Genomic DNA, 144,179 nt, shown 5'->3' with positions numbered 1-144,179 from the left:
CTGTTTGTCTGCCAAGACCCTTTTTATCAGGAACGCGTGGAGGTATCAAGCTGGAATTTATATCAAATACTCAGGTCTACTGTCCCTTGGAGCTGTGAAAAAATCAAACTTCTAAGCCAACGCAATCAAAAGATACAGCCATTTATGCCGCAAATTTTCGACACTCGCAAGGGAATCAAAACCTACAGAGTACTTCCCGTGAACTCAGAATCTTGAAATTTGGTACTACAGCAACGTCTTATAGCACAGATACAGGAAAAATTGCGAAAACCGTAAATTTTTAGTTACATCATATAATAATATATACCTACAGGTTTGTACGGAACCCTCGGTGCGCGAGTCCGACTCCCACTTGGCCGGTTTTTTTGAAGTAGGTACCTACGTTAATTTTAACTTTAAACATAGTAGCGGCTGGCAAGATACATCTATGTTCCAAGTTTCTGAGATAAATAGTTGTGTGTGACATACGCACAGATTGACGGACATGACGAAACTGTAAGGATTCCGTTTTTGCCGTTTTGGCTACGGAACGCTAAAAATATAGATTTTTGGCTGCTTGTTAACTTTAAAATCTGAATTTTATGTAGGTACAAACTACATACCTTGACCTTAGGTCTCAGATTTAAGGTTTAATCTTTAATATTAATTACTGACCGACCACGTCCTTGACTTAGGATAACAATAGTTTGTTACACCAGACACCGGCGGCCTTGTTAAAAGAGGTTACGAATTTCTACTTCTTCACTTTTTGTCATTGTTTAGAGGCTAACGACCGTGAGTCTTCAAACTGCATAAATTGTATAATTTAGGTCGGTAAACTAATATTACATCTTATTTTACCTACTTTTCCGATGAAAAATACATAGGAAAATACCCCGTTCGACCGGTAGCTCCCGATATATATCTTAACTAATGTCTGTGTACACTCAGCATTACAGGTTCGAAGGGTATGAAGCGTTGACAAGTACCTACCCTAATACTGGTGCCGAACCTAAACCTAGCACTTCTTCAAAAAATTGGGGTATATAGTGAGGGAATTAGAGAGTACCTATGGGAGTACATCGTAAAAACATTAGATAAGAGACCTTAGGGCTTGAAGTACTCACGTTGATTGATTTGATTGCCGACTACCGGCACTAAATCTAGTCTGGCCTTCGCCGTCCGACAGTAGGATCTCTTGCCATCAGGGCAGCACACCCTCGGCCAGCAGTCTGCATCAGTCTTACAAGACTGCACCTCGAACAGGAGCTCTCCCAGCGGCTGTGACGGGCACTCTCGCGGTATCACGCCGAGAAGTGCTGTAATCAGTAATGAGGATCATTGGCAAGCATACGCGTAACGGTTACGTGTCTGAGATAATACGTTTTGCATAAGATTAAACTAACTGGCTGTGCGTGCCATCATTTTAAGTGTGTTTTAATTTAACTACCTACTTGTGCAGGTTGCATTTAAAATTCGTTTCACATGTAGCTGATTAAGATGATAGATGATTAGGTAGTAGCAGTTAAACTTACTAAGTTAAGTATAAGTATAAGAGAAAGTTTGGACTCCAATTCCCAGCAACTTAGCAGGCAAGGTACTTAATTTAGTGACCATCACAATCCGGAACTGCTTTGTAATACCTTATTGTTTATAAACTAGTTTTCAGTTTGAACCTAAGTTATTCAATCAGGCTCTGGTGAAATATTTCCGGTTGGGAAGTTTGACGACACAGAAGAAACCCGGATTCGGGATGAGATAACGCTAATATATGAGATAGAACAATATGTTGCTTTAAATGCGGCAGATATACACTAAAATGAGGTCATACGTTGATGTGAAGCTTGCTGAATAGGCTCGGAGCGCGGCGCCGGGACTCCCTTGACGCAGCGCGACTCGCAGCACACGTGGTCGGCTCCGCTGCTCTTGCGGCACTGCGCGCTGTTCTCGCACGGCACCGGGAATAACACGAACGCCGACTGTCCTGACTTTGGACACACTAGCTTCTGTTGTTGTTTGCCTGCCCAAGAAAAATGATTTTGTAGATGATGATGCGAGGAAACTACAAAAAGTGTTTTACACAACATCAGCAACTATTGGTAAAGAACAGATCCTAACCCGAACAATATATTTTTTTTTATACTACGTCGGTGGCAAACAAGCATACGGCCTGCCTGATGGTAAGCAGTCTCCGTAGCCTATGTACACCTGCAACTCCAGAGGAGTTACATGCGCGTTGCCGACCCTAACCCCACCCCCCTCGTTGAGCTCTGGCAACCTTACTCACCGGCAGGAACACAACACTATGAGTAGGGTCAAGTGTTATTTGGCTGCGGTTTTCTGTAAGGTGGAGGTACTTCCCCAGTTGGGCTCTGCTCTAGATCTGGAATGACATCTGCTGTGCTGTGCCCTACCACACAAGGCGAGATGACATTCACATTGCCCATACCTCTCTTAAAAAATATGGGCAGCTGATGATTCCTTCTCGAGAACGAGCACGTATGTCAGTATGTGATACTGTTAATCGGCTCATGGTCTATTTGTTATTGGCGTTTTGAAACGCTGAGTTCGTCGGTAATAGTAATGGTATAGGCACTTATTTAAATAAACTTGTAGAAAGTTCGTGATGGTTCGACTTATGTACAGTCAACCAATTTGAATCCTAGGCCACTATAGAACCTTGTCCCTTTAACTACTCTATACATGACATGCATCACTCAAAAAGCACTGTCGTAGAAGTCATTATGACATGGTTCTATAGTGGCCTAGGAATCAAATTGGTTGACCGTACATTATGGTATTCGTTAAATATTATTGTAAATAGATCTTAGGTAACCATTGTAAATTGTAATGCGTTTATTGTTTAGGAAGCCAATTAAAATGAACGCATTTGGCATCTAGGTATCTGGTTGCAGAGTTTAAAACACTGCACTGTTACTTCAGTTTACGTTTTATTGCACTCTTGCGCAAGCACACCGTGCGACATATACAATATATATGTATTAAGAAATTGCATGTTTATTAATACATTATACTTACACATAATAGTTGTAGATACGAGTAAATAAGTTTTTCGTATAACACTTTTAAGTAGCGTATACTTAACTCGAAAACTTAAATTCATTAAAGCATGCCGTTTTTGGAACACTAACACTACTAACAGTATAGTTACTACAATATAATTATAGGTAGGTCTGTTTTTGAAACGGATTCTTAGGCGAGCAGATTGACCGTGAAGTAGGACCGAAGCGCTCCGTGTCATAGAGCTGGGAGCTGGTACATGTCGTGGTGATTAGGTTTACCTTTCTTTACAGCCCCTGTGTTGGGCTTAGCAGTGTTAGTCGATGTAGGGATGACGGGTGTAGCGTGAGCTACCGCCGCAGCGCCTCCGTCGTGGTCACCAGCGTGACGTAGTCGTTGTCATCGTCGTGGAGCTGGTGGTACTAGGAGATATAGTGGTTAACGAACCTATAGTGTTCATTAGGCTTTTATCAGTAGCTTTGGTAGACTTGGCTGGAGACGGCGTGAGGATGATCGGCAGCAGCGTGAAATAGGGCCGCAACGCTTGTGTCGTGGTCACCAGCGTGACGTAGTCGTTGTCGGCGTCATGGAGCTGATGGTACACTTACGTCTAAAAATATCGATATGGACATGGTGCCAAAAAATGTATACACTACCATAATATATGGACAATAAAGTCGCTCGTGTATACATAATTTTGACACTTTGTCCGAATTGATATTTTCAGACATGACTGTACTTGGAGATGAAGTCGTTATCGTGTTCATTAGGCTCTTATTTCTTCACAGCAGCTTTGGAAGACATGGCTGCAGACGGCGCGAGTAATATGATCGGCAGCAGCGTGAAATATGGCCGCAGCGTTTTCGCACGTGACGTATAGTAGTCCTTGTCGCAGTCGTGGAGCTGGTTATACGTGAAATTGTGGTGATTACCGTACTTATCGTGGTAGTTAGGCTCTTACCTTTCTCCACAGCAGCTTTAGTGGGCTTGGCTGTAGATGGTGCGGGGATAATAGGCAGCAGCGTGAAATATGGCTGCAAGAGTTTTCGCGCGTCATGTAGTCCTTGTCGCAGTCGTGGAACTGGTTATACCTGAAATTGCAGTAGTTACACCGTACTTATCGTGGTGGATAGGCTCTTACCTTTCTTCACTGCAGCTTTAGTGGGCTTGGCTGTAGATGGTGCGGGGATGATAGGCAGCAGCGTGAAGTAGGGCCGCAGCGCTTCCGTCGTCGTCGGCTTGGGCGTCGTCGTCGTTGTCGTCGTAGTAGTAGTCGTGGAGCTGGTGGTACTTGGAGTTGTAGTGGTTGTCGTTGTCGTGGTGGTTGTGCTGGTGGTTGTTGTGCTAGTGCTTGTACTGGATGTGCTTGTGCTGGACTGGTTAGTCACGTTTCTATAAATGGAAATCACCCATGGTAATGCTTGGTGATTTAATATAATACACGATACTCAAACGTTAGTGATTAAATATGTACGTAATGATACGAAGGCATATGAACATAAAAATAATGTAAGTACTTTATAATAATAAAATAATAAAGTTTATATTATTTTAATGATTGAAATATGTAATATGTTATAGGTATTTAATACTACACACTTAGATGAATTCCTTTTGATGGGTTTATATTTAAGTAATAACGTTTTTAGATGCAAAAATATACACATAAAGTGAAACATTTATTACAATACCTTGTACCAATATCTAACAAGTATTACTATATAACTAATATTTTTCTCTAACTACGACATAATTAAAACAATTGAGTAGGTATATATATATATATATTCAGGGTGAAAGCGTTAAGTGCGTCTAGTTAATTGCTAAGTATTTACAACGTAGGTTATTAGGTTATTACTGACTAAAAATATGTCAGTAGGTGAAGCTCAATAGTCAATCCTAAAGAGCAAGGTGCAGTAAGCAGTAAGATGGTGTAAAGTAAATATTTAATTGTATTGTGATATCTGGTATGTTGTGAGTATTAAGTATGTATATCGTTCCATTTTGACCGCAACATATTTAAGACAGTGAACAATTTCAAATAATGCCAATTCAGCTGTAATTCCTTTTTTTAACTAAGCTGACACACGTAAAAATGGAGCGAGATTAATAATTCATTTTATATATTTATTAATGCTAATTACTAGCAATACATTATTTTCAGCTACATTTATGTGATTCCATAAGGTACCTAAACATAAGAACATCTCATACAAATAATAGTGTCCTTCTGTTTGTACGCATTTGGATTTGCTTGTAACAGTCACATATTTTGGTATTGGTTATCTTATACCTATATATATTGTTTAAGACATTTATTATCTCATAAAGAAATTATAAAAATCACTTGCATGAGATACACTTATATAACAACACTTAAGGCTAGCGAGCACTATTTAATTTAGATCGTGTTATAAACTCGCACAAGTATATACAAAAGTAGGTAAGGTAAGCTCTTTAACAAATCTTATATCTTATACCTTTAAACGAGCAATTCTTGTATATATATATATATTTCTGTGATCTCGGAAACGGCTCTAACGATTTCGCTGAAATTTGGTATATGGGGGTTTTTGGGGGTATACAATCTATCTAGATTAGTCTTATGTTTGGGAAAACGCGTGTTTTCGAGTTTTCATGCGTTTTTCTTTCGACGCAGAATATGGTCCCTAATTTCGTATTTCCGGCCACTGTCCGTCTGGTCCAGCGGGTTAAGACGCGGACTGCTAAACGAGTGTTACGGGTTCGAATCTCGCCCGGTGACTAAATTTTGTTTTTTTTTTATATGTTTAAGTTTATATATATTTTTTTAATTTTTATTGTTTTAGACAAGTTTAATTTAGTAAAAAAATGTAGTTAAGATTATCACCTATACACCACCATATTACAATAAATAGTCATAACCGAGCAAAGCTCGGTCGCCGGTACTAATGAATTAAATGTCACTATACTATAAAATTACAAATGTCAAAAATACAAGTTAACAAATAGGTAACTTTAGAGTTACTGCGTGCCTATTAAGAGCCAAGTCCATTTATATCTAAAATGTGTTTATTAACATATTTTACCCACTTAATATATGCAAGCTCGCAATATTGCCATATTGCATTGAGGCGATGCAAGCTTTAATTGCGACCCGCGTCAACCCTCGCTCTTATATTATGTAATAAACGTGTTTTACACGCTTGACAAGTGCCCGCCGGCTCAGGGGGCAACGAAAGCTTTCGCAATCAGAGCAAGCATGTGCGTTGTCAGTGTACGATTTTATTATGACTTAATTGACAAATAATGATAATTCATGATGTTGCCGCGATTTCGTTCGGATTTGTATTTTTAGGGTTCCGTACCCAAGGGCAAAACAGGACCCTATTACTAAGACTCCGCTGTCCGTCCGTCTGTCTCCAGGCTGTATTTCATGAACCGTGATAGTTAGACAGTTACATTACAGTTTTCACAGATAATGTATTAGTAAATAAGATCTTATCACAAAAAAGCAGGTAGGTAGTTTTGAGCCCTCGGCCTACCTCCCGAATCTATAGTTGCAACAAGTCTGTGCTTAATGCACCTGTATATAATATGTAAATGTTCATAGAACCAGAAACTGACCCAGATCTAAGGGCCACCCGACACTAGCGTCTTCCGAGAGTTGGCTTCTAGTCAACTCCATGGCTGCTGCTTGACGCGATGTTGGCGCAACTGCCCAGCGACGCCGTTTTCCATAACGCTGACTAGACGCTCATGAGACGCCAGTGTGGGGTGGCCCTCAATAATTGGAAATACGCTATGGGAACAAAGTTTATCTACCCTTATCCAACACCATCCCAAAGGGGCATGGTTCCCGATACTGCCACTGAACTTGACCCTGACGTACCTACATATAGCTTTACATTAAGTAGATAATTACCAATGGCATTATTCATAAACACGCTACAAGCCATGCTAGCTGTTTATACTCGTAGTTTGTATTATCTGTCATTTCGACTTATATATTTGTTAGAAAGAGATGAAACATAAATTAACTACAGGTTTTATGAATAAAGGACAAGTGTTCGTTAGTTACCCATTCATTTAAATTTTATGTAAGTATACCTAATAGGTACTATCACTAATGCCGACATTCGATTAGTCAAGAGGTAGAACTGACAGCCTGCCAGGTCATATCATATCAGGTAAATAGTTATTTTATAATTATATCAGTTATAACTGGTTATCTGGTTAAGCTAGTGTCGTAAGATGTAAGAGTTGAGTTGATTACACTTTGAAAGTAATCTTGTCTCTTGGTCCTAATGTGTCGCTGAACAAATTGCTCATTGTCACAAATGAAATTTTGCAACCAACGCTGCAAATGGGTAATATTTCAATTGTAATGGATTTTGGATAATGATTTACGTTTTGTACCTTTTCATTGTGACGAAAACGATAAAACTATTGTTCAATTATAGTGTAAAATCGGGGTGAAGTAAACTAATTGAAATAAAATAGGACAGGTAGGTATGTATGTACTGTTAGGTAGGTACGTAATTCAGTAGCGAAGCGTCTAAATAAATATATCAGTACCCCTAGTGTAAATAAATTCGATTTCGAAACGTGACGTACGCGTTTGCGTTTAGTCTCATTTTGTATTGGATTTAGAAAGAGCGCGCCAAGCGGGACGTTTTGGAAACTCAAAATCCTATACAAAATGAGACTTAACGCAAACGCGTTCGTCACGTTATGATGTCGATCAAATTTACACTAGGGGTACTGTCAGCTGGGCGACCGGGTACTTTTTCTTCAAGACTAGTGGGATGTGTCAAACTCAATTTAATTTAGTTATACGCAATTCAGAGACACTAAATGAAACGGATTAATTTAGTACCATTGTGCTCAACCGAATAATAAACAGCAGGCAACGATTTGTAAAGCGTTTAAATATCTTAATTAATACAAGCATGTTTACATGCACATCATGCTAGGAACCAGTCATTAAAACTTAAGGAGATATATTCATGCCTCACTGATCGTGCATTGAATTATGAACTAACTTGTAATAATATTGTTATATAACAGCGTTCATAATAATGAATGTTACTAGTTGATCAAAATCAATATAGAGCAATCGTAATGATTTCGTTTTGGCCAAACAAGTCATATATATGTTCCTAACAATAATATACGAAGTGATCTTACAGTCTACTGCAAAAATACTTATGTGGTATGGGTAAATATATGGAGTTAAATGCATTGTTATAAATTGCCCACGACTCTACAAAAGAAGTAATTTATGTAGGTATGTAATCTATTTACATTTCGAAGTTGCGAAAAACGTAATGCAATTTGATAATTTTGCACAAGTTTTGCAGTGATTTGTAATAAATGTCACGGCCAATGTAAATCTCGGCCCGGCCATAACATTAACAATACAGGTCGTTTGATTCAATTAACACAATGCCCCGCCCCGTGCTATTATAATATCACGACACCGTTATAAATAATAGAAAATTATTCAAAATATCTAACAATGAGTAAAGACAGATGTAATTCCCATGTAAAAAAATGTTAGATGGTAGATTGCGTTGCAGTGCGCCGCCGCGGTGGGTTACATATATACCGCCGGCTAAAGTCGCAAACCTCGTAACTCCTCCGTCTACTCCGCAACTTTAGGTATTATTGACCAAAGTAGCAAATCCCTAATGTCCTGTAATGGAGTTACGAGGTTTGCAACTTTAGGTATTATTGAACGAAGTAGCAAATCCCTAATGTCCTGTAATGGAGTTACGAGGTTTGCAACTTTAGGTATTATTGAACGAAGTAGCAAATCCCTAATGTCCTGTAATGGAGTTACGAGGTTTGCAACTTTAGGTATTATTGACCGAAGTAGCAAATCCCTAATGTCCTGTATCTAATGGAGTTACGAGGTTTGCAACTTTAGGTATTATTGACCGAAGTAGCAAATCCCTAATGTCCTGTAATGGAGTTACGAGGTTTGCAACTTTAGGCATTATTGACCCAAGTAGCAATTCCTTAATGTCCTGTAATGGAGTTACGAGGTATGCGACTTTAGTCGACGATACTTTACTCTTTGAGTGGGCTCAACAACTTGACGCAACGCTCTTGAAGCTCCTTCGACCACAAAATGCATTCTAGTTTTCCTAGATAACTAAGGAGTCATCAAAGGGGCGCTATAATTTGATATCTAAAGCTTGTCATTATTTAAAGGGACTCTACCGTGACAATGCACTGCGGGCAAGCAAAACGTTTAAATTATGGTAAAAAATGTACAAATAGAAAATAATCAAAATTAATTACAATAAGTCATGTCGAAGTATCGTATATTCATTGGGGTACATACATTTAAGTCGGCGCTTGAAAACAAAGTACCAGAAAAAATATACATAAGTAGATAGACATTGCGCTCACCACCTGCTCACCACGCATTACATTGGCGCTCCGATTAAGCCTGCGTCGACCGTCCAGTGGCGCCCTCATTTGGGGAATTGTGTTTTCTAATAAACCAATTAATTTCTCTAGAAAACATTATAAGTATTAATATTGTTGGTCGTGATTCCCCAAGTTTTGGTCTTTATCTCATAGTTTTATATTACTTTACTTACTTCTGACTTTATCATTATCACCTAGGTAAACGGAAAAATGTGGCCAACGTTTGCCCTTATAGCGAGGTCTACTGCTCACAGAGCCACTAGTAAAAATAATAATATGCGAGTTATATAGCACATTTTTAAAAAGAGCGCCTATATGTGGTGACCCTGGTCTTCATAGTGTGTGGTGTCAGGTGTCTATGCCGGCTGCCACTTACCGGATCTGCGCTGCGACGCCCTTAGTGCAGTAGCCCTTACAACAGACGTGCGAGGGCCCCATGACGGTCCGGCATTCAGAGGACTTACGACATGGCAGCGGGAACAGGTCCAACCAACCGCTGGTTGTGCGTACGGCGGGGCATACTAATGACTGGGCTTCAGCAACTGCAAGCGTAAAAATATTAGTGTCAAAAAAATTACATGGTAAATATCTACATAATTAATAAACATCATAAGTCGGACTATCGGACGAATATAACATTAACAAACAAACAACAACAAACTGAGGATTAGGCTAGAGGCTAGGCCAAGGGTGAAAATCAAAATATCGCGATGGGAAAATTTTGTAGTACTTATAGGTAACGGTTTTATAGGTTTCACATATGCAACCTATTCAGTCGAGTGATTAAAACTATAAACAAAATATTCACCATGACATGATTGTCAATCAAAACTGACTGATTATTGTTGTTGGTGCAAATAGTTTTATTTTTGAATAATAGTAGTACATAATAAATCAATATGGTGATAACTAAAGATGTTACACTACCAGATTGTGAATCATTAACCGTGCAAGAAATCAACCTGTCCACTCCCACGTTGATGTCCGCTGCCCCTTACCTCGGGAAACTATGCGAAAATGTCAACAACGAATTCATGCTTTGTCGGCAAGAAACCCAGGACCCTCGCGCTTGTGTGGATCTCGGAAAACGTGTAACATTTTGCGCTCTAAAAGTATTCCGTTCTATTAAAGCTGAATGCCGCAATGAATTCAACCAATACGCTGAATGCATCAATAAGAGCTCGGGAGATAACAGTTTTGAGTACTGTCGAAAGACGCAAGCTGTGTTCGATAAGTGCATGAAAGATAAACTGTGTGCTGAGCGGCCGGACTTCGGGTACTTTTGTCGAGGGCGCGTGCACAAGAGTCGCAGTGAACCACAGCCCGGGCCTCCTTGCCCGTGCGTACCCAAGGTTAAAGATCCAACTCCTTCTTTGCCAGACTGCCACCAGCGTAAACCAGCCCGATTTGGTAGTCGGTTTTGGTGGATGACGGAATAGTTCAAACCTACCACAACGTAGTTCAGTACGCCGGATGTACGACTAATTTTGTCACGCATGGAGCTTTGTAATTACATATATAATTAGTGGAATTCTAAATATGTTGTGAAGATAAACACGAATAATAATTGTTTGCTTAGTGTCACTATTAGTACTATACTGTATAAGTACTCACTCGGTATCGTAATGACTAATTACAGTTGTAACCGGCAAGTGTATAATTTGACCCGACACCTTTACGATGTGCCTAAGTAAGTGTGCCACGCGGCCGCGGCGGGACATGTAGCCTATCGCGCGGCATGACATTCATGAACATAGTTCGTGCTTCGACAAATACCTATTGTTATAAATTGCATATCTTTGCCTAACACGTACCTCTTGATACAGTTGCAACAATCATCCGTCAGGGATGACACCACCACCTGACACCAGTGACTATATTTAATGCTAATCAGTTTATCAGAAAGTGATCTACGAAAAAAAAACCGGCCAAGTGCGAGTCGGACTCTCGCGCCGAGGGTTCCGTACAAACCTGTCATATCAATTACCTATTAAAAATATTTTTATTATATGATGTAACTAAAAATTTTCAGTTTTCGCAATTTTTCCTTTATCTGTGCTATAAGACGTTGCTTCGTGCCAAATTTCAAGATTCTGAGTTCACGGGAAGTACCCTGTAGGTTTTGATTCCCTTGCGAGTGTCGAAAATTTGCGGTATAAACCTGTATCTTTTGATTGCGTTGGCTTAGAAGTTTGATTTTTTCACAGCCCCAAGGGACAGTAGACCTGAGTATTTGATATAAATTCCAGCTTGATACCTCCACGCGTTCCTGAGAAAAAGGGTCTTGACAGACAGACAGACAGACGGACGGACGGACAACAAACTGATCCTATACGGGTTCCTTTTTTTCATTATGTGCGTGTGTATGTATGTGTGTTTATATATGGTATATGTTTGTATTTATTATAATATTATGTATTTATGCATGTTTATTTATAATAGTAGTGTTTAGATAGTGACTTTTATCTCTCTGTACTGATTTTCTTTTCCGCACCAATTGTTAGTTTGGCCCAATGGTTGGCTGGTAGAGAATGCCTTAAGGCATTAAGTCCGCCATTTGTACTTTTTTTGTATTGTGGAATAAAGGTTAAATAAATAAATATAAACTAAAAACCGGCCAAGTGCGCGTCGGACTCGCGCACGATGGGTTCCGTACCATTATCTATAAAAACTGCAAATTGTTGGATTGGTTGGATGGGAGCCCCCTTAAATATTTATTTTATTATGTTTTTTAGTATTGGTTGTTATAGCGGCAACAGAAATAAGTACATCCTGTGTGAAAATTTCAACTGTCTAACTATCACGGTTCATGAGATACTGCCTGGTGACAGACAGACGGACAGCGGAGTCTTAGTAATAAGGTCCCGTTTTTTTTAGGGTTTCGTAGTTACCATTCTGTCAGAATAGGCCTAACGGGAGCTAAGGATCAGTAAGTATCATGTACAGTCAGCTGCTGAGAGAGAGGTGAAGGTGACTCCCCCCCCCTGCATACAATCAGTCTATGCAGGATGGGTCACCTCTCTCTGCATCTGACTGTACAAGTGTACATTACAAGGGAGTCCTTTGCAGCGCTTTATGTACCTACGTCTTTATACTAATAAGAAGATTTTTTGCAATAACTCAAAAACGACTGGACCAATCATGTTCGGAAAGTACTTATTAAGCTTTTGTTTCTCAATTTTTTTCATATTTTTTGGACCCACGGTTCAAAAGTTAGAGGGGGACATATTTTTTTTCTTTATGAGCGATTATTTTCGAAAATATTAACATTATCAAAAATGGTTTTAGGAGACACTTATTCGTTTTGAAAGACCTATCCAAAGATACCCTACACTATTGCGTCAAAGCAAAAAAAAAAACATTTTCTATGGAAGGTATACTAAAAAAAAGTTTTTATACTTTTTATTTTACCGTTCTGTGATGTTATGTTATGCATGATTTATGTATCCATGTCAAATTGCAGCTTTCTAGCACTAACGATCAAGGAACAAAGCCTCAGACGGAGACGGACATGGCGAAACTATAAGGGTTTCTAGGTGACTACGAAACCCTAAAAAGCCGTAAGTACCTACAAGCAAAATTGCGTACCTTCGCGGCACTTACGTCCTTTTAATAACAAGAAAAGTTTTTTGAAAGAAAACTCATTCATCAGGTAAGAGAAACATACCTGACCTACTTTATTTTTCCCGGGACAAGACAAGAGAAACCGTATGGAAAAGTCCTTCTACGTACGTATTTTTAAGATAATTTGATTTATGCATTCGTTTTATTTTTAGTATAATCATTTAATTTAGTTTTTAATATCCGTAAGCATCTTTAACTGCTTATTTTCCCTACAATAGTTTCTCTTGCCCCATAGTTTCTCTTAGCCACCTAACCTTAATGTTTTTTCAAATATATCAAAAAGCACATAATCAAAAAAATCAAGAAACGTTTATCTTGAACTTAATTTTTATTGTTACAAACGTATATGGGGTGCTCCCCTAAAATATATTTTTTTAGTTTAACTTCTGAACTGAGTAGCGGCTTCCAAATTTCATTAACAAACAAGACGAAACTATAAGAGTTCCGTTTTTGTCGTTTTGGCTGCGGAACTCTAAAAAATCGAGACCGTGACTTTTTTACCAGAGTGTCGCCAGTAGATAAGGTATATACGTACTCATTAAGTCATGTCACGTGTATGTACCTAACCTAATAATATTCTCAATGACGAGGCAGCAGTTCTGTTCATAACATATTTATATTATACTCGTATTACTGGCCCAGGGATGATTTTAGTACTCAGCCCACTATAAGCTAGGTGTCTATTACCGCAATAAAAAAACGGCTGGGTAAGTATAATTCAATTTATGAATTCTCTTTCTCTTCTAAAGAACACCAACCCATGTTAGGAACTTCGGATGTGGTCAGGATAGCACGAGCCTATAGCTTAACGCGGGATTCGCGGGAAGCGTGGTTAAAACCAATTCCATTAGTCAAGCTTTAAAACTTAATTGGGCCCAATTTCGCTAACTTTGGGCGTGGCGGTGTTGCGTGTAGGTACTCCAAGGCTAACCAGATGCAAAATTAGAGCTATGTTAGTCAAGCCAAATTTGAATAAGCAGCATTAACTAAATAAACTTGGTTTAAGTTTATTTTTTAACCTTATTGTTTCTGGCCTTAATTGATTACTATTTGGGTTAGCTACTTTTACAAATTTTGAGGTCTGTCCAAGTCAAGGTTAATAACATTAATTTATCAAGTATGCCCAACTTTAATGCGCATAATACAATAGGGCCTCGATTATTCGTACACAGGCTAATCCGAACGTCGTTGTAACCCGAACTGCCGAGTTACCCCTTTTCTTTGAAGGACAGTCTTTGCTTGGTCCATAAATATAAAACACAGCAGACTAAATTAGATGAGTTCTTAAAATGATTTATTTCGAAAGACCTATGGGCTTGTGTACAAATCACGCGAGGTTTTTTTGGCTACTTTTTGACCAATTGGTGATATTTGGTTAGGTTCTTGGTGAACCCCCCCTCCCCCACATATAACCTCACGTGTATTTTTTAAAAACTATTTCGTTCGACCTAATTTTAAGATAAATAGTATTGTATAGAGTAAATTTTGTTTAGACTCGCTATTTAGAACTGCCAAGTGAAGATTTATGTTTAACAAAACCGAGAAAAAGTATGTGGTACATATTTTTTCTTAGTTTCGTTCACCATAGAAAAATACACGTGAGGTTTTCTTATACCCCCCCTCCCCCAACTTGATCTCTCGTGATTTTTTGTGACCCCCCTCCCCCCATCGAACCTCGCGTGATTTGTGCACAAGCCCTATCCAACGACACCCTCCCCCTCCCCCCACATCACCGTGGGGTTGGAACAAAATAATCATCCCCATTTTACGTGTAGGACCTAAAAAAATATTTCACGTTTTTATTCTACCACTTTGTCGCATAATGTATATTGATTTTTATTCCATGCTTGGACGGACAGACATACACGCAGATTGACATGGCGAAATTATAACGGTTCCTAATAGTTCACTACGGAACCTTAAAAAATTACATTTGCACCACACTGTGATATCAGTGCTCCGGGCGTTTTTTTTTTAATTCCAGCAGCGATCGGTGGATTAAATATGTTGCCGACCCATACATCGCTCTTACAACTCGTAGCTCTTGGCAGGTTAAGTGACAAAGCCACATTGCACTCTGTCAACTGCATTTTTAGGACCTCTCGGTACTCTCTTCATCACCAGGAACTCAACACTATACAGTAATAGGTCTATTTATTTATGGTTGTGGTCTGCTGTAAAGCCTGAAATACACTTGTAAGTTTTACTTTAAGTAGGGACACAGCCACAGAATGAGAAATTAATTTGTGACATATATTCCATGACGAAAGGTACCTTATAGCGGTCGGGGTTTACGCCATTATTAGGTAGCGTTAGCGGCGACTCAATACTAATGCGGTACTATGCGACGTAAGCGTTGAACACCATAAGGTGCACCTTACGTCGTGGAACGACACCTATCATTAACTCATTCTAACAAATAACTCTGTCCCTGCTTATGTAAGTAACATTTACAAGTGTATCTCATCTCAGGCCTAAGATGCAGGTACGTCTCGATTTGAGCTGATCCGAATTTGAGTCGTGTGATGCTGATGACATTTCGTTGTCTCCTGTCTCTCTACCGGGCCTGGATCGGAAAATGAAATTTTTGCCTTTAACTAAATATGGTTTTGAAAGAGGTAGCGTTCATGTGACACCCTGGACTTACAGATGTCCACAGGTTATGGCTAACTGAACCCAAAACATTACCGGAAACAATCGATGTCCAAGTGTGAGGAGATTTCGTGATAGTGACCAATAATAGCTACCTATGTAACCTGTCTTAGCCAAATAAAATAGCCTTCTATCTAAGGGCCACTTGCACCAATAACTACCCTGGGTTAACAGGCTAAACCTGGAGTTACCCATATTTACCAGCAGATAACGGTTTAACCGGTTAACCCCCACCCCCAGTTAGTGGGATGGTGTAAATGGCCCTAAAATAATTACCCGCACCTGAGTTACCAGATTTTGTTAGCCTATCAAGAATCAAGAGCAATTCCAAAATGCAGTCTGAGAGCGGGAGCTGCATCTGCAAGGCCGTCGAAAACGCATCGCCAAGTAGGCCAGCCCTAATCGACGTTTCACAACGCCAGCAGACTGAGCAGACGACACACAGATTACCATTATTGATAGTATAGGATAGGTCGCAGTGTTATTTGCGGCGAACAACGACAAATTTTATCGACCATTCATTGCAACTTGCGTGCATCATAGGGTCTCATTTACTTTTGCGTTTTAGAACTATATGTAAAAGATTATAATACAAATACTTACAGAATGCTTTCCATCAGGGTTCTTAATCTAGATCTTATAGTTTTATTTGTTTTTATTAGTGCTAAGTATGGCCAGTCAGACTATAAATAGCCTTAAATTGTGCTACCTGTCTCTTACGTTGTTACGTACTTAGTTGGAAAAATCATTTAATTTCCCCAATATGGAGCATATACTTAAAAGACGCAACCAATTTCTAAACTTGCACATTCTCATCAACCTTCGTGAATAGAACCCAACGATTAGCAATCAAAAACTTACATTGTTTGGCAATTAAAGTAGTTTCGCCAGGCCATTGAACTTACTGAACGAAACAATTGCATTGGGACTTTGAATGTCCCTGAGCAGGGGCTTGTTTCTCGAACGGTATATCCCCTGACTGAGAAGAAAGAGGCGGTTTGATTTGAACGCAACCATTTTTTTTTATGTGGACTAAATAAGAGTAGAGTTATGAAACAAAAGGCGTTACGTTTACTAAAGCGAGAGGTCTCGTTATTGACCCACAAATTACATGTACAGATAAAATTGTAGGTCCCTTCAATACCGGTACCCGATCTGTGTAAGTCACTACATTGGTATATCTGGTACAGTCAAAGACAGAGTTTAATTGCTGATCCATCTAAGGTTCAAGCTAATTTGGTTATCAATATGAACGGCATAAAATGTCTAATGTAAACCCTGAATGGCTCGACAGTTAAGTCCGTGACCGTACCAAGATTATTTTGACTTTTAGGGTTCTTTAGCCATTACGGCACAAATTGAATTATTATAGGTTCGTTAAGTCCGCATGTCTGTCCGTCTGTCTGTATGTTAAAGCCATTTAATTAGTAACTATTATAGGTGGCTATATACAATATTTTGTTACTTTATTATATTACTAAGTACACTACTCTTTCGAACATATGTGTATTTTTTATTTATTTAATTCTATTTAGAATCACGAGCTCTTGAAAAGCATTCTCCGTTGCTTCAATTAAAACATAATTAAAAAATAAAGTAATTCGATTTTAGTAAGTCATTAAAATCGGCTTACGCGTATGGTCTCTTCTTTATATTGCCACAAAGGGACATACATTATATGTATGTACAAATATTGATAAACACATTAAGTTCCCTTCTTTGCATCACGCTTTCTGGTAAATATTATCCCTAGATTTTAATACCATCAAAGAGAATTTAAAGTAGAAGTAGATTGTCAAAGTAAATTTTGTAGCCACAGTAAGTTTACTGCCATCTTTCGACACATGAAAACAGATCGCCATTTGACTTTGATCCTTATTCTTTCACTGATATGTGTTAAATTGGTTAGATATCAAAAAGTGGCGCCATCTACTAGTGCATAGGCCAAAGGTATGGCGCCATGGCTCGAAAACATGCCGTCACCTTTGGCCTATGATTTAGATTAGAAATTATCTTTGATACCATATTAGGAAACAATTGACATCTGATTCGCCGAAATGTATAAAACAGCAGATTTTTAATGCTTGTTCGGGATTGGCTCCATAAAAAAATGTTCGGTATGACCTACATATTCAACTCCTCAGACCTCAGAGTATGGCCAGACGTAACAATCTGTATTTATTACACCAATATATATACTTAACCCGCTGCAGAACAAAAGACATCAACGCGCTTCAGGTTGCGGAACTTTCAATAGATTGTTCGTTTTAATATTTCGGTCAACTCGTCGAAAAACTATTGACATAATTAGCTTTTCGGATCTAAATGCCTTACTTAGCCCTTTGAACGCTTTAGGTCATAAACACAATCACTCAAACGCCAAGCTCCAAGGCGCAAGGGAGCTAATGTAAACTTTACTCGAAGGGTATGAAGGTTACTTTGACAGTGTCCGCCATAACACCTTTAGTTGTCCTTGGCGCTGTGGGCACGACTAGTAACGACGCCTTTAAGTATTCTTGGAGTTCAATAGGTTAGACGTAGGCAAATGTTATACTTACGAAACAGGAGCAAAGTATTTGGTCATGCCACGCTTCTCCTTTTTAACTAAGCAGGTATTTAAGTACCTATATAAATTAAAAATGTTAACATACAACATTGTTATTATCACAATGTCCTCAAATACTCAAATGAAAAGAGAGCGCGACAAGTCGATGCATTTAGAATCGCAGTGATAAAAGTACCTCGTAGGTATAATCACGTTGCATAATATTTAACCGGTCTGTTATGTATTTCAATCTTTAGGTTTAACTGACTAAGTTTAGGTTCAATCCCGTCCCATCCCGGGGCAAGGTGTCGGAGGACCCGCGCCAAATGGCTTTTTCATACAAACGTAGTCCTCATTTTCCTCTCTGGATATTAACATTATTGAAAATATTTTGACATAATTTGTTGTATGTCAACCACATCTATGCCCTACGATTGTTTTTTTTTTTTAATTATTATAAGTGTTAGGAGCATTTAAAAATTTGTGTGAAATCTGTTTTTCGCTCCTAATTGTTTACAATAATCAAAAAATCTAAAAAAGTCAAACGTCCCCTACGTTTAACTTTTTTTGATTTTTTGATTATTGTAGCTATAGTTAATATACATCAAATTCTGTAAAAATATTTTCCATAATGTCAATACGTTTGTATGAAGAAATGGCCGTCCCCTTTCCTCTTAAGTGACTACAGAGCATTCCACGGGCGGTCATTAAATGACAAATTTTGTCACAGAAATAGTAACTCCTATACCTGCACAGCTTCAGAAAACTCGCGATCGGGACAGTGGTAAACAATTTCATGGAATGCTCCAGCACTGCTAGCATGACTTACCGCGACAGGCGCGAGAAGAGACAGATGGGCGCGACTTGAGGCCTTGTCGCGGGGTGGCAGCACAACTCACGCGCGAGAGAAGCGACAAACTCGAGATCGAATGTCACTGTCCGTAGCACAACTACCATTTTCAAGACAAAATATTCTCTCGTCTTTACGTCAAACCGCGAGTCGAAGTCTACGCGACATTAAGAACGCGACTTGCTCTCGCGGGTGGTTAACTTGTACGTTTTTTGCAAAATTCATGAAATAATTCACATTAGTAGGGCCGCAAGCCGGTCGGCTCCTGGCGGACGCGGACGGCTCCGGTCGGACTCCATCACTTCTGTCTTACGTAATATGTAGGCATATTGAAAATGCGCTCCGGCGCGGCCCGATTCCGGCCGGTCGGTGGGAAACGTACATTATTAGGGATCAGTAAACGCATTTTACGCACCCCACATACATTACCACGTTGATACAAGTACATAAAACACTAGGTACTTATTTTCTATGACTATTTAGCATAATTAATAACATTAACATGATTCGGCCTCGTAGCCCCTTAATAATTTCAGGAGTCATTGTCAATAGGCATATTATAATGATTACACGTACACCATACCAATACAGTTTCGGCATTTAAAGCGCGACGAGTCTGTTTTTATCTAGACGAAAGGTGTTTAGAACTTTAATCCCAGACAGCTTGCTGTATATACCACTACCTACAATAGGTACATAGGCATGACCTTAGAATTGTAAAATTTCAATTCAGGTTAGTAAGTTTGTAAAAGTTACCCTTTAAAAACTTCTTCCTAATATAACTTCTATCCACAAACGGCGCTCACTTGCTTGTAAGTAAACGGAGCTGATGAGGTGCGTAGGTACAAATATGGGAGACAAACTATCGAAATTATTACAATATTGCCTAATAGGTACTTACAGACAGACGAAATTTTACGCATTAATAATTTACGCTACATAATTATAGCAAAGAATACTAAATTTATCTACGACACTGATTATAAGTGAGCAGCATGGCATGAGTCTACATAAATACTATAAATATGAATATCTACGCGCATGTAACTCCTCTGGAGTTGCAGGCGTACATAGGCTACGGTGACTGCTGACTGATTACCATCAGGCGGGCCATTGTTTGCCACCGACGTAGTATTTAAAAAAAGCCTCGATATCTTGCAAATAACTAGATATAAAACTTTTATACGTTTTCTCTCGTTTAGATTAGAACCTTGCGTTTTTGGAAGGCGATTAAATATTTGTAGTCTACGAATATACTTATACCTACCTGTAGGTATAAGTATATGGCCCGCCTGATGGTAATCAGTCAGCAGTCACCGTAGCCTATGTACGCCTGCAACTCCAGAGGAATCATAAATCCTGCTTACACATGTGTTAAATTTCTAATATTTGTTCAGGAAAGAAAATGGACATTTGGATCATATCCAAAGGTAGAAGTAGTACTGATTTAAATAACTACGAGCAACCGCAAGTTATTTCATGTTGCCAGGCCATATATAGCGCGAGTAATGCGTGTTGACGGGATATTTCACACAATCAATAACTATCAATTAAGTACTTACCAAACCTACCTTATACTTACTTATATTAAACCTACGTATTTATTCAAAAGTGTCTGCGTGTGTTTCCACTATAAGCTATAATAACACATTGCATTATTTTATAAGTCATACTTAGCTGGTAGCCTACCAGCTACCTACCAGTGGTAGGTAACGGGCAGTTTATTCATTGTTATGAATACACATCGGTAATCGTAATATTTTGCAAGTAGCATTATACTCGTATACATTAGTTATGTCGGTAAAAAAAATCGGAACAGGCAATTTCAAGGAAGCTGCATGGTCAATTAAATTTTATAAAAAGTTATAAAGTCTTATCGTTTCAACTGAATTTGACAATACCGATTTCTTTAACTCGACTACGCTAATACCACAAATTTATGACGTATTAAAAAAAAACTACTTACTAGATCTCGTTCAAACCAATTTTCGGTGGAAGTTTGCTCAGTAATGTATATCATATATTTTTTTTAGTTTTTTCATTCTGTTATTTTAGAAGTTACAGGGGGGGGGGGACACATTTTACCACTTTGGAAGTGTCTCTCGCGCAAACTATTCAGTTTAGAATAATTGATATTAGAAACCTCAATATCATTTTTGAAGAACTATCCATAGATACCCCACACGTATGGGTGTGATGAAATTTTTTTTTTTTAATTTTATGACGTATTAAATAAACTACTTACTAGATCTCGTTCAAACCAATTTTCGGTGGAAGTTTGCATGGTAATGTACATCATAATTTTTTTTTAGGTTTATCATTCTCTTATTTTAGAAGTTACAGGGGGGACACACATTTTATCACTTCGGAAGTGTCTCTCACGCAAACTATTCTGGTTAGAAAAAAATGATATTAGAAACCTCAATATAATTTTTGAAGACCTATCCATAGATACCCCACACGTATTGATGAAAAAAAAAATTTGAGCTTCAGTTCTAAGTATGGGGAACCCCCAAAATTTATTGTTTTTTTTTCTATTTTTATGTGAAAATCTTAATGCGGTTCATAGAATACCTACATCTACTTACCAAGTTTGAACAGTATAGTTCTTATAGTTTCGGAAAAAAGTGGCTGTGACATAAACGGACAGACAGACGGACATGACGAATCTATAAGGATTCCGTTTTTGCCATTTGGCTACGGAACCTTAAAAAGGCTTTGAAATTACCGCGATACGTACTCCGGTAGTAATAAATTATAATTATTAAACAAAAGTATTACCTAGATGCCTTTAATACTAATATTTTATTAATAACATTTATACCTACCTGGATACAAAATCACAGCAGAAAACACTAAAACCAAAATTTCTCCAAAGTACATTGTTCCACTTTTAAATCCAACCGCCATAAAATTCAAAATCTACACATCGAGACACTGGCCATTTATTAAAAAAATAAATTCCTATCGTTAAATTGGCCTAAGGTTGTGATAAGATCGGGTGCAGTTGAGCGGAGAGTTGGTCGGTTACCGAAACACTGATGCTGGCTTGCCGGCGCGAGCGCACTGGCAGTTGCATAAGTTCAGCTGCCGTTAATACAGATATCATTTGGGGGACACCGATACTTTCGCCACATTTTTCCTCGATGGTTACAGACCACTTTTAAGGCTTTTGCTTTAACTGGAAGCCTTTGCGGATATATTATTAATTACGTAGGTGTTAGATAACTTATATTAGTAAATATCAATCTAGGGCTCCTTTTAACTTCAATGTAATGATTTAATTAGTACCTAGACAAGTATTATACACAATACGCAACCATATCATATCATATGCAAATAATCCCCTATGGGTTGGAAGGTCAGACGACAGTCGCTTTCGTAAAAGCTAGTACCTACGCCAATTCTTGGGATTTGGTGCCAGGCAGACCCCAGGCTCCCATGAGACTGTACAAATTTTGTTGGAATAAATATAAATATAAATGAGCCGTGGCAAAAAGAGGGACAGCTCTAGAAAGATGATGATCATAATATGCAATAAAGTAGATCATATACCAACCATCAAGGTCTTTTGAAGAACCAAAATAAATGTCTTCACAAGGACAAGTATGAGAGGCAGGTTTTTAGGGTTCCGTAGTCAACTAGGAACCCTTATAGTTTCGCCATGTCCGTCTGTGTGTCTGTATGTCTGTCCGAGCCTTTTTCTCCGTGGTCGTTAGTGCTAGAAAGATGAAATTTGGCATGGACATATAAATCAATAAAGCCGACAAAGTCGTACATTAAAATCTAAAATAAATTTCACACATAATGTGAGGATGTTTTTTTTTGCTTCAACTTTACAGTGTGGGGTATTGTTGGAAAGATATTTCAAAACTAATAGGGGTCTACAACAAAAAAAGTGAATATATTTGGAGATAATCGCTCCGAAAGAAAAAAAATGTGTGTCCCCCCTCCCCTCTAACTTTTGAACCATAGCTCCAAAAAATATGAAAAAAATCGTGAAAGTAGAGCTTAAGATAGACATTAAATGAAAACTATAGCGGACATGATCAGTTCAGCTGTTTTTGAGTAATCGCACAAAGTTTCCCCTTCATAGTAAAAAGACGTACAATCAACGTACAACAATCGGTTGTTAAAATTATTTGGCATTATTCATGTAAGAAGCTAAAATTTCAGATTATTTTGTTCTTATTTTACTCATTCTATTTTTATTTAATATTTAATTTGTCTAAAACAATTTCATTGACTGTATGAGTAAAGCCGTTGACTATTGGCAGTTTTAGAACGAAAGAGTCAAAATTAAAAAGTAAGAGGCAATCCCGCTTATTTTATATTCATATTCGTTTATTGCACTCATGTACGATGCATTATGTCTAGGACTTATTGTTATACTCTACTATATAGCAATCTAAATGTTTTTCGCTATGGAATACTTATCTTTAGACATGCAAAGTCTCCGATTGCAAGTAAGTCTGTTACTTTAATAAGGTACTGATTATGCAAATTTGCCTATTTGTTTAACTCGGGTGAAAAGTACCGTTTCATCCCTTGGTTAACAATCTACTATACTTTAAGCTTCAGTTTAGCTTATTGTGACAGAAGAGTAACTACGGAACCCTACACTGAGCATGGCCCGACATGCTTTTGGCCGTTTTATTTAATCAAAAAATCGGTCAAGTGCGAGTTCGTTTTACTCGCGCACCGAGGGTTCCGTACGAACTTTGAACTATCTCATGTATCTATAAAGGCGAAAGACTTTTCATCAGAAGTGCCTATACTAAGTATAATTGTGTACAGCTATTGTCTAACTAAAATTATCTAATTTGTGCGATATAATGGTTTTTTTTTCACATTTTCCTTCATAGCTAATTATTTCTTTACTATCAAAACAAAGAAAAAAAATGTTTAGCAATGCACATTTCGAGCTCTTTTAAATGATACCCCACCTAGTCACTAGACTTTGAAATTTTTCCCCTCTTCCTTTCCATAGTTAATAAAAAAATACTTTCAATGCGTCTGGGTTAACTTTGTTAATAAATTCCAAATTTCAAATCGATAGCTTAAGTTGTTCTCGAGATATTTAGCGATGTGACAGACAGACAGACTAACTACTAAAAACTAAGAAGTCAAATAACTTGAAAACCAATGAGTTTTGACCCTTGGTTGGCTGGACTTAAATTATTGCAAATGCATGACCCATAAAATGACCCCTTTCAATATTCTTTCAAAGGAATACGTCGAATATCTAATCACCTCTATAAAGAATTAAGTACGTATTCTACGTACGCATGTTATCCTGATAACTAAGAATAATTTTAAATTAAATTATTAAAGGTTAACTGAGAACCAACTTGCTCATCATTGTTAGTGAAGGAAAAGAGTATAATTATGACTTATAATTATAATTTATAATGTTGAGATCAGAATTATTTCAAGAACATTATTAAACAAATTGACTATGTCCCACAGTAACACAGTAAAGCTCAATGAGGCTTGTGTTGTTGGTTTAGACAAGTTATCAAATTATTTCGATTTAGACAATGATATACACACCTATACAATATATCCAGAGTTATAAAATAAAATATAAAATAGCCTTTTATTTCTTGCGAAATTTTAACATTGTTGTTTAGAATTAAGTCTTAAGTTCACTTATAGTTTTTTAATGTTAGTTCTAAAATTATTTTACAGTACATATGGTACTACTTTACCGCACTAGTACGAAAATAAGCATATTACGTTACTGTGTCGAACATTTAAAGGGCCATATGTACTGTAAAACGTTGTACGATACATGTGCGAATAGGTAATTGGCAACTCGTGTCGATTTAAAACACTCCCTTCGGTCGTGTTTTAATTTATCGCCACTCGTTTCGAATTTCCTATTTTTCGCACTTGTATCGTAATGTACTATTATAATGAATTTGAATATGTAGCAAGAACCCCGTCTTCGCAGGTGAAGGCCTCCTCCAGAGTTTTCCACTCATCTCTATCTTGAGCTATTCGCATCCAGTTTTGACCAGCGATATTGTTTATTCCGTCTTCCCATCTAGTAAACAGGTTTTCCTATACCCCGTTTTCCTAGTGGCCCTTTCCATGACGTAACATTTTTGGTCTAACGCTGGTCCGTTATTCGTGATACATGTCCCGCCCACTTCCAGTTGAGTTGTTTGGCGTGTCTAAGCGCGTCTTTTGCCTTTGTTAAGTTTCTTATCTTAGTATGCCTTATTTTTTGGATTTTTTTGATTACGACCATACTACGCTCCATTCCCCTTTGACAAGTTCTTATTTTGTCTTTGGCTTTTTTTGTGAACTTCCATGTTTGGCATCCGTATGTTAGGCCTGGTAGTAGACACGAGTTCATAATTCTAGTTTTTAAGGTTATGGGCATGTTACTCTTGAAGATTTCTTTCAATTACCAATACTTGTTTCACGTGCTTTGTATTCTCCTTTCAATTTCCAGTTCATTATTTTCCTTGTTGAAACTAATTTGCTTGCCGAGGTATATATATTGTTTAATATAGTTTAAGGGCTTGTTGCCTACTGTTATTGTTTTCTCTGTACTGTTTGTCATTATCATAGTTTAAGCCAAGTTCATTTCAAGTCCTACTTTTATACTTGCTCTATGTAGAGATTCCATCATTATTTGAAGTTGCGAGTCCGTTTCAGCCAGTACGACGAGGTCGTCTGCAAAACGGAGATGGCTTAAATATTTGCCTTTTATATTTATACCATAGTGCTTCCAGTCTAGCTGACCCATAACTAACTCTAGGATGGATATAAATATTTTAGGGAATAGAGGATCTCCCTGTCTTACACTTCTTTTTATGGGGAAACTCGGACCCGTCGTTTCTAATCTTACTCTACCTGTGGTGTTTTTGGAGATCCATAGTTATAAATACTTAAATTAAATAGAAAACACCCATGACTTAGAAACAAATATCAATATCCTCACCAGGATTTGTACCTGGGACCATCGGCTTCATAGGCAGGGCATATGGCCATATTTTTGAATTGGGATTTAGAATTAATTTGGTGGTGAACAATTTAGTTTTTCACTCGGCAACAATTTTTCATGTCTCGTGCCTTGAAACCCTCGCAACGCTCAAAGTCACTTTTAGAATATTTCGCTTCTCAAACTTAAAGCGAGGAATAAACAATAGTTCAATTTCAAAGTCCTTACAGAGTTTCAAATATGTCGATGACTGCACTTCTAGTGGCCTACAGACCGCGAACTACTTCGTTCGTTCGCTTATTTGCCGCTCCAAAGAGCATGTAATCACTACGTTTTACTGTTTTTTACTATGCCGCTCTATGGCCAGAAAGTTAATATGAGTAATGTTTAGACACTTCACACTTTAGACAAGTAATAGATAACGAGTTTTGGAATTTCGCGGTTGGCTCTTTTAATAAATTCAAAGGCGTTTGAAAACCACCGTAAAGCGCGTTACCAGCGCTTTTCTCGTATTGTTAATTTAATATCTGAAAGCAAAGGTACAATTTCGATCTACAAAATAAGATTACTATTTCTACTTTCATTCGAATTAATGAATTATAATAGCAAAGATCTGATCAATCGTACTATTTTAAAATTAGTGACGTAATAAAATTTGTTGTTTTTGAACGCTTCTTCAGATTGTGCATGACATGACATGACACCATGACACTCACGCTTGCACCAACAAACCAGGCTGACGCAACTAGGAACAAATTAAGTTTTGTATGGAACTTGTTTCGCAAATCTTTGCCAACGAAGAAAAATAAAACGTCAGTGCCATTTATTCTGTCAAGTTTACATCAAGTCAACTGTCAGCCTAATTGTTTTGTTTGTTATGAAGGCTTCAATGTTTTGTTCGGGTATTTCGTGCAAATCTTTATTATTTAGTGAAAATATCGAAAATAGTGAACCGTGATCAGAGTAAAGAGCGACTTTGTTATAATGCCAGCGAGAAAATGGTTTACTAAGTGTGAAATATGTGGCAAGCGAGCCACTCGAGAAAATCACGAAAAAAGGGATTTTATGGCAAAATTTCCCTTGGAATGTTTTCAGATGCAGGCAGTGGGTCAAATTTGTTGGGAACGAAGACCTGACGATACATCTTCCCATAGAAAAGTAACATTTATTGAAACATGTATGTGCAGAACATTTTGAAAATAAAGCTTTAAATAAAATAAAAAAAACACTACTTAAAAACTGTATTAAAATAATTCGGGTCCACATTAGGCCCGACCAGATATTAGTCCACTCAAAGAACTATCCACTATATAACATACAACTTAAATGGGGACTCGATGCTAACCTGATTTCGAGTACCAAATTTGTAGACAGGAGCCTATGTTTCAACCCTCCCCATTTTATCGATATCGATAAGAATCGCAAGCGTGTAGCCTATTTAAATCGGTTATGTTGGTATTATGGTTCCTTGACAGTTCTTTGTCGTAGATTTTGGTAATGATTTGCGAAACAAACTGAGTCCACTCGCTAGTATGGAAGTCCCGTCTCTTAAAACGTAGTGATTATATGCTCTTTGCAACAAACGTCAAAACTGAAAACAACTTAGTTCAAGCTAAACCGAATAAAATATAAAATAAGTTAAAAATGCCACAGTTGCAAGATAAACCTCGGGCATTGTTAGAAGAATTCCGTATTAAGGTATGTACTTATGTTGACCATCGTCTACTAAAAGTGAAATAACCACATGACTATCATTCTAACCTCTCCGGTTATTGTACTTGTGTTATCAATAAACTTTATTTCCAGAATGCTGCTAATGATTATGGCATGGCAGATGAGAAGTGGAACTTTAAAAAGTTCGTTAAAAACTTCCGTATTGTGGTAGTTAAAATGGATAATTCAGAAATGGAATTCGATCTTATCGGCATTCAACCTGCATTTGCGAATGCGTTTCGAAGACTCATGCTGAGCGAGGTTCCTAGTATGGCTATTGAAAAAGTGATGATAAAAAACAACACTTCAATAATTCAGGATGAAGTCCTTGCCCACAGGTTGGGTCTGATACCCTTGAAAGCTGATCCAAGATTGTTTGAATACCGTCCTGAAGGTAAGTTTGACATTTCTTTCATGTCATTAATTTGAAAAAATTTCTTTATTGACCGAAAAAAAAGCAAAACTTGTATGCTTTTCTTTACAGATGCGACTGAAGGCACAGAGTTTGATACACTGGAATTCACATTAAAAGTGAAGTGCACTGCTAATACATCACAGTCTAAAGACTCATTCAGAACAGAGGACCTCTATATCAATCACAGTGGTAAGCATCCTGTTTTCTGATAATACCAGTGGCTGTAACATAGTACGATCACATTTTTATCACTTGTCACTATGCCTGTCACATTCTCAACAAGTATGTAAGTGCAAAAGTGACAGGCATAGTGACAATTGATAACAAGTAACCGTCAAAAATATTTTTGACACACGTTTATTCCCGACTGCACTTTCTCTTATTTGTATGTCTATAAAGTACTTCTGGAGACCTTTCAAATGAGCCTAAACTCAATGTGTTTACGTTTTCCCATCGAAGAGTTCCTTTGCATACTATTGCATTGTCATCGGAAATACAGAAGTATACCAAATTTCAGCTCAAACAGACACCAGGAAGTGGTTCAAATTTAACTTACAAGATTTGAAGCACATATATATATGTAGATTTATACAAAGAAGATACGCGGTGAAGCTAAATAAGTGTGTAAAGATGTGACCATGCTACAGTCACACAGTTGACACAAAGAATGTAATCCTTTGGCAAAATCTAAGATGTTCAGCATAAATAAAAATGATCTCGTGTTGTTTGTTAATCAGCTGAATTAAACTCCTTTCTCATACGCTGTACTTCTTTTCAGTTTACTCATCTCAGATCAAATGGCATCCCATTGGCAACCAGGCATCTGTGCATAAGGAGGCTGATGTTGGCTCAGTGCATGACAAGATATTGATATCCAAAATGAGGCCTGGACACGAGCTAGATCTCCATATGATTGCTGTAAAGGGAATAGGAAAGGACCATGCCAAATTTTCACCAGTAGGTAAGTAAGTGGACTACAGTGCTGCTGTGGCAAAGCAAGTAATTGTAACTAACGTACATCCATACCTGTAGAGTAGCATTATGTGAAATTTGTCCATGGGTATAATACACCTACCAGTGTGTTTATCTTGAGTAGTGTTCATCTTTTATCTTGAGGAGTGTGTTGGTTGGGTATGTGACACAATTCTATTAATACTTAACTAAATCTTAATTCAATAAATTAATTAAATTTTAAGCATTAAATTATAGACTATATGTAACATGCAATCAACATAAGTTAACATCCTAGTGGAATGCTACTTGAGCATCTTACCACATTAGTAATTTTTTTTATTGTTTTCAGCAACTGCATCATACCGTCTACTGCCAGAAATCACATTAACCCGTGAAGTGATTGGAAGTGAGGCCATACTCCTGCAGAACTGCTTTTCACCAGGAGTCATAGGCATTGACTCGGAAGACAGAGCATTTGTCCGAGACGCACGCTATGATACCTGCAGCAGGAATGTTTACAAATATGAGGAAATCAAAGATGCTGTCATTCTAAGCCGGGTTCGGGATCATTTTATATGTAAGTTCCAAGTTATATTGGCCCAATAAATAATAGTATCAAGATTAAAAGTAAAGGACAACAGCATTGACAGTCAGACAAAGAAGTAAAAAGAGATCACATACTTATTATTCACAACCAATAGTGCATTTAATGGTGTATTTAATATTGTATTTCTATTATGATACATTAAATTATAAATATATAATATTTAATATCTTAGATTACAAACGGATTATTTTGAATGTATTGCTATTAAATAACTTTTTTTTTCAGTTAATGTGGAGTCGGTGGGGGCCATGGCACCTAATGTTATATTTGTTGAAGCTGTTAAAATACTGAAAGAAAAATGTAAATCATTGTTAGATGAATTAAATAAGCTTAATTAATATATTTTTTGTCTTATTTGTTACCTTTTATAAATGTCCTAAGACAACAACCAACTTCCAGATGCTAAATTATATTTATTTTAACTAAGGTCATGGTCAATGTGGTTATACAAGACTGGTAGAAGTCAGACCATGATTAGTTGGCAGCGATTTTGATAGCCCAGATGGTGCAAGTGTCAATTAAACATCCTAATCCTAATTTCATAGAAGTTTGACGTTTTAAATAACCTGTGCACTGCTGTGCACCGTTTGGGCTATCAAAATCGCTGCCAAGTTATCTTGGTTTGACTCTATTTTTTTTTTAGCTGGTAACTCTCGTAATTGTATACGTACAGTCATGTGCAGAGATAGTTGACCCCCCTGCAACAAGATTTCTTTTCTATGCATAGGGGGTCACTTATTTCACGTCGCTCAGACATAGTCTGAAAGGAAGAGCTTCACTCTTTACCAATCTTCTTTAAGTTGGGTATTAGGTTGGGTCGAAAAATAAAAATATTTATTTACGATTTCTAATAGTGCGGGATTGGTGATCCTGACAAAAAGAAACACCAGAATATTTTTTTTACTACTTACTACCCGCGCATTGCGTTTAAATTTTTCGAAAATCGCCGAAAAACGCAATTTACAATTTTTTTTTTACATCTAAAATAATAATTTATAAATATATATCTAACATAATAAAATAATACTGTGAGCCATGGTAACACCTGCAGGAGGATAAGGGGGCACGGGGGAGGGTCGCAAATTATACGATGCGCGTGTGAGAATACTAAGTTAAAATAGATGTCCGAGTAGATGACAGCAAACCCCACTGTTATGTAAACAAGTAATTAAAACAGAATTAATAGTCAGTATCACGTTCAATTCTCAATACTGCTTGATAATACTAAGTTAACTGTATAAATTAGGCATAATTTGTCATCAAGTAATTTATTTACCTTGATTCAGAATTATTTGAAACTGCTAAAACAATCACTAGATGCTATTTGGGTTACTAGTTTGATCAATTAAATAATGAACAAATATAATTGAAAATAAAACGTTTTTATTAAAGTTAATAATCCTATTTATTCACCTTATCATCAACAACTAATAAATACAATAACTAATACTTTATAATTGACCAAGATATGATTGAACTAATTATTGACTAATTAATCCATCAAATGAATTATCAGGTAAGTACATAAACATTTAAAATAATTATCAACATAGTATTACTAACTTTCAATATTCCTGTGGCGACGATTAACTCAGTGCTGCAGCGCAAAGCAGAATGACAATGAGAATTATCCAAATGAATCGGGTCGGGCCCTTTTATATCCACTGCTAACCAGCCACTCGCAACTGGTTGATCATGCCATTTGTCGTTCGAGAAGTGACGTCACAAACGTATCTTCTCATGTACCATATCTATTTATCGAATAATGCAGACTAAAATGATCACAACATCTTTTCAATAAACTCCGTTATACATAATTTCTAATAAGTAATATTAATACTTAATATAATCACTTTTAAATAGTTTACAAATCTTATTAGTAGGTTAACTACTGTCTCAAAGTTACCACTACCCACTACCCATGTTTCTCTAATCAACCGTGATTTCGTATCGTACCTCACAAATGGTGTAAACTTCACGTGATATTGAGTTAAGTGTTTAAATAGTGAATATTTATCAACATTGGACGTCAAAGAGAAACAGGTCAGTTCTATACATAATCTTATACCTTTAACTTTAAACGAGCAATTCTTGTATATATATATATATATATATATATATATATATATATATATATATATTTCAGGGATCTCGGAAACGGCTCTAACGATTTCGCTGAAATTTGGTATAAGTATGGGGGTTTTTGGGGGTAAACAATCGATCTAGATTAGTCTTATGTTTGGGAAAACGCGTGTTTTCGAGTTTTCATGCGTTTTTCTTTCGTCGCCGAATATGGTCGCTAATTTCGTGCCGCAGGCCACTGTCCGTCCGTCTGGTCCAGCGGGTTAAGACGCGGACGGCTAGAAACGAGTGTTACGGGTTCGAATCTCGCCCGGTGATTTACTTTTTTTTTATATGTTCAAGTTTATATATAATTTTTTAATTTTTATTGTTTTAGACAAGTTTAATTTAGTAAAAAAATTTAGTTAAGATTATTACCTATACACCACCATATTACAATAAATAGTTATAACCGAGCAAAGCTCGGTCGCCCAGGTACTTTATAAATAATAATCTAACACGCGCGTATATCACGACGCATTGTTTTAGTGATAGCAACTTCTTGTTATTATTTTAATCGTTATTTTCACTGTTATTATTGGAAGTGTGCTTTATAATGGAGATAAGCAGTAGAAGAACAACAAATTGTCGTATTTTTGTTCTGATTCTGACCGACGTTACCTGTACGACATAGTATCAGCTGTTATAAATGGCGAATGTCTTCCTGTTTTGTCTCATCGTTCTCCAGGAAAAATGTCTTACGCCCGATAGCTTACAAATAAGGTCCGACCGAGATCTCGGTTTCGGTCTCGGCATTCTCGGCCAAAAATCGAGCCGATATCTCGGTCTCGGCTCTCGGCCAAAATGGGCCGAGATTCTTGCCGAGACCGAGAATAGGCAATGAGTTATCATTGGTGAATTTGAATTTTCCCCGCACGAGCGCCTGTTTCTTAGCTACCCGTTGGTTGCATCGCCCAGTTGGTGTGACGTTTTTTGTGATTTTGATTGGTTTCGTACTCACATTTTAAGCCAATTACTTATCAAATACTAAGTGTTGGGATCGGATAGTTGCGGTTGCAAGAAATGACTAGTTCATTTGGGTCTTTTCGTTTTGTGGTTATTATTATTGATGAATAAATAAGTGTATATTGTTATCGGGATGTAACTTAGATTAACTTGTTGTGAGTAGAAGATGACACTGGATATTTTGATACTAAATATATTTGTGTTAACGGGAAAACGCAAAGCAGTAGGTATGTACTAAAACGACACCTGTGGCGGATATTTTGGTTTACAGTATAGAACTCTTTATTTTGATTATTGTTATTGTACCTCTCTTTGTCCACATCCGTACTGAAAAAACCGGCCAAGTGTGTGTCGGACCACGCATAATGGAAGGTTTCGTACCTTCATACAATACAAAAAAGCCGTTAGTGGCACTTTCGTCGTTTTAATAAGATCAGTTTTTTTTATAACTCTTAAATGTCTTAACTTAACCGACCATATTCAAAATAATTTGCCTGAAAAATTATTTGCTTATTAAGCTTTATTATTTAGATATTTTTAAATGGATTTGCTCTCCCAGTTCAAAAGTTAGAGGGGATCACACAATTTTTTTGGAGCGATTATTTCCAAAAGTATTTACTTAATCAAGAAAACGTTTTTAGCAACCTTTATGTATTTTTAAATACCTATCTAATGATGAGCCACATGATTTTTTTAAACTTTTAGTTACATTTATATGTAGTATATATTTGAAAATATATTTTACAATTGTTTTTCGAAACTAAGAAGCGACTTACATAATACATACTGTACACCTACGTTCCAAAGGTTATAAAATATATCGTATAGTTTTTGAGTAAAATGGCTGTGACGTACGCACAGACCGACAGACATAAGGACATGAGGAAACTATAAGGGTTACATTTTTGCCATTTTACTATTACTATTTAATAGCACTACCAATTGATTATGATAACTTTTTTCTGATAAATCGTTGAATTTCAATTATAAAACATTTTTAGTACAAAATTCGTCTTTTTTCTATTTTATAAATTCTCGGTCTCGGTCTCGGCCGAGAATCCAATTGTATCTCGGTCTCGGTCTCGGTCGAGACAAAAAAAAAGCATTCTTGGTCGGACCTTATACATAATACATGTACACCTACACCTACGTTCCAAAGGTTATAAAATATATCGTATAGTTTTTGAGTAAAATGGCTGTGACGTACGCACAGACCGACAGACATAAGGACATGACGAAACTATAAGGGTTACATTTTTGCCATTTTGGCTACGGAACCCTAAAAATACTATTTAATAGCGCTACGAATTGATTATGATAACTTTTTTCTGATAAATCGTTGAATTTCAATTATAAAACATTTTTAGTACAAAATTCGTCTTTTTTTTTCTATTTTATAAGTTCTCGGTCTCGGCCAAGAATCCAATTGAATCTCGGTCTCGGTCTTGGTCGAGACAAAAAAAGCATTCTCGGTCGGAGCTTACTTACAAAGGCCAACCCACCGCATAATTTAAATTAACTAGTTAGCTATGTTTGTAGTCAAAGTTTACGCTCACATCAGTCCCATCTGGTTTGATATCAAAAGACACCCTCTGTGTAAAGACGGGGCAAGACACTTATGGAAACTGATCTCAGATTCTAGATACCTTTCTGCAAATCTTAAAAGGTGGTTGATCCCGTGATAAAACAAAAAGCATATTTCGCTTACCCGGAAAACCTAATCCTGGCTTTGTTAACCGAGCCTCAGAAGCACGTACGAGAGCTTGCTGCCAGGTGTATTTTGAAAGCTAGAAATGGTCCTACTTCTGGTCCTAATCTTCGTGTGTTCCAAGTATCTAAGATTAATCGGCTGCGTGTTATACTAATCTGATTGAATGGCAGGAAAAATACACCCAATCTCCGATACTACGCAATGTTACAGATCAAGCCCTACTTTCTCTGGTGGAGTCAAGAGGCAATGATGAAATAACTTTTCCTGCGGCTGCCATGTCATACACAAGCTGTGGAGAGGGTGGTAAAGACGGTTACTGAAGTCTGAAGTATGCAATAAAACCGCTAGGGAAGGTATGTTATAGACAAAAAAAACAGAGCCGAAAAATCATGCCAAGATTCGAAAGCAGAAAGGATTTTAACGCTTTTTTACCGTTTTGGATACTAATTTGACAATCGTGTATACTATATGCTTTTGAATAAATATCCTTTTTTTTTAATGTATGTTGCATTTTATATAATAATACACCTTATTTTTGGAAGAATTCTTATAAAAATGCTATCTCAGATATTAGTGAAATTTTGAAATTTTCAAAGTCGTTGCGCGGCCGCGCGGGTAGACACAAAAGACTTAAATACAAAACTTTTTTTCCCGAATTTTGAACCTTTCAGCGTGGGTCAACTTTTTATCACTATTAGAAAAAAAATACAAAAAAAATTGCTCCGTACATAAACGACCCACCCTATTGGGTATGTACACAAACGCAAGAGTTTAAAGCCACGAAAGATCTTGTAGACGGTCTTCTCCACAATGACCTTAGTTATAAAAATTCTTAATATTCACCTTGTTATAAAAATTAACCCCTTCATGTAAAAAAAATATATTCTGTGTAAATTTTAACTTTAGGAGCTATCAATAGAGTTGAATATTATAACTGCCATATATGGCTGCATATGCGGTAAAGGAGTTAACATTGACACCTTAGCCATAGAAAGACTATCTGTTCTGTAGAAATTATAATTAAAGAGGCAAATGACGAGTTTTGTATTTTCGCAGTACATAGTTATCTGCCTCTCTATCACTCTTGACAGAAATAGAGAGGCAAATAAACAAACTAAAGAAATAAATGGTTCGCGGTAGGCCTTCTGAATTCTGAATACACACCAATTATTTGTACAGCAGGTCCTATGGCTATTACCTTTATCTTTACCCCTCCCGTTTTGTCTCAGGGATGTTAGGTCTTCACTTTCTATAACTGAGACGAAAACTGCTTTTGTTGATACATTACCATGGAGTTGTACACAACAGATTAAATAATTCAGCCGTACTAGAACGAATGGGCCTGCATGTGCCAGTGCAGCGGACGGTGTCGGACGCCGTGAATGCCCTGCCGCCACGTAGGGTCCGACCGAGAACGCTTTTTTTGTCTCGGCTGAGACCGAGACCGAGATTCAATGGGATTCTCGGCCAAGACCGAGACCGAGAATTTATAAAATAGAAAAAAAAAATACGAATTTTGTACTAAAATGTTTTGAATATCGAAATTCGACAATTTATCAGCAAAAAGTTATCATAGGTAATCAATTCGTAGCGCTATTAAATAGTATTTTCAGGGTTCCGTAGCCAAAATGGCAAAAATGGAACCCTTATAGTTTTGTCACGTCCTTATGTCTGTCGGTCTGTGCGTATGTCACAGCCATTTTACTCATAAACTATACAATATATTTTATAAACAAATTTAGAACGTAGGTGTAAATGTATTATGTAAGTTGCTTCTTAGTTTAGAATAAAAATTGTAAAATATATTTTCAAATATATACTCCATACAAATGTAACTAAAAGTTAAAAATAATTCATGTGGTTCATCATTAGATAGGTCTTTAAAAATACATAAAGATTGTTAAATTTTTTTTTTTTTTATTTAGTCAATATTTTTGGAAATAATTGCTCCAAAAAAAATTGTGTGATCTCCTCTAACTTTTGAACCGGGAGAGCAAAACCACTTCCAAAATATCTAAATAATAAAGCTTCATAAGCAAATAATTTTTCAGGAAAATCATTTAGAATATGGTCGGTTAAGTCATTTAAGAGTCATAAAAAAACTTATCTTATTAAAACGACGAATGACCCAAATGAAATGAACAAGTCATTACTTGCAACCGCGCCTATCCGATCCCAACACTTAGTATTTGATAAGGAATTGGCTTAAAATGTGGGTACTAAACCAATCAAAATCACAAAAAAACGTCACACAAATCGGGCGATGCAACCAACGGGTGGCTTAGATCCCGGTGCTCGTGCGCGGAAAATTCAAATTCACCAATGATAACTCATTGCCTAGTCTCGGTCTCGGCAGGAATCTCGGCCGATTTTGGCCGAGAGCCGAGACCGAGATCTCGGCTCGATTTTTGGCCGAGAATGCCGAGACCGAGACCGAGATCTCGGTCGGACCTTACCGCCACGGCGCCGCCGCCGCCTGTTCGCGTGGCTGCGTGCGCGCACCCGCCAGGCCGACAACACGCCTACGCCCCGGCCACTTGCCCTTTTTAATGTGATGGCTATTGAGGGTCATGACGTTGATGTTTTCGCAGATAATGTTGGTGAATTTTGCAGAAAATGTCTCCAAAGTTTAAATATTATTTTATATGATTAATTTATTTTATTGTTATTATTTCATTGTTTTATTGTAATTTGATAGCTCTCATTTAATTTAATTGTGTCAATTTTGATTATTTAATTGAAATGAACTAACATTTTTTTATTGTGATTTAATTATTTTATTTTAATGTATAGTGTGTATTAGGGTTCAGAACCGGGAAATCCCGGTCTCGAAAGTACCGGGAATTCCCGGTTCTTTTGTCAGTAAAATGGAACCGGGAAACCAAATTTGATTCCCGGTTCTTTCGGTACTTTCGGGAATTTTATTTTTATTAAGCGATTCACACTACTATTTACTTATATACTCTTACTTTAATTTTCCACACTTTCTACTATTCAAACATTCAAAACTAACGTGAATAATTCAGCGTTAAAATAAATAACGCGCGAAATTAATGGTGCGCTCGATATTACCAATAACTACCTACACTCGCTCGCTGTTGCTAGGAAGGAAAGTAAGTATATAGTAAGTCAAGAATAGGTAGGTACTCGGAAAGAGATATTATTTTTAAATATTTTTTGGTAAAAAAGTTTAATTTTGTTTTCTTTGAAAAATGTTTAAGATATTTATAAATATTTAAGGAATCTCAGGTGACTGGCTAATATTTACCATTTTATTGACAGTTAACACTTACTTAAGAACCTAACAAAAACACTGTGATTGATTATAGTCTGGTTTATATATAATAACTTACTACTAGGTATGAGAATAGAAAATAGTTTAATTTTGTTGCTTTTGAAAAATGTTTAAGATAATTCTAAATGTTTAAGGAATTTAAAATGACTACCTAATTTTGACCATTTTATTGACAGTAAATACTTAAGATCCTAAGAATAACACTGTGATTGACAATAGTCTGATTTATATATAATTACTTACTACTAGGTATGAGAATAGAAAATAGTTTAAGTAAGTAAGTAAGTAAGTAAATATTCTTTATTGCACCAACAATTATACATTTTACATACATGTAAAACTACAAATGAATGAATGTGTTTAATTTTGTTTTCTTTAAAAATGTTTAAGATAATTCTAAATGTTAAGGAATCTAAGATGACTGCCTTATTTTTACCCTTTAATTGACAGTAAATACTTACTTTATTACCTAACAATAACATAACACTATGATTAATTATAGTCTGATTTATATATAATTACCTACTACTAGGTATGAGAACAGAAAATAGAAGAAAAAAATTCGAATTAAAGTTACTTGAATACAGAATTTTAGTTTACTTTTGAAGCATAACCCTTGTTTTCTATGACAAAAACTAGCAAGAACCGAAAATACCGAAAAAACCGGGAAATCCCGGTTCCGTAATACAAAAGTACCGAAATTCCCGGTTCTCAAAAAGAATACCGGTTCCGAAAACACTAGTGTGTATTCATTTATTTATCCATAGCTGACATTGTTTATTTCTTTATTTTTGTTTCTTAATATTTTAATGTCTTAGATATAAATAACGTACCTATATGTAAAACTCTCATGTAAACGTTTTGGTGATGCACTGTAAGTTTATGTTGAAATAAATAAATTCATGAATTACACACGGCCAATCTATTATATATGGGTAAATTAGTATGTCAACTCTGGCACTTTCTTTTGCGATATAGGGTATGGAAAGAAATGCAATAAATAAAGCCAAGTGTAAGCTAAAGACAAAATATTCCAAAATTGTTATTTAAATGTTAAATATTTTTTTATTTAAAGTTAATCAAAAGAAATTAAAATACCTAGTGTAATTTTATCACGGCAGTTAGCGAAATTATTGATTTCAAGCGCTTGCAGTTCTCTTGTTAAACGTTGCGTCGTGCTGTCGTTGGCTGTATGTATTGTGACCTTGGCCTACAAATACATCTAGACTAGAAGAAAAAAAAATATAACAAAACAAGACTAGAAAAAATACGTCGAAGACAAGTGTTGTAGATTAATTCCATCATAAAAGTAATATTAGTTATATTGCTTAATAAGTTTGTTAGTGTTTTTTAACCGAGTATTTCCCTTCCACTATGGGTAGTCTAGATAAAGCAGTACTAACAGGATTTATTTGCCGTTTATGTTCTGAAATGCATCGCGTAGTTCTTCATATTTATGGCGAAGAAGGTATACGTTTGTGCATATCGGAGAAAATCAATAGGCATCTATCAATAAACGTAAGTTATTTGTTTATTTTATATCCTTGTCGTCAATTCTATATGTTAGTTTGTAATTTAATGATTCTAGAATTATTATTTGTCTATGCAGACTTTATTTCTCTCATTTTAAAGTACCTATACGTGTCCTAAGTCACTAACTAAAAATAACACATTTAACTGATTTAACTTTCAAGGAGACTTGTTTTGAATGGTATTACTATACTAGACTGTATATGTTGAGTTTGCTTTTAACTACGTAATCATTCAAGCAACACCCGTAATCTTCGTTCAATATACAGTTAGCAGCCAAAGTTGAATTTTACATTTCATGCTCATGAACTACTTGAGAACTTACTTCGTGTAACCACTATCAATTGTAATTAATATTGACTGCTCAGATTATTTCTTCATGTTCTCAGATTTACCGGTGGCAGGTCTATAGGCAATTAGAATAAAGTGTGAATATCTCCAAACTCCAAATATCAAAATATCAAGTCCTTTCAATGCCCTTCCACTGCTAGCTGCTATTATTCTTAATATTTATATGGACCTGGTTATTATTTGTGTTTTGTTTTCTATTTCAGGTATCTCAATCAGATCCTCTGCCTAAAACTATTTGCAAAAGTTGTTTAGAGAAACTGGAAAGCCAACATAGGCTTGTGATGCGTATTGAACAAGCAGCAAAAATGGTACGCCAATATCCGGCCAGACTTGGCCAACGGCGTGGGTGTCTACTGAGCCATTGTGACAATAGCTCAAATGGCCCTCCACATCCTCCTGTACCAAAATAATGTCACAACAATCTCAATTTTTAGTATTCCTACAACATAGACCATTATCCTGTATTATCTAAAGCTTGCATTAGTTATTGTCAATAATATATATTGATCATATATCTGTGGCTATGTGTTTTACAGCCCATAAAATATTTTTTGTTGTAATTCAAGATAATTTATTTTATGTATTATTACTTATTAGTATTTAAATTAAAGTTTTGTACACTTGCTGAAGGAAGGTAGAGTTAGACCATGATAACTCTGCAGTGATTTTTTTAGCAGAGATGCAAGTGTTATTTTAAACATCAAACTTCCATGAAATTATGAAGTTTAAATAACAATAACAATCGCTGCATAGTTATTTTGGTCTGACTCTACCTATACAGTACAGTTATAGTATAGTACATCATAATTCATTAAATTAATATAATAAAATTTTATCTGCAAATTTGATGAATTGAAATGATCAATTTGATGTAAATACACAGCATAAAAACATATTAGATATATTAAGTAATGTGTCATGAGATAGGATGAGTATGAATATTTAAATGTTAGACCATTTGCAAAATGATGAAACCTATGAAATATATGATACAGATGTATACAGATTAAGATTTGTTTATTTCATTATAACAAATAAATAATTCATCTGTATGAATTTATAAGATTTAAGTTTTATGAGTTAACAATAAAAAAAATCAACCATAATTTAGCCTCATACAAAAACGGATGAACTAATTGCGACAAAAACACTTAAATAAAAAAAATGGACCATGGAAAAACACTCCAGTTTTAAAAATCTTTTAACTAAATATTTAAATATTACAGGTTTTAAACATCTGATAAATGTGTAATCTGCTTTGATTTGATACCCGACACATGCGTATGTATATGTCCAATATACAATATATAGTTTGAGTGCAATACGCAGTATTCCCAACGAGGCAAGAGATGGCCTGTGCCGCTGTCTCTCAGTAGTTTTGGGTTTCCAACATCGCTCAACAGCATGACTAAAAAGTGGAAGCGGTTACTGGCTCAGATTAGTCTCTTTCACCGTTTCCCAAAAGGTTATGCCTTACTATATTGTACAGTGTATTAGAATGACTTTGATTAGATTATTTAAATATAACATTGAGGCTAATTTTAAGCATTAGGTCTGTATGATATTATGTTTGCCTCTATTTAGATTATATTAATATGATTAATTAATCAAACATCATTTCATTTTAACCTTTTAATTTTAGACATATATATTCACTTTAGTAATTTAAGGTGGGAAAAAATCCCAGTAAGTAGTAATTTGGGACAAAATTATGTATACTATATTGATATATGGTTTGTCAGTGTTTTTGGGACAACATTTGATGTGTATCATAATACCTATAGGGTAGGTAGACAGGGTACGGTAGTAAAAGTTTATTGTTCGTGTCTTTGCTATCACAGCTCTATTTGGGGAATTACGTAGATGGTTAATTTTACATTCTATTTGCGTGCTATTGTTACAAGTCGAGATCGGTTATGTTATAATTAAGTATAACAGTAAACGGGGACGGTTGTAACAAATCCCAGTAAAACCAACAATAAATAACTTCGTTAAATTTCATGGTCAAACGCAATACAATGATTGTAATAAGTACCGTACATAAAATTAATAATTATTTCGAGCAGTCAATACAGTAGCCTCGTAAGTCCTTGCGTCCTTGTAGACCGCGTCCAGGCGCATATTTCGTCAGTCATCGCCTCCCAGCTGATACTTTGTCAGATGATAGTTTAGAACAGGGGTTCCCAATCTTTTTCAACATGCGGCGCAGTTACAAGTTTAGTATTTTGCAACGGCGCCCTTGTAAATTTAAAATCACGGTCGAAAAAGAGTGATACGATGCTATATTATTTACCGATGCGAGCGCTCAAATAGGTACCCGCGAATATTTGTGGTTTCGGATAATGATAGAACTCACGGCGCCCCTCTTTACTTTCTACGGCGCACCAGGGCGCCGCGGCGCACACTTTGGGAACCCCTGGTTTAGAATGTTTAGATGCTGTTTTAAACTAAAAAACTGTCAGCCGGTTCTATCGCGGTGGAATGACTTTCAGCTGTAAAATGAACAAGTAAAAAATATGCGCCTTACCACTTTATGTGCTGCAAAGTATGCGTAATGTGTGATTTGCGTAATCCGTTGATGGCTTTTCAGGCGTTTACGCCTGATGAAATGCTACATGCAAAGTTTCATGATTTGTTATTGCTGTCATAAAAGGTATAGCGGATATATTTTACATGTTCATGCGACCAGCTGATGTTCTTACCACCGCGATATAACCGGCTGACGATTTTTTAATTAACAACAGCATCTGAACTATCATTTGACAAAGTATCAAACGGGAGGCGATGACATTTTTTTTTGTTTTACGTTTTTCGGTGGCTGCCATTTCTCAACCCACCAATGGAGCGGCAGCTGACGCCCACGAGGGTTCATCATACCTAGCCATTAACCACTACACGAGTTTTCAGCCGGGAGGCGACTGGTCATGAAAATTGTTCCTGGCTCGCGGTCTATTGGTTCTTGTAGTCTCGTGTAGTTGGTTTGGTAAATATTTGAGCTGTATTAACCCTTCCCTGTTACAACGTACCCAGTCTACTCTATGCGAGTAAAATATGGACAATTAAGTTAAGTTAATAACGAAAACTACGGTTTCTACACTTTCTACCTCTATATTTTTATTATTATTATAAAGAGGAATATAAACTAATATACAAAATATTTAACATTATTGCACACTCCCACTTGCTAGTAGTTTTTCAATTCTAGATGAATTTTTGTGTATAACGATCTTTAGATCATCTATTTTGTCTAGTTTTTCTTTTATGTCTGCATCTAGGTTTTTAATCTTTGTATGTAGGGGTAGCAGAGAATCATCGTTAGCTCTGAAAAAAAAAGAAGACATTTTATATAATGGGGCTCACACAGCAGCTATATTTAATTTTTGTTACACTTAAATACACCAAGTTATATAATTGCATTAATGTTTTAAGATGGTACAGTATAGTCAGCACCATACATGTTAAGTTGGCTAAATATTCGAATGTTCGAAATTAATTACACGAAATAGTTATAAAAATTGTGTTCGTCGCTTATTTAGCATCTTTGTCACTCCATTGTATCAGTAATAGGATATGCCATCAGCTAGGCTAACTTTACTTACGCCTTCTGCTTGGATAGTTCTTTAGACGTTTCATCATAAGTTCTTGTCCATTGCTGCAGTTCTTGGCGCATCACCTCTACGTCCTCCTGGATGTGGTCAAGAAGCTTTCCTAGTGGATTCGCAGCTCGCGAAACAGCTTGAATATTAAATTTGACTTGCTCTATCTCCTGATTTGATGCTTCTCGCGCCTTTTGGGCTCCAAATTGCCACTCCTAGTGTTAAAATAAAAAAAGTCGATATCTTACTAAGGCTCGACTCTGTCAGACCCCAAAGGTTAGTAGGCGTTGGAATCAAATGCCGTCTTTGCGTACACTTTCTCCAATCTATCTTGATTTAATGCATATGCACCGAATGTCCCTCTTTAGACACATGCATCCATATGATCCATATAATAAGCCCAAAATCGGTTTATTCCCACTAGTTACCACCAAGTTGTTATCAGTGGTAACTACTGGGATTTTTTTCCCACCTTTTACCACTGGTAACTACTGGAAAAAAAAATCCCAGTAGTTACCACCAAACCAAGTTGGTGGTAACTAGTAGAGGTGGAGGAGGAGGAGTAGTAGTGGTGGCCCAGCAGGTACTGGTAAAAGGTTGGAATTTTTTTCCCAGTAGTTACCACCAAAATTTGGTTAGCGTTAAATACTAATAAAAACAGTATACATATAGAGTGCTTTAATGAATAATTCATTAAAAGTATAATTAATTATAAGATAATTAGTTATTCGTTTAATTATAAGTCGATTACTGTTTCAGTAAACTGCCTTAAAGGTAATAAAAAAATCGGTCTTTGACTGATTTCTTTGTCCGTTCGTATAATTTTGATGTTATTTATTGAAAGGGACTTTATTGTCGATGGCGCTTACGCCATTATCAACGAGTTTCCTATATAAATACAACGCTGCGCTACGCAGTATGGCGTAAGCGCCCTTGTCAAAAGATCCCGGTTTCATAGGTAACTTCACAATTAATAACATAAATTCTCTCATGCTCTCGAGGTTGATGGCAAAAAGGAAAAAAAATGTAATAATTAATATAAGGTAATAATTCCAAATAAAACAAAATTAAAATATTACTTTACTTAAAAATAAATAAATAAATAAGACTTTAACAACATTGATTGAATCTCTATTGGCGCGTAGGATTAGGATAGGCCGCCGTAGCGACTAAAAGTTAACACGTATTATAATCCCATGCATGGATGCATGCATCATAGGAGCATCGTTGATAATGGCATAAGTGCCATCGACAATAAAGCCAAGGATACACTAGGGGACAAATGTCCCACGACACGTGTCGCGAGCGACGTCGGGTGAAGTGGCACGACGTTGCCAGACTTCGCTCGACTTGTCTGGCAACATCGCGCGACACGTGTCGCCAGTGACGTCGGGTGAAGTGGCGCGACGTTGCCGGACTTCGCTCGATATGTCTGGCAACATCGCGCGACACGTCGCCAGTGATGTCGGGTGAAGTGGCGCGACGTTGCCGGACTTCGCTCGACATGTCTGGCACCACCGCGCGACATGTGAAACAAAACTTCGTGATGTCCCCAGATATGTCTGTCTGTCTGTCTGTTTTTATTAGTATTGAACGCTAACCAAATTTTGGTGGTAACTACTGGGAAAAAAATCCCAGTAGTTACCACTGGTAACAACTTGGTAGTAACTAGTGGGAATAATCCCAAAATCGAGGTAACTTTGGACAAAAAAGCAAATGCCCAGCGTGTTGATGTGGTGCACCACGCTGGGAATGCTGCGGGAGGGACACGTTGGTTGGGAACACGAGTGGTGTCACTGAAGCATAGCTGTACCTGGTAAAGAGTTTCAGGGCATATGCATTCTAAGTAGTTATTAGGTATGTCCCTCTTTTATTCTTTTCATGACAGAATACGAAAAAATTACACGTATGATTTATTTTCTATAGAGTTACGAGTATAAACCCTGCCTTAACATTTCTGAAACCGGCCTGATGTGCAAAGCAAGTTTTTGAAACTTACAATCTCGGTTTTGCCAGAGACTTGAGAAAACTCTTTTTGTGAATCCAAAATCTGTTGAACTAAGTGACCATGTTGATTTATTGCAAGCTGGTCTGGTTGCTCTGCAGATGTATTATGAGATTGTGGTTGATCCACAATAATGATGCTTGCGTCTTCCTCCTAAAACGAATTCTAATATAAGAATGTGTAGGATGCATTTACCTATATATATATATGTCAATGATAGGATGTAATACATAATATAAGAAGAATCTCTTTAGGTAGGTACGAGTACCATATCTACTTGCCTCTTCATTGGGCGCGTTTTCGGTAATGATGTTTACTTTACCCACAAGTAAATTATCAGAAGCTTGCGCTGTCCCACTATGTTTGTCCCTCAACCGCGGCGCACCAGGCCTTGATGATGAAGGCCTCACGCTTGTTGGCCTGACTGGCTGACTAGGCACTATTGAATTCTTATTTGCTGAAATAACTCTATTTTCGTTATTTTTTTCTGTGGTGTCCACACTGTTCTGACGAAAATTATTTATGTTATTCTGTATTTTGTTCACGTTTAATTCTTGTTTATCATGCAAATTTTCATTTACTTTTTCTTCGTTTTTTACTTGTGTGTCCCTATGGTCTTCTTCAGTAGTTACTGGGTCAGGGAAATGAGGAGTTTTAAGATTAATTTCCTGGTTTTCTTCCAATTTATTTTGTGTTTCCAATAAATCATGAGATGATGAAGAATTTAAGTCTGTGTCTGCAATTGTGTAAGAAGTATCAAGCTTCTCTTTTACTAGTTCTTCTGTCTCAGATTCTTGTGGTGCTTCGGACTCTGGGTTTAATTTAACAGTTTCTGACTCCTTTCCATTTTTTTCCTGGTCTTCATCTTTATTAACTAATGATTTAGTTAAATCTTTACTAGACGTTTTTGACAATTTCTTATTAGGCTGGGTATTATTAATGTCAGGCTGCTGATTTGTATTTTCAACTGAGGGCTTTTTGCTAATTACTTTTGGTTTTTGTGTTGATATTTTTGGAGGTGGTTCTTGCTTGAGTGTACTTTCTCTGTCTTTTAATTTGCTAACTTTTTCTTTCGTCCCGCTTTTGACCAAAGACCCATCCCTTTTCTCTTTCTTCTGATTAGTCAATTTCTCATTACTTCTTGACGTAAGTTTATTTGAATCTGTACTTTTCTTAACAGCTTTTGAAGGTTCCTTAGTTTTGGTATCTACTGTTTGTACTGGTTTTGCCCCCTCCTTATATTTTCTTACAGCTTCATCAGAGGATATTTTTTTCTCAAGAACTTGAGCCAAACATTGAAGCAGCTCATTTGTTTTATCAGGTTCCTGCCCTGCAACTACTTTGGATGGCTTCACCGATAATGGTTTGCCATTGGCTAAACCTGTAGGGAAATCAATTGATTAATAGATAATAGAATAATAAAAAGGAAATACCTACAATGGGTTTTTTTCATTGGACAGATGAAATGGGAAGAGAAAGCGACTTACCAACCACGGATATAACTTTATTAAGAAATAATATTTTACTCTCTCTATCCTTAACATTATCGGAAACAAGTTCATCTTCTTCAAATAGTCCTTCGAAAAATCCAGTAGTCTTTAAAACCTGCAAAATTATATTTACATAGCTATGTCATTAAATATGAGTATTAATAAAATTGTCTTCATCGTCCTATTAGTATAATCAATACATACCGTCGTTATAATATCATGTAAGAATCTAAACGGAGGTTTCTTTAATAACTTATCACTCAACGGTGGGCGTTTCACGTACTTTCCAAGACTTGTTTGAGTGGCTTTGATTATACTTGGATCCAATTCTTTTTCCATTTCTCATAATTGAGAATATAGAGGCAATGTATAACTTCTTTACTTACTTTCCTAACTACCTGGCCAAAACAGTATGAGTATTATAAATGACTTTGGCATGTCTTTGTTTACTTCTCGTTGCTATAGTAATATTTGTGTTCGCGACGTGTATTTACGTGGAACATGCGTGCCAAACAGCCCAACCAAACAAATAACTATAATCAAGCCCTCAAGACCATACAAAGAAAAAAAAAAAAAAAAAAAAACTATAATCAATACTCATAATTATGTTAATCTATTTCACTGTTTTTATATTTGGCGCGCCGTTAAACTCATTTATCATTTTTCATTGTTTTAAAATTTTAATATTGGTGTCCATACTTCCGCTCGCATACGTTGCGTGCCTAACGTATGCGAGCGAAACACGAAATTTCGTTATCTGCCTCTCTATCGCTCTTGTGCATTATTGATATTCGCGGTTGAGTGCCAATTATATCCACACTTTATCAGATCCGATTTCGGGCCCGAGAAAGAGTTTTCCGAATCACCAAATATCAGCACATCGTTTACCACCGAACGAGATGCTCTTACGGAACTTTCAGTAGGAGTAGCAAAGAATGCGCTATAATTGTTTGTTCTTGTCACAGTTTCATTTTTATGGCAAGGTCACCCCGTTGTCTGTTCTCAGTTGGTTCTCAGTACAAAATTTGATACTCAGGCCGTAGCCATTTAGGTGGTAGGCAAGCTGCGTATGTTGATTTTTAGCATGTTTTTAGGGATGTGGACTTGTTGTCGATTTTAGTCATGTATATATCGATAATTCTACACTGCGGAACGCAATAGCGATTAATTGAAACTTCGATACTTCACTAAAAATTAACATCATAGAAATATAGAAATGCTAATGGATAATGAATATTTTATGATATAATAAAATAACTCAATCATTGCGGAAAACATATTTTAGTTGATTTTAGCCGGTTTACCATGGATTTCCTCCGTTGATTACGCCGCTCATCCTAGAATGCACGATGGTCGCGGTGCGGTGCGGTAGTCTGTTAGGGCTTTTAATTTGACATATGTCATTATATTGACGTGACGTGGCGAACTCGACAGCCCGAATCCCTATACCAAGCCAACGCCAAGCCCAGCGCCTGAGCGAAAGTAATATCAAAATTAGCTAAGGAGAGAAACTGGATGTGTTATTGTAAATATCCATCTATCAAGGAGCAGATGATATACTAAGTAACCATGCCACCAGGTAAAAGATTGGGAAGACCTCCGGGCTCTAAGAATTGTAAAATAAAATGCAGTTTCTGTTCCGCACAACTGAAAAGCAGGAGTGATTTGTTGAAACATTTGCGTATATGCAGTCAAAAGAAGCAAGCTAAACTAAAGGATCTTGATCCCAAAAAGGTAAACATTGGGATAACAAAGTTAAGTTTTATATATGCAGCTATTTTATTTTGGAATATCTATCATTTCATCGCGTTCATTTATAACAGGCCGTGTACAGCTGCACACAATGCACCAAGAAGTTCAGGTTTGAGAACAGTTATATCAAACATCTAATGATGGAGCACTCCAAGCTCCGAACTGCAGTGGGCTGCAAGCAGTGTAATGTCCGCTGCCCGAACCACCGAGTCCTTAAAGAGCATATTGCAAATGTGCATGAACGGGAGATATTTGAGTGTGAGCATTGCAAGAAGCAGTTTGTCAGGCGGGCCCATGTGTTACGCCACATTGCTCAAAAAGGCTGTGATGGATCAGGAGTTAAAATGTTCCCTTGTGAAGTAAGTTATCAATTTATTTTGATCAATTGTTTGATATATGATTTTTACAAGCTTTTATTTAACCTGTCCTGTAGGGCTAATATGGTCAGTGTTTTATCATTTGTCATCATGCCTGTCAAATGTTGGAAGCTAAGATGCATAGGTATGCATATATGAAAATCTAATGACAATGCAATATTTATTCTGACAAACATTTATTTCAGATTTGCAACGCCACATTCTCACGCAAAGACAACTTGATAGTTCATCTCCGACTGCAGCACATCAACAAGAACAATTTCCATTGCAAGCACTGCACCTACCACACTAAGAACTTTTCCAAACTGATCATTCACACCCAGAAGACTCACTTAGGTGATTATTAAAATAACTTATTAAGTTATAATTTGCTGTGTTAAAACCAAAGAGAATTGATTGCAAAATTAATAAAGTATAGGAAAAAAACATGCCCCTCAGTTTGAGATACAAAACAGATGGCGCTGTACTGTGCCATATGTTTTGTGGTCACTGAATTGTTAAACATCAACTTTTGACAATCAGAGTTACCACAAAATGTATGGAGCTGTACAGTGCCACAAAGCACGAAATTGTCTTAGATTATACACATCAATCATACATTACTTAATCAATGCATCTTTGGTTAAAACTTAAATAATGATCTAAATAATTCAGAAAAAAATTATAGTCTCATACTTTTTAGATAGAGCTCATTTTTAGGGTTCCGTAGCCAAATGGCAAAAAACGGAACCCTTATAGATTCGTCATGTCCGTCTGTCTGTCCGATTCTATCACAGCCACTTTTTTCCGAAACTATAAGAGCTGTACTGTTCAAACTTGGTAAGTAGATGTATTCTATGAACCGCATTAGGATGTTTACACAAAAATAGAAAAAAAACAATAAATTTTGGGGGTTCCCCATACTTAGAACTGAAACTCAAAAAATCTTTTTTCATCAAACCCATACGTGTGGGGTATCTATGGATAGGTCTTCAAAAATGATATTGAGGTTTCTAATATCATTTTTTTCTAAAATGAATAGTTTGCGCGAGAGACACTTCCAAAGTGGTAAAATGTGTGTCCCCCCCCCCCCGTAACTTCTAAAATAACAGAATGAAAAATCAAAAAAAAATATATGATATACATTGCCATGTAAACTTCCACCGAAAATTGGTTTGAACGAGATCTAGTAAGTAGTTTTTTTTTAATACGTCATGAAATTAAAAAAAAAAAAATTTTTTCATCATACCCATACGTGTGGGGTATCTATGGATAGGTCTTCAAAAATGATATTAATGTTTCTAATATCATTTTTTTCTAAACTGAATAGTTTGCGCGAGAGAACCTTCCAAAGTGAAAAAAAGTGTGTCCCCCCCCCCCCGTAACTTCTAAAATAACAGAATGAAAAATCTAAAAAAAATATATGATATACATTGCCATGTAAACTTCCACCGAAAATTGGTTTGAACGAGATCTAGTAAGTAGTTTTTTTTTAATACGTCATGAAATTAAAAAAAAAAAAATTTTCATCATACCCATACGTGTGGGGTATCTATTAGAGATGTGCCGACTACGGTTTTGGCCGACTAGCCGACTAGCCGACTAGTCGGCAGTCAGGTGGACGACTAGTCGGCCGACTAGTCGGCGTAGCCGACTATGGTCTTCGCCTAAGTTCGGGCGTAATCGGGAACGTTCGGGTCGCCTGATTCGCTGCCGCACGTGGTTGCGTTTTCATGTTTTGACTAGTTTTGTTTACCTTTCCGATTCACTTGTTGCTCCGGTGTGTTATTATTAGAAAAACATACAAAACGAATCGTAATTGTTGTTTAAAAGTTTAAATAAACAAGTAGTGATCTTTATAAACATTATGTCTAAAAGAAAATCACGCGTGTGGACATTTTTTGACGATGTTGAAGGTGATTCAAGTAAAGTAATCAATGCCAAGTACTTATTTCGTGAGGTGGACTGGTACCAATCGGCAAACACTTCGAGTATGGTGGTTTTTTATTTTATTTCCTTATTTTTTTGGAAGATCTAGGCAGCCGACTATTCGGCTCATTTTGCCGACTAGTCGCCGACTAGTCGCCGACTATAAATGTAGCCGGATAGTCGGCTTTCCCGACTAGTCGGCGACTAGTCGGCACATCTCTAGTATCTATGGATAGGTCTTCAAAAATGATATTAATGTTTCTAATATCATTTTTTTCTAAACTGAATAGTTTGCGCGAGAGAACCTTCCAAAGTGAAAAAAAGTGTGTCCCCCCCCCTGTAACTTCTAAAATAACAGAATGAAAAATCTAAAAAAAATATATGATATACATTACCATGCAAACTTCCACCGAAAATTGTTTTGAACGAGATCTAGTGAGTAGTTTTTTTTTTAATACGTCATAAAATTAAAAAAAAATTTTTTTCATCAAACATATACGTGTAAGGTATGTATGGATAGGTCTTCAAAAATGATAGTTAGGTTCCTAATATCATTTTTTTATAAACTGAATAGTTTGCGCGAGAGACACTTCCAAAGTGGTAAAATGTGTGTCCAAAGTGGTAAAATGTTGAACAAGATCTAGTAAGAAGATTTTTTTTAATACGTCTTAAATTGTACGGAACCCTTCATGCGCGAGTCCGACTCGCACTTGGCCGCTTTTATTCATTATTATTTGTTCTTAAAAAAAGAAATGTACAGAGTATTCTAAAATATAAGCTCAATATACAATGTGTTTGTGCACATATAGTGGAGCCGTTAACCACGTATAATATGATGAATTTTATCGCCAAATCACCCCCCATACCTATGTTTTTTCTTAACCATTTTAAAAATGCACCCATTCAAACACGACTGCACTTGGTTAATGTACCATTATCTGTCAATTTACCTATCGCACATTTAAAAAATAATAATCAATCGATAGATTATGAATTAGGCTATCAATTTCGAGCATAAATGTCACAGAGAATTTTCCACAATTACTCGAGAATTAATAACAAAGATGTCAATTGTCTTCAAATTTTTTTTTTTTTACATTTTATCTTTTTTTTCAAAAACGAGGTCGTTGACCTGTACTTGTTTATTGTTAAATGATAGTACAGGATGTTAGCTAAAACTTGACATCAAAATGATAGCCCTAGTTAAAACATTCCACAAGTTACATGAGTCCAAACAAGACCTTCTTTAATAAACGTTAACTTAGTTCTAAAAATAATAATTGCCCACCACCCGAATTAGTTCGACGCACATTACAGAAGGTCTTGTTTGGACTCGTGTAACGACTTTTAGCTGATATCCTGAACTATAATCTAACAATAAAAAAGTACAGGTCAACGACCTTGTTTCCGATAAAAAAGATAAAATGTAAAAAGAAAGTAAATTTTTGAAGTCTATTTTTAAGTTTATTATTAATTCTTGAGTAATTGTAGAAAAATCTCTTTGACATTTATGCTTAAAATTGATGCCCAATTCATAAGCTATCGAATGATTATTATTTCTTAAATGTGCGATAGGTAAATGGATATATAATGGTACATTAATCAAGTGCAGTCGTGTTTGGCGCCTTAAAACTTTTAAGGGGTGCATTTTTAAAATGGTTGCGAAAAAACATAAGTATGGGGGGTGAATTCATCGTACTATACGTGGTCAACTGCTCCACTATACGTGCACAAACACATTGTATTATATCATTATGTGGACGAATTGTCTTAGCTTTCTACAAGATTGTAACTGTTTTTTTTTTATTAGGCATTTTATGACTTACAAAATATAAGTGTTATAGTTGTAACATGTTCGGTCCAGCCATGTCTATAGACATAAAAAGTTATTACGATACAAGTGCGAAAAGTACGCAAGAAATTTGCATGTATATTGTACAATGCTTTACAGTACATATATGGCCCTTTAAATTTTCGACATACAACCGTATAGTGCTAGTTACTGCACTCGGGTGGTAAAGTAGCACCATATGTACTGTAAATATATATTCTTAACAACCTAAGTAGTAATTGAAGTTGCTGGTCCGAAAGAAAAATTCAAGAAAACTTTATTTTTTCTTACAGAACCAAAAAACTATTTTGAGTGTGATCACTGTAGCAAAGTGACAAGCTCTAGGGCTGCTATGGCCAAGCATTTAGAAATCCATGGAGAAAAGAAATATGAATGTGATGTGGTAAGTTATCTTATTAGTTGCAATGTCTGATTACTGAGTTGATAATTCAATATGTTTTGTACGCTTGAATGATCCATTGAGTATTTTTTCTTCTGCTGCTATTGATTGTAAAGGGTAAGTAAAACAATTATCTTGCTAATAATATATAATAGTGTACTTTTGTCAACAATTTAAGTATGCAGTTTTTGTACCCAATAGGGAATATTACGCGAAACTCTGCGTAGGGGGCGTCACTACCACAATCCATCACAATCTGACGGTCTACCGCGAAACAGGAAAATCTAATTTTCGTTATCTATCCTCTCTATCACTCTTGCATATTCAAGCGATGAAGAGGCAGATAACTAAATTTCGATTTTCGTGTTTCCCGATAGGCCCTATTTAAACAAACCGACTTGATGCATCAATGTCATATTTGATTATCTGCAAAAACTTGTCAAAAAACAGTTTAAGGTACTCTATGGTTTACGAAAGGTGCTAGTGCTGCACTCTGGCGGCAGAACATTGCAGTAATACTGCCTATTGTAATTATTAATAACCTGAGTGATAGTATTCATTATGGTGCTCGATCCATATTGCTATTATCGTGTATATGACTAGATCCAGTGTATGTAGTTTGTTCCATGATTAGTTTGGTTTCCGGAAGATCTGTTATTTTTACAAGCTTTTATTTAGTTTCACCTGTCCCATTGTCTGTAATTAAATCATGCAAGCAAAATTACACCCACTTACCATTATTCAATTGAGCTGAAACTTCGCAAACATATGGAAGTTAAGTAACAATGCTCGACGACCGGTCTGGCCTAGTGGGTAGTGACCCTGCCTACGAAGCTGATGGTCCCGGGTTCAAATCCCGGTAAGGGCATGTATTCGTGTGATGAGCATGGATATTTGTTCCTGAGTCATGGGTGTTTTCTATGTATTTAAGTATTTATACATATTTATAATATATTATATATAGCGTTGTCTAAGTACCCTCAACACAAGCCTTATTGAGCTTACTGTGGGACTTAGTCAATTTGTGTAATAAAGTCCTATAATGTTTATTATTATTTATTAATGCAATATTATGGTACCAACGAGCTGATCTGATGATGGAGACAGGAAGTGGCCTCAGGAACTCTGTGATAAAACAATGTAGCCTACTTGTGTTTGGGTTTATTAGAATTGTCTCCATGAGTATTAGTTGCATATTTAAAGAAGAATACAGTCAGTCTTAAAAGCTTGTCTAGGAAATTTTTGACAAAATAATAATTGTTGTTTTGTTGTCTTTCATCTATTTTTAATATCATGTTCTGAATACAGTGTGGCTACGCAACTTACACGATAGAGGTAATCCGTCGTCACGTGCTCGTCCACGTGGAGGACAAGCCGTACAAGTGCGCGATCTGCGGCCAGTCGTACATCCAGCGCGCGCAGCTGCAGCGCCACCTGGTGAAGCACACCGGCAACATGTGCGGCAAGTGCGGGGGCACCTTCGACTCCAAAGCCAGGTCTGTGGAGACTGTGTTCACTGTTAGTACACGTAAGGCCACGCTGGGGACTTACCGCGAAAACTGAAATGTTGTCAATTAGGGTGACAGAGAAAAATGCCCGCGATTGACGAATTTCGATTTTCGCAGTTATAGCCCTGGACATAAGCGCGATCTTCGGGCGTAACAGACGTACAGAATAGTACAGATTGATTATACAAAACCAACACGAATAAAATGCAAGTCCTACCTAGGGTTGCCAACTGAACATCACGTTTCTGGAGCCCTAGAGTATGCGTCCCGCAATGAGACGCATACTCTACGCCAATTGTCCCGTTTTAGGCTAGACTACATTATAATCACTGAAACGAACTTTCAGTTGTAAATTGAGAGTGCGGGGCGCGATTAAACGCGCTAGGACACCATGCGCCCGCGCGCTCGGCACTACCTTGCCTCCTGTTTAGAAAGTTAACCTGATTTAATTTTTGATGCCTTTCATATTGACGGCCAATATACCCTACCCTGGCTTAGGCCGGGTAAAGGAGTCCCTCATTTTATATCCCAAGTCCCGCAATTATCACAAATGTACCGCAAATCCGTGCACTACGGTTGGCAACCCTCCTACCTGTGAACCCTTCCGTTCCAATCCGACCCGCGTAGCTAGAGAGTGTTATCTAACAGCTTTTATAGTTTCACCTGTCTCATTGTGTGTAATCAAATCTTGCAATTTAAATTTGTCCCACTTCCCGGTTTCCAATTGAGCTGAAATTATGCAAGCATATAGAAATTGGATGACAATGCAATATTATGGTACCATCGAGCTGATCTGATGAATGAGACAGGAGATGGCCATACAAACTATGTGATAAAACAATGCAACCTAATTGTGTTTAGGTTTGTTAGAATTGTCTCGATGACTATAGTTGCCAGTTGAAAAAAAAAATACAGTCAGTGATAAACGCTTGTATCAAAAATGAAATTTATGCTACCATAATTATTACAATTTCCCCTATTCTAGCTTGATAATCCACCAGCGTGAGCACCTGGGACTGGATAAGCTGTTGTGCCCATACGAAGAGTGTTCATACTCCAAGAAGGAATTTAGCAGCGAAGTGAGCCTCACCAATCATGTGAAGAATCATTTAGATGACAAACGTGAGTATAAAGGGAGAGAGCGTGAGTCAGTCAATAGAAAAACGTGTCGTTTAAAGTACCTAGTTAAATTGGACGTAAATTCCATTATTATACTGTACGACTTTTTTGCTATAGCCTCGTAAGGCCCCAAGGTCTTACCTATAGGATTTATTCAGTTCGATGAAATGTATTGGAAAGAGTAACATTTGTTTTGTTTCGTTAAATTTTCAAAAAAAATAAAATCAAGCCTTCACCATAGGTTCAAATTTCAGTGGCAAAATTTTCATTTGTATGGCTGGGCCTTCGGAGGACAGGGAGTGTGTAAGGGGGGAAGGCTCAATGTCAAGTTAAAGTTTTTGGTTTAGGCCACATGGTGGCAGATCCAATACGCAAGGTTCCTAATAAAATTAAAATATATCTTGAAAATTGAAGGGCCATGCACGTCCGTAGACATCCTCTTTGTTATTTTTAGGAGGGCTTCAAATTGAAAGGGAAAGGGATAACACTACATACGTGCCAAACGTTGTTTCGCTCACGCATCCGATCCGCACGACTGCGATAACAGCGTTAATTATAAACACGATCGGTATTTTAAACATTCGTTCCATCCGTCGCAGCGTTCCAATGCGCCGTGTGCAAGAAGCGCTTCCACAACGAGATCAACCAGCGGCGGCACGTGCTGACGCACCAGCTGGACCGGCCGCGGCGCTGCATGTACTGCGTGAACGCGCGCGCCTACGTGCGCGGCGAGCAGCTCGTCAAGCACGTGCGCAAGTGCCACCCCGACCTGTTCCGCGCGCACCTGCAGCACGTGCGCCGCGTGCTGGTGAGTGCTGCGACGGCGCGGCGAGTGCTCCGTGCGGGCACCTGCACTCTAGCGGAACGCACCACTACGGGACCTACTTGGCGTCGTGCGCGTCGCTTGGGCTAACTTAAAGCCGGTTAAACCAAACCATCTTAAAATTCGCAAAGAAATATTCTTAGGTAACTTTTATAGTTCTGTATAGACTTACGTTAGTCAGGCTGTCAATTGTGTGAAGCGCAAACCACACTTGTATACACATATTGACTTAGCGTGACGTCCAGGTTTTATAATTTTCAGACTGATCTGAAACACAAATTTAGGCGTTTTACAATTGAGGTTGAGTACTTTTGTTACGTTGTATTGGAATGATTTGCAATAAGGTGCACGTCAAGACATCTCAGTACCTAGTGCCTGCAGATAGCCTGCAAGAGGTGTTTTCTTATACAGGTTCTTATTATATTTATATTATCTAACTCAACCAAACAAAAACGTGCCATATCCTCAGGGCACCAGCAACAAGATCGATCGCGTGAAGAAATCAGAGTTGGACTCGATCCTGAACGTGCTGGATGCGGAGTCGGATCGCATCCTGCAGGGCTACGGCGAGGGCGTGCTGTACGGCGGCGTGCAGGACGTGGAGCCCGACGAGATCGAGGTGCCGCTCAAGGTACTGTGCCACCTCGTAATAAATCCTTTAATTCATAAAATCTTATTGTATTTTCGTGACGTGACGGCGACAAAATAAAATCTGTTTTAAATAAAATCTATGATTAGAAAAGCCAATGCATTGGCTTTTCTAATCAATTTATTTCATTCTGTCATTAAAAATGTAGCCTCAAATGGAAGTAAACATTGTCACAAATCATCTAAAACTTAAAATTCTGTCGCTTTATGGGTTTTCCAAAAATCCGTATAGATCGAATTCGTATTTATTTCGGCGCAGAAAGAAAAAGTTTTTTTTACAATAATAATTAAATTACAGATTGAAAAGACTGAGAATCCATTAATGTCGGAGGAGGAGCTAGCAGAGAGCCTGAAGAAATTGCTGACGCAGCTCATCGACATGGAGAAACTTGAGTGCTTCGGCTGGCCCGACGAGAGCGTGGACGTGGTGAGTACTTTTTTTTCTTCTGGATTTATTGCTTATTATAAGCAAGGTAGATTTGACAATGCCAAAGTGTTGACTTTCACGTTTGAAGAAAACGTTTCCTTAAAACGCATAGTGGATATAAATATTGACGCATATTTTTGTCCTTAGGTCCTAGAAAAAGTGATAGAGCAATGTGGCGCGCGCGCCGCCGACCGCTCGCGCTGGTCGCGCGTGCAGCGCCTGCGCGAGAACACCAAGCAGCTGTTCCTGTACGTCATCGAGGACGCCAACATCGCGCGCATGCTGGACACGCACACCATCGACCAGATCGTCAAGCACATCCTCACGCAGGTCGCCGACACCGACGCCGCGGAGATATAGACTATAGCGATGGGGTTTATAACTCGGCACCCGCTACTGTCGATCTCTAAATTAACTATTTTGAGATCTTTGTCAGAAAGTTGTTCTGTACTAGTACCACTACGCGAACGTCAAACTATTCTGCGTCTGGTTTATCGGGGATGATAATATCGCACGTATGGTGGACACGCACTCGATCAGAATAATCAGCACGTCAAACACATGCTGATGTAGGCCGGGCTTTAGACTTTATAGCAATAAGAAAACAGTTGAAAATAAAAGTCGCAGCGTCATAGCAGAGTTGACATTTATTTTAATTATTATTTTAGAGCTAAATGTGTATACAGTCACATTACAATAGACTAGATATTGTATGAAATATTGAGAAGGGTGAATGTTCAGAAAAGTACGAGCATTTTGTTTTGTACACCTTCATTAATCGTGGTTAGCGGTGCTATGAGTAGTGCATAGAATCGGTTTTTTCTAATAATGTAAAAGTTATGTTCAATTTCTTTTTGTTAGAAACACTTGTGCCTTGAAACTTTGTGATTTTATTTTGTACATATGGCTATTATGCACTCTCCTGTGTTATTGATACATATAATGATGAATTGATGACATAGATAGTTAATTATGTTAAGTTTTACAGTAAGTAAAGACTGTGTATCCCAACAAGTTGTGAACGTATATTTTCCCAATATGTTTGTTGTTTGTAATTAAAACAAACACTCTAGACTGTAATCGAAGTGTTAAGTTTTGTTTATAAGGGTTTTGAATAATAATTGAATTACTGTTTAAGCATACATGCCAGACATGACCCGAATAAATTTTGAATTTGAACTTTATAAGTTTATAGTAATGCATGTTTATACATTTTAAATATGTCCCAACATAAGGAAACATGTTTGGTGATAAAAGAACAAATCAAATTTATAAGAAGCTACAAATGACTATTACCATGTTGTATAAGTTATGTTTAAGATGAGTTAGTTAATTTTATAATTTTAACTAGAATCAATATATTTTAAATAAGAATAATCATTGTTATAATAGAATATAAAAGATTACATTTTATTAAGATTAAAATATTTTATAAACCTCTTAGAGCTATTCCTCCACTCAATCCTCTAGTAAGATGTGGATCTTACATATGTGTTTATTATGAGCTATATTATCAATTTAAAAAATCTCGTCTACATTTATTTTTAATAAATCTGTATAAATCACCTATACTGGGCCTTTTATCACTATTCTTAATAAACTTTTACATATAATAAGGATGCGTCTTATTACATAAATCTTTAATGAAATAAAATCATTACCCCCCTTTCGACTTATTCCACTTCCGTCAGCTTCCACTTAGCACAGAAAAATTCCAATGACCTACTATACCTATATCACCAAATTTCGCGTGGAAGTGGAATACGTGTATAATGTATGTGGCCTGCCTTATCATTAGGTATCACTGCGAGGCAGCAAATAATAAATTTTACTTATAAACTGACGACTTTATGTACAGTCAGCCACAAAATGTGGTCGACTACTTAAGACTCTATATGTCAAGATTGTCAAGTAATAGTCACCCGAAAGTGGTAGACCACTTTCATGGCTGACTTGCTAATTGGGGGATACGCAAATGTGATCAGATGTAACTGGAATAAAAAACTTCTGTCCTAACTGGACCTGACGAAATTGGGATTAAAACATTCCACTTACGTCAGCAGTTTTGATTTTCTGACCTATACGGAATTACTCAAATTTTGTTATATGAAAAAATAAAATCTGACCTAAGTGGAATAAACGCCCCTTTCAACCCCACATTCTCAAGTGGAAAATGCTAAATTATGCAAGGCATTCTCTATTTATTTAACCAAAAGGCTTTAGCATAATATGTATAATTTTTTTAACGAGCCTATAGTGTCCCACTGCTGGGCAAAGGCGCCCGCTCCCCTAGAATTCCATACTTCCGGATTAACTTCAGCATATTATTATTTAGGTATATCGTCCGTAGTGAAAAAAAAACACCTTAAATTATTATTAAAACACTCAAATTCTTTTAATCAATTAAATAAGTAAAGATAAAGTAAATACAAATAGGGTTTCATACTTGGGTGTTGTTTCCCGGTGAAAGTATATAGAATTCGACTACCTTGATCACGAGGACACTAAAGCGTTTTTAAAAGGGACCGGAACTTACCTTGGCTTTCTAGTGTTGCCCGCGTCCGCGACGACTGACGTTTATTATCAGCTGTAACGTGACGTTTGTTTGTAATTGGCGAAGTACCGTTCGCTCACCCACTTGTGTCGTGGATGAGAAAAGTTTACTGCATGAAATTAGTTCTGCCTGAATAAAACGTAACTCAGTAATATAAAAAACTAAAATGTCCGTCAGCGCTCCTCTTATTGTAAGGTTATTAGCTTCTTCGGTGTCAGTTGCTGGACGAGCTGGAAAAATAGTGAGAGATGTGATGAGCAAAGGAGAGTTGGGGATTGTTGAGAAGGTTTGTTTTTATCAGCCATGCCTTGCTTATTTTGCATTTGCCCATCGGGTCCAATCATTTTTTACATTAACACATTCAGTGCCAGCGCGTGTTCGAGAGCAGCCGACAACATGCAAAATCCCGTATATAAAAAACAGCGACTACCTACGAACAGAGAAACCGACTATCGGGTCACTGCCACTGAATGTGTTAAAAAAATATCACTTATATCGACTTAGCCTTGATGTGTTCATGGCATTACATCATACAATTAATTAAAAATAATCTTATCTTTATAATCATGATAACGTTATAATAACTCTTCAAGTGGCCATACATCGTTTTTAAATTATTGAAATTTTGATTTTATTTCAATTAATCAAAATTTAAATTTAAATGTTGTAATCGTTTCGTAGGCTATGGCCTACTACTCCAAGGGTTAACATAATATTGTAAATATAGGTATTAAATCAATAGTACATGTTTCAATAACTGTAATGTGTTATTTGTAGCAAAAGTTAGAACAATGTGTATTTTACATCGGACTTTACAATATATATTTTTTTATACTTAGGGAAAGGATGACTATCAGACAGAAGCAGATAGGTCTGCAGAGAAATGTATTGTTGCATCTCTTTCGAAACAGTATCCAAAAGCCAGCATTATTGGAGAGGAAGATAGCTCAGTGGAAGAGGTGAGCTGTTCATCTTCTGAAAATATTGTATGCCAGCTAATGTACAAAAGCCCTTCCTTACTTGTGTTTCCATTTTCAGGGTGAGGTGTCACCAGACTGGATAGTGGTTGATGCAGACAAAGAGGTATTGGGTCTGGAATGCCCTGCTAGCCTCAAAGGGGTGAAGGAGGAGGACATAGTTGTGTGGGTTGATCCTCTTGATGGAACTTCTGAGTATACTCAAGGTGGGTTGATGTTACATATGTTGGATTAACAAGCGGTCCCTACTTAATTTACAGCAATCTCTGCATGAAGGATGATGGTGCCTGAACTACAACACTAAAGTTATCATAAATAAGTATCTACAATTCTACCAGTCTAAGCATTTGTTTAGTTACTACATTTGGAAACTGATTCAATTATTTGTTTTTCCATAAAATCTAATAAGTCTCCTAGCCTAGTCGGTAGTGACCCTGCTTACGAAGCAATCCAAGCACCAAAGCAATTCTGGTAAGGGCATTTATTTGTGTGTTTAACACAAATATTTGTTCTTGAGTTATGGATGTTTACTATGTATATAAGTATTTATATTATATATATAACATTGTCTGAGTACCCACAACACAAGCCTTCTTGAGCTCATCATGGGACTTAGTCAATTTGTGTAAGAATGTCTTATAATATTTATTTATTTTATATTAACTATCTTTATTTATTTATTATTTTCATTTATTTGACATTAAAAGTCACATGCTATACAGAAGGTATTAGTTGAATGTAGTCAGCACATGACACCTGGGTAGGGTGCATATTGTTAGTACTTATGAGGTACCTAATTACCTACTTATATACAACTATAAGTCATGCATATCTTATTTAACATATATTGTAGATACTAGATACTGTCATATATTATATATAATGTCATATAGTATGCACAACACAAGCCTTATTGAGCTTACACTGTAGGACTAGGCCATCTGTGTAAAATTGTGCTATAATATTTGTTTAATAAAGACTAATTTGAATACAATACAAGTGTCTTAACAACCATTTATTTATTTGGTATTCTCTCACAGTCAGTTTTTAATGTAGTTACTAATGGTACTGCAGTATTGTGTACATGTTATACAATAAATAATTTATAAATTCTAGGTGCCCTAATGTTGAAGAGAGATCCTTGGGAAAGATGGAAAATGTATTTGAGCCACCCTTTTATCAGTATGAAGTGGTACTTAAGTCTACTTCATTCAAATTTTGGTAATTTAAAAAATTATGATTTCATGGGTTTTGTTCTTTGTATATCTCGGAATACTAACTTCATTGTTCATGTTATATAGTTTAGTGATTTTGGCTTTCTTTTTTTTATATGTAACCACCCTTCTCAAGGATGTAGATTTATAGGCAAGCAGAGGCATAAGTTAATGTTCTATTTGCAAACTTTCTGTTTCCTTTATACATCTAACCATTTTAAATTTCATCCCTTAACTGCATGATTTATGCCATATACATAATATTGCATGAGCCAAACTTGCTTTTATACTTTATTATAGGAAAATGAAATGTGTGCAAACATACCTCATACAATATTAAATGACTACAAATGTTAAATAACTAAAGAAAAACTGTTGCAGGATTCTTGGAACATGTGACAGTTCTTATTGGAATCTCTGTCAATGAGAAACCAGTAGCTGGAGTGATTCACCAGCCATTTTTCAAAAATCAAACTGGAGGGGAGGTTAAAATGGGCAGAACTATCTGGGGGCTGTCGGAGATAGGTGTCGGAGGGTTCACGCCTGCCCCGCCGCCGGGGTCCTTGATCATCACCACAACTAGAAGCCATTCTAATCCTGTGGTTGAAAAGGCATTACAGGTCATGAATGCTGCTCAGATTCTAAGGGTTGGAGGCGCAGGATACAAGGTGGGTTTTAATTTGATAAAAGGAACAAGGAAAGGTACCTAACTGTCCGGCTCCAATTTGATTTATTTTGATATATGTATGTACCTTTCCTTGTAAGTAGCAACTACTGGTATTCTATTGGTAAATCTAACTGCTCTGCTATTTAATTGGTATAAAAAATCTGTAGTGTAAGTTTTTCTATTAAAAATATCCACTGGGCCACCTTTTATATCGTTTACCACTTAAGCGTCACACGAACCCGCTACCAAAGAGCCGTTCCCATACTCATAGAAGTTTAGTACACCTTATATTCGGGTAATTTCTAAAATCATTTAAAAATCACTCGTATTCCGTTGTAATAAGAGTCAAGACTCCCTTTTCGGTTTTACTCCGAAAAGGCGGACTTTTACTTTCTTAGTTAACACTAAGAAAGGGCGGACTTTCTTAGTGTTTACTCCTTTCGAAATTACCCGAATATAGCTTATGCATTGACATATATCTAAGGAGGGTCTAACGGGCACTAACATTGGTGCTAGTTCAGTGGTGTCACGGATTCGAGCCATTCGTGCAGTCTAACGCAACTAGTTGCGACCAATCGCGCGCGTGATGCGAACTCATCAACCAATCGCGTTGTGGCGTTAGACTGTACGATTAGCTCGAATTCGTGTGCGTAACCCCGCTGTACTGGCCCCATTCTTTTTGCCCGTAAGGTCGGTATAGGTAGATATATGTCAATGATCTTATGTAAAACTTGTATTCGATCTTTATATTGTGACCGTGGCCGGCAAAACGTCCCACTTTGTCGCTTGCCATAAGAAGGAGACTTGTATTTTTATACGAATAACCTGTCAAGTGTCAAGGCGTCCTTATGGCAAGCGACAAAGTAGGACTTTTTGCCGGCCGCGGGTACATATTACAATGTGTAGCAACGATAGATATAAATTTGTTACTCATTTGCACATGTCCAATTACATAATGTCGAGTTAAAATTAGGGTGTAACTTAAACAAAACATTGTCATCCCTTCCTTACATGCTTTTCACAATATAGCCAATGTTGTATCTACTTAGATAATATAAAAAGCATTGACGCGGTCATTATTGTGCAACTTTTTTTTTACTTATAGGTGTTACAATTGTTGGAAGGCAAAGCATCGGTATACGTATTCGCCAGCCCAGGATGCAAGAAGTGGGACACATGCGCCCCTGAAGCAGTATTGTCAGCGGCCGGGGGCAAGCTCACGGATATCCTTGGGAACTTCTACAAATACGGGGCCTCGGCCCCCAAGCCGAACAAGACCGGGGTCTTAGCTGCCGTCAACGATGAACTGCACAGCTACGCCCTGAACAGGATACCGCAGGAACTAAAAGATACTCTAGCCAACAAATAGCTACGATTTGTCACAAGTTAAAACTCGTTAGGCCCAACCTCTTGACACGATACTCTGATTGCCCTTATATTCAATTATTACTTCATGTTGATAATTAGCCCCCCTCCTTTCGCAAAACTCATTGACTAAACAAGGTGATGGTTCTTATCGGTTAAAACTGAAGTACTTAATATTTTTGATAATTACTAAGAACAGTGGATTAAGTAAAAAATTATTCGTTTGGGAGCCATAAACTTCTCACAAGTAGACGCACGGACATCCCAATTGCCAAATTTATAATATCCTCCTTGGCTTGCTTGGGATTGGGGATATTAAGGCTTTACCTTACGAGGTTAAAAAACGGAGTGAGGGGTAAGAAATATTCGTAAGACGTACTTTATGGTTTCCCCAAGATAATTAGGTACGTAATATATTATGATAATGTGATAATAAAAAAAACCTAATAAATGTCTGGTAACAGTATATTTCGCAGTTTTAATTACTAAAATAAATTATAATCACGTCACAACAAATTACAATGTCAAAGCTCTTAAAACAAAATAACTACATATGTAGATAATTTCTTTGGTTTATTTGTACTTTAAAGCTTGCTCTTTTTATGCGTTTTTAATAAAACTTTCAATTCTCGCCTCAAGATTTTACCGGAAGCGTTCTTGGGAATGTCGTCGAGGAATATAACACCTCCCCTCAAATGCTTGGCCGGTGACACCTGAAAAGAAATAGAAGAGGTATTATTAAGTAGTTTGGCAATCTATTACCGTCAGTAGAAAAAGGTGGTAAATTTTAAAAATATACGCGCGAAGGGATGAGTTCCAATGTAGAATTTGAATTTCGCGTCTTTTTCTACTGACAATGTGGGTTTGCCAGAGTATAAGAACCATTGCACACCGCGTTTTTCAATCCACGAAGCAGTTTCCGTTTGTCACGATACAAACGCGCGTTTGCATCGCGTCTGTGTCGATACAAACGCGCGTTGCAAGCGAGTTAGCGCCGCGTCTGTATCGCTACAAACGCGCGTTGCAAGCGCGTTAGCGCCGCGTCTGTATCGCTACAAACGCGCGTTACAAGCGCGTCAGCGCCGCATCTGTATCGCTACAAACGCGCGTTACAAGCGCGTCAGCGCCGCGTCTGTATCCCTACAAACGCGCGTTACAAGCGCGTCAGCGCCGCGTCTGGCGTTACAAGCGCGTCTGTATCGCTACAAACGCGCATTGCAAGCGCGTCTGTGTCGCTAAAAAAGCGAATTAGCATCGCGTCTGTATCGCTACAAACGCAAGTAAAGATAAAATATTAGCGGTAATTTTTCCATGCAATCGTTCTCGACATTTTCGCATCTGCATTTTAGCCCTAGATGTTTTTTTTTATATTAGTTCAATATTGCAAGTATATGTTAACCTTTTTTGATAATCTTGTTTTTATAAGAACTATAAATCGTGTCATTCACGATGACGCGCACCTTGACTTGAGCCATGTTATTAGAGGTTAGATTTGACAAATCTCCGCGTCATCGTGGATGACAAACTATAGGTTAAGCAGTTAAGTACCTACTTCAGGCAGCGCTAAAATTACATCCAAATAAATGCGCCGTAAACAGACGCCTAGCACACAAAGTCGGCAACAATAAACACAGAAATCAAAACGGTCAGACAGATAATTTCGTTCCGTTCCCAAAATTTCGTTACGATTGATGAAGTTTTGGAGGAGGAAAATGTGGAGAACGAAACCTTAATAACTGAGATTATTGCGCAGGATTTTTCGCCTAATTTGTAGCTGTTCTTATCACATTATAATTTTAGGAGTCGCCCCCGTTAGCGCAACGGAGATATTTACCTAAAATTCTCAAATCTCAGGCTCAGTTGGTATTTCCTCTTAACAACGCGTCTGCATCGATGTAGGTGTGCAAAGGTCTACAAGCTGCATCAGACTTGCGTGCGAATTGCGTGTAAGGCTAGGTTCAGATGACAAGCGCTCAACGCGCGTTTTGATAACGCGCGTTTACAACTACATATATTTTATTCAGGTCGTACACATGCTAACGCGCGATATAATAACGTTAGCATGTGTACGACCTGAATAAAATATATGTAGTTGTAAACGCGCTTTATCAAAACGCGCGTTGAGCGCTTGTCATCTGAACCTAGCCTAAAACACGCGTTGACGGCGCGTGTTGTCTTCGCTGCCGGGGTTTTAGTCTCTGCTAAAAAAGCATTTGGCCAGCCCGTCTGTACCGATACACACGCGCGTTGGCGGCGCGTGAGCATCGCTATAAACGCGCGTAGACGGCACGTCTGCTCTGCATCGCTGTAAGTGTACAAAAGTCTACAAGCTGTACTACTTTATATTAACTTTATAGAGTGATATGTTGTATGAAAAACGGTCGTCAACCATCCTCTTATAGAAAATATAATTATTTTTAATCTTTCAGCGCTTTGAAATGTATTATATTCAAAGTAGAAAATCACGCATGGCTAATTTGAAACTCTAATAAGGTTATGGTTAGGTTAGGGTGGTTATTATGGTTAGGTTAGTTTATTATAATTAGGGCATAGGGTACTGTAATAGGGTGTCTTGCCTGCGTTCAGCTGCGTAGCCTATAGTATTTTGTGCAACAGGTACATCATAATAAGGGTTCTTTTCTTAAAATTCAAGGACCGAAGTTGTAAAGATAGACCCGAGAATTTTAAGACCTAATTAGGTATAAATAAATAAATAAATAAATATAAATATTATTGGACATTATTACACAAATTGAATAAGTCCCACAGTAAGCTCAATAAGGCTTGTGTTGAGGGTACTTAGACAACGATATATATAATATATAAATATTTATAAATACTTAAATACATAGAAAACACCCATGACCCAGGAACAAATATCCATGCTCATCACACGAATAAATGCCCTTACCAGGATTTGAACCCGGGACCATCAGCTTCGTAGGCAGGGTCACTACCCACTAGGCTAAACCGGTCGTCAAAAGGTATGTACCGTTGCACACAATATTTTTTTAAGACAACAGCGAACACCTAAAATTGTAAATAAAATCAAAGTATAGTACCTATATAAGAGTTCATCAATTTGGTTTGTAGATCTTTGCCTAGAACTCCTAGAAGTTAGCACTAAAAATAAATACAGTAGTAAACAGTTGTACTACACTGTATGAATATTCATAATAACACTGCTATTATGATCGACCCACGCGCCGCGCTTCTAATGAAGCTGATTTAGATATCACTGGCAGTCATTTAATTAATAAATAGAAATGCATGAGTAGAAAAAATATTTTACTGTAAGTAAGTAATTTAAAGACAAATAATTTCCTATCAATATCACAATTTCAAATTGTCTATTTCATGTATATTGTCTAAGAGAATTTGAAACTCTCTGATATATGTTACATTTGTTAAATACCAAAAGTGGCGCCACTTCAATAAACCACATCTCACACAAACAACAAATTTTCGACAATCAGTAAAAGTATAAGGCAGTGTTTTACCTGAGCGAATAACTCGCGAACGCGAAGCGGCGCGGCGCGGGTGAATTTAATCCTTTGATACCTATGGAAGTGTCCTACGTGGGCGATCTCTGAATGCCGTTGGGCCGCCGCGCCGCGTCGCATTCGCGAGTCATCGCCCACGTAAGCCGCTGCGTTAGGTCAGTCTAAAAGATTTAATCATGTGTCGAAAGATGGCAGTAAATTTACTGTGGCTACACGGTTTTCGTTGGAAATCTACCTCTAATTCAAATTCTCCTGGATATTGTCTAAGTTCATGTTTGATGGCATTGAGGTATATTTTACAACAGAAGAATCAGTGCTCGCACAAATAAACATACCTAGGTAGATACATACACGTATGCAAGGCAAAGGTTATCCTTTAGGATCTGCTAGTTCATTCAGAACGTTTTACAGTTTCTAGAAGATTCGCCATGAATAGTCAAGATTTATCTGTTTGAAAGGATTCATGTGAAGTGCCATTGTCAAGACTACTATTCTTTGTAATTGTTATACAAATTTATTTTCAAACAATAGGCACATAGGTATTAAGTATTAAATATACAGAAAGTGCAACTTAATACGAACATTACGAACAAACCTGTTAATAATAATAAAAAAGGTAATAATGGAATTCCTGCTTCTTCAAAAAGGTCGGTTAGAGTCATACCAAGTTAACTGGGCAGCGATTTTAATAGCACAGACTGCAAGTGTTATTTTGGACTTCCGGTTCGAGCGCCATATTGATAGTCTCGCCTCGTGATTAATTGCTTTGTTTTTTGCTCATTAATATTGTTTAAAGTGTAATATAGATAGCTTATTATACAGTAAACTAATGTGGTAATGGAGAATTAATCTTGAAAAGCGTTTAACCACCATTTTGGAGTTAACGGCCGGTAGTCCACGTGCTCCTAGTAAAGCCCAGCTGTCGCTATACAAGAGCTGATAAAACCGTACACTGTCTTGTACTAACCGTAAAATTTTAGTCTTATTTAAAGCTCCTAAGACCTTGATACTGGCGAAATAGTCCCACTGGACTAGGGTGACCAGATCTGATTTCTGGTTTTACGGGAAAACTGCATTGAAAATACGGGATTCGATGTTAGTATACGGGATAGGCCGTTTTTTTAAATCAGCATTCATTTTTTTATTCCTAAAATTTAGCGTATAATCAATTAAATAAGCTATACAATTGCTAAATTTCTTAATGAAAGCCTTTAAAAAACAATATTCAATGTGTATAAGAGAAAATAAATATTGTTAGAATAGGTATTTTTATCAATAAATGCAATTTAATCATAAAATTACGGGACAGTACCCGTATTGGTTTCGCCGGGACAGTGAAAGATTCATGCCTGAATTAAAGGACAAATTTGTCGAATATGTATTAATATTTCATATACCGGTTTGATAAAATCACATAAGGCATATCACACTAAGCGAAGTCCTTGACTCCCACCTCAACTTTCATGACCATATGATATCATTGACGCGTGACTGCTATATGAGTAGTAAATAATAAAAACCGGCCAAGAGCATGTCGGGCCACGCTCAGTGTAGGGTTCCGTAGTTACTCTTCCGTCACAATGAGCTAAACTGGAGCTTAAAGTATAGTACATTGTTAACCAAGGGATGAAACGGTACCTTTCAACAAATAGGCAAATTTGCATAATCAGTACCTAATTAAAGTAAGTCTTTTTACTATCAAGGGGAAACTTTTTCGCGATTATGCAAAAACAGCTAAACTGATGATGTCCGCTATAGTTTTCATTTAATCTATTTCTTAAGCTCTACTTCCACGATTTTTTTCATATTTTTTGGACCTATGGTTCAAAAGTTAGGGGACACATTTTTTTTTTCTTTCGGAGCGATTATCTCCGAATATTTTCACTTTATCAAAAAAAGTTTGTTGAAGACCCCTATTAGTTTTGAAAGACCTTTCCAACGATACCCCACACTGTAGGGTTGAAGCAAAAAAAAAAAATTCACCCCCAATTTACGTGTAGGGGAGGTACCCTAAAAAAAAAAAATTTTAGATTTTATTGTACGACTTTGTCGGCTTTATTGATTTATATATCCATGCCGAATTTCAGCTTTCTAGCACTAACGACCACGGAGTGGCACGGAGCAAAGCCTCGGACAGACAGACAGACAGACAGACAGACAGACAGACGGACATGGCGAAACTATAAGGGTTCCTAGTTGACTACGGAACCCTAAAAAGTAATAGAAATCCTGTTAATTACAGAAAATAATGACCAAAGTTGATATTATAATATAACCACTGTAATGGCATTCTAAGTAGACGGCCCAAAGGCGACTGAGTGAAACCCTGATAATAATTACTGGAAACAACAATAATAATATTATTGTACCTGTTTATGTGCAATAAAGTGACATACATACATACATAATATTCGCCTCAATTTCATATGGTCGGATGTGGAAAAAGTGATTTTTCAGGAAAGCCAAAACAAAATTGGCACTTTTGTTTGCCATTATTTCAAGAACTATGTGGGCTAGACATATCAGACCTTTTATATTGGGTATGGCTTTTTACTTTCTATTTTGTATAGTTAAAAACGTTGTAGTACCGTTGATACTATTGAAAAGGCGCTATTTATGCAAGACATTTTTTTATTTCTGATGAGATTTTTTAATGAGTCCAAAGTACAAAAGGAGATGAACCAGGACAGCCTAACTAAGCAAACAACCCAGAACAGAGCTCTCTGGCGCAAACCTACAAGGAGACCCGACCCCAGATGAGCTGGGAAGAGGGTTGGCCAAAGAAGATTTTTTATTTCTCTCAAATAAACAGTAAAAGAGAGGCATAAAGTCGTATTTTGACTTAATTACACTCAACTTGTTGATTATTTTAGGCATAAAGTCTTAAGTTCAGATCCGAAACGAAGTATTGTTACTAAAATTATAGGCAAAACGTCATATCTAATGAACATCTCACAGTGTGTCAACATTTTAGATGCTAGAGTCTCAAGTCACTTAACGCCAACCACAAAATTCGAACAATTGAGAGGCAAAACGATGGAAAAAGACGGATGGGAAACAATACTTTAAGATTCACGAAAATAAAGAAAATCATGAAATATTTATTACCGTTATGTTAAATTATCATTTTTGTTGGATGCTCATATTCGACGTTAAGGAATTTGTGTTGAGAATTACCGTTATTTCAGTCAGGAGGTATCCAGATAGCTAGTTTCAAAAACTTTTACTGTTACTACTGTTTAGATTAAGCAACATTCGCATTTATTTTACGAGTTATTGCGTGACGTGATGTGCCATCATAATTGATTTGCTGTATTATTTAAATTGAATAAATAAATGTAAATACTAATTTTAAATGACATAATGGTATGAAATCATTCATAAATTTTATTCGAAAATTGTTTCTGCTTATAGGTCCATGACCATATTTAACGGATCCGTAGTATCCGTATCCTATGTGTCGTCGGATCCGGATCTGAAACCCTAGTCGCAGGCCATGTGAGTTGCCAGTCAGTAAAAAATTGGAGTCCAGCAGGCCGCTATTGGATATTTAGTAACTTTAGGTATAGGCCGCCATCCCCCACATAGATTCTAGCAGGCCACCAGGCCAGTAAATTTTTTAAATAAATTAATGGTTCAATTAAGACTTCGTACCTTTACCAAACTATAATCGCATATGCATTTATGGGCTCTCGACTCACCATACGAAATGCTTTCGTGAATTTGACCATTCACGTTACGTGTCACCGGTCAAGAGGACAAGACCAAAAGATAAAACAAAGACGTCAATGAACCTCTTTATATTATTTCATTTAATTATTTAGGTTGTGTAGTAGGAAAAATTACTTTACAATTCTTAAACGAGTTTTGGCCGTATTGTATACTGGCCGTAGACCTTATTGCGATGTTATCATATCAGCGTATCTTGGCGCCGGCGTACGTGCAGTCGTGCACGCGGTGCACGCCGAGCGCTGCCCGGTGGTGCCTGCCGAGGATTTCTTTCACTGTGGCGCCGACCTCACCCCACGGATTTACTTTTCAGTCCGAGGTGGCAGTTGTCACGTCTCACTCAAAATGCATTATAGTGAAACGCAGCTAAGAAGTCAATCCGGACAGTTATGAATTTACCCTTATACAGGGCGTCCCACTACTATGCCACATGGAGGGAAAGTACCTTGAATATCGTAGATAGAACATTTTACTGAAAGAAGACATTATTTTAGTTTAAAAATAATTTAAAATGCATTCATAGATTTTTTTAAAATTACACGGTTGAACCGGGAATCAAACCCGTTACACGAGAAAAAAAATACCCTGTAGCTTTATCATACCGATCGAAAGGCTTCATCATAAAGATTATTGTTTGCTAAATAACACAGTGTCAGAAATAAAAAGAAGTCCATGAATTTTAACATTTGATGTGAAATTTTGTTCAGAAAAATGAAAAGCTGACATTATCATAAGTACCTATTACTAATAAATGTACTCACTTGAGAAGTACGATAAATAATCTTCCGGTTGCTTTTCAGCAAGATAGGGCTCCGGCTCATCAGTCACAGAACAAGGGACTATCTCAATGAACACTTTCGTCCCTGGATCGGGACAAATGGATAAATAAGATGGGGTTATGTAAAAAAATTAGTTTACAAGTACCAGTATGAAAGTGTCCACGAGCTACAAACAGAACTTAGACGTATTATTATAAATATCCACCACAACAACATCAAAAATTCGACAGGGAGTGAAAAAATCAAAAGAGTGCGACTTTGTATTCAACAGTATGGGACTCATTTTGAACATTTGATAAATTGATTAATTTTGTATTAAAAATGTTAGAATTCATAGTCTTCCTTTTATTTCTGACACTACGTTATTTGGCAAAAAATTATCCTTATGATAGTTATGATGAAGCCTTTCGATCGGTATGATAAAACTACAGATTTTTTTTTCTCGTGTAGCGGGTTCGAGTCCCGGTTCAACCGACTATTATTAAAAAAAATATGAATCCAGTTTAAATTGTTTTTTAAACGAAAATAATGTCTTCTTTCAGTAAAATGTTCCATCTACGGTCAAGTGCAAAAATATGTATCGAAAGAATCGTCTCATAAATATGGTACTACGCTCTTATTACACTGGAATAAGATGCTATGGGACATATTTTTGAGTAAGATGTGTACCTGTACACCCATATTTTAACACTTGACTGTACAATATTCAAGGTACTTTCCCTCCATGTGGCATAGTCGTGGGACGCCCTGTATAATATACAAATACTTAAATATATAGAAAACATCCATGACTCAAATATCTGTGTTCATCACACAAATAAATGCCCTTACCGGGATTCGAACCCGGGACCATCAGCTTCATAGGCAGGGTCACTAGGTCACTACCCACTAGGCCAGACGGTCGTCGTACTTATTTGTATTGTGCAATAAAGTTTAAATACTTAAGTAAATAATCAGTATGAAAAACACATCACATGTTTAAAAACATATTTTATTTCTCTAATTAGTCTCCTAGTAAGTTTACTGACATAGATCATCATTTCCTGTACCATCATGTCTAGACATGTTCATAAAAAAAAAGTTTAATTCAGACAGAATCCATACAGTATAATAATAATTACATAGCTTAATTGTTATGTATTTATTATTAATACTGTATGGATTCTGTCTGTAATAAACCGTTTTTAAGTTTTTCTAGACCCTTCTCCTTGTACCGAGCCACCGAGTAGCAGTCTCCCAATGTTCCCGCCAATTCGATGTGTATATCTTTAGTAAGTAAATATTATTTCAAACAGAGGTACTTTGGTAAAGGCTCTCATTTATCTATTTCCACGTATCTTTTCGGACAGCTAACAAATAAACGGATTCAATTTTATGACAGACATACTTTTTAAATTTATTAGCCAAGAACCGCTTTCAAAAATAATATCTCCTTTTGCTGTTGTCAACCACTAAAAGTATTTGATTATCATTAGGTACTTTTGGATCTTCCCTCGTAAGACGTATACAGGGAACGATGTCAGACCAAGGTAAGGTGGCAGCAATTTTGACAGCCCAGACAGTGCAACTGTTATTTTAAACGTCAAACTTCAATGAAATTATGTTATTTTTCTTAACACTTTCACAGGCTGGGCTATCAAAACCGTTGCTAACTTAGCTTGGTCTGACTAACCATTTAGCATGTGGCTTAGATACTAGTGTTGGCCGAACGTTAATGCAATTAACCATTAAAAATTACCCATTAAAAAGGTTAATTAGAATTAACAATTAAAGGAAATTAATTGCAATTAACATTAACATCAATTTGTTTGGAAACAATTAAAAATAATTTAATGGTTAATGCTTTACAAACCATTATAGTATTTTATGCAACAGTTGTATAAGAAGGGTCAAAAAAGGCGAGTGGCGTGAGTTACTGTGAGTGGCGTTAATGTGAGCCGGAGCCGAAGGCGTAGGCGAACATTGTAAAGGAATACGCCACGAGCATTTTTTGACCTACTTATACAACGTTGCATACAATATTTTTCCTACGAGTCAACAAAAATAAATCTTAATTTAGGTAAACAAAGCAAAAGTATATAGCCAAAACGCGCGAGCATACCTTGTTACGCGCCCGGCCCGCCCCGGGCCGCGGCCCGCGGCCGGCCGGTCAGCGACACCTCATAATTCATGAGGCCCTGGTACTTGCTACTTGCTAAATTAAATTTTTGAACAGTTTTTTCTCAATTTTGGCCACCGTAGCCTACGGAGACTAACAAGCAACGCTAAGCGGTCTTCGTAGTCTATGGGTGTTGCTATATTACGGGTGTCACATGCGTGTTTCTGACTTATGAAGTAATTATTTTTACTATGCAACCAAATGAATATTTAATAAGTTGGCAGCAATGTTTAAAACTGTATTCGTTTTGGTTTTGTTAGGTTGGTAGCTATTAATCGCAGTAACGTTATAGCGATTAAAAGCACAAGAGCTTTTATGAGGAATAGACAATATAGACTTTTCTTGAAACCTTTTATGTATGTTCTTATATTCGTGTTAATGAATGCATAAATGACAGATAACAGTAGAGGAGTAAGAAAAAAATTAAATAAATTGTTAATGAAAATTAAAAATGTGATTGATAATTAACAATTAACAAGAAAGTCCAAGGGATTAAAGGTCTGATATATTACTCATCGTCCTCATGAACCGTCTTTCAAATCACGGAACAGTGGTGTTCCGGACCTTTGGGAGGCGTGCGCGGAGCCGAAGCCAACACGTAAATGCCCTTTTGACACTTTAATTAAATGTAAGGGGTACATAGAGCGGATGCTGCCCTTGCCCGTGTCATGGGACGCACGCAGAGGCAGCACCCGCCAGGGTGTAAGAACTATTTAAGAGTAGATGGAATCTAAAATGAACTGGGCTATGGGTTAAAAAACCGGACACCTGCCTAATATGTGTATTATTATCTTTCTCAGACCGTGGGGACCTTATACATCTCCAAACTTAATGTATTAACCGTGGAGACTATACGTCTCTGTAATATTGTATAATATTCTTGACGTGGTACATACTAGTTATGTATTCTGTAGCATTAGTTATGAGACTGCTTGCATAACAGGCGAGACGCGATTTATTTATTTAGTATAATTTTTATTTTGACACTTGGAGAGACTTTACACCTCCAAATCTTATTAGTATTATTACTCTGACATTGGGTACCTTTTACATCTCCATATTTAATGTATTTTTAACCATAGGGACTATACATCTTTATTGTATTGTAGTAATTATTTATTTTAAGATTATTATAATGTAATGTTTGCCCAGGTGTTGGCTGTTGTATTTATAAATGTTGTTATGTATTTTTCATGTCACTATATGATGTTACTATAAATGTTGTATTGACTTGTAAAAGAGCCCTTGCGGCCTACTTGCAGAATATTTTTTTGAATTTTAAATTTGAATTTTTGAAAATAAAATGGTATTTATTCAATTTTATTTCCGGCAGACGGTGACTCGCCCCCACAAGATGGGCCCCCACAAAAAGCGACATCTAGGATGGCTCAAGGGCAACACCGGTGTGAGCGGCTCAAGGGTGTTGAGTTGAGAGGTGTACGGCGCTTTCTACCCTAGCAGCCACTGTGTCAACTCGCGACTTGTTTCACTTCCAGCTCTGGAGCTTATAGCTTTATACCTGACGCGGCCAATAATGATCCCTATGACAGTTCATTTTTGTATGGAGTAACTCTCAATGTCAAATGTTTTTGGACTTTTTTTGGTACCTACTTATTTTATTTATATTCAGAAATATAACAATTAGGTAATAAAAATACGGTAAAAACCTATTTCTACAATTATTCTTTAAATTATGTCTATCCAGAAGCGAATTCGAGGAACTGTCATAGGGATCATCATTCGCCGCGACAAGTATAACAACTCCTCTCTGGCCGGCCGGCTAAGGCAAGCCAGAGGCAGAGAATCCTGTCCCACCCGACCTCCTTGCGGGTAACAGAACTCCCCAGGAGCACTCGGGTACATGGGGTCGCTACTCCCCAACAGCTCGCCATAAGCCTTATCATTTATAATTATTATTAGAATTAGCATTTAAAAATTTGTATGAAATCTGCTTTTTTGCTCCTAATTTTTCCAATAATCAAAAAATCGAAAAAAGCAAAGTTAAATTATGTAATAATAATTTCCATAATGTCAATATCCAGAGAGGAAAACGGGGACTACGTTTGTAAGGAGAAACGGCCGTCCCCTTTCCTCTTAAATAACTCTGAAATATAATTTTCTAGTTAGTATACTAAATTGGGTGAGGACTTGGTGAGGACCTATATACGAACGCCGAAGTATTTGTATGTGCGAAATAAAGAAAAAGTACAATAAATCATATTAAGTGTAATATTTTATTAATGTAGTTATTAATACTAATTATAAACTCGAATTAAATTGTAAGTGTAACTTGGCAAGCCATTTCCGTCAGAATCAGTAGCTATTTAAGAAACTCTTAATATGGCAACAAATTTGCCTATTAAATTGGCTGTCAGTTCCATGCTGTCATTTCATTTTAATTTGTTACTTAGTAATTTTATTACTATGCCTATTACGGCGAAAATCGAAGTTCGTTAATTGCGAGCATTTTTCTCTGTCACTCTAATTACGTCTTAGTGAGAGTAAAAGAGAAAGATCCCCGCAATTTGCGAATTGTGGTTTTCGCAGTACCCCCGTGCCCCAGCAGTGGGCCCCAGGTGCCGCTTTTTTTGATATTCGTGCCTTTTTTAATAACAGAAATGCACAAACAAGAACCTATACTTATAAATATTTAGTTCTATTTAGCGAAATTATAAGGGTTCCTAATGGCCTTTTTCAAACGTGAAGGGTAGGGCGACATTTGATTTTTTCATTCCATGCCATTGACGTTTCAGAACAATCATTTTTCAACAAAAATAACTTGAATCCCAATAGGACAAAAATACATAACTTCGTAGTTTAGAATATCTTATTATAATAGACACAATTCTCCAATAACTAAGTAATAAAAAAAAGATACATTTTGATATTGTTGAGTTTCATTATGTAAAACGGAACTCAATTGCAATAGAGTTTGTCTATACATATTGACTGAATCGTGTCCGCTCGTATCAAATCCTTTCAGTTGCGTCCAATTGTGAAGGTATGGTTACTTAAAAATCATCAATTCATCACCAATAGAATCGATTTAATCAGGCCCTTTGCAAATTTAATCGACAATCGTAAAAAATCGTTTCTAATTTACATTGTCACAACCCTATAAGTTTGAAAAAGACTATAGTTGACTACGGATACGAAACCCTAAAAGGCTATAACTCCCTAGGGTGTTATCGCCTTTTTTCACAATTCATAACTCCCGCGGCGGGAACAATATAGGCCTTTGTCCTTTAGTACACCTGCATGAAATAAGATCTTTTTCGAGCAAGTGTGACGAAAAATAAAAAAAAATGTATAGGGTTCGGCGGCTTCTTTAAAGCGAACGCAGTAGCTCAGAAAACTATCTTGTTTTTCATGGTTTTACTGTCTAGGATTATAATTTATAATGTACACTATATAAGTTAATATTACTGTATATTATAGGTATATCAAATAAAGAAGTTAAGAAACAAAAAAAACATTGTAATTGTTCAGGAGGATATACACATAAGGTACCTACTATAGTTATATCTAAAGCAGTGGTAACACAATATCACGAATTAATGAACTTAAAGTCGCGACAGACTCCAAGTAACGGCTGCTAATCGAATGAAATTGCGATTCAGTATATCATTGAGTAGAATTAAGGCCAGTGTTGGCCGAAACGTTAGTGCAATTTACCATTAACCATTACAAATTGAACCGTAAACTGTAACCGTCCGTTACGGTTCAATTGGTAATGGTCAATTGCAGTTAACGTTCGGCCAACGTTGGTTAAGGCATGGTGCAATCGAGAGAGAGAGATAGAGCATGAGTTCGTGCCGCCGTGACAGCAAATAGTGTTTGTCGACGGGGGCGGAGTTCTATGCCGGAGATAGGGCGCACTTTGAGTGAAATGTTTTGAATGAAAAGCTTGTGATGGGCGCTGGCGGGTAAATTAAATACCCAAAACTAGTGGTGTGGCGGCGAGAACATTCTCGTTCTCGAGAACGTTCTTTTGGATGAGATCGACCGAGAAAGTTATAAACTCAATAAACATTATTATTATTATTATTTATTTATTAATCCGTTTTCAGTTTTATTACAAGAAAATAAAATAAACATTATTCTAATAAATTAGTATGTTTCCTTCCAATAAACGGACAAGGAAGGTGCCGAGAATATTTTTCTCACTGTTTTATGGTCTACGAATATTAAATTACGCTCTTTTCTAAGATATTGTTTTTTTATTTGTTAACTTTTATTAATTTTTAGAAACTTTGAATATATTTATTATACAAAATTATTTTACATTTTTAGTTTTGTTTTCTTTTTTTTTGTTAAAAATATTTTACTTAGATAATATATTTTTTTTATTTACACTATTTTTTATTGTATAATTGTTATTTAAGGAATTAGCCAAAAAAATAGAAGACGCTACCGGTGATCGTAGAGCTGGCAGCTTCCTCGCACAGAGAATAAGTAATGCGATACAACGAGGAAATGCTGCCAGCATCTACGGCACCATGCCGCAGGGGGATAATTTTTAATTATTTATTTTAAGATTAGTTTTATTTATTTTTAGATTTAGATTTTAAGTTTTATATGTATTAAGTTCTTTATTCAATGTTATTTTATTAAAATTAGTTTTATCTCGTTGATTGTTATTGTAATTGCTAAATTTAATTCTATATATTATGTGTTTTTTTTTATTATTATTTTTTCTTAATTTTATTTTCATTATGGTATTTTGTTTTATGTTCTACGAATGTTAATTTAAGCTATTTTATATAATATTGTTTTATGTCTGTTAATTTGTTGGAAAGTTTGTGTATAATTTATTTTATATAGGCATTTTTTATTCATTATTGCTTTAATATTTATTTTCGTAAGAAATAGTAGTTTTATTAGTACTTATTTAATTATTATTATCATAATTTTACTTATTAATTTAATTTTTTTTCTTTTTTTTATTATTGTAAATATTATTTATTTCGAACAATTAACAATTAAAAATAATTAGAGTAAAACTCAAACTAATTAAAAACTAAAAATCTATATCTAAAGAGGGCCCCTGGGGCATAGTGCCAAAGATACTGGCAGCATTTCCTCGCTGAATCGCAACGCTTATGCAAGCTGCCAGCTCTTTTGTCCCCTGTTATGTCAACCAGCCGTTTGGCCAAATCATTAAAGAAGCTCTGAGCTCCCGGGCCCCACCGACCGAGGGTCTCGACACCGAAAGGAGCAAAGTTATAATTGGCGTCGAGACCCCCGTATTTCCGCCTTTTGTTGACCTCGGCAGCCGCACCCGCTTTCTTTGTAGTGCCGTGAAGGTGAGACGGTGCCAGTGTGTTCAAACAGGTCGCGTCCCACACCAACACTCGCCCCATCCTCCACGGTATCAGTGACATACCATCAGGTCTCTTGCCATCGTCCCGGGCTATACCGGCCGGCTCAAGTATCGCAGGCACGTTGACGGTGACATGAGACCTGCGGATAATGTCATTGAGCGCGGCGTGACGTGACAATCGACCCGCGCTTCGCTGGCAAGATAGACCATGACGCCCCCGCTCGTCCACGTGACTCCCACAATGGCATTTATGCGGTGCACAGATTGATACCCCCAGGCGCAGCCCAACTGTGACCCGGAGGGTGTTTCCATCTAGATGAATGCCAGTATTGGGAGAGGGATATGCGTTGATTTATTATTTAATATAGGTATTAATAAATAAATATTATAGGACATTATTAGTATTATTACACAAATTGACTAAGTCCCACAGTAAGCTCAATAAGGCTTGTGTTGAGGGTACTTAGACAACGATATATATAATATATAAATATTTATAAATACTTAAATACATAGAAAACACCCATGACTCAGGAACAGATATCCATGCTCATCACACGAATAAATGCCCTTACCAGGATTTGAACCCGGGACCATCGGCTTCGTAGGCAGGGTCACTACCCACTAGGCCAAACTGGTCGTCAAGGTATTTTTAATTATTTTAAATTTAATTTTATATTATTATTTTTATTATTCGTTTTATAATTGTAATTATTTAAGTTTATTTTTATTATCGTACTTTATTGAATTTGTTTTAATAGTGTAACTTTGTACGTCTGAGAATTTTCATGAGCTATGAAATGATAATATATTAAACATTTGACGAATTCCTTAGTCAATTATACTTGTATAAAATTATATACCCTAATCTGTTATTTATTAGTGATAAGAAAGATATGAGAGATAGTACTCTAAGAACAAATTAAATTACTTTCTATAAAAATATTTTGTGTTTTTTACAAATAGGCATACTACTTACTATTTAAACTATAAACGAAATAAATGTCATATACAAAGAATCACCTGAGTTGATTCGGTTAGGAGGTCGAACTATACTTTTCTACCTTAGGGATGGCCAGGGGCCGCCACAAGCCTAGTTGGAAATAGCGACCAATTCCACCGAGCCCAAGTGGCCGAGCGGTTCAGGCATCTGTCATGTAAATAGAGGACGCTGGTTCGATTCCAGCCCTGACCACTGGAGGCTTTAGTAATTGTTTCCTTTAAATATGACTTTTAATTTATTTATGATAGATAAGACATGGACATGGACTCTTAGGAAAGCTGACCGTAACCGAATTGATGCCTTTGAGATGTGGTGTTGGAGGAGGATGCTGATATAGACTGGACAGCACGCCGCACTAATCCATCTAGCCTAGATGAACTGAACATCACAACCAGGCTGTCTACCATCTGCTTACGCAAAGTGCTTGTGTATTTTGGCCAGATTGCCAGGAAAGACAGTGATAACCTGGAAAAGCTGGTGATCACTGGTAAAATCGAAGGCGATAAGCCGAGACGCAGGATCCCAATGAGGTGGACAGACCAAATTCGCTCAGCCCTTGATGTGACGCTCCACGGTGCCCTGCATTCAGCGACAGACAGAAAGAGGTGGCGGCAAATTGTCAAAGAGAAGCTGTTCCATAGAAGTGGCCACGACCCTCAGTGATGAGGAAACCGATGCAAGGACGGAGATGATAGATAATATTCACATTCACACATTGCAATTAGGTATGCCTACTTAAATTGCGTACGGATAATATTTATAAATGTTTTTTGTTATTTAAGTAATCGTAAATTATATCAAATGATAGCTTATTTTAATCTTAATCTGACTGTAATAGGTTGCCTTATTAAAAAGTTGGCCTAGTCCATGGTTGCCTAGATTAACCGATTTATTAAATTTATTACCATTTACAATCTAGGCAACCATGGACTGGACCATGTTTTTAATAAGGCAACCTATTACAGTTAAAGTAGGAATAAAATAAGCTTTAATTTGATATAATATACGATTAAATTACAAAAATTAAAATTAAACATAATTATTGTTTTTATACTACCCGTACGCAATTAAACTAGGTAACTTATTTGCAATGAGTCAATGTGAATATTATCTATTTTATTTCTTATCACTAATAAATATCACTAAAAACAGTACGCATATGATGGTCGTTCTTGTCTACGTGACAGCGTGATAAAACAGTAACCGTCACTTTCAATCCCGCGGTGTTAAAAAGTGACAGTTATTACGCCTGCAGATGAGGGTATACGTTTCTTATACCGTATCTCCTACTATGAAGTCTATGCTATCAAGAAAATTATTTTTACATTATCTCAATCTAGTCTATTACTAGAATAAGAGAAAGATAATGTATAGTACCCATAGAGTTTACGGAAAAGAAAGCGTTCGAATGTTTTTTGCACAATCTCTAACATAAGGCTAAAGTGATTTCAATGGGGGCTCCATATTGTCGCGATAGATTCTAAGGGCATTTTGCGTGTCAAGATATTTACGTTTGTGACAAATTTAGTTGTAAATATATGTGCCGTTTGTCATATTAGGACGATTGGTTAATGTAACAGATATTATTCTACCAGGGCTACCATTGAAAATAAATTTTACATTTGACATATCAGGGCAGTTGGTTAGTGTAGCTGTTGTTATTCCACGAGGTGTATTGAAAATAAATGCAACGTTTGACATACGGCAATTGGTTATCGTCACTGTTATTATTGCACCGGATCCACCATTGTAAGTAAATGTAACATTTCTCATATTAGGGCTATTGGTTATTGTAACTGTATGTAAACGAATATAGTTGGCTGTGAGGATGCAGAGTTATTGATTGACAGTTCGCATGCCCTTCCTTCCTGCTGAGAAGGCAATAGATGCCGAGAGTTTGATACACCAAGTGCTGACTGTGGCCAATCTTCAATCTGGCTGCAGTGTACTGTTGGTTGATAATGAGCAGATGGCAGTATGCTAGAAGATTTTGGGTGGGTGTCAATTTTGATTTTCTCAGGACTACAATGCTCAATGTTAACTGGAGGGTCACGGGCGTCTACTGGCTGTAGATTTGTGTGAAGTGACTGATGTTGCCTGTGTGATGTTGATAAGGCGTGGTGTACATCTTCATGAGACTTGGCTGTTATGATAGTGTTAGCTGCCCAAACAATATTAAATTTTCACTTGTAATAAAAAAAATCTTTATTTTTTTCGTACTATAATTGTATACACTAGCTATCTCTGGTAATAAAACAAAAAATCCATTAACCCGCATGTCATATCAATGTGGTTCAGTGAAGGGGACGGACTGAAAATCAGCGCTGCGCAATCAATTTGTAATAAAATGGCTGACGCAGCGTACGCTGAGTCCGTTCCTTTTGCCGCGCATGCCTATTATTATTATTTTTAAGTGAAACATTGTATTTTGTGTGGCAATAAATGGTTTCTTATTCTTATTCTTATTCTTCAATATTTTTTGGGTTGTTTTTAAAAATATTTATGATTTCATCCCGAATCACAAATGATTTGGCAGTCTTAGTACTGGTGTCTCGCATTTTGAATGTCACTATGTGTCTGTTAATAGTGATATTAGTCAACTCGATTCCTCTACATTCACCATTGACGCCCAAGATCAACGCATCCTGCAAAAAGGTTGAAAAGTGATCACACTAGTATGTATAATATGTAATAAAGATTTTGTAAAAACGCCAATGAATAGTTATTTAAGTGCAGTGGAGACTGAGATACAGCAATTAAGTTCGTGCCGCCGGGACAGCAAATAGAGTTTGTCGACGGGGACGGAGTTCTATGCCGGAGATAGAAAAACTTTTATATGACATTTTTGTCTCTAAATGTGATCAGGATCACTGTTCAAATCTTTCGGTTTCCTCATGTTACACCGTTTATAAAGATTAAGATAACGATATGAATAGTACCCATAGATAGAGGTAGGCGCCAGCGGGTAATTACCGGGAAAATACCCGAAACTATCCAATCGGCAACGCACTAACAACCCCTCTGGTGTTGCAGGTGTCCATGGGCGGCGGTAATCGCTTACCATCAGGTGATCCGTCTGCTCGTTTGCCTCCTCTATCTTAAAAAAAAATCTACCCGATATTTACCCTTATCTACCCAAATTGATGTGTATAAAAATTAGTTCGAAGAATCGAAGATACACATATATAAATTAGATAAATAAATAAATATGATAGGTAGGACATTCTTACAACGTATAAATACGAAATAAGTTTAAATAATAGTAGGAATGCCAATTAATTACACGACAGTTTTAGACACAATATATGTATGTACTTAAAACGGGTGAATTTTGTTCACTGTTTTATGGCTCATGAATGTTAATTTAAGCTATATTACCAATTTTTTTTTGTCAATTTGTAAAAAAGTAAAGTAATTATTTTATATAGAGAAGCGCTGGTGGCCTAGCGGTAAGAGCGTGCAACTTGCAATCCGGAGGTCGCGGGTTCAAACCCCGGCTCGTACCAATGAGTTTTTCGGAACTTATGTACGAAATATCATTTGATATTACCACTCGCTTTTCGGTGAAGGAAAACATCGTGAGGAAACCGGACTAATCCCAACAAGGCCTAGTTTACCCTCTGGGTTGGAAGGTCAGATGGCAGTCGCTTTCGTAAAAACTAGTGCCTTCGCCAAATCTTGGGATTAGTTGTCAAGCGGACCCTATTAGGCTCCCATGAGCCGTGGCAAAATGCCGGGACAACGTGAGGAAGAGGAAGAAGAAGACTAATTACCCCTTTATTGTCGTGTTTGTTATTGTAATTGCAAAATTTTAATTAATTTATTATTTAATATAGGTAGGTTGCAAAGGTTGTCTGGAAGAGATCGCTCTTAAGCGATAAGACCGCTGTCTTTGTTTATGTTTCCGTACATTTATTGTAAACTATATGAGGTGTGCAATAAAGAGCATTGTATTGTATTTTTTTAATATTATTGGTTGGGTTTTAATTATTTTTATTTTATACTATTTATTTTATAATTATAATTATATGACTCTACTTTTATTTACATTAACGTATTTTGTTTTATGGGATAATATGAATGTTAATTCCATTTTTATATTATTATTTTTTGTTTTTATATTTTTTATGCTTAAATTTTTATTTCATTTTTAATCTTACTATTTTTTAGTTATATATATGAATTATACAGAATGTAACTGAACGTAAAACAATTACTAAAACCCGTCAATGTTTAGGTCATTTTCGTATTTTGTTTTAAGGGCTATGAATGTTAATTTAAGCTATTTTAATTTAAAATAAATCTCTTTCTTAATTTGTATATTATTTACCTAATATTAGGCATTCAATTTTTTTTGTTATTATTTGTTCTCTTTTTTATATTTTTTATTGTTTAATTTTTATTTCATTTTTATTATTACTTTTTTTGTTTTATGATAATTATTTTTTAATATCCTATATTGTTATTAACACAAATATTACTTTATTTATGATGAAAAAAGGATACATTTTGAATAAAATTAAATTATGACTACTTATAAAATAAAACTACTAAAACTAAACCTACCTAGAAAAAATAAAGATACCTAAAACAGACCCTGGCCTCTTGGCAGGGTGCCCATCACGCAGGCAGCATTCCCGCGCTGTATCGCGACGGCAAGCCTTTGCGCGAGAAAACTGCCTGCGCGAGGGTCTCCCGTTGCCTCCCTCAATCGCTTTCCAATATATTGTTATTGTAATTACAAAATTACTCAAACCCACTTGTTTAGGTCTTTATCGTATATTGTTTTATGGGCTATGAATGTTAATTTAAGCTATATTCATTTATACTGTTTTTCTCTTTGTTATTAACCTTATATAGGCATTTTTTATATTATTATTTTTTGTTGTTATATTTTTTATTCGTTAATTTTAATAATTTTATACTTATTAACTACTAACTAACACTGCTTCTACTACTTATTAGCAACTTTTAGTGTAGGACCATCCCCGAAATCGCGAAAAGCAGTACCAGCATGGTTCCATTTTTATCACTATGGTCGTCACTTTCACGCTTACAAACTAGTTAGAACGTACCAGGCACGATGACAATTGATAAAGAGCCGACCATCTTTGACCTACAGAAAAATTTATGAAATAGCCATATTTATTTTCGGGATTTCGTGATTGGTTATAGTAAAAGTTGCTCGGTATGACCTAAACGTTAATGGGTTTGAGTAATTGCTTTGCGTTATGTTACATATTGTATATATTTTTATTAATTGTACTATTGTAATTTTTTTACTTTATATTATTATTATCGTATTTTGTTAATGTAATTCCTTTAATATTGTAACTTTTACGCCTGAGAATTTTCATGTGCCATGAAATGCTATTCGACAGTACCTAATATGTATATTAAACATTTGACGAATTCCTTAGTCAATTTTACTTGTGTACAAATATTATTACATCTATTTATATCTACATCTATTATTACATTTAATAATATTTTTTACATTATCTTAATTTAATTTGTAACATTTTTTTCAATTTTTATTTAAGCCCACTCATTCGGGTAGAAATGGTAAATCCCGGGTAAATTCCCGAAATAGACTCGATATCAACCCCAGATATTTACCCATAGAGTTTACGGAAAAGGAAGCGTACGAATGATTTTTGCACCCTCTCTAACATAACTGTACTGGTGTTCATGGGGGCTCTATATAGTCGCGTTAGATTCAAGTCGGCATCGAACATATGCGTTGTATAATATACTAAGGGCGAGCCAGGAAAGTTACATGTTTGTGATAAATTTAGTTATAAATATATGTAGCGTTTGACATATTAGGGCGATCGGTTAATGTAACTGTTATTGTTCCACCAGGTGAAGCATTGAAAATAAATGTTACATTTGACATATTAGGGCAATTGGTAAGTGTAGCTGTTATTGTTGAACCAGTTCCAGCATTGAAAATAAATGCAACGTTTGACATATCAGCGCAATTGGTTAGTGTAACTGTTATTGTTCCACCAGGTTGATCATTGTATTGAAAATTAACATTTGACATATTAGGACAATCGCTTATTGTTAGTGTTCTTGTTCCACTAGATCCATCATTGTCAGTAAATGTAACATTTGACATATTAGGGCTATTGGTTATCGTAACAGTTTTTAATTGCTGTATGGGCTGAGATTTTGATGCACCAAGTGCGGACTGTGGCCAATCTCCGATCTGGCTGCAGTGTACAATGGTGGTTGATAATGATAATATAATGAAAATATAAGAAAGATAATGCGCACATGACAGTATGCTAGGAGATTTTGGATGGGTATCAATTTTGATTTTCTCAGAACTACAATGCTCAATGTTAACTGGAGGGTCACGGGAGCCTGGCTGTAGATCTGTGTGAAGTGATTGATGTTGTTGGTGAAAAACAATATTTTTTAGGTTGTTTTTATTAATATTCATAACTTCATCCCGAATCACAAATGATTTGGCAGTCTTAGTTTTGGTGTCAGGCATTTTGAATGTCACTACGTCGTTATTGACAGTGATATTAGTCAACTCGATTCCTCGACATTCACCATTGATGCCCAAGATCAGCGCATCCTGCAAAAAGGTTGAAAAGTGAAAGCACTAGTATGTATAATATGTAAAAAAGATTTTGTAGAAACACCAAATAATAGTTATTTAAGCGTTATGTTGTGAATCATAAATTTAATAGTACATTATTGCATAGGCCGGGAAACGGGAATTTGTGGATGAGTTTCGATTCGATTCCGACAAAGAAGACGAATCCACGAATTGCTTTTCTCCAAACATGCGAGGAAATAAGGTAAGATAGTCATTATTAAAACATCAAGTATCACTCAAATCGAACCTTCACATCAAAAATGTCAAGAACAATTTCCCTCTTTAACAGTTATATTTTTTTAAAGTTAAAAGTACAACTCATACTACCATTCAATATTAGTTCATTCAATTTAATTGTGGAATATAAGTTGTATGTGCACGCGTGAGATCCTTATTTTTTTTAAATGTAGAATATGATTTTATAAGCAGTATTCGCACGATCATACGCGACGGTCTTGTAAGAACGAGACATGTAAGTTGGTCTATCTTCCTACTCACTCTATTCTATATATTTTTTTATACCACGACGGTGGCAAACAAGCATACGGCCCGCCTGATGGTAAGTAGTCACCGTAGCCTATGGACACCTGCAACACCAGAGGTATTACATGCGCGTTGCCGACCCTTTAAAAACCTGTACACTCCTTTTTTGAAGAACCCCACACTGTAGCCCCTCGGAAAAACCTCGGCAGGAAGCTCATTCCACAGCCGAAGCGTTCGCGGGAGGTTCGCACAGTACCAATTAGGTTCTAGGGTGTGAGGATGAACACCTTGCCGACGGCGAGCGGTGCGGTGAAGCGGCCGTTGGCATCATGTCAAACAATTCTTCAGAGCACAGCCCATTGTACAAGCGGTAGAACACACACAAGGAGGCAAAGTCTCTCCTTAGACTTAAAGGTTCAATACCGCTTGTGAGTTTGGGATCGTCGACGATTCGTACAGCGCGCCTTTGGACCGAGTCGAATGGTCCAAGCTGGCATGCAGGTGCTCCTGCCCAAAGGTGACAGCAATACTCCATATGAGGTCTGACTTGCGATTTATATAGCAGCAGTCTTTGCCCCGGAGTAAAGTATCGCCTCGCTTTATTGAGCACACCGAGTTTTTTGGATGCCAGCGCAGCCTTTCCTTCCAAGTGGCTATGGAATTGGACGTCACTGGAAATGTCGACACCGAGGATCCCAATACTCCCTGACATGGTAAGGACTGAGCCTTGGAACTCTGAGAACACAGTAAATGGAGTTTTCTTAGCGGTAAACGCGCAAACTTGTGTCTTGGTGGGGTTGAATCGGACTAGATTGAACGGACAATTTGAAATGACTGCAGACCCGTGTATAATAATAATTGGCGGTTTGCATTGGTTTTTCTTAGTGGGTACCCACATATTTTAAAAAGGTAAAAATAATACAGTAATAACTTCCACTTGATGGAGTTGCTACAAAGAATTACAATATTAATTAAAAACAAACCTTACCGTACAAAAAAACAAAAAATTCAATGAGGGAGACCGGTGAAAGAAAGATTATTGTTGATTTTGAATTTCATACAACACCTACACCTTGACACATTTCAGATTTGCTGGTTGACTGGTAAAATACCCGCAATAGGGTATTCGACTGTATTTAAAATAAATTATTTCACTCCATGCATGAAATAATAATAAAAATGGCTATAAGTTTGCTTAAAAGAGTTGAGAAGTACCCTCAATTCCTCATGGAATCCATCATCAGAATTCAAGCTTGACAAAAATATGCCTTGTAAACCTAACTGCTTCACAAACATGCGAAGAGAACAAATTGCCAAACGTGAACTATGCGGCGTTGAAGAATTATTCTGTTCATCATCAGCAGTTCTGCTTCATCAAATGTCATTTCAACAAATGTAAATGCTTGATTTGATGATGAAAATATTAAGATCACTATATATATATTATATGCCTTTAACATTTGAGGAGTTCCCCCGATTCCTCATGGACCCCATCGTTAGAACTCGAAATTGACAAAAATTTGTCTTAAAAATCTTATTTGCTTCACAAACACAGCGAAGAGGATAAATCGCCAAACGTGAACTATGCGTCGTTGAGGAGTTCCATTCTGATCATCATCAGCAATTCCACTTTATCAAATGTCACTTTTTAAATGTAGGTAAATGCTTGATTTGTTGATGAAAATACAAAAATCACTATATGTATGCTCTTCACATTTGAAGAGATCCCTTCGATTCGAAGAGATATATATATATATATAGATTCAATAAAAATAAAAAAATTCAAAAAGCAAGCTAAAAACGAATTTTAACTATGTTCTCGTTGGAAATTAATAGGTACATAACTGATGAATGATGATTGACTATGTAGCTTAAGGTAATTTTGCACTTAATCATAAGGATTAAGAACCCTTTTTCATTCAAATTTGACAATAATTTTAACATAGAAATACTTAACGTATACGAATAAAAATAAGCTACAATGACATGTCTATTCCTACATTCTATTATTACGCAGAAAAGAAAAAAATATAATTTTCAAGTATTTACAATAACGTTAATGTCTCCGTAACTAGAAATGAGCATAAGGACCCTTTTCTCATGGAATGGAAGGCACAATTGGGTGCTTCTTTGTACCAAGACGATAGAAAAACACGTAATAGTTAAACTTAAATATTGCTTTGTAAAACTTATGTAAGTACATATTTTAATTGACCGAAACGTTAGCGAAGGTCTATATTTTGACTTGGGCAATTTGCTTTTGTATGTCTGAATGTTTTCCTGTACAGGTTGAAAACTGTACAGGTAGCAGAGCTGCAACTAGTGAAATTTTGTAAGCAGGTTCAGTAGCTACATAGAAATTTTCTGTCATCTCATTTTTTGGAAAATGTTCAAATTGGTGGAAATTGGCATAAAGGACTTAAGTGCCAATACGGTCTATGGCACTTAAAACCTTGTGAGTACGCTGTGAAAATGGCTCAATGAATTTATTTTTTATTGTTTTTTTATGTTTTAAGCTTATCGATCTTATCGCGAGGTGTACAGCTCACGGAGCCACTAGTCGTAGTCATAGTAGAAATATATATAATAAATATATATATATATATATATTTACAAAATTTGCGGGTTTTATTTGATTAATCATCAACAATCAATGAAAAACGAACATGGTACATGGTTTTTCTTAGGAATTTTAAAACATAATTTTCTGAAATCGACCAAGATTCCGGCCGGTCGATTTAAGTGTAGTGAAACTAACCGTGAATCATTCAATACTGTTATAATTTTCTGATTTATTTGATCTGATCAGATTAAACGTGAAAGGTACAAATTCCTGGCGTAATAAAAATAATTATACCGTAGCGTTATTTCTTAAAAATGAAATCGATAAGGTGAAAAATTATAGCGCCTGCAAAAGTGTAATAGCAAGCAAAAAATGAATGTAATGATTAAAACTTGGAAACCACAAATAAATTGGCTCATATTATAAAAATAGTACAAATTAGGTACAAAAATATGGTAAGGTTTTTTTATTTATTTAGGTACACCCGCCATTCTGGCTTTCACTCGGGGGCTTACTTTTTTATTACTTATTGTTATCGTATTTTGTTAAAGTCATTGTCATTCCTTTAAAAGTGTAACTTTTACGCCTGAGAATTTTCATGTGCTATGTAAACGATATTTAATAGTACCTAATATATGAAACATTTGACGAATTCCTTAGTCAATTTTACTTATATACAAATATTATATTATTTATATAACAATTTTTAAATTTATTAATATTTTTTACTTTACCTCAATTTAATTTATTACTTCGTTTCCAACTTTTATTTAAGCCCACTTATTCGGGTAGAAAAGGTAAATACCAGGTAAATTGGGTGAATTCCCGAAATATACCCCAGATATTTACCCATGTAGTTTACGGAAAAGGAAGAGTACGAATGATTTTTGCACCCTCCCTAACATACGGGTGTATTGATGTTCATAGGGGCTCCAAAATGCCGCGTTAGATTCAAGTCGGCTTCGAGTATATGCGTTGTAAAATATACTACGGGCATTTTGCGAGCCAGGAAAGTTACATGTTTATGACAAATTTAGCTGTAAATACCGTTGACGTAATTGTAAACACCGTTTGACATATTAGGGCGATTGGATATTGTAACTGTTATTGTTCCACCAGGTTCACCGTTGAAATTAAATTTTACATTTGACATATCAGGGCAATTGCTTATTGTAGCTGTTGTAATTCCACCAGGTGTATTGAAAAAAAATGCAACGTTTCTCATATCAGGACAATTGGTTAGTGTAGCTGTTATTTCTGAACCAGCTCCAGCATTGACAATAAATCTAACGTTTGACATATTCGGGCAATTGGTTATTGTAATTGTTATTGATCCACCAGGTTGATCATTGTATTGAAGATTAACATTTGACATATTAGGGCTATTGGATATTGTAACTGTTCTACCAGGTCCATCAGGAAAATGAACATTTGACATATTAGGGCTATTGGATATTGAAACTGTTCTTAATCCACGAGGTGCACGAATATTAGTTTCCTTTATATTTGAAATTGACCCTGGCTGTGAGGATGCAGTGTCACTGGTTGACTGTGACCAATCTTCAATCTGGCTGCAGTTTATAACGGTGGTTGATAATAATAATGTAATAATAATATAATAATGATAAAGAGCAGATGGCAGTGAACGTTTGCTAAAAGATTTTGGATGAGCATCAATTTTGATTGTCTCAGGACTACAATGCTCAATGTAAACTGGAGGGCCACGGGAGCCTGGTTGTGCATCTGTGTAAAGTGATTTATGTTGCTGGTGTGATGCTGACGAGCCGTCGTGTAGATCTTCATGAGACTTGGCTGTTATCATAGTGTTAGCTGCCAAAACAATATTTATTGGGTTGTTTTTAAAAATATTCATAATTCCATCCCAATTCACAAATGATTTGTCAGTCTTAGTTTTGGTGCCTCGCATTGTGAATGTCACTATGTCTCTGTTGATAGTGATATTATTCAACTCAATTCCTCTACGTGCATCATTGATGCCCAAGATCAGCGCATCCTGCAAAAAGGTTGAAAAGTGAAAACACTAGTATGTATAATATGATTAATATGTAATAAAGATGATGTAGAAACACCAATGAATAGTTACCTATTTAAGCTGTTGGGTTAGTATAATTATGTAGTGAATCGTAAATTTTAATGAGATTTAATTTTTAGTTTAGGCAAGTAGTGTAATGAAAAATCCTATAAATAAGATAGTGTATAGTCAATATAGTCATACAAATAAAATGTTAAAATATCTAGTGTAACTCTTTTGTGCAACGAGAAGTCATTGACTTTGAAGTGGGCCAGTAAATTGGTGCGCAAATTGCGTTGTGTGGACCAATGCCAGCCAGTCGTTCAGTCTAACACCAACAGGAACAAAAAAACTTTTATAAGGAGTTTACATATAAAAGTTTTTTGTTTCTTGTTTCGCTGCACACGATGCACGGCGATAGCGAAAGGAACGTGTATGTAACGTATGCGTGCGACATTTGTTAAATATATTATATGTTTGATTATAATATTATATTTCCTCGCATGTTTGAGAAAAGTACTAAGTATAGTATATCTAGGCATTTTCCGACTAGGTCCTTTTGCCAGGCATCGCCAAACCTCGGCCTAGCATCTAGGTGCCTTGAAAGAAAGTGCCTTTTTCTATCCCTCGGCAACAATGTACTATCATATCAATTTTACTAGGTATTGAGAATTATCAGTAGTTAAATTCATGTTGAATGGAGGAAAATTTTACTTCAAAAGAACCACAGTGCTCGTACAACAAAACAGGGCGTATATAGTTAAGTTAACAAAAACGGCGTAGTGTAGTAAAAAATAAAACTGGCAAAGAGCATGTCGGGCCATGCTCAGTGTAGAGTTCCGTAGTTACCCGTCCGTCAAAATAGACTTTTTGCAAAAACTCAAAAACGGCCAGACCGACCTATAGTTTACGAAAAAACGACGTTTTCAAAAAAAGTGTACCCTGTACTTTTTTTTAAAACCTAACAAATTTTGAGTTATTTCTACTTAGAATCATTAGGACTATCGATTTAAGCAATAAAAAAAGTGTCCCACTTTTAATTATCAGTTTTGTAACGCAGTTAACCATACATATTGTATGGACCTTTACAAAACCGTTACCAATTTACAAAACTACACGAATTATTTCCCCTGATTTTCCATGTTCGGGTTAATTTCCTTGAGCTAAATAATTTAATCAAAAAGAATAGGTTGCAAATACATTATGAAACCTACTTTCATACACTAAATAAAAATACACATTTATTCGCATAATTTCATTTGGCCGAATTCCTAGTTGCGTTTTTTCCATACAAACATGGGTACAGGCAATGCCGGATTTAGAGGTCTGGAGGCCTCGGGCAATAAAGGAGTGGAGGCCCCCTGGCCCCAAATTTTTCCAAAATTTAAAATGGTAAATTTTCCAAATTCTCTATTGTGGGGGCCCCTCTTTTGTGGAGGCCCGGGGCAGTAGCCCCGGTTGCCCTCCCCTAAATCCGGCCCTGGGTACAGGTGCAGGACAGGCAGAGGGGAGCAGCATCAATATTTGTGCCGCTATGTTTTGCTTTTTTTGGATTATTTTATTTTGAAGAAACTTACAGCGCCTCGAAAATCGCAAAAACGGCTCAATTGATTTGGCTGCAAAAAAGAGGCGCAGTATATAAATATGACAACAAATATCCAAAAAATCAAAACATAGCGGCATACATTATTTCTACCTATTGCAGTTTCCAAAATTTCATAATGATTGGTTGCGTTTTGGAGGAGGAAACAGTCGAGAGCGAAACCTCGATTTTTGAGTTTTTTGCCTGGGAATTTTAGTCCAGCCTGCAGTTGTCCTTATCGCACGCACGCACTACCGGCCACCGCAGCGCGACAGAAACATAACTTCAAAAATTCGAGATTTGAAAAGTTGCTCCAGCTAGGAATTGCTCTTAAGATCGTACGATGAAAAAAGTCGGTTCTAGCGCTCGCTGTCCGCTGCCGCGGCACTCTCGCTTTATATGAATAAATAGTTAGCCAATTAAATGTTTGGTGAATGAAATGTATTCCAAATGTTGTATATCATAATAATAATCTACTTAAAAATAATTCTGCCAAGTAGTTACAAGTAGTTATCATAATGAAAATTTGCCAAAGTAAAAAAAGTTGGTTGGCAAGTGAAATTCTGACAGTAAAACTTCGGCAAAAAGGCGGAACAATAAAATTTACTTATAGGTCTAGTAAAAGTTTTGTGGTTTTCGAGATAATTGAATTTTTTTAGGGTTCCGTACCAATAAGGTACAAAATGAACCCTAATGGTGCGACTCTGTCCGTTCGTCGGCCCGTCTGTCATATTGCCAAATATCTCGAGACCTACTTGAACTATCGATTTGAAATTTGAAATAGTTATGAACCACGCTAGCCTTGTCTGGGTTGAAAGTATATTTTATTTTATTTTATGAAGTATAGAATATTTGCCCAAGAGGAGGCAAATGTTCAAAGTCTAGTTACTATATGTCAAGTGAAGTATCATTTGGAAGAGCTCAAATTGAACATTCCAAAACTTTTTTTTTTCATAGTGGAAAAAAATATGTTTGTAGGAAAAAGTGAAAAAAAAAAACATTTACAATTATGATTAGTACACTTATGGTAAAAAGCCTTTCGTGTTTATTGTTAGATGAGATAATTTAAAGTTTGTACCCAACCTTCGATGCGCGAGTTCGGACTCGCACTTGACCAGTTTTTTTTAATAGGGTAAATCAACTTTTTTTGTTTTGTTATCCTGTCCCGTTGTCCAAGGGACAACAGTGGCACAGTTTGTTTGAAGAGACGTTGTATGCCGTTCTATTAACATGCTTAGTAGGGGGCCCATTATGGACATTGGTTATAACGACCACAAAAACGCAAGTTTGATACATTTAAGTACTATAAAATCAGTATTTCAATGAACTTTTGTCCCCTGGACAACTAATCGTAACCATGGCAACGAGTGACGCTAAAAAGTTGATTCTCCCAATAGCTAAATTAAAGAGGCAAGAAAAGTTTGATTATCTCGAAAACCAGGAAACTTTTACTAGACTTATAAGTTTGTGTTGTAGTAACAAAGTGTACATACACTAAGGGAGAGAAGATATAAAGATAATGATCTTTTAAGTAGTTTTTTTTACTCCAGCATGAGTTTGACCGCGTCTAATGTCCACAGGTAGAGTTCCAGAGTCGAACAGCTTGAAAGGTAAAAGAAGTGTTGTCAAATTTTGAAGAAGAGGATTGGACAAAAAGAAACTTACTGCGTGACAAACTCACAAAAATTAGATAATTGAAACGCGAAAAAAATATAAGAGGGCTAAATATGAAAGTTATGACGATAGCGAACTTGAGCTGCGAACGAAAAAGAGAATTAGTATCTTAGTAATTGTTATATTAAGCAAGTTTATGCGCAATCTACTATGAAGAAAGTGACGAAAAACGGTTTTTGCCATGTCTTCATGTTACGTATAACGTCGTATGTAGGGGATATGCCTAAAAGGGTTAAAGTAACGTGTGACTGACCTTAGCGAACGATGAGACAGGTGGACAGTTTCGGCACGGCGAAATATTCGACGCTTCCAAGTATAAATTGCACTATGTTATGTAGGAGGACTCGGAGATTAACTTTTTGGACACATTGGGATTTATGTTCTTCCTGTAGCTCCTGATTAGTAACGGTTGCGTTCACTACGGCCGCTTCAGCTACCCCTGACCGGTAGTTCTGGTATTCTTTACATAGGTAGTTACTAGGTACATTACCTTGCTGGCCACGTGATCCTGCAACTCCCGCTCGGTGACGGCGGCGCCGGCCTGGCGCACCACGAAAGCGGTGGGTAGTTCGCCCGCGCTCTCATGAGGTGCGCCCACCACGCCGGCTTCAGCTACGCCCGGGTGCTGCAGCAGCAGGGCTTCTAGCTCGGCTGGGGCCACCTGCAGAACGCCAACTTATTATAAATTGTTTCTTCCTTCGCTTAGAATATTTTGAATACTAATTCACTTTAACTAAAGTAGCGTAGTAGTATCGTCAGTTATTCATTCCTGAGTTTTGAACATCCACTAATCTTAATTAAAGGATGTCTGTCTTTGAAGGAGAGCTAATCCCGGAAAAAGGTAACCATACAATTTTGAGAGCATGAAACAGGGCATTTGGCCGCTGTACCTTGGTGGAACTCAGAGCAGCAGTCCACCAAAGGAATTCCCCACGCGAGGCACGATTTGCCGACTCGAAATAAAATAAAAAGAACTCGAGTATTTCGGCTTCTTTTTTAAATTTATTTAGAAACCAAACAGTCATATAAACATATCAAAAATGCAATATAAAAAAGGTGTACCGCAACAATAAGACCTGGAGGTTCATATTTATAAATTATATTAACTGAAATAAATAAAATTATAGCTAATGAATATTTATATCAGATAGAAAAATAACTGATATCTGTACTTACTGCAGAGCCCGTACATTTCATGCCGTTGACAGAAAAATTACGTCACGCTACATAGAGTATGATTTCAATTGGTATTTTCGTAATACTTAATCATTTGTCAACCTCTTTAGCTAACTGATACATATACTTTACAATCAGTACAGAAACGTTTAACAACGTAACAAGCTTTAATTGACGTGACAAGTATTTATTTTTCTACCCGTCAATAAGTAAGTTATTTAAATTTGTAGTGTTGTAAAAAAAACTCTCTGTATGTTAAATTAAGTCATTTTTGCGTCAATGGCATGAAAAGTACGGGCCCTGGTACTTAGACATTAAAATAACTTAAGTTTAACTATATTCTTTAGACTAGCCAACGAATTTTGAAAGCAATCTACTTCGAATAGATGTATATTATAGTAACTAGGAACTCGCCTGAAAAGGTGTGCCTGGAATAGTTTAAAAAAAAAACTAATATGAAACAGCGATCGAGGGCATAAGGGGTGATGCGGACAGCTGTAACAAATCTTAGGGTTTTTAACAAATGCAACAGCCTTCTGACATTCCTATAACCCACAGGGGAAATTGAGCCTTAAATAGGCGAGCTGAGCGTTAGATGTTCTGTAGCTAGCAGGCATGTGTACCTCTCGCGTCGAATGACGGCCCCTATGACAGTTCTTTTAAGTATGGTATGTTTTGGTTGGGCTTAATTTGAAAAATAAATGGAGAAATATGTTTTTAGCGTATTTACATTAATTAAATCCTACATTTATAAATTAATTAATGTGTTAAGCTTCCAAAAATGTCTACACAAGTTTTTAAGTGACAGTTACTCCATATAAAAAATTAACCCTCATAGGGAATTAGGGGACATCATTAATAAATAAAATAAATATTATAGGACATTATACACAAATTGACTAAGTCCCACAGTAAGCTCTACCTACTTAATCTTTCTGGTTTGACCCATTGGTTGACTGGTAGAGAATGCCTTAAGGCGTTAAGTCCGCCATTTGTACCTTCATGTATTGTGCAATAAAGATTAAATAAATAAATAAGCTCAATATGGCTTGTGTTGAGGGTACTTAGACAACGATATATATAATATATAAATATTTATAAATACTGAATTACATAGAAAACACCCATGACTCAGGAACAAATATCCATGCTCATCACACGAATAAATGCCCTTACCAGGATTTGAACCCGGGACCATCGGCTTCATAAGCAGGTCACTACCCACGAGGCCAGACCGGTTGTCATTCGACTCGAGAAGTGGAAAATAATTGTGATTTTCAGATAAAACATTCATGACTGTAAAGAAGCATCATTCCATCAGCTTGTAAATCTCAGAGAAGTATCATCCATACAGTCACCAAAGCTATTAGCTTAGCACTCTTGCAGACTACATGAAAGTAAATAGTAGTGTATTCAAAACATTCAAACTGCGTTTTCGTCATCTAATGCGATGCCCCATCAAGATATGTATAACATTCAAGGCTAACAAGTCTATTGTTATATTATGGTAATACACATTCACAATTCTTTAAACCAATAAAGGCGAAAAGTTTATCCTTCAAAGTGATATAAGAATGAGTAATGCACTGTGGTTTACGCCATACCTCAAAGGGAAAAATTCCATATTATTATCATAAATAGTAATCGTTAAGGTATTTACTAGGTATGTCTAGACTGCAATCCGGCATAAACAAAGTGAATCATTGTTATTCAGTTGTCTGTGTCTGTAACCTTCAATCTCCTTGCGCAATTTTCCGCGAGTTGTTTTTGTGTTATTCTGGTACAAGTGCATTTTTGTTACCTGAAAATGCAATGGGTAATATTCAAGATAAAGGTAATAAATAGTATTTTATATTGTTACAGTTACAAATGAACAGCTAAGCTGGTTTAGCCGAAATATTTTACTTAAGTGAAGTTCACTTTGACTTTTAGATTATTGCGCCTTGCTGTACCAAGCATATTTATTGTTTTTTTTTTTATACTACGTCGGTGGCAAACAAGCATACGGCCCGCCTGATGGTAAGCAGTATCCGTAGCCTATTTACGCCTGCAACTCCAGAGGAGTTACATGCGCGTTGCCGACCCAAACCCCCTCCCGCCTCTCGTTGAGCTCTGGCAACCTTACTCCCAATGATTAATTAGAGACGCATTTAAATTAAGTGCCCTGATTATAAAATAAATAAATAAATATTATAGGACGTTATTACACAAATTGACTAAGTCCCACAGTAAGCTCAATAAGGCTTGTGTTGAGGGTACTTAGACAACGATATATATAATATATAAATATTTATAAATACTTAAATACATAGAAAACACCCATGACTCAGGAATAAATATCCATGCTCATCACACGAATAAATTCCCTTACCAGGATTTGAACCCGGGACTATCGGCTTCGTAGGCAGGGTCACTACCCACTAGGCCAGACCGGTCGTCAAAACATTGATTATGAACATATACCCTATACCCTTTTGGAAGTAATTTAATAGGTGCTACGCCAATGGGTTTTTTCGCAGCACGGTGCTAAGAATGACATAGTTAAGATGATAGTTATTGTTTTCATACTATTATAATAGTTAAGAAATTTATTTTATTATATGAGTTTACACATATGATTTTTAAAATTTGGTCAAATTCCATGGCAGGAATGTTACCAGAGTTGAACAGGATAAATATGTTGATGTTTGCTGAGATTTAAGACTAGCAGTTGAAAATAGGGAAAATATTGTTTAGGATCATTTACTCCAACGATTAAATAATCTAGTAACTTTATACATTAGCGTTTGCGACAATTCCGGTAGTTCTGATTTTACACTACCTACGCCTTTGAATCGGATCACCGTGGCGATAGCGTTGCACATCACTAAATCGCTTGCGTGACGTCATAGTAGGCATCAAAAAATTTACACGCTCGGTCCCCATACTATTGAGCATGGTTGCGGCGTCTAGGTGGTCTATGCTCGTGTATTTTAATGCCTTTTATTATGTAGCAGTCACATAAACTACTATTAACTGATCATTTGTCGACCTTATGCCTGTAGAAAAAAGGACCACCAAAGTATGTTGAAATGTGTTGTCATTTGTATTATATTGTACCTACCTGAAAGCCGTTGTACTTGATTAGCTCCTTAAGCCTATCGACGATATAGAAGGCACCCTCCTGGTCGTAGTAGCCGATGTCGCCCGTGCGCACGTAGCCCTCCTGGTCGAACAGCGCCTCGCTGGCCGCCGGGTCGCCCATGTAGCCCTTCATGCGGAGGGGCGACTTGATCCATAGCTCGCCTTCTTCGCCCACACCCTTCCTTTTGCCGGTTTCGATGTCTATGACCTAAGAAATATTGTAGAAAATAGGCTCAGGTCAGTTGTTACATTAAGTTTCTGGTATTTTTTGATGAAGCCAAACTCTGAAAGCGTGTCATACGCCTCGTTCATAAGAACATACAGCCCGCCCAGCGGCGGCTACGGTCCGTAGGCCATGCAACACTGCTCTCTGTTTTTTTTTTTTTAATTAAGATTGACTATATAATTTTACTCTTTTCCAGACCGTAGGGAACAAGGTTTTTCTAAAAAAAAAAAATATATAATCAAAACACTTAAGTTTAGAAGAGAGAAGACTCACATTCGAGGAAACTCTAATCTAACCTTAAATCTGAGTGCTAAGGTTGAAATTCTATTAACATGTATGTGGCCGATAAATCGTACTATGCCTGTAGGCCTAGAACATGATTGACGCGACAGTATCTCGCCCGCGATATAGACTACCCGTATTTTTAACCGACTTCAAGATTTCAAAAGGAGGAGGTTATCAATTCGGGGGGTCTCTATTGGTTCCCATACATTTTTAGTTCCGATTTTCTCAGTCCATAACGTTTTCTACCATCATTTTTATTAGTCATATTGTTAATAGTCATAAAATTAAACGACATAAATTGTAGATCCGATTTTTGCAGGTCATCATTATTGTTAGTCATAATATTTGTCGGTCATAATATTCAAAGCTCAGATTCTATATCATTACATAATGTAGAAGGTAATAAACTTGTTTATAATAATTGTCGTAAGGTCTATTTTCGCAAGGTATAATGATCGATATTCACTTGATTAGTTACTAATACAATTCAATGTTCTAACTAACGAACCTACCTGGGGAAACATGATTTTTTGTTTGGCTTACTGACATTACCTCCGTTTCCTATATTTCATGTAACTTATTAATACATTTCGTGCCGCCAACGAGTCGACGGAGCCCCGCTTCGCGGGACTCCTATTTTCGCTCTGAGGGACACAAGGTAACTAACGAACCTACCTGGGGAAACATGTTTTTTTGTTTGGCTTACTGACTTTACTTCCGTTTCCCATATTTCATGTAACTTATTAATCCATTTCGTGCCGCCAACGAGTCGACGGAGCCCCGCTTCGCGGGACTCCTATTTTCGCTCTGAGGGACACAAGGTAACTAACGAACCTACCTGAGGAAACATGATTTTTTGTTTGGCTTACCGACTTTACCTCCGTTTCCTATATTTCATGTAACTTATTAATCCATTTCGTGCCGCCAACTAGTTGACGGAGCCCCGCTTCGCAGGACTCCTGTTTTCGCTCTGAGGGACACAAGGTAACTAACGAACCTACCTGACGAAACAGGTTTTTGTTTTGTTTGGCTTACTGACTTTTGCGCCGTTTCCTATTTTTCGTGTAGATTATTAATCCATTTCGTGCCGCCAACGAGTTGACGGAGCCCCGCTTCGCGGGACTCCTGTTTTCGCTCTGAGGGACACAAGGTAACTAACGAACCTACCTGGGGAAAAGGTTTTTTTTGTTTGGCTTACTGACTACCATGCCGTTTCCTAAATTTCATGTAATGTAGCTTACTAATGCATTTTGTGCCGCTAACGAGTCGAGGAAACCTCGCTTCACGGGACTCCTATTTTCACTCTGAGGAACACAAAGTAACTAACGAACCTATCTAGATACATAAGTTTCTTTTATTCTTATTTTACAGCATAATTTTAACAAGACATTGTCGAAAGGCATAATTATAAAAAGAAGCACCTTCAAAAGTATGTCTTTAAACTTTTCTGAGTAAATATATGTATGTGTATAAAGTGGTATAGATATGACTTCTTAGACGTAATTCACTTTAGTAATTAAAACTATATGAATAATAACCATTAGTCCGTTAAAATGTATGCCTTAAAATATTTCTGAATAATAATGCATAGGCCTTAGAATGTTATACTAATCAATTTTATAACTTTTGCGATTACTTATAGTATTTAATCTTATAGAATGATAATGTTCGAACTATTAAACGTTATGCTTAGCAAAAATTATGACTATTGATCTTTATGTTCTTTAATTATATGGATATCAATTTCTGACTATCGAAATTCGGAACAATAAGAATATGGGAAAGAAAGGGATCCCCAATTCGGATGTATGTTTTTTTTTTTTGTTTTTTAATGTTTGTTACTTCATAACTCCGTCATTTCTGGACCGATTTCAAAAAATTATTCTTCAACGACGCATAGTTCCCGCTTGGCGATTTATTGTCTTCCTCATGTTTGTTAGGCAAATTAGGTTTTCGAGACAATTTTTTGTCAAGCGCCGCGAGATCTGATGGTAGAATCCATGAGGAATCGAGGGAACTCTTCAAATGTTAAAGGCATACATATAGTGATTTTTGTATTTTCTTTTACAAATCATTTAGAGAATTAGTATATTGCGCCATGAGTTGTTATCGGCCGACAACAAACTATAGAAACGGAGCGTGAATTTCGTGACCTAAACGCGTAAGCGCCATGAACTTCAGGTTTTAGTCGCGTGGTACAGGTTACGATTGCGACAATTTCATTGTTTGGTACGGCTTCTCTATATTAATAATAACTCAATGTATTTTACCTTAATCTTCATGCCCGGGGCCGGAGTCCCGCAGGAGCCAAGCCGGCGTTTGGTGGAGAGGTCGACGCAGCACGCCATCGTCACCTCCGTCAGACCGTAGCCCTGCCGGATGAAGTTTATGCCTAACCTGCAACGGCAGTATTAGTTGTAGCTCTTGTTTATTAAAATCAGAAACTATTAAGTTCTCGAAATGTACCTATAAATCAGTGGTTTTTAATCTTTCAGTGATAAGCAGAGATCGGACAAATTTGCGTCATTGCTCGCAATAATGTGGACATGACTCCAAAATTAATCAAATATGTAATCATTTAATTAATTTCTTACTTGACTTAAATTTTAATTCCTAGTCAATAAATACAAAAGTTTGTTAAAGTATAGATTTATTAATGAAAATAATCAGTATTTTTTCCAAATTTTCTGCAGACAGTCTATTTCTTTTTACATCAAAAATATACTTAAGTGCTGAAAAACTCCGCTCGCACTCCACTGATGTTAATGGGGCAAACTTAAGTAGTTTTATAGGAATTTTATTATTCCAGTATAATTCAGAGTTTATTTTCTGTTCTTTGTTTAGTTTATCCCGATTTTGAGGTTATCGCCCACAACTTAGAACAGAAAATAAACTCTGAATTATACTGGAATAATAATATTCCTATAAAACTACTTAAGTTTGCCTCATTACCATCAGTGGAGTGCGAGCGGAGTTTTTCAGCACTTAAGTATATTTTTGATGTAAAAAGAAATAGACTGACTGCAGAAAATTTGGAAAAAATACTGATTATTTTCTTTAATAAATCTATACTTTAACAAACTTTTGTATTTATTGACTAGGAATTAAAATTTAAGTTAAGTAAGAAATTAATTAAATGATTACATATTTGATTAATTTTGGAGTCATGTCCACATTATTGCGAGCAATGACGCAAATTTGTCCGATCTCTGGTGATAAGAGACCACCTAGGATATGTTTTTATGCCAACAACCACTAATTGTTTGAATGTAAAATGACGAATAAAGTCAACAAAGGGTTGTGCTGTTTAGTGTTTCCACCACTTCAGGTACTTCCCGATTTCCACAGTTCTCGGACAACGTTAAGAACCACTGATATAAATATTAGAAGGATAATGATATATCTTTGGTGATATTCTGTAGGTAAGTCTTGTAGGTATTTTTTAATCCAATAGTAGTGTTCGGGTTATAAAAGAAATTACAACTTTTATGAACCCAAGAAGATTTTTATCATGGAAAGTCAATTTTTAGTAAATACTATACCTCTGTGACACAGCATTTTGTATTTCTGCTGAGAGCGGCGCCGCGCCGCACCAGACTTCGTTGACAGACTTCAAGTTGTACTTGAGGACCAGCGGGTGCTTCGCCAGGAACACTGCCAGTGGCGGCACTAGCGTCATCATGTTTACCTGGTTACATAGAATTCATTATGAGAATTTGAGGTCACAATCATTTTGAACTCTATTATAAAGAGATAGGGATTTAATCAGAAAAAAATATTGGATTGATCAATCATAGCATATTGAAAGTTTAGGAGGTAGGTAGTAAAATTGATAAATATTAATGATATAATATAATTATTTATTAAAAAAAAACATTAAGTTTATAAAGACAAAGGGTATTTTTTTTTTTTTTATATATAAATAATTAGGTACACTATTAGTGTTAATGCTGTACTAGTACTTAATTATTTATATATAGTGCAGTCACCACCAGATAGAGAATATTTGATATTGGAGTGGCCAAAGCGGTTGCAAATATCTGAACACGCCTCTGTTGCGAAGGCGTTAGAGTGCGTGTTCAGATATTTTTTGAACACCTTTGATTTGATTTATGTGATGTGACACTTGCATAAGCAATGATAGCCAAGTCTCAACAACCAAAGAAACAACATTATCATGAATGTTGTGTTAAATCTTACATATTTGAAAATTTTGAAATTAGATTTAAAGATTCATATTTACCTTATAATTTTGTATAGTTTCCAAAAACAACTTATCTTCAAAGCGGGTCAGGAACACTATTTCAAGATGGAATGACAACACACTGAAAGTTGTAATGAAGCCATAGGCGTGGAACCAAGGTATTAAAGCTAAGAAGTTCTTTATTTTAATATTGTTTGACTCTGTTGATGTATCCACATAATATCTGAAAATAAATATATTGTTTCAAACCTAGTACCTTGTTAATGTGACAGTATAGAATAGGTAAGATTGAATTCCTTATATAAGACTTTCTGTTATAATAAAAATAATAAATAAAAATTTTCAGCTATTCTGAAGTTTTAATCTAATTTTAGGGCAGAAGGAAACTTTTTATATGGTTCCTCAAACAATGATAATTGATTCACATTAAAGTATGTGAATCATTTTAATTAACTTACTTCATATGCTGTGACAAGGTCAGGAAATTTATATGTGTAAGCATGACTCCTTTGGGCAATCCCGTGGTTCCAGATGAACACATAACAGCCAGTGTGTCATTACCACTGACATCCGCCAACTCAAAGTTCTCCACACTAGCTTGCTCTTTGACAAGGTCTTTGAACATAAGGCCCGGGATAACATCATAATCTCCAAAGAGCACTATTTTCTCCACGGAGGATCCTTCACTGCAGTCTTGCATGTTCTGAGCCGTGATTGGTGAAGTAAATATTATCTTCGGTTTCGTAATTTTTAGAATGTGAGTTATTTCACCTATAATAAATAATATTTTTTCAATTTGCAATTGTTAAATCATTTATTTAAAATCATTGTAAGTATGCAATTAAAGCATGTTTACAGAACATTTTAAATTTTTATGTCACAGTACTCATTGGGCTGTGTAACATTTGTTTTGTTTTTATACAGTTGGTATATACCTGGAGAATAAGTGACATTAAGTGTGCACAGCACAGCACCACAGTACATAGTAGCGAGGGCAGCCACTGGAAATTCAAACCGGTTCTCACTGCACAGGGCAACCACCTCTCCCTTCTTCAGACCAAGTTTCTGCAGTGAAACCGCTAGGTTCACACTTTGTTGTAAGATATCCTTGTATGTCACAGAGTTCCCAGTCTCTCCGCATAACTGAAAATGAACAGCAATGGACAATCTGACGCATAGCAACTGAATGCCACAGAAAGAACAGGAATCTTAGTGTTAATGTTAAGGGTATTTAAGATCATGTTGTTGTAAAGTTAAACATTGTACATACTTTTACAAACAAATTGATAAATATTATCTGAAATGTTACCAAAATATGAACTCATATAATATAATAAAATCAAAACACTAAATGACTCAACCTCCTCTATATAGTTTAGTAAGTACCTATAAAGGAAATGAAATCACGTGATAATAATGTCTGCATTGCGGTACTTACTATTGCTACTTTATCTTCACCCTTCTTTAGCTGGTCAAATAAAAACTGTGGGTACGACAAGTGGGCTGGAATTTGACGTTCCTCCGGCCCGTAAACTATATTATTGTGTATAGACACAGCCATTTTCCTTTATTTAATATACTTCGGCCAGTGGACAGACGTGAACTAACCTAACCGAGTAAATTAACTAACACTAATAAACTTACTTTTATAGACAGATTCCGATAAAAATATCGATACAGCGGATTAACGCTGGATAAGTAAGATAGCAACTGATAACAAATATCATATCTAATTATTTTTTTTGTAAATAATAGCCTATACTATACCACCATTAAATTAAAATACCGCAAATAAAATACAGACAGGGCAGGGCCGCACGACGCTTTTAAACATGATTTAAACTAAACTTGACATTGACATTTATTTATTCATGTGCTGCCATTGTAAAAAAAACCGGTCAAGTGCGAATTTGTTTTACTCGCGTACCGAGGGTTCCGTACAAACTTTGAATTATCTCGTGTAGAGTTTGTTCGGAAAGAGAAGAGTCGTGGAATATATTGGGCCCCATACATTCCACGACTCTCCTCTTTCCGCACAGACTCTAACTATAAACGCTAAAGACTTTTGATCAGAAGTATCAATACTATATCTATACAGCCATCTATCGGCAAATTGTTTAACTAATTTGAATGCATATACTTAATATTCCTAAAGATGGAGTCTAAGCCAGTCACAAGCCAGCTATCACCGTAGCCTCACACAGCCACATCTTTATGCACGAGTAACCACAAGTTGTGGTCATGTCGATAAAGTTATTATTTTTTTTACAATTTTAATTTCACTTGAAAGGATTTAAACTACCTAAAATTAACAGATAACCATTATAACACAACTTTATATATTCTTCCCAAAGTTTTTTTGAGTTCAATCTAAGAGTTTGAGATTTGTTTTGATTTCAGAAGATCTAGATTTTAGCCACAACTTGGATGCCAAATAGATGCAACGAATGTACAACGGTTGTAGTCCGCGACAGCCGCCGCAGCCGAAAGGCGGAAGCGGCCCCTCATACCCCCCTAACGGGGGGTATCGAACGACGTCCAGTCCATTATTAAAAGTACAACGGCTGTACAGTCACGTGTGAAAATATCGTTACGAAAAAAATGCCAAAAATATGTATACACTACCTTAATATATGGGCAATAAAGTCGTGAATACATATTTTTTGGCACTTTTTTCGTAACGATATTTTCATTTTAGACGTGACCGTACACATAGTTCACATTCCATTGCGTGTATTGGAGTAGACTTAATAAAACCGCCGATAGTCCTTAATGATGAGTGATTTTTAATTTGATACAGATGAGAATTGCAACTATCATGGTAAAGAAAAGACGAATAATCTATTCGACTACGACTTATAGCAAAGTATAATCTCCTGAGATGTTTTGGGTGGAGACTTCATTCCCGTCCAACTAGAACTTTTAAAACATTGGAATATTTTTGAATCTTTGAGCCAATTCGTTAATATGTTTTCTCACCTAAGAGATCGATCCAGCCACATTCCTAGATAAGTATTTATCACACTCTACTAACTCTATTTTTTTTTATCATTCATTTTGATACTTACAGGTTTTCTAATTACCTTTTATAAACACACATAACTTATTATTAGTTTTAGATGTAGATCATGTAGGTATTTCAAGACAGAGATTGTTCAAACATTTGTTGAATACATTAAGGGGACTTAAACGGTAGTACTATTAGTTATTCTGTGCTTAAACAGACATCCGAGTGCTTGTGACCTCGCTGTAGTGGTGGCGAGCGCCGCCGATGACTCATCTACCCACAGACAGCCTGCAGACATTACGTACATCAATGCTGCAGACGCGAAGTGTAGGTGCTCTTTGAATATGTTTGCGATTTGTTGAATGTTGGGGTGATTCTACAACTAAATCACCTATTTTATGTAAAATTTAGAAACGTTTTTAACTGACGTTTATTCTTGCATGACATTCGTAAGCCTATTGTTAACCATTGTCTGTTTTGTGTCGATGCCAATAATTTAATTCTTCGCTTCGGTGTACCTTTGTTTAAATCTTGTTTTGTGTGAACCATGGTTTTGGTTTTCAGTGTTGTTTGTGTCTTTTATTGTTAACAGAATAATACCCTTGTGATCTGATATACTTACCATAATCTTAAACTTCTACGCTATACCATATCGTTAGTGTTAACGAAAACGAAATCTATACAATTAGAAGATGAGCTATTCAAGTCTCTTGTAGGTGCTTTAATAATTTGTCTCAGATAGTAACATAACATGGTGTCTAAAAGTCTTCTGCTAATAGTATTACTTTTGCTTAGTAAGTGTACCCCATTTCATTTACCATGGCGGGATTCCACTTGAAACTGCACAAAGAGTGCCTAAATGTTGATCTATTGTTAAACAATTGCTTTACGAGTTCTGCTATTCAAAGTCAGCGTGTGGTGGTCTGGTGGTATTACACAGTGAAGTGAAGTGAAGTTATGTCGGGTTAAGCGTTATTGATACGCGATACTACTTGGGTAGATAAATATTTATATTACAGGTTAAAAACTTCCAATAAAATAAAAAAGTCGTATAGACAGTTTAATTTAAACAATTACTTAAATTGTTTTTTTTTTTTTGCGTATAACGGTAAAAGCTTAAAAACTTGATTATTTATTTAATAACATCTAGCCTTGATCGAATGTAGGATTAAAATGCAGTCCTTACAGGTCCAACAACAACTAAGTATTAAAATATTTTTTCATCACACCAGCTGGTAAAGGCTTCCTTGATCGTTCAAAAACAGATGGGAAAGTTGCATTTTATCCACATGTGTGGCAAAGTAATCTGATGCAATTTTTGAGTTTTTTCCTTGTTACCTGGTAAAATTGACTTATAAATGATGATTTTGAATGATAAATATTTAATAACGTTCATTTCGATTTGATTTTGTTTCATATTTTACAGTTAAATTTTCCTTGCATTGGTGAGCTAAATTTTTTTGTGTTTTTCATTTTTCAAAATATCTTATCGGGAAAACAAGAACTTTGCCCCCTTGTAAAACAAATAACTATTATCAGACCTTTCAGACTGATATAATGACTGTGAAATAATAACACAAAAGCATCAAGACTGGACAGACATTGTAAGACACGATGCCGCAAAAAAAGTTTTCCGGGTATCTTTTGTTGTCACTACTGGTACCTATTATTTACGACTAATGACCGTCTCAAGTAGAATCCCGCCATGGTATATGAAATTGGGTATAGGTAGAAATGATTCTATAATATGGCTTTTGTTTTTAGGATTCCGTATCAAAATGGTACAAAAGGAACCCTTACGGTGCGACTCTGTTCAAGCTTTGTACAATTTGCACCAGAACTGCGATTTTATTCACGAAAGGAGTTGGTGGTTGTCACTATTTTCCTCATTGCAACTAAGTAGTTTTGTTAATCACTCAGTCAGCGGTGTTTGTTTTGGTAGGGTGTGCGACGGTGAAGTAAGTACTTAGTTGTGCTTGGTATTGTTTGTTTGGATGTTTTTAATTATTGTGATTTTTCTTCGCGGATGATGAGTTCCTTTCCTGCAATAAATAGTTTGTTTTTTCTTACAGTTGCGTATTTGCCTTCTTAACGTGCTTGTATCATAATTTCTCGTAGTAATTTTCGTTATTCAAGAGATGTGTATGACCATGCAGATACAGAGTAACCTGTAAATTAAAGCAGTAGGTAGGCGTTTTGTAGTAGGTATATAATTTGTCATTCGTTTATGTCTCTGTCTATTGGTTTAAATCTATTTTTAGCGGGTGACGCTAAACTTTTTTACCTACTTGGCTGGCTCCTTCCATAAATCCGTTCATGTCGTAAACATGTTGTCCACTAGGTGGCATCATTCTGGTTCCATTTCTGAGTCAAGTTCGTCCAGTCTGTAAAGAATTATTGTTTTTGTTGGTTCATTGTGGTGGGTGCAGGTGGGTGCGAGAAGTTTCGTTTGTAGCTGCAGTAGGTTTTCCTTTTTCTTTTTTTATTTAATAATTGTAAATTATAAAAGAGATTATTTATTTCAGGTGAAATTACTCACATTCTATAAGAATTAAGAAACCAAAGTTAATATTTACTTCACCAATCACTGTACAGAACATGCAAGACTGCAGTGCAGGATCCTCTGAGGAGAAAATATTGCCATTTGGAGATTATGATGTTATCCCGGGCACTACGGGATTACCTAAAGGAGTCACTCTTACACATATATCTTTCCTGAACTTGTCACAGAATATGAAGTAAGTTGATTACTTAACATATTTTTTCATCATACTTGGTCGAGAAAGATCTTGTGTGTGTTGTGTACTAAAGGACAAATCCCTATATTGTTCCCGCGGGGGTTATGGATTGTGTTTTTATAAATTACTTATATCACTAATTTGTACGAAATTACGAACCAACTAGGTGTAAATGAGTTTTACTTTTAAAATACTGGCGTTTTTTATAATTTAATATTTTTGTTTATGTTTAAAAATATTCCTTTAATAACTGTTTAAAATATTCTTACGCAATTTTCAATTCACAAGCTCACCAAGAGCGTTTACGTTTTGTTTTAAGTATTGTATTTTTTAAATTGAACCTAACTGTCTTAGTGCAATACTTAAAGAACTTGTGCCAAGAAACTTTGTTTCTTGGGGTTAGATACTCATAATTGAATTGAGAATTATATTTCTCCATAAAAAACAAGAAAAAGTATTGGTTCAAGAGTGCGTTACTCAATGTGAAATATGATATTATTTATATCTAGGAGCTGAAATCTCTTAGCGCCAAGTTTAGTATGTCTTGAATAAAGAATGAATTTTCTTAAACCATCATGGTTTCCGTCATTCGTTGAAATCTTTGTAGTTATATAATCCTTTTTATCTTCTTCTTCTTCCTCGCGTTGTCCCGGCATTTTGCCACGGCTCATGGGAGCCTGGGGTCCGCTTGGAAACTAATCCCGAGAATTGGCGTAGGCACTAGTTAAACTAGAGGCCTTATTGGGATTAGCCCGGTTACCTCACGATGTTTTTCTTCTTCACCGAAAAGCGACTGGTGAATATCAAATGTTCGTACAGAAGTTCCGAAAAACTCATAATGTACGAGCCGGGGTTTGAACCCGCAACCTCCGGATTGCAAGTCATACGCTCTTACCGCTAGGCCACCAGCGCTCTTGACCCCTTCATCAAATTTATTGATACTATTTTATGTAAAAGTTTCAAACCAAAGTTATGGTGCTTTTTCTTTTAAATAGCTTTGGCTCTTGACTGTATATTGACAACATCAAACCAAGAATTAATCGCTCTTGCGTAAAAACTTAAGTCTCAAAGCAACATTTTGGTGCTTCTTCTTTGAAATAGCTTTGGCTCTTGACTGTAGGTTGAAAACATCAAACCAAGAATTAATGGCTCTTGTATAAAAACTTAAAAGGCTCAAACCAAAGTTTTGGTGCTTCTTTTTTTTAAAAGCTTTAGCTCTTGACTGTAAATTGAAAACATCAACAACAATCGTGGCTGAATGCCGGATGGGTCTGTCTGTGCCTTATCAAAAAATTACAATATGCCGGATGAATGTTAAAATGTCACCGTAATTAAGAATAATCAAATAACAAGAGTGCTTGTTAATATTGTTTCGAGCGGGTCCAGAGTATAAGAACGTATATTCTGTAATAGCCTGCCTAATATACACGTTAGGTTGCGCTGACACAAGCAATATGCGTTTATGTCGCAGTAAACCAGTGTGTCACTGCCAAGTACTAAAAGTGGCTAATTGCCATATTACAATAATTTCTAATAAAAAAATTATGTAGTTTTTTCTTCGCAAGCCTACGGCTACGATGAATTACGACCCTCGTATCCAATACTTCACCCACCCCCCTCGTTGCACAATGTACTATTACTTGAAGGATACACAATTATCATTATTTGAGGGATAAAAAAAGTTTTTTCTGCCCTAAAATTACATTGAAATTTCTGAACAGCTGAAAAGATTTAGATATTTATTATTTTTACAATAACGAAAGTCAGTATTATCTATACTGTTAAATTTACAAGATGTACAAGGTTTGAAACAACAAATTTATTTTCAGACATTATGTGGATGCATCAACAGAATCAAACGATATTGAAGTAAAGAATTTCTTAGCTTTAATACCTTGGTTCCACGCCTATGGCTTCATTACAACTTCGGGTGTGTTGTCATTCCGTCTTGGTAAAGTGTTCCTGACCCGCTTTGAAGATAAGTTGTTTTTGGAAACCGTACAAAATTATAAGGTAAATGAATCATTCATTCTACTTTCTAATTAAGATTTGCACAACATTCATGATATGTGACCGAAACCAGCAAAACGTCCCACTTTATAAAGATACAAGTAAATCTCGTCCTTATGGCAAGCAACAAAAACGTTTTGCCGGTTTCGGTCACATATGTTGTTACTCCATTAAAGCAAAATATCTCTTTCGTTATAGAGCGGGTCCCTTCTTTTCGCATAATTATTGAAAGTCATAATGTAATGATAGTCATATTAAATCATTAGTCATAACTCTGAAACCGTTATCTTTTCAGGAATTTCCTTCATCTTCTTATATTTGTACTTTTAATTATATTTAAATAATAACAAACTTAGAAAAAAATGTAACCTAAAATTAAAACTACCTACAAAACTAAAATTAATACCTAAAAAAAAAAACAAAAATGGGGCCTAAATTATATGTACAAATACCTCCTATGCCGCTGCCATTTGGTAGTGTGCCCACTAGACTGGCCGCGTTTCCTCGCTGGATTGCAATTCTAAAGCGCTGAGCGAGGAATTTCCTTAGGTTATCCTATATAATGTAATTATTCTATTTATTGACAATAACAATATACATAATGGATATATACAGATGATTACTATAACTAGCTTATATCTAAAATAGGCCCTTGAGGCATTGTACCAAGGATGCTGGCGGCATTTCCTCGTTGTATCGCAATACTGATACGATATATAGGTTAGGCTTGTTTTATGGCAATCCTAAAAGTTACGCGTTTCTGAGAAAAAACAAATTATGGCTAACGAAAATGCGGACAAACAATACATTATGACTTAAAACTTTATGGGAAACAATAGAGACCCTTATAGAGACTTGGCTACCATTGCATCACATATCACATCACAGACTTACCTATATCAAATTTCAGTGGCCGTTCTTCACTTTCATTAAGCTACATTAATTAAGCAACTAGGCCAAGTTTGTTCTCACATTGACACCATTCCGGAGTAAAATATTTTAATGTCTAATATTTTTATGTAATATAACTACCTTTTTTAGGGTTCCGTACCAAAAAGGTACAAAAGGAACCCTTATGGTGCGACTCTGTCCGTCCGTCTGTCTGTCACATTGCTAAATAACTCGAGAAGTACTTAAGCTATCGATTCGAAATAGTATCGTTTGGAATAGTAATGAACAACGCTAACCCAGACATATTGAAAGTGTATTTTTTTTATTAATTATCGATAATGTACAATATAAATAGGGGGTACAATTTCAAAGTCTAGTTACTAGGTCAAGTGGGGTGTCATTTGAAAGAGCTCTAATTGAACATTACAAAACAATTTTTTTTTCATAGTGAAAAATAAATGACTTATGAAGGAAAGTGTGAAAAAACCTTTTCTCCGTAGGTTACCAGTGAAAAATTATGATTTTTTTACATAATAATAACATTATCATAAAGATTACAGGAAAAATAAAATCAGAGCTTTATCTTGATCACTTTTTTTAGTTACCAAAAAACATTGTATAATTTAGTTTGCAATTGAATCCCGTTTGCGGGTGTTTACTTATTATACTTCAGTTGAAATCGATTCACATGATAAACAATTATCCCTGAAAAACCAACATACATATGGATCACGCAAATTAGTTAGCCAATTTTAATTAAGAACATTACATGATAGAAACTAGAATACCTAGATGTAAGATTATTTGCAATGCCCTAACAGGGTGCCATGTATTTTCACACTCTAATATAACAACTATTATGTACCATGGTTTCGCAATAAAGATTTCTATTTCTATTTCAATTTGCCCATAGATAGCGCTGTACACAATTTATGCTTAGTACATACATCCCGACGTTTCGAACGCGTTATAGCGTTCGTGGTCAACGGGTGACCCGTTTCACCCGTATATGCCTGAGTATATGCTCCTGAGAGCATCAACACCTCACAGCTGTGCCATTCTCGTAATACCGCGAGAGGCCCAGCGCCATTATTCGCCCAGTCGCATCGAAGTAATAAGTGTGAACGTTTACGATTTAATTTTACTAGAACGTGAAGTTATTTTAATTAAAAACCGCGGTCAAGTGCGAGTTCGGTTTACTCGCACGCCGAGGGTTCCGTGCAAACTTTGAATTATCTCGTGTAACTATAAAGGAAGACTTTTGATCGGAAGTACCTTTACTATGTAATTATAATTGTGTATAGCGCCATCTATCGGCAAATTGTCTAACTAATTTGCGCAATGTATTGCACGTATGTTGGTTTTTGGAGGCTAATTATCTTTCAGGTGAACCGATTTCAAAAATTGTTATTTTATTTTAAAAAAAGGTGTCTTTAATGGAATCTCAGAAATTTCAAGTCAACACAAGTAAAGTTGGTTAAATTGCAAACTGAATTCGGAAATGTTTTCTGTTATATGTATGTATGTTTCTTCAATGTTAATATTATGTAAAAATTCATGATTTTTCTTCCTTAAAATTCATTATTATTTTTCACATTTTCCCTCAAGAATCATTTTTTTCGCACTATGAAAAAAAGGATTTTTTTATTGAAATGTATAAATTGAGCTCTTTCAAATGATACCCCACTTGATCTAATCACCAACTTTGAAATTTTGCCCCTCTTCATATTGGCATTTTCCATAATTAATAAAAGTATGGTAAATTAATAAATCTTTCAATTTGTCTGGGTTAGAGGTTATCATAACTATTCCAAATTTCAAATCGATAGCTTAACTGGTTCTCGAGATATTTTTCGCTGTGACAGACAGACAGACAGACGGACGGACGGACGGACAGAATCGCACCGTAAGGGTTCCTTTTGTACTTTTTTGGTACGAAACTCTAAAAATGATTTTTAATGTGTCGTTTAAATTTGGGCAAAATGACATACATATATAGGTACTGGACAAAACGACATAGTCTATGTCAGAGCATAGAGAAATATGAAATAAATAGAGTGCTCACTCCATACATAGTGTTTTGGTACCAAAACGCTTATTATTTTCGTAGTCTACATCTAGCGTTAAGTATTGGAAGATCGGAACTCTCAGTATTGCTACTTAGCATTTCTGTTAACAAAACCGTTGTATAGAGTATGGAGTGAGCACTCTTAGTCTTCTTAATTCTCTTTGGTCAGAGAGAGGATGACAACAACTATCCCTATAGTTTTTATAATTACCTTTAATCCTGTTCTAATCTCATAAAATTTCATAAGCTTAAAGAAAAACAATTGTTTAATGATAGAGTCAATCACGAGGCGGTCTTATCGCTAAAGAGCGATCTCTTCCAGACAACCGTTAGGTAGCGGAAACAAAACAATTAATCAAAAAGAGTACACACTAAGGTAAATAAACATACACATATAAGAAAATACAAATAGACATACATAAACATACATATAAGACATAAACCAAAATATACCAACATATAACAGCAACATATCAACCACAGAGTAAAAAATAACTATGTATTTCAAACACTAAGGGAGAGATAGGTAAAGAAAATGTATTTCTAGCATATTTTACAGGATAGGCACAAACAAAAAAATGTTTGACATTGTGCCATTGTGGGCATTGTACTTGATAACTCAATGCTTAAAGCGACTATGCAGCGCATAATATTATTGTGTTAACATACTCGTAGTTTCATGATTGATACGCCAGTCTGGCAGATATGAGGAGAAAAAATAAAAAATATTTATCGTCCTGTACAAAACGACCAAACATTTCTAAATCAGGCACCTGATACATAATCCGACCACAAAGGTAATTAGGGAAGGTGCCTTAGCTTTCGTCTAATTATAGGAGTTGCCAAATTCGAAATGTGAAAATAGTACATTACGATACAAGTGCGAAAAATAGGAAATTCGAAACGAGTGGTGATAAATTAAAACACGACCGATGTCAGACCAAGTGAGAATAGTTCGAAAAACTCGCGCGGTACCGACCGAGCTTGCTGCGGAGTCTTAAATAACTATTCATTCTTGTTTCTACAAAATCTTTATTTCATATTGATCATATTATACATACTAATATGTTCACTTTTCAACCTTTTTGCAGGATGCGCTGATCTTGAGCATCAATGGTGCATTAGGAGGAATCGAGTTGACTTATATCACTGTCAACAACGACATAGTGACATTCACAATGCGAGACAGCAAAACTAAGACTGCCAAATCATTGGTGATTCGAGATGAAATAATGAATATTTCTAAAAACAACCCAAAAAATATTGTTTCGGCAGCTAACACAACAGCCAAGTCTCATAATGATGTACACCACGCCTCGTCAGCATCACACCAGCAACATCAATCACTTTACACAAATCCACAACCAAGCTCCCGTCACCCTCCAGTTTACATTGAGCATTGTAGTCCTGAGAAAATCAAAATTGATACCCACCCAAAATCTTCTAGCACACGTTCACTGCCATCTACTGCTCTTTATCATTATTATATTATCATAATATTATTATTATCAACCACCATTATACACTGCAGCCAGATTGGAGATTGGTCACAGTCTGCACTTGGTGAATCAAATTCTCAGCCTCTATTTCCTTCTCAATGGGAAGGAAGGGCAAGTGAACTGTCAACCAGTGTCACTGCATCCTCACAGCCAGGGTCAATTTCAAATGTACAGCAAACTAATATTCGTGCACCTCGTGGAAAGAGAGCAGTTACGATAACCGGTAGCCCTAATATGTCGAATGTTAATCTTCCATCCAATGATGGACGAGGTGGAACAATAACAGTTACAATAACTGGTAGCCCTAACATGTCAAATGTTCATTTTCCAACCGATGATGGACCTGGTGGACCAAGAACAGTTACAATAACCGGTAGCCCTAATATGTCAAATGTTGATTTTCAATATAATGGTGGACCTGGTGGATCAAGAACAGTTACAATAACCGATTGCCCTAATATGTCACTTGTTACTTTTCAATACAATGATCAACCTGGTGTATCAATAACAGTTACAATGACCACTTGCCATAGTATGTCAAACGTTAAATTTATTTTCAATGCTGGGCCTGGTTCAACAATAACAGCTACGTTATTCAATTGCCCTAATATGTCAAGAGTAACATTTATTTTCGATGCTGCACCTGGTAAAACAGTAACAGCTACATTAACCGATCGCCCTAATATTTCAGACGAAACATATGTTTACAACTAAATTTGTTACAAACATGTCATTTTTTTGACTAGCAGAATGCCCTCAGTATATACAAAACAAATGTATATATTCGAAGCCGACTAATCTAACGCGACCAGAGATGGACGGCGGGTAAATACCTGCGGTGGCATCATGGTTCCATTTTTATCACTTGTCACTATGCCTGTCACTTTCGCGCTTACATACTTGTTAGAACGTGACAGGCCTGGTGACAAATGATAAAGAGCCGACCATCTTAGCCCTACTGGGGTAGATATCGGGTATATTTCGGTAATTTACCCGTTATTTACCTATTCTACCCGAATGAGTGGGTATAAATAAAATGACGTAAAAATAGTTTTCTTGGTAGTCATGTAGTTCTTACAAATGTAATATTTGTATACTTACAAGTAAAATTGGCTAAAGAATTCGTCAAATGTTTAATAGATGTCTATAAAATATCGATTCATAGCACATGGAAATTAACAGGCGTAAAAAGTTACACAATGAAAGCAATTACAATAACAAAATACGATAATGAAAAAAAAAACATACAGAGTGGGACATTTCTAGAGGTTGAGCTGAAAGGATAGTGTTATATAAGTGAGTGACAATCGAGTAATTAAAATCATAAAGCTGGTTATAAAGTAGAAGAAAATCATTAAAATAACATATTTTTATATAAGTGACAACCTGAAAAATGATTTACATTTTAAATTGATCCATGTCATATCATTCATCGGATGTACTTGCTAGGGTTGAAAAATACAGATTTTTGCTAGTGCAAAAATTTAACAGTTTAACAAACAACTTTAGCATTAACAATAACCAACTAAAGCAATTACAATAACAAAATACGATAATGAAAAGGAATATGATAAATACCTGTATTAAATAATAAATAAAATAAAATGTAGTATTAACAGTAACAAACTACGATAATAAAAAAAATATTAGTATAAACACTATAAACTAAAATAGGGAATATAAACTAAATAAATAAGATGGCAAGAGGCCTGATGGGGTGTCCTTGGTTCCTTGGAGCTTGGGACGGATGTTAGTGTGGGATGCTACCTGCGTAGACACACTGGCACCGTCCCACCTCCAACGGACTAATGTAAAAGCGGGCGCAGCGGCGGAAAGCGCCGAAATTTTGAAACGTAATAAATATAAGAGCCTCGGTAGAGAGTACCATTTTGTACCTTTTGGCGTTGAAACTCTAGGTCCATGGGGTCCCAGCGCGCACAAGTTTTTTGGAGAAATCGCGAAACGTCTGGTTGACGTAACTGGTGACCGAAGAGCTGGCGGCTTCCTCGCACAACGTATCAGTATTGCGATACAACGAGGAAATGCCGCCAGCATCCTTGGTACAATGCCTCAAGGGCCTCTTTTAGATATAAGCTAGTTATAGTATTCATCTGTATATATCCATTATGTATATTGTTATTGTCAATAAATAGATTTATTATTATTAATGAAAAAAATAAAAAAAAAAAAATAAGTAACAAAAAATATATTATTAAAACCAAAAAAAATATTAAAAAATAAACATCTATATAAAAAAAAAATTAATTATATGAAAACATTTGTTACAGACATAAAAAAATGTATGCAAACTTTCCTACAAATTAATAAAGTGAAAAAAAAAAAACAATATCTTATAAAATAGCTTAAATTAACATTTATAGACCATATAACAAAATGTGATAATAAAAAAAAGTAAAGTAACTATAATTATAGTACACGAACTATAATTAGTAGTATAGTATAGTATAGGCGGACTTATCGCTGTTTAGCGATAAGTCCGCCTGTTGTTACCTACATATTTATACCTTTACATATTTTGTACCATTTTTTTTTTGTAGTGTGCAATAAAGCATTTTATTATTATTATTATTATAAAATAAATGATAATAAAATAAATATGTAAAAAATTGGTGTATTAAATAATAAATAAAATAAAATTTTGAAATCACAATAACAAAATACGATAGTACAATAATAATAAGTATATTGACGATCATTGTCCCGATAGTCGTTTCAGCGAACGGTCTGATAGCGAAGAGTCTCGACCAACACCTTGAGAGACTCTCGCTAGGTGGTTGGATCAAGGGTCAGATGCAGAAGGCGCGGTGATCTTGGACACGGCGCGGATAGTCCAGCGTTTCAGCGGGGCAGGGCCCAAGCTGCCGGTGTGGTCAGGGCTGCAGAGAGAGGTCTCTGCGGCCCTGACCACCGGCAGCTTGGGCCCTGCCCCGCTGCTAGCGGCACCCTAGGTTAGGTGTATCATAATGTGTTTATATGTATTTTGTATTGTTTTGTTAGTGTTTTCGTATTTTACTTTTATATGAATATTATAAATATGAAGCGTAACCCAAGATTTTAAATGAATAAAGGGAATAAATATATTATAAAATATATTTTAACAAAAGTGAAATTGTAAGAATACGTAAAGTTGCAAAAAATTAAGATCCATATAAAATACTGAAAATCCTTGTCTCTCAATTCACTTAAAGTGCGTCCTATCCGTCCGGCACACTGTGGGCTGGATCGGCCGAAAAAAGGACATTCGTACTTTTTTTGAGGAAATCATTTTAATACTATTTGTTGGAGAATTGTGTAACGAACGAATAAATGTGATATATATATTTTTTTCAAAATAAGACATTTAAATCAGAAAAAAATAGTCTATTTTTCTTTGTATGGGCCTCAAAAATAGGATTCTTGTTTCTCGGAAACTATTAGTGAGCCCGTATAGCTAACTAGCAATTTTTTTCGTTCATGTGTTTTTTTTTTTGTAATTTCTCATTATGTGTAGATAGTTAAATGCTATAATAATAATAACAAATTACAAATATGACGTTTATTAGGTTACATTAGAAAGAAAAAGTAGCAAATATATATTTTATAAAATTTTTCGTCTTTTTTTCTTTTTAATGTAACCCAATAAACGTCATATTTATAATTTGTAATTATTATTATAGTATTTAACTATCGAAGAATAATGTAAAATTACAAAAAAATCTAAGTTATGTGGACTTGAGACTGGACTAAAAAAACGGGTACCTACAAAACAAACCTACTTACTATTTCGTATTCTATAAAAGTAGGAAAATAAAATCATGAAAGGTAAAATACGGTTTCGCTAAGATTTTCCGAAAAACATAATACCTATTTTTGGGTCCCATGAAAAATATGCTTTATTCTCTAAAAATGTATACCACATTTATTGTTCCTTACACAATTCTCCATCGAATAGCATTAAAAATATATTTTCTCAAAGAAGTACAAATGTCCTCTCTTCCCAGTCAGTAAAATTGTCTAAGGAATTCGTCAAATGTTTAATTTACATATAAGTATGAAATATCGTTACATAGCACACGAAAACTCTCAGGCTTACGCCCGCCAAAATTACACTTTTAAAGAAATTACAAAATACGATGATGAAATATAAAATAAAATAATAATAACACCGCCTGTTGTTTACCTCTTCTTAATGTGCTGTATTCTTTGTATTGTTTTCGTACTGAAGTATGCAATAAAGAGTATTTGTATTGTATAATTATAAGCATCAGTGCGCTAGCACGGCAATGCCGCCAGCCTTTCAATTCAATTCAAAAAAAATATTTCAGACTAATGCCCATAAATAATCACAAAAAATAATAAAAAATCAAATAAAAAAAAAACATGTCAATAATGAAAAAATACAATACAATACAATGCCTTTGCCACAGGGCAGCGAGTTGGACCCAGGTTTTTATTTATAAGTTTAGTTGTAGTTTTAGTTTTAATCTTTCCCCTTTTTTAATTTTATGTAGTTGTGTTAATGTTATATGTAATAAAGTAAGTATAATTTGTACTAAAATATAAATAAAATAAAATTTACCATCAAGAATGATTAAATACGACAGTAAAAAAATATTACTTTATAATAAAATAGGTAATATAAATTAAAAAAAAAATTAAACCTAAAAAATAATATTAACAAAGAATTATCTATAAGAATGTCAATAATACGCAATAATGTATTACCGATATAAAATAAATATATACTTACAAAATTTCCTACAAATTAACTGAGAAAAATAACTTATAAAATAGTTACATTCATAGACCATAAAACAAAATAGGATAACGAAAAAAAAATATTTTATAAAATAAATTAAAATAAAACATATATATTTTAAATTAACTAAAAAATATATTAAATTAAAAAATACCCAAATTTAATAATAAATGCAATAAATCCGCAGGGCAGAATGTGGCGAGCTGTTGGGGAGTAACGACCCCACGGACGAGTACTCTCGAGAGTCGGTCAGGGTCTCCGTCTTCGTCGGTCGTAGTGGACCCCAAGGGGGGTCCCCTTGATGCATGAGACTTTTTTTTATTTGGTTACAAAAAGCCTTAAACTACTAATCTGATTGCAGTACAGTTTGTTGGCGGAAAAAACTAAATCTACCCTCCATGAACTAGTAGGTAAAACAACGTACGTATATTGAAACCTTAGTATATTAAGCAAGCGCTGCGCCGCGACGCTCCGCAGGGTGCGCGGCAGCCGCCACAGTCTCCTGACCGTCGTGGCTGACAGATGGGACAGTGGCCTGATAAGGCACTGGTCCTCTCTGCATTTATCTCTAGTACCTATCCAAGATTTATATTTATAGTTTATTTATTAAGTACTTACGCTCTTATAACGAGTTGCTTAATTGAGCTAGCTTACCACTTTTAGTTAACCTTAGTCATAGCTTTTAATTCTTAAGATGTACTAACACAATATGGACCATGTTTGTCTGAAATAAATGCATTTTATTTTATTTTATTTTATTTTTATTAAAACTTAAACTTCAGAGTGGTTATTACATATACTCGGTCATTGTAAATTAATATAAGCGCTACATTTAAGGTAGTTATTAGTTTAGTTTAGTCGCTGTAGTACCCAAAGAGCATATAATCACTACGTTTTAGTAGTACCCTTGTATATATATCTATTATGTCAATAAATGATGGCACACATACAACCGCAACAAACCTGTCCATAGACACACCATAGAACATTCCCACAGTAAGTGTTGTAGTAATTTTTTAAAGTGGTGGACGTTATTAATGTGGAAAGGTTCCACACCGGGTCAGGGTTCCAGCTGATTTGATCCTTAGTAATCCTAACATAATATTGTCAACAGAAGTGACATTTTTCTTATATTAAAAAAATGATCCATATTACTTAGTTAATTCCGTTTTTTAGGGTTCCGTAGTCAACTTTTTTTTGCTTCAACCCTACAGTGTGGGGTATCGTTGGAAAGGTCTTTCAAAACTAATAGGGGTCTTGAACAAACATTTTTTGATAAAGTGAATATATTCGGAGATAATCACTCCGAAAGAAAAAAAAAATGGTCCCCCCCCCCTCTAACTTTTGAACCATAGGTCCAAAAAATATGAAAAAAATCGTGGAAGTAGAGCTTAAGAAAGACATTAAATGAAAACTATAGCGGACATGATCAGTTTAGCTGTTTTTGAGTTATTGCAAAAAGTTTCCCCTTCATAGTAAAAAGACTTACTTTAATTAGGTACTGATTATGCAAATTTGCCTATTTGTTTAACTCGCGTGAAAGGTACCGTTTCATACCTTGGTTAACAGTTTACTATACTTTAACCTCCAGTTTAGCTTATTGTGACGGAAGAGTAACTACGGAACCCTACACTGAGCGTGGCCCGACATGCTCTTGGCCAGTTTTATTTAATATACTATTACTATAATTAATATAAGATAACATAAGCCAGTCAAGTATTCTGCTCGACCTGTCCATTAGTGGTTTTTGCCTCTTTTCATACACAACTTTGGACACATTATGACTAGATCTTACTCGATCGGTAACATTATCAGTAAGTACCTAGTAATAGCTAATATTAGCACCGCCCACAATCTCTCTGCTTTATTAAGGTTATTGACTGGTAGAGAATGCCTTTTGGCATTAAGTCCGCCTTTTGTACGATAAGTTTTCTTTTGTGCCATAAAGTTTAAATAAATAAATTATTTAAGATCATGGGCACCAAGTATTTCCTTGTCCGTTTCCCAAAATAGTTACAAGTTTTTGGTATCGCTCTCACATAACACGATCTAATTACAAATTTCTCATTAGAATTATGTTTAACATTTTGTATTTCCTCTGTAAAAGTCTTAGAGAAATTATTACAAATATCCTGAACACTATGTACTTTACCTTAATATTTTATAATGATGTCATCCAAACCAACCTTACTTTTACCTATCCAACAATAAATCTTGGCCCATATCTTTCTACTATCATGTTTACATTGTTTTAGTTTATTTTGCCTATAAATACCTACTCATTTTAGGCTTTATTAATAAAATGATTAAATTTATTTCTAAATCTAGTATATTGCAATGTTTATTGTTCGTATTTTTTGGATTCGATTTCCATATGCGAAATATTGAAATAACTCATTACGCCTATTAATTATTTTGTGCAAATCCGCCGAAACTAATCGTTGCGCAGTGCGTTTTTTATTAACGGGTTTATTTGCAGTTTCTGACTATTTATATATCTTTATTGGTTATTCAAAACTTGTTTATATAATAGATTGACTTGGCAATCGCACTAAATAATCTAATTTAATATAATATGTATTACCTACTTGTGAGATTCATTGTGTTTTCATGCGATGGCCAAGTCATTATGTTTATTTAAAACATAAAAGATTTTTAATATTGATATGATCACTATATGTTGAAAGGTTAGCTAATTACGTAATAACTTAAGACAGAAGGTCCCTTAAGAGGAATTCCTAGTTGCGATTTTTCCATACAAACGCTCTTGACTAATTCCTACCTGGATTTTTAACCTAGAGCAGTGATTTTTTCAAATAAGATCAATATCTGTGCCGCTATGTTTTGCTTTTTTGGATTATTTTATTTTGAAGAAAGATACAGCGCCTCGAAAATCGCAAAAACGGCTCAATTGAATTGGCTGTAAAAAAAAGGCACAGTATACAAATATGACAGAAAATATCAAAAAAATCTAAATATAGCGGCATAGATTATTTCTTCCTCTTGCAGTTCCCAAAATTTCGATTGATTGCGTTTTGGAGGAGGAAACAGTCGAGAGCGAAACCTCGATTTTTGAGTTTTTTGCGTGTGAATTTCAGTCCGAGCTGCAGTTGTCCTTGTCGCACGAATTGGAGGCGGAGACAGTTTCTAAATACTCGTACACAGAAGGAATAGTAAGTGAGTGAGAGGGCATAACATGTTAATGGTTAAAATGAGAAAAAATACACCAATAACCAACAGTCGATCGCCGTAATATAACCAAAATACCACGTAATTCTAAGAAAAGGGTGCCATGTGTTTTCACACTCTTTAATGTAACAACTATTATGTACCATGGTTTCGCAATAAAGATTTATATTCTATTTTATTCTAAAATGTACCCGTAATGGCCTGTCACTTCAAACCGCTTTTTTGTATTTCTTTACATTGCAGGTCATGTAGTGCTTATGTTTAGTAATGTTTACTATTAAAGGCCTGTAAATAAAGCTAAGTAGGATAATAGGTCCAACCTGCTTATTTTGATTAAAACATCATAAATACCCATTCACAATTTGATTTGTCTTGCATTGCTCACACTTGTGCGTCACAAGTAAACCACTAGATAGCAAATTTACATTACGGCTAGCCGATATCAAAATATGGACCATTTTGTTCAACGATTAAGGTATGTTGGGCTAATACCGGATGTGGGTGAAGAACGTAGCAAATTCATTTCTCCCTAATTTGGCTATATTTTTTAATGTTGGCAACATTGTGTAAGATGCCATTTCATTGCCTCGACCGCCAATGTCCCCGCGCCGCTCAGGGATGTCGGGCTTGTGCTATGCGCAATCACATAGAGCAAGGTAAATTTCGTGTAGCCGATCTTCGCCCTGTAATTTATTTTGTGTATTGTGATGAAAATGTGTTTGTTTTTGTAATTGTGTTAATGTATAATTTCGTTTTAGATGTTTATTTATAATCCAATCAAAAACAGACCTAGGGTTGCTGTAGACCGATATCCGATTTTGACTCTTCCAGGTAAAGATCGGAAAGAAACAATACGATCTTTAGCCATTTAAAAAACAGCAGTGATTGTCAAACTTTCAATTTTCTTCAATTTACCTACTTAATTATCACATTTATTGTTTTCTTGATCACACTTTCGTACCGTTATTATTATCCAGTACCAACGCGATGGTAAATCAAAAGGAAAAGATTTTGGCAGTCTATTTTGTATGTATGTGTATGTACACCTACTTACTGACAAAGGTTGCCTGGAGATTGCTTTTTAGCGATTAGACCGCATGTTGTTGACCTGTGCTTATGTTTCTGTTTTCTTTTGTATTGTTTTCTTTTATTGAGGTGTGTAATAAATAGTGATCGGAACTATGGGAGTAAAACTTTAACAAAACTTATCAAGCGGACGTAAAAAGAGTGCTTATAGCCTTAAAAATATTCGAATATCTATGAATGTAAATTTATGGCTGTAAGTACTATACTATTCCTATCCCTATGGACATGAATATTTTTAGGGCTGTATGCACTATTTTATGTCCGCTTAACAAGTTTTGTTAAAGTTTTACTCTCATAGTTCCGATCCCTGGTAATAAAGAGTATTTGTATTATATAGGGATGATTATACATGTTGAATTTTATAACAAAATAAGCAATATTTCGCAATAAAATGAATATTTAAATACTATATGGAAATGATTAAAAATACAGGACCTAAAAGTTTCAAAAAAATTTTTTTTTTCAACTTTCAAAAAGGAACTAAGTAATAGTAACATACGATCAGGGGGGCGACACTTAGAAATGTAGTTAACATTAGTAAAGATGGCGGCGACCAAAGAGCATATAATCACTACGTTGCGGCGACTTCTATTAATGGGATCCGATAGCATACTTTTGCGTAAAGCTGACTTCCGATTATGCAAACTACATCACCAGATTTCACTATAAGATTGATAAAATTTAAAGGCATGAATACAACATTAAGTAGGTTGCATATACCTCGTATGTCAAGAGCAAGACTTATCTTTATTCATAATGTTGTTACCTAGCAACTGTTGTTTACTGTCAAAAAAATTTTAAACAGATATGATTGATATGAACTTATTATTACTCTATTAATTTTAAAGTGCAGAGCATAGTAAAGTCGGAGCAAGCATTAAACACGAGTCATATTCAAATAGAGAAATTATAACCCCAATAGTTCCAACGTTACAAAACCTGGAGGTTTAAAAATTTTACAGTGTCCAAGACAATGCAGAGAGGTTTAGATATTTTCGAAGATAAGAAGAAAATACCATCATCATCATCAGATGAAAACAAGCGGTGATTATTTTAATTTTGTTTACGACAACGGGACTTAATAGGGTAAGTTTTAAAATTACCTCTGACCAGACGTTTCAAGGCCGGCGTTGTCCCCATGGTCTCGGAGAAGACTGTGTAAAGTCGACATCATTATTTTGACGTTGGAGGTAATTTTAGAACTTAATCAAACGCGAATAAGTCTCGTTTTCTTAAATAATAATGTGTCACAATTAGGCCAATAAAATTAGATTTTTTCGACCTAAAAATACGTGTAATCCGAGTTTGCTCCATTCCAGGAGGTGTGCATAAATGTTTCCTCTTTTTCAGTTTTTTTGCTTGTAAATTGAAAACGGTACGGCCGACGGAAAATTTGTTCTAATTACAAGTATTATTAAAATTGATATCTGAGGATCCGAAATGTAATTTAACTATGTTCTTGCAATAAAATATATTGATTGATTGATTGATTGATTTAAGGTACCTTAATATGTATTCGGAGTACGTAAACTGTAAATTAGGTCGACATTTTTTATTTTTGGTAAAATCATGTTAATAATCCGAAAACGCTTTCTTACCAGTGTCCGATCCACCAAGTGCTATTGTAATTGATAGTGGGTTCCTTCTACATCAGGGGTGGCCAACTTGATTAGACCCAAGATCTCCTGTTTACCGAAACCCTGTGCGATCTACATAATTGGTAATATTGGTATTTCGTGAAACCTTAAATGAAACTGGTCTACGTATTTATATTTTTTGCCTTGCCACGCTCGACTGGACTAACAGTCGCGATAGACCTGTTGGCCACCCCTGTTCTACATCGAGTGGTTTGGCAATCCAAAGGAAAAAATAATCTCCTAAGGACCCCAAAATGTATGCACACCTCCTGGGATAGAGCAAACTGGGATTTCACGCATTTAGGACCAAATAAATGTATTAAAACAATTTCCAGCTTGCTGGAAATTAATTCCTCAAAATATTTTTTTGGATCTAATTTGATTGGCCTAAATCGTGAAGGTGTTTTTAAAGGCAAAGTCTAAGGCTGAATGCGCGGAGCGTTCGATCAGCGCTTACGGATGAGGCCAAAGGTCGAGCTGGAAGAAACCAAGGCTTGAATTTGACCAATGGCGAGGTATGAATAGCTGGACGTCCGCAGCGTCAGATCGCGGCGCGTTATCATATAATACAACTAATGGCGAGGTGTGAGCAAGGCAGCCCAGCTGCGAAAGAGGACAACATGGATTTGGATCCATGGCCAAGCGAAAGTGGGGCAGTTTGCATAAAGTAGAAGGCCTGGCGTCGCATAAGACCTAACGCCGAACTGCAAAAGAGTGGCTTGAAATCGAACCTTTGTAATCACGGTCCTCCTACTGCTCGGCCTTTGCCTTAACTCGAAAGCGCAACTTGATGAGATGCTTTTGTTTTTCGGCCTTCGCAGGGCCCTTTATTACACTTTGACAATTAGGTCGCAGGATCGCGGCTCTGCAGCAACTCGGCCTGGCCGACACATCTGGTGTGCAAGAGACCAAAATACGCTACAAAATCGGTAATCTACGTCGAGAAAATCGGTTGGCCACAAGCCCGACGGTAAAATTTTCTGGCCATGAGCTTTGATGGCCTCCGCGTAAGGTTGGAGATGTGCTTACGTGTACTCACTCTCTTACGACCCTTCGTTATTAGATGGGTACTTGCACACGTATCAAAAAGTTTCGTGTACATAAGTACTACACTACGAATGCGATGCTGATGCAGCCTGCGCGTTTTTTTTTCCTATGATTTTGGTGCCCCCCTAGACGTGGTGCCCTAAGCAAGTGCTTATTTTGCTTAATGGTTAATCCGGCACTGGCTGCAATTTATAGGTACACTGGATCTATTTCTTTGTGATACCTTATTCTCTTCCCATTAAAAGCAACTTTTATTCACCATCCGATGTTCACCCTTGATGGCAAAACACTCGTTACCCTAAAAAAAGTATGTCTCATCTTTACACATGTACAAAACTAAAACCGTTATATATTGAAGATTACCAAAATTCAGGCCGAATCTACGGTTATTATTTAACGATTTGCTCCGTACTTCAAGAATCTGACTCAATCTAGAAAAAAAAATTCGCGAGTTCTCTCAATTAGTCCCAAAATTGTCCGGCATTATCCCAACATACCTTACCCAGATTGTCATTGCGATACGTTCTTCAATAAGACGGCACAAGTTTAGCCCCATCATACTACTACTAACTACTATTTAGATTGTAGGTTAACCATACCTACTTACAAAATTTCACAACACACCATGATCACACCCAACTTATTGTCACGGATAGGTACGACGACCGAAGCAAGGACATCATTCTTTTTTGCAGTCTTTATCTAAATAGTAATTAATAGATACAGTATAATATAATAATTAAAAACAATTCATCTTCATAAATCATTTATTACTAAATTAATAAAACATATTACCTCTTAAAAAAACCTTTTATGGAGACAATCCTTCTTTCTGTTATTAAACGGCTATGTATGATGAACCCTCGTTGACCTCAGCTGCCGCTCTGTTGGTGGTTTGAGGAACGCCAGCCACCGAAACACGTAAAAAAAATTGTCATCACCTCCCGTTTAATACTTTGTTAGATGATAGTTGAGATGCTATTATGAATTTAAAAAATCGTCAGCCGGTTGTATTGCGGTGGAAAGAACGTCAGCTGGTTGCATGAAAATGTAAGAAATAAGCGCTTTACCTTTTTATGATAATGATAACAAAATAATCTAACTTTGCATGTAGCATTCCATCAGGCGTTTCAATAAACGGATTACGCATTACGCATACTTTGCGGACATAAGTGGTAAAGCGCGTATTTTTTACATGTTCTGTGACCAGCTTATGGGCTTTCAACGCTATTTTTTTAATCTAAAATAGCATCTAAACTATCATCTGACACAATATCAATCGGGAGGCAAAAATCCTTTTTTTTACATGTTTATGTCATCAATTGACAGTATTTCGCTTATGGATCGTAGCGCTTATGGGACGAACCGCTCTGCCGCCAGGTATAAAACTGGCTCCTCGACTCTGCCTTCTCAAATTCAGAAAAAGCCGGTCTTCTAGCCTCATCCGAAAATGAATCCGGTTTTTGGCTACACGCTTTCCCTTCCAGCAATTGCGCAACTTTGCTTGATAACAATTCCCTTAGACTGGCTGTCGGCACATCTGTCGGTCTCCGCCTGGGTGCCGAAATAGTTGTCCCCTACTGCTGTCCCTGCGGAACGGAAGTAGACAGTTTGGGCTCGCACGGCCTCTCCTGCCATAGGAGCGCCAGCCGTCTGCCCCGCCATGCCAGCCTAAACGACGTCATCCGTCCCTTACCAGCGTGGGCGTGCCGGCTGCATTAGAACCACCTGGCCTAGTGCACGACGACGGTAAGAGGCCCGATGGAATGACTCTAATCCCCTGGCAAATGGGACGGCCTCTTATCTGGGATGCAACATATGTAGATACATTAGCGCCGTCCCATCTTGCCGCCACGTCTGTGAGAGCCGGCGGAGCAGCGGCAGCAGCCGAAACCCTAAAGCGCCGCAAATAAGCTGGTCTCACAAACAACCACATATTTGCGGCGTTCGTGGTAGAGACCCTGGGGCCGTGGAGTCGTGACGCCCATAAACTTCTTCAGGGCCTAAAAAAAAGGCTGATTGAAACTACGGGTGACCCTATTAGGGCTGGCTCATTCCTAGGCCAAATAATAGGCACAGCTATTCAGTGTGGAAATGTTGCCAGCCTTATGGGCACCCTTCCGCAGGGGACAGATCTAGGGGACCTAAGATAGGTGGGTATAAAGTTTTAATTATTTATTTTAATTTATTTAGTTCATATTTGATTTTAGTAATAGTTTATAAGCCTTATTATTGTTCATATATTGTGAAATAAAATTTTGTTGTATATATTTTTTCTTACAATTTTATTTTTGATAATTTATATTTTATTTTATACTAACTATTTTTGTAGTCGTATTTTATTATTGTACTTCTTTCATTTTATTAATTATTTAAGCTAAGTCTTAGGTATTATTAATATAATCTTTTGGTATATTTTTACTTATTTTTTGTTTTTGTTCATATTTTTATTTAATTTAAACTATCGTATTTTGTTATTGTGATTGCTTTTAAAGTGTAACTTTTTACGCCTGAGAATTTTCATGTGCTATGATACGATATTTCATAGTTATCTTAAACATTTGATAAATTCCTTAGTCAATTCTACTTGTAAACAAATATTATATTTTATACGCCCAGGGCCCGATTTTATAAAGTTACAAGTTACAGGCTACAGGCACCTGTAATGCACTGTGAACGGCTACAGGTGTTTTATAAATACACACAGATAATTACAGTTGTAAAGAACCATGGTCAATCTCGATTACAAGTGACATCTACAGGTGTGAAGGACATCACTGTTTAAAAAAAAGTTTTTCATAGATACTCATTGAATTTTGCTGGTATTGTAAGTGTTTGTTGTTAGTTTTCAATTATTAATGGAAAAATGGCCAGAAATTAAGGTAAAATCGAGTGGTTGAGAGCGGTGTTCGATGTCAAATATACACTTTTCGGGCCGTTTTCAGGTAAAGCATTAAGGCAAAGGACGATAGATTTAATGAAATATACTTATACCTAATAAGTAAATAAGTACTGTTTTACAAACGAGGTTCGTGGGCTATTACATTAAAATATATCGTTTCGGTAGCGGCTCAAAGATACGCTGTGTATCGAAAATTATGAATAGTACACTTTACCATAATGTGTGCACTATACTTATTCGAATAAACGCTTTCTACTCTACTCTGAATAAAGAGAAGAATGCTATTAAATCAACGACAAATATCGGCACCAACCCTTTTCCTAGTATATAAAATAAAACGAGTCATTAACCCATTCAGGGCCCGTGACTCAGCGTATGGGTCATGTTCAAAGAGTCGCGCAGGGCCCGTGACTCACATGTGAGTCGTGAATAAATTCTGATTTAAACATAAAGAAAACGTAATATGACGAAATAATATAAGTATAATTTGAGCTAACAACCATCTTTATAAGGCATGTTGAAAAACATAATTGTAAACATGTTTTTTTTTAGTGAAACAGGGTCTAGAATATTCAAGTTTGGTTTACTGGAAGTGTAATATAGTAAATATTCTGAAATGCGAGATACATACGTGTCCCAAGCAAATGGATAAATCTACATTTCAAAAATATCAAAAATATATTTATGCCTGAAGTTATTGACATGACTCAAGGTATGGGTCACCGTGGCCTGGCGCTAATTGTAAAAACTACACATATCTTCATAGCACGCAAAAATAAACTTTATAACTTGGTTTTAAAGCTTATTTCATGACGAAACTCGTTGCAAATTGTACCTTTTTACAATGGATTACTGTTTGGATGGTAGCAAGCAACATTTCTAAGGACCAAACTTATTTTTTTGTTTCATTATACCATGCCAATATTTTTTTGTTTCATTATAAAAACAGGGCGGCTTAAACAGTCACCAACTAAATGGTATATTGTATTACCGCAATAGTGTGTGAGAAATATTTAAAAGAAAAGATTTTTCTAAACATTTTCGTGGTAATAAGTACTATAATACATTTTAAGTGCTCTATTGTTTATATTATAATGACGTTTACCAAAACAAAGTTCATGACCGGCCACATGTAAGATTATCGGAGACACGGACAATAAACAATGGATGCACCTGGGCGGCGGCGGATTTAGCGGCAGTATTATCTTTAACGTGGTATTTTTGACATAAACTCAAGAAATGATTCACCCCATCCCCTCTATTAGGATGTATTTTAGAGTAACATGGGAAATTATATTTAGTCACGATTTATTCGTTGGCGACTTTATGCTCCTCTCTGTGCTCTTCAGTGATTTCGTATTTTGTGATTTTTGTGACCTTGGCTATGGATATTATATGAAAATAACAGCGCCCTCTTGACAATGATCATCTATTTCTGATCAGGCTTTAAAATGTTCATTCTTAGTTTCTTACAAATATCAACAAATTAGTAAATATATATATTTTTTAATATGAACAGTAAACAGTTGGTTAGTAAAAATGTTGCATAATATTGTCCAACGGACCGGATTCATAAGCGGCAATTTCTTTGACGTTCGCGCCAGGCCCCGAGACCCATAAGCTGAGTCACACGTTTTAGCTGAAAACGGTTTGTATGGTGGCCCGGCGTGTTGTGTACGCTTCGTGGTTCGTGGCCATGAATGGGTTTTAATAAAAGCAATATCAAACATATAGTCACTTTATTTACTTACTATATATTTCAGATACTTTAACAAAAACTGATAAGGTCAGTGCATAGAAAAGTATATAATATATAAGACTCGGAAGAATCTCTCAGAAGAAAAATCATTTTACTTAATAGTAAAAATAGTATTTACGTAAAGTAGTAAAAACGGTATTTCATATTGTGCTAGAGTCAGACAATGTACAGTAAACGTCATAATTTCATAGAAGTTTGACGTTTAAAATAACACTTGCGCTGTTTGGGCTATAAAAATCGCTGCCAACTTATCTTAGTCTGACTCTAGCGGTACGCCAAAAACCGCTGCAAAATGTGTTGAAAGCATACATCAGTACGATTGACCTAAAGGTCTAAAAGCAATTTGGATCAATTTGACCCGTAGAACCAAAAAAAAAAGTGGCTGTGACAGAATCGGACAGACAGACGGACATGACGAATCTATAAGGGTTCCGTTTTTTGCCATTTGGCTACGGAACCCTAAAAATGGAGAGGAGTTATGACGTCATCTTTTTTTCGTATGGGAAGTATATTTTTTTGTCTAGAAACCTATCGTGTGTTATATTAAATGAAAGGGCTTTTAGAGCCGATTCTTAAAATCACATCAATACATTCCAGTCACTTTATTTAGTTAAAATAAAAATAATTTTCAAAACATACCAAGTTTGGGCTTCTCCAGGTACGATACCGATATATTTTTTTATGTAAGATATACCTCAAATTATACTTAATATCTTCATATGTAACATTGTACATTTAGTTTATTCTTTATTTTTCATCAATTCAAAGATCAATCGTATCGATTTTCATACTTTTAACACCATTTGCGGCCTTTTATTGAATTTCGGGGTGTCCTAGCGACTATTGGTAAATATATAAAACATTTGACGATTTCCTTTAGTCAATTTTACTTGTAACTATACAAAATATTGTATGTTTTTAAAACTACATGAATGGTCATGTAAAGCTATTTCTACATCATTTCAATTTAATTTATAACTCCGTGTCCTACTTTTATTTATACCCACTCATTCGGATAGAAAAGGTAAATATGTACCGGGTAAATTCCCGAAATATACCCAATATCTGCCTCAGGTATTTACCCGCTACCCATGTCTAATCGCGGTAGATTCAAGTCGGATTCGAACAATTATGCGTTGTATAATATACTAAGGGCATTTTGCGAAAAATGCTCTTAGTATGTTACCTATAACAAGAAATTTACATGATTGTGACAAATTTAGTTGTAAATATATTCAGCGTTTGACATGTTAGGGCGATCCGTTAATGTAACTGTTATTGTTCTACCAGGTGCAGCATTGAAAATAAATGTCACTTTTGACATATTAGGACAATTGGTTAGTGTAGCTGTTATTGTTGAACCAGGTCCAGCATTGAAAATAAATTTAACGTTTGACATATTAGGGCAACTGGTTATTGTTACTGTTATTGTTCCACCAGGTTGATCATTGATTTGAAAATCAACATTTGACATATTAGGGCTAGTCGTTATTGTAATTGTTCTTGTTCTACCAGGTGCATCATTGGATGGAAAATTAACATTTGACATATTAGGGCTAGTGGTTATTGTAACTGCTCTTTTTTCACGAGGTCCATGAATATTCGTTTGCTGTTTATTTGAAACTGACCCTGGCTGTGAGGATGCCGTGACACTGGTTGACAGTTCACTTGTCCTTACTTCCCGCTGAGCAGGCAATAGTGGCTGAGAATTTGATCCACCAAGTGGCCAATCTCCAATCTGGCTGCAGTGTATAATGGTGGTTGATAATAATAATATAATGATAATATAATAATGATAAATATCACATGGCAGTGAACGTGTGCTGGAAGATTTTGGGTGGGTATCAATTTTGATTTTCTCATCAGGACTACAATGCTTAATGTAAACTGGAGGGTCACGGGAGCCTGGCTGTTGATCTGTGTAAGGTGATTGATGTTGCTGGTGTGATGCTGACGAGGCGTCGTGTAGATCTTCACGAGACTTGGCTGTTATGATAGTGTTAGCGGCCAAAACAATATATTTTGAGTTGTTTTTAAAAATATTCATAATTTCATCCCGAATCACAAATGATTTGGCAGTCTTAGTTTTGGTGTCTCGCATTTTGAATGTCACTATGTGTCTGTTAATAGTGATATTAGTCAACTCGATTCCTCTATATGCACCATTGATGCCCAAGATCAGCGCGTTCTGCAAAAAGGTTGAAAAGTGAACACACTAGTATGTATAATATGATTAATAGGAAATAAAGATATTTTAAGATATTGTTATTTAAGATACCGCAGCAAACTCGGTTCTCCATACAAACGTAGTTACGCTCTCATTTAAAAACTACTATGTTGTTACAACAGGATATACCATACCTACTGGAGACGCCTTGGCTGTAATTTTCTGTACGAAATAGTCTGCCAATTTGTACGGAGGAGAGGCACGTCAAATGTATGGCTATTTGTACCTAGCCCCCCGTCTGGCCTAGTGGGTGACCTTGCCTATGAAGCCGATGGCCCCGGGTTCGAATCCTGGTAAGGGTATTTATTCGTGTGATGAGTATGGAATTATGGATATTTGTTCCTGAGTCATGGGTGTTTTCTATGTATTTAAGTATTTATAAATATTTATATATTATATATATCGTTGTCTAAGTACCCTCAACACAAGCCTTATTGAGCTTACCGTGGGACTTAGTAAATTTGTGTAATGTCCTATAATATTTATTATTTATTTATTTATTTTGTACGTAACGTAACGTACATGTCAGATAAACATCTGTCCATACAAATTATACAATACATATGACCATTGTCCATTAGCCGAGCTTTTCAACAGAGAGGTAAGCTCTTAAAAGCGACTCCAGTTGTTAAATCCCAAGAATACCATACTTAGTTCCGAAAATACAGCGAATTTAAATTTTTCATACAAAACTTGTGCTTGCTCTGTTTCGTTTGTTTTATAAGGTGGAGCGATACAAACTAATTACAGGCATAGATACGAGTATACTTCATGTCATTGTACGAGTATGTATATGCAAAGTTTCATTACAATCCAATACGCACTTTTAAAATGTGGGAATGTTAAATTCGGCCGAGCTGCGGACTCTTAACCCTTTACCAGGCCAAGGGATATATTCCACCCACATCTTATATCGGTTACCGTAGTCAGGTTTTAACTCCAAACCACCTACAAAATATTTTGTCAATCCCTGAAAATATTATTTTATGATCTTCATTCAGAACACGCTTCTAAATTGCGTAATATATCTTCGGCAGCCGTTTAAATTCACTTGAACGCTAATTTCAGTAAACTACGGAGAAATTCGAACACTTTCCATAATTTCTATGAAACAGAAGTACATAGGTCGAACAATTTTTTGATATTTTGTAGATTTTGAGTGTTGAAAGCTAATGTAATCGTAAACATTGCTAAATATTCATGCATTATTGTGTATGACCAGAATTAGGATGTGGGTTGACATTATCCCATGGCCTTATTAGAGTTTAACTGTGTGGGAGCTATTTTTCCCATGGCCCGGTAAATTGTCTTGTCATGTCATAAAAACTCACGTAAGTAAGTAGTGATTGATATAATGTTTCGTAGGAGATTTGGAGTTAAACCTTGACTATTATAACCGATATAAGATGTGGGTGGAATATATCCCTTGGCCTGATCAAGAATATAATAAGACAAAATCTAGTATGACAGTTCATTACTTAGACAGGCGATGGGATAACCGTAACCCACATTTTTATTTCTGGTTTAAAGGAAGATCTCCGACTTTCATAAATACATTTTTTACAAGGCGTTCAATACGGTTGCAACAGCATATAAAGTACGTATTAAGACACGCTGGTTCTTCGGGGCCTGGTAAAGGGTTAAGCATTATGTCGTGAATCATAAATTTAAATGAAATTTATATTTAGTTTAGGCAAGTACTTAGTTAATAATCCTATAAATAAGATAATGTGTAGTCATTTAGTCATTCTCTTCTCGTACAAATAAGTTTTAATATCTACCGGCCTAGTTTAATTCTTGTTTATGCAACTTTGGCAGCAGCAAGTTGTTTAAGGTTACTTTTGCCTCCGCTCTCAATTCGATCGAAGTACATAATCGATATTTATTTCTTTGTCGATGTTTTCTCCGGAACTCATATTTAAATTATACAAAGATCACAACAAACATTAAATTTTACTTACAGTAAATATTTTTAAATTTTCCCACCAAAATGTTTTTTGCGCACAGACTGGACGAACTTGACTCAGAAATGGAATCGGAATGATATGCCACCGAGCGGACAACATGTTTACGAAATGAACGGATTTATCGAAGGAGCCAGCCGAGTAGGTAAAAAAAGTTAACGTCACCCGCTATAAATAGATTTAAACTAATTTAGAGACATCAACGAATGACCTACACAACGCACATACACCTAAACAAATACCTACTACAAAACGCGTAACAACTGCTTTAAAACTACTCGTTATGCTATATTTGCATGGTCAGACATAAAATCTCTTGAAAAATGAAAATTAAGTAGACAAATTAATGGTACAGTCAACTACAAAGAGATGTATCCACGTTAGTCTTACAAAATGAAGTAAATTTTCATTTGCCACAATGAATTACCCTTGGTTCGTGACATAACTAGTAGCAATCAAACCTTACATTATCATCGACTCGTTTAATATCCAACAATGATGTATCCCACTACGTTTCCTCTTAATTTACACTTACAAGCCTCTTTTATTATCTATCTATATGTATTGACAAATTAAGGTAAACTCCTAATATTACAAAGAAATGTAACCAATATCTTTAAATTCAGAACAGAATCCAAACAAAACATTTTCAAATTTGAAAACAAAAAAGTCTTCTTTACGTCGTTTGATACTTCAATTCGCCATTGCTTATCATATCTGATAGGTACTTCATCTATTATTATTATCAGAAAATAATAGTAAATACGTAATTGGTGCAATTGCAAGGGCATTTCTTGTCGATAAGTATGACATACCGTATCGATGACCACACAAAACATCGCATTGTGGCGATGTTAGAGACTGGAGCATCCGTGACGGACGTTTCTGAAGAGATAGGAGTTACGGTGAGTTTTACTTATTGAACCTAGATACACAAAAATTTTATTTACTTTACTCGATATCAAGCAGGTAAAGCCTGACAAGATTCTATTTAGCCCTGAGAAAGTTACAAACAGCATAGCTTACTTATTAGATTGGCAATATTTTAGTGTCTTCTTGCTTCATATTTGTAGAATATCAAAATGTAGTCTCGAATTAATCCAAGTTCCAATTTTTGTTTTTCAGAGGAAAACTGTAACTTTATGGTGGAATCGTTGGCGTGGAGAAGGGACCGTTCAAAGCCATAAATCTACAGGACGTCACCGCGTGACCACGGCAAATGAAGACAGGCGATTAGTCGAGGATGTTCTTGTAAATCGTTTTGTGAGCGTACCTACTTATGCGGCTGACTTAAATGTGAGCCAAAATACAATACGTCGAAGATTGAAAAGTGCAGGACTACAACATAGAATACCAGCCAAAAAACCAATTTTGAATGATCGCCATAAAACACTCAGATTTAATTTCGCAAATAGATACAAAAACTACGATTTTGAAAAGGTAATTTTCGTAGACGAAAAAGTATTTTCTACCAATGAACAAGGGCGTGTATCACTTTGGAGGTTAGAAAATACCCGTTATGAGGAACCTAATATACTACCGACGCAACAAAGTGGCCGATTGACGTTAGGGTTTTGGGGTTGGATGTCATCGTCTGGACCGGGAGAACTAATTGAAATACCTACTCGCATGAATGCAATAAATTATAAAGAAATTTTAAAAGACGTGTTGATGCCTACCACTAAAACTGTATTCGGAGACGAATTAATAACATTGATACAGGATAATTCGTCAGTGCACAATTCACGTATTGTCCAAACTTGGATTGAAGACCAGGACGACCTCCATCTAATTAAGCTTCCACCCAAAAGCCCAGACATGAACCCGATTGAAAACTTGTGGGGATTGATGGTGCAGAATTGGAACCCAACAGATATAAGAAATAAAGAAAATTTAAAAGAACACGTGTTCCAGTTATGGGATTACTATCGAGGGAACGATTTCTGCGAAAACTGTGTTCGTTCAATGCCCGACCGACTACAGTCGGTGATTGATGCTGGCGGTAGTTATACTAGATTTTGAGTTTTTAAATCGGAATTAAGAAGACATTATTTTAAGTATTTTTTTGTTAATTTAATGAATAGATTTTTTGTTGATTTGATTGTTAAAGAAACAATGTTGATATACACAAATAAATATCTTCCTCTTCTTGCAAGCTTTTCGTTGCATTTTCATTCTGTCATTTAAGAATAAACTTATAAAACGATATTAAGTAAAGTAATCATTACCTATTATAAAATAAGTTAAAAAATATGTTTAGACGAAGAACTAGCTACGGAAAAAGGTATGCAGTTTATAGAGCAATTTATATGTTTAATTAGTGTAAGTATGTTCAGCGGTGGGTGTGAGAGCTAGCTACGAAAATAAGTTTGCAATTTATATAGTTAGTTTGTTGAATTGAAATTTTTGCAATTTAAATTGCAAACCTATTTTCCTAGCTAGCTTCCACACCCACCGCTGAACAGCTGCCAAAACGCCCGGATTTATTGATAATGATAGTAAGGTGTATTAACAAGACGGATTTCGTGCATGCCTTTTTCCGTAGCCAGCTCTTAGTCTAGTATCTCCCTTGGACTATGTGCCTAGGTAATCTGTTATAAAGAATATTTGAACCATATGCGATGACAAGGATCGCTTTGACGTCTGACTGACACTGACAACTCACGAAAGCAGTGCAGACTTCTCATTGCATGGAAATAATACTTCTTAGTTGGCGTGTGGCAAACTATTCAAAATGGATACATTTCTATAGAATATTGAAATATTACTTATATTTGTAATAACATATTGATAGATAATAAATGAAAGATGCAGGACTACATTCATAGGAACTTTGGTTGAATACATAATAATATCACTTAAAATGAATCGATGATAGTATAAGATTTGGTGGATACTGAAAATGTCACGAAGCAAGGGTAAAGAATTTTTGTATAGGTACTAAAAGTTCCTTCATTTTGTAAGACTAACATGGATACATCTCTTTGTAGTTGACTGTACAAGGACGTTAAGAAGGCAAATACGCAACCATATTCATTATTGAATTGTCATAGCTGTAAGTAGGATTACATAATTACTCGTACTCTGTGAGCATGATAGTTTTGTTTCTAGTATTAAGTTTAATGTTTTTGTACGCCGTTTGGCAAAATATAGTGAAACTGTACATATATAAACTGACCACCAATGTAACTCTACCTATATTTACAAATAAAACACTTACTTACTTAAGAAAAAATAAACTATTTATTGAAGGAAAGGAACACAGCATCTGCGAGAGAGAGCCATATTATAGAATCATTTCTACCAAGCAAAAATAACGCTTTTAGCAGAAGACTTTTAGACACCATTTTAAAATGTTAAAATCTGAGACAACTCATTACAGCACCCCAAGACACTCTAGTAGCTTATCATCCTAATGGTATGAGATTTAATACAGGTCTTTCCGTAGCGATACAACTGGCTGACTATTTTTTTAAATTCCCAATAGTATCTATACTACCATCTGACAAAGTTTCAATCGGGAGACGATAACTGAAAAAAAAAAATTAAGTTCATGTGACCAGCTGACGGCAGTTTCGACTTTCGACCGGGAGGCAAAAAATAATAATTACAGCAACGAACAAACAAAAAAACACAAGCACAATAGGATGTAAGTCCAATAGGGTTGTTGACTGTATTATGCAAAATATATAAGTATATATGTATTGCATCATGCATGACTAGCACTAATATTGCTGAAAAAAAAAAAGAACAAGCCGTCATAGGCGCTAATCGTTTTGCTATTCGAAAAAAGATCTTGACTTGAGTTAACAGTCAACCACCCTCTAAGCTTTAATTACGGCACAACAGCAAGAAGTAAGTATATAACTTTTAAGAATATATATATATATATTGCATCATGCATGACTAGCACTAAAATTGCTGAAAAAAAATGAACAAGCCGTCATAGTCGCTAATCGTTTTGCTATTAACATTTAAGTAATTAGTACCTGGGCGACCGAGCTTTGCTCGGTTATAACTATTTATTGTTATATGGTGGTGTATAGGTGATAATCTTAACTACATTTTTTACTAAATTAAACTTGTCTAAAACAATAAAAATTAAAAAATTATATATAAACTTGAACATACAAAAAAAAAAATTAGTGTCACAGGGCGAGATTCGAACCCCTAACACTCGTTTAGCAGTCCGCGTCTTAACCCGCTGGACCAGACGGACAGTGGCCGGCAACACGAAATTAGCGACCATATTCTGCGTCGAAAGAAAAACGCATGAAAACTCGAAAACACGCGTTTTCCCAAACATAAGACTAATCTAGATCGATTGTATACCCCCAAAAACCCCCATATACCAAATTTCAGCGAAATCGTTAGAGCCGTTTCCGAGATGACAGAAATATATATATATATATATATATATATATATATATATATATATATATTTATATACAAGAATTGCTCGTTTAAAGGTATAAGATACAATAAAATAAAAATAAAATCACATGTGACCAGCTGACGGTCTTTCCACCGCGATACAACCAACTGACGATTTTTTAAATTCACAATAGCATATAAACTATCATCCGACAAAGTATCAAATGGGAGGCGATGACTAAATTTTTTTACGTGTTTTGGTGGCTGCCATTCCTCCACCCACCCACCAACGGAGCGGCAGCTGACGTCCACAGGAGTTCATCATACATAGCCGTTAACCACGTTACGAGCCCGGGAGGCGATTGGTCATGGAGATTTGTTCCTGGCTCGCGGTCTACTACGAATTACGATTGTCATGTTTATTTAATTAGTACCTACACTTCGCGTCTGTAGGTTGTCTGAAGGGCAGGTGATTCGTCGACGCCCGCGCCGCGCTACAGCGCGGTGACAAGCGCTCGGATGACCCGCTATCTCTCCCGCTAGTAATTAATTCTAGATGAAGTAATGACTAAAAAAAAAAATAGTTTCGGCTGCGACGAAATACCATCAAGTTTGATAAAAATATGCGCAACTGAGCTGACCTTTAGCGTGGCTAATTAATCAATCCTTTGAAGAAGGTATATAGTTCCAGATCTATTAAACATATCAAAAATAAAACCTATTCTTAAACAAAGGGGCGCCCCGCAAACAACTCGTTTTTATTATTACCCAGGGGGAACCCGTCATGGATCCCACTCGCCCGGGAGAAGACAAGTGGGTATGTCCGACTCCCACGGACTAAGCCCCCTGGGGTGTTCCGATGCTCGCTTTGTTGGCAAGTTTGCGGGAACACGGTTGCAGGCCACCGAATCGACCGACCGAGAACGCTTTTTTTGTCTCGGCCGAGACCGAGACCGAGACCGAGATTCCATGGGATTCTCGGCCGAAACCGAGACCGAGACCGAGAATTTATAAAATAGAAAAAAAAGAAAAATTTTGCACTAAAAATGTTTTTATAATCGAAATTCGACGATTTATCAGAAAAAAGTTATCATAATCAATTCGTAGCGCTATTCAATAGTATTTTTAGAAAATGGAACCCTTATAGTTTCGTCATGTCCTTATGTCTGTCGGTCTGTGCGTATGTCACAGCCATTATACTCAAAAACTATACGATATATTTTATAACCACAGGAACGTAGGCGTATATGTATTATGTAAGTCGCTTCTTAGTTTACTCCATATAAATGTAAGTAAAAGTTTTAAGAAAAATCATGTGGCCCATTATTAGATAGGTCTTTAAATATACATAAAGGTTGCTAAAAACGTTTTTTTGATTATGTAAATACCTACTTTTGGAAATAATCGCTCCAAAAAAATAGTGTTATCCCCTCTAACTTTTGAACCGGGAGAGCAAAACCATTTAAAAATATCTGAATAATAAAGCTTAATAAGCAAATAATTTTCCAGGAAAATTATTTTGAATATGGCCGGTTAAGCCATTTAAGAATTATAAAAAAAGCTTCAGATCAGCTTCTTATTAAAACGACGCAAGTGCCTCTTTTGCTTGTACGGCTTTTTTGTATTGTATGAAGGTACGGAACCTTCTATTAGGCGTGGTCCGACACGCACTTAGCCAGGGTTTTTTTTAGTACGGATGTGCACAAAAAGAGGTACAATAACAATAATCAAAATAAAGAGTTCTATACTGTAACCCAAAATATCCGCCACAGGTGTCGTTTTGTACTTATTACCTACTGCTTTCCTTTTTCCCGTTAACACAAATATATTTAGCATCAAAATATCCAGTGTCATCGTATAGTCCCAACAAGTTAAGGCGCGGTGTATAGTAAAATGCGCTATTTTTAAATCGATATTTACAAGCTTGTACAAAGATTTCATCGATTATTTTCTAGTATGTATATTTTCAGTCCTTGAACTAGCCGTATGCTTGTCAGAAACACGAGGGCTCATCTTTTTCTCGATAGATTATCGCTTTGAAAATATGCTTAGAATTGTGTCTTTTCCGATATTTTAGAAGTACTATGACGAATATCAATATGAAATTTACTTCATTCGATAGCTTTTAAGTAACTCTAAGATTTTGCTTGTCATTTTATCGGTGCGTTAAATTTTTCATTCATAATTATGAAT

At 36.1% G+C, this 144,179-nt stretch overlaps 8 protein-coding genes and 1 long non-coding RNA gene across 15 annotated transcripts in view; 5 read left to right on the top strand and 4 right to left on the bottom strand.

Moving 5' to 3' along the window:
• LOC133533844 (mucin-2-like) overlaps nt 1-10,059 on the bottom strand; it is a 14,659-nt gene extending 4,600 nt beyond the window's left edge. Inside the window, exons 1-5 of the mRNA XM_061872902.1 lie at nt 10,041-10,059; nt 9,797-9,962; nt 4,142-4,392; nt 1,811-1,999; nt 1,107-1,298 (exon numbers count right to left, since the gene is read on the bottom strand). Coding sequence (XP_061728886.1) covers nt 1,107-1,298; nt 1,811-1,999; nt 4,142-4,392; nt 9,797-9,962; nt 10,041-10,059 — 817 coding nt within the window. The remainder of the gene's footprint in view (nt 1-1,106; nt 1,299-1,810; nt 2,000-4,141; nt 4,393-9,796; nt 9,963-10,040) is intronic.
• A 142-nt stretch (nt 10,060-10,201) lies between these two features.
• Nucleotides 10,202-11,072, top strand: LOC133533888 (NADH dehydrogenase [ubiquinone] 1 alpha subcomplex subunit 8-like). The gene has a single exon (XM_061872969.1). It carries the CDS (start codon nt 10,320-10,322, stop codon nt 10,857-10,859), a length of 540 nt encoding a protein of 179 aa, XP_061728953.1. The 5' UTR covers nt 10,202-10,319; the 3' UTR covers nt 10,860-11,072.
• A 16,596-nt stretch (nt 11,073-27,668) lies between these two features.
• On the top strand, nt 27,669-30,075 carry LOC133533845 (DNA-directed RNA polymerases I and III subunit RPAC1-like). Its single transcript, XM_061872903.1, has 6 exons — nt 27,669-27,744; nt 27,853-28,153; nt 28,244-28,363; nt 28,953-29,135; nt 29,478-29,705; nt 29,961-30,075. The coding sequence occupies exons 1-6, from the start codon at nt 27,691-27,693 to the stop codon at nt 30,071-30,073; spliced, it is 999 nt and encodes a 332-aa protein (XP_061728887.1). The 5' UTR covers nt 27,669-27,690; the 3' UTR covers nt 30,074-30,075.
• Nucleotides 30,076-42,792: 12,717 nt separating this feature from the next.
• LOC133533848 (TRAF3-interacting protein 1-like) lies at nt 42,793-47,249 on the bottom strand. The gene is made up of 6 exons (XM_061872916.1): nt 47,005-47,249; nt 46,798-46,915; nt 45,592-46,691; nt 45,305-45,463; nt 43,309-43,520; nt 42,793-43,030 (listed from the first exon to the last, which is right to left on the bottom strand). Exons 1-6 carry the CDS (start codon nt 47,137-47,139, stop codon nt 42,874-42,876), a joined length of 1,881 nt encoding a protein of 626 aa, XP_061728900.1. The 5' UTR covers nt 47,140-47,249; the 3' UTR covers nt 42,793-42,873.
• Nucleotides 47,250-48,088: 839 nt separating this feature from the next.
• On the top strand, nt 48,089-59,209 carry LOC133533876 (zinc finger protein 605-like). The gene is made up of 10 exons (XM_061872955.1): nt 48,089-48,534; nt 48,624-48,911; nt 49,115-49,265; nt 52,962-53,071; nt 54,377-54,564; nt 55,562-55,698; nt 56,295-56,503; nt 56,988-57,149; nt 57,465-57,593; nt 57,741-59,209. Exons 1-10 carry the CDS (start codon nt 48,370-48,372, stop codon nt 57,951-57,953), a joined length of 1,752 nt encoding a protein of 583 aa, XP_061728939.1. The 5' UTR covers nt 48,089-48,369; the 3' UTR covers nt 57,954-59,209.
• A 974-nt stretch (nt 59,210-60,183) lies between these two features.
• LOC133533877 (3'(2'),5'-bisphosphate nucleotidase 1-like) lies at nt 60,184-64,836 on the top strand. 2 transcript variants are annotated; one of them, XM_061872956.1, is made up of 6 exons: nt 60,184-60,433; nt 60,987-61,106; nt 61,186-61,330; nt 62,241-62,345; nt 62,720-63,006; nt 64,111-64,836. In XM_061872956.1, the coding sequence occupies exons 1-6, from the start codon at nt 60,314-60,316 to the stop codon at nt 64,372-64,374; spliced, it is 1,041 nt and encodes a 346-aa protein (XP_061728940.1). In that variant the 5' UTR covers nt 60,184-60,313; the 3' UTR covers nt 64,375-64,836. The 2 variants fall into 2 exon arrangements, with proteins under 2 accessions (XP_061728940.1, XP_061728942.1); XM_061872958.1 differs by lacking the exon at nt 62,241-62,345 and having other exon boundaries at nt 60,189-60,433.
• Nucleotides 64,822-106,860, bottom strand: LOC133533874 (luciferin 4-monooxygenase-like). Of its 4 annotated transcripts, none has more exons than XM_061872954.1 (9): nt 106,268-106,855; nt 105,765-105,972; nt 105,288-105,600; nt 104,869-105,052; nt 104,168-104,313; nt 102,896-103,022; nt 100,095-100,322; nt 96,306-96,476; nt 64,822-65,083 (listed from the first exon to the last, which is right to left on the bottom strand). In XM_061872954.1, the coding sequence occupies exons 1-9, from the start codon at nt 106,388-106,390 to the stop codon at nt 64,955-64,957; spliced, it is 1,629 nt and encodes a 542-aa protein (XP_061728938.1). In that variant the 5' UTR covers nt 106,391-106,855; the 3' UTR covers nt 64,822-64,954. The 4 variants fall into 4 exon arrangements, with proteins under 4 accessions (XP_061728938.1, XP_061728936.1, XP_061728937.1 ...); XM_061872952.1 differs by lacking the exon at nt 64,822-65,083 and adding an exon at nt 76,755-87,457 and having other exon boundaries at nt 106,268-106,844; XM_061872953.1 differs by lacking the exon at nt 64,822-65,083 and adding an exon at nt 90,019-92,541 and having other exon boundaries at nt 106,474-106,860.
• A 1,135-nt stretch (nt 106,861-107,995) lies between these two features.
• LOC133533873 (uncharacterized) lies at nt 107,996-118,265 on the top strand. 3 transcript variants are annotated; one of them, XM_061872950.1, is made up of 4 exons: nt 107,996-108,163; nt 110,362-110,574; nt 112,404-112,587; nt 116,635-118,265. In XM_061872950.1, exons 2-4 carry the CDS (start codon nt 110,435-110,437, stop codon nt 117,754-117,756), a joined length of 1,446 nt encoding a protein of 481 aa, XP_061728934.1. In that variant the 5' UTR covers nt 107,996-108,163; nt 110,362-110,434; the 3' UTR covers nt 117,757-118,265. The 3 variants fall into 3 exon arrangements, with proteins under 3 accessions (XP_061728934.1, XP_061728933.1, XP_061728932.1); XM_061872949.1 differs by lacking the exon at nt 107,996-108,163 and adding an exon at nt 109,744-109,794; XM_061872948.1 differs by lacking the exon at nt 107,996-108,163 and adding an exon at nt 109,991-110,265.
• Nucleotides 118,266-133,382: 15,117 nt separating this feature from the next.
• Nucleotides 133,383-137,698, bottom strand: LOC133533872 (uncharacterized). Its single transcript, XR_009801938.1, has 2 exons — nt 137,610-137,698; nt 133,383-135,609 (listed from the first exon to the last, which is right to left on the bottom strand). It is a non-coding gene; the product is annotated as an uncharacterized LOC133533872 (long non-coding RNA).
• Between the last annotated feature and the right edge of the window lie 6,481 nt (nt 137,699-144,179).

This window comes from Cydia pomonella, unplaced genomic scaffold, assembly GCF_033807575.1.
Source record: "Cydia pomonella isolate Wapato2018A unplaced genomic scaffold, ilCydPomo1 PGA_scaffold_208, whole genome shotgun sequence".
Taxonomy (NCBI): Eukaryota; Metazoa; Arthropoda; class Insecta; order Lepidoptera; family Tortricidae; genus Cydia; species Cydia pomonella.
This window is presented reverse-complemented; position numbering and strand designations above follow the sequence as displayed.

Excerpts from the sequence above, each read along its gene's own strand:
- LOC133533888 (XM_061872969.1), top strand. The coding sequence starts at position 10,320 with ATGGTGATAACTAAAGATGTTACACTACCAGATTGTGAATCATTAACC.
- LOC133533845 (XM_061872903.1), top strand. The coding sequence starts at position 27,691 with ATGCCACAGTTGCAAGATAAACCTCGGGCATTGTTAGAAGAATTCCGT. Across the intron at positions 28,364-28,952 it reads CCTCTATATCAATCACAGTG|TTTACTCATCTCAGATCAAA; the intron begins GTAAGCATCCTG and ends ACTTCTTTTCAG. Across the intron at positions 29,706-29,960 it reads GGTTCGGGATCATTTTATAT|TTAATGTGGAGTCGGTGGGG; the intron begins GTAAGTTCCAAG and ends TTTTTTTTTCAG.
- LOC133533848 (XM_061872916.1), bottom strand. The coding sequence starts at position 47,139 with ATGGAAAAAGAATTGGATCCAAGTATAATCAAAGCCACTCAAACAAGT. Across the intron at positions 46,692-46,797 it reads TAAAGTTATATCCGTGGTTG|GTTTAGCCAATGGCAAACCA; the intron begins GTAAGTCGCTTT and ends ATTTCCCTACAG. Across the intron at positions 43,031-43,308 it reads GAACTATCCAAGCAGAAGGC|AGCTAACGATGATTCTCTGC; the intron begins GTAAGTAAAGTT and ends TTTTTTTTTCAG.
- LOC133533876 (XM_061872955.1), top strand. The coding sequence starts at position 48,370 with ATGCCACCAGGTAAAAGATTGGGAAGACCTCCGGGCTCTAAGAATTGT. Across the intron at positions 48,535-48,623 it reads AGGATCTTGATCCCAAAAAG|GCCGTGTACAGCTGCACACA; the intron begins GTAAACATTGGG and ends CATTTATAACAG. Across the intron at positions 53,072-54,376 it reads AGAAATATGAATGTGATGTG|TGTGGCTACGCAACTTACAC; the intron begins GTAAGTTATCTT and ends TTCTGAATACAG.
- LOC133533877 (XM_061872956.1), top strand. The coding sequence starts at position 60,314 with ATGTCCGTCAGCGCTCCTCTTATTGTAAGGTTATTAGCTTCTTCGGTG. Across the intron at positions 61,107-61,185 it reads AAGATAGCTCAGTGGAAGAG|GGTGAGGTGTCACCAGACTG; the intron begins GTGAGCTGTTCA and ends TTCCATTTTCAG. Across the intron at positions 61,331-62,240 it reads AACTTCTGAGTATACTCAAG|GTGCCCTAATGTTGAAGAGA; the intron begins GTGGGTTGATGT and ends TATAAATTCTAG.
- LOC133533874 (XM_061872951.1), bottom strand. The coding sequence starts at position 106,390 with ATGGCTGTGTCTATACACAATAATATAGTTTACGGGCCGGAGGAACGT. Across the intron at positions 105,973-106,267 it reads GTGAAGATAAAGTAGCAATA|TTATGCGGAGAGACTGGGAA; the intron begins GTAAGTACCGCA and ends GTTCATTTTCAG. Across the intron at positions 105,053-105,287 it reads ACCTTGTCACAGCATATGAA|ATATTATGTGGATACATCAA; the intron begins GTAAGTTAATTA and ends ATTTATTTTCAG.
- LOC133533873 (XM_061872950.1), top strand. The coding sequence starts at position 110,435 with ATGCAAGACTGCAGTGCAGGATCCTCTGAGGAGAAAATATTGCCATTT. Across the intron at positions 110,575-112,403 it reads AACTTGTCACAGAATATGAA|ACATTATGTGGATGCATCAA; the intron begins GTAAGTTGATTA and ends ATTTATTTTCAG. Across the intron at positions 112,588-116,634 it reads AAACCGTACAAAATTATAAG|GATGCGCTGATCTTGAGCAT; the intron begins GTAAATGAATCA and ends ACCTTTTTGCAG.